General features: G+C 47.8%; 7 protein-coding genes across 14 annotated transcripts in view; 4 read left to right on the forward strand and 3 right to left on the reverse strand.

Annotated features, from left to right (window-relative positions):
- The first annotated feature begins 237 nt into the window (after positions 1–237).
- On the forward strand, positions 238–21,096 carry LOC124969418 (putative serine protease 46). The gene is made up of 5 exons (XM_047532369.1): positions 238–322; positions 3,989–4,166; positions 4,341–4,600; positions 5,345–5,508; positions 20,839–21,096. Exons 1-5 carry the CDS (start codon positions 238–240, stop codon positions 21,094–21,096), a joined length of 945 nt encoding a protein of 314 aa, XP_047388325.1.
- A 2,192-nt stretch (positions 21,097–23,288) lies between these two features.
- Prss50 (serine protease 50) lies at positions 23,289–27,896 on the forward strand. Its single transcript, XM_047530534.1, has 6 exons — positions 23,289–23,391; positions 23,477–23,671; positions 25,070–25,232; positions 26,214–26,494; positions 27,016–27,182; positions 27,588–27,896. Exons 1-6 carry the CDS (start codon positions 23,289–23,291, stop codon positions 27,822–27,824), a joined length of 1,146 nt encoding a protein of 381 aa, XP_047386490.1. The 3' UTR covers positions 27,825–27,896.
- A 2,075-nt stretch (positions 27,897–29,971) lies between these two features.
- On the reverse strand, positions 29,972–43,505 carry Tmie (transmembrane inner ear). The gene is made up of 5 exons (XM_047532377.1): positions 42,884–43,505; positions 37,643–39,563; positions 33,951–34,068; positions 30,610–30,759; positions 29,972–30,319 (listed from the first exon to the last, which is right to left on the reverse strand). Exons 2-5 carry the CDS (start codon positions 37,736–37,738, stop codon positions 30,219–30,221), a joined length of 465 nt encoding a protein of 154 aa, XP_047388333.1. The 5' UTR covers positions 37,739–39,563; positions 42,884–43,505; the 3' UTR covers positions 29,972–30,218.
- Positions 43,215–67,954, forward strand: Als2cl (ALS2 C-terminal like). 8 transcript variants are annotated; one of them, XM_047532343.1, is made up of 28 exons: positions 43,217–43,619; positions 44,251–44,324; positions 45,931–46,036; positions 46,888–47,123; positions 47,811–48,009; positions 48,299–48,364; positions 48,791–48,956; positions 49,465–49,596; positions 50,249–50,368; positions 51,755–51,813; positions 51,949–52,015; positions 52,238–52,434; positions 53,505–53,570; positions 53,780–53,878; positions 53,979–54,140; positions 54,791–54,902; positions 55,700–55,777; positions 56,517–56,647; positions 57,815–57,988; positions 58,091–58,187; positions 58,363–58,520; positions 59,059–59,124; positions 59,976–60,149; positions 60,999–61,041; positions 61,702–61,763; positions 61,870–62,019; positions 62,315–62,411; positions 62,771–67,954. In XM_047532343.1, the coding sequence occupies exons 4-28, from the start codon at positions 47,021–47,023 to the stop codon at positions 62,849–62,851; spliced, it is 2,859 nt and encodes a 952-aa protein (XP_047388299.1). In that variant the 5' UTR covers positions 43,217–43,619; positions 44,251–44,324; positions 45,931–46,036; positions 46,888–47,020; the 3' UTR covers positions 62,852–67,954. The 8 variants fall into 8 exon arrangements, with proteins under 8 accessions (XP_047388305.1, XP_047388299.1, XP_047388302.1 ...); XM_047532346.1 differs by lacking the exon at positions 44,251–44,324 and having other exon boundaries at positions 46,888–46,912; positions 46,996–47,123; XM_047532342.1 differs by lacking the exon at positions 44,251–44,324.
- Positions 67,955–79,366: 11,412 nt separating this feature from the next.
- Fam240a (family with sequence similarity 240 member A) lies at positions 79,367–87,531 on the reverse strand. The gene is made up of 2 exons (XM_047532381.1): positions 87,383–87,531; positions 79,367–79,457 (listed from the first exon to the last, which is right to left on the reverse strand). The coding sequence occupies exons 1-2, from the start codon at positions 87,523–87,525 to the stop codon at positions 79,367–79,369; spliced, it is 234 nt and encodes a 77-aa protein (XP_047388337.1). The 5' UTR covers positions 87,526–87,531.
- Positions 87,532–111,357: 23,826 nt separating this feature from the next.
- On the reverse strand, positions 111,358–127,739 carry Tdgf1 (teratocarcinoma-derived growth factor 1). The gene is made up of 6 exons (XM_047532126.1): positions 126,847–127,739; positions 113,861–113,913; positions 113,520–113,654; positions 113,007–113,121; positions 112,809–112,918; positions 111,358–111,721 (listed from the first exon to the last, which is right to left on the reverse strand). Exons 2-6 carry the CDS (start codon positions 113,883–113,885, stop codon positions 111,612–111,614), a joined length of 495 nt encoding a protein of 164 aa, XP_047388082.1. The 5' UTR covers positions 113,886–113,913; positions 126,847–127,739; the 3' UTR covers positions 111,358–111,611.
- The window catches only part of Lrrc2 (leucine rich repeat containing 2), a 35,428-nt gene continuing 22,271 nt past the window's right edge, over positions 127,140–140,296 (forward strand). Inside the window, exons 1-2 of the mRNA XM_047532125.1 lie at positions 127,140–127,293; positions 135,709–135,852. Coding sequence (XP_047388081.1) covers positions 135,728–135,852 — 125 coding nt within the window. The 5' untranslated portion in view covers positions 127,140–127,293; positions 135,709–135,727. The remainder of the gene's footprint in view (positions 127,294–135,708; positions 135,853–140,296) is intronic.

Below are 140,296 nucleotides of genomic sequence, written 5' to 3' on the forward strand. Positions count from 1 at the left end.
TGAAGGACATGAGCGACATCACCTCATGGCCCAGATGGAGCCTTGCCATGACCATTCAGTCTCCTTCTCAGAGTCCTACTGCTACCATAGCTGGATAAGCCCCAACCTTGGGGCAGAGACCCATGCTCTGCTGTCCTGAATAAACCATGAATTCTAGAACCCTCACACAATGGAGATGCCCCGCCTATCTTGCCCCCACTTCCCCTTAAAAGAAATAGGACCAAGCATCTGCCTGCCATGGCATGTGGGCCGGGGAATCTTTGGGGCCATGTCAGACCTGCACTTCCCTCTGCCAGACTTGAGAATTCGCCCTATATGGAAGGTAGGGCTTCAGGGTGTAGACGGAGGCAGGAGGGGTCTCCCTTCATGGACACCTACATCAGCTGTCCTCATGCCTGAAGGGGCTCGCTAGGTCCATCCTCAGCGGACTGAGGGGATAGGTGTGGGCTGTGACCTCAAGGGGACCTGCACCAGCCATATGATTCGATGTTGGGCCAGTTCCTATTTTCAGGGTGACCATAAGCACATGAGGGAACAAAAATGGGGGAGGACACTAACATCCATGGAACAGATGAGCTTGTTTGGGAGGATCAGGACCTGTGATGATGGCAGTGTGCCAAGTAAGTGCCCACTCACTCTACATGGGCACTGGTGAGATGGTTCATCTTGGAGCACCCATGTCCTGGGGACACCATTCCACAGAAGGGAACAGAGACCTTTACAGCTTGAGAGTCGTGGAGCCAGGATTCAATACCAGGTTTCAGGTGACACCAGGATTGGACAAACTCTTTGGGAGTGAAACATTTGACCACAAGTGACAGAGGACCTCTGGGCTCTTATCCTCAGAGACTACCACTTTAGTCTGCTTGCTGACTTTATGGAGATGGAGGTCACAAGGTCAATACATGTCTTCAGTTGACCAGTGTGAGTGTGAGAAACCACATAGAGTCCTGTTTAAAAGTGTCTGGGCTCTGCCTCTGGACCTCCAAGAAGGGATGGAGGACAAGGTTTGTAATGGGATCTGTTTGAGCAATTGTCTGCTGGGTATGGACTGGCAGTGTTGTGCCTGGGACAAGCTTGATTTATGACATCTTACACCCCCAAGTAATCCATCATGGCTCCCCCCCAGATTTGTCTCCTGTACCTGGTGTTGACATCCACCTAGAGGACAAATCCTGTAAATTCTGTGTGAGGATTTGGGGACAGAGGTTGAGGTCAGCTCAATCCTGGACAGGAGTTCTAAGGAGTGCTGTTCTTTGAGACCTAAGAGCCTGCTGAGGGCAGGGAGCACTGAGGCAAAGGCCAGCCCTGCCACCTAGAGCTGTCACTGTGTAAGTGATGAAGTTCTTCCTGCAGAACTCTGGCTCTGTGGGGTCTTTATGAGAAAGGAAAGGGCAAGTTTCTGGAAGACCTCTCCTTCCTCCCGATGTGAAACAGTCTTGATTGGGGCAGGCTGTAATTGGAGACAAAAAGCTACAGTTGTAAACCACCACAGTGTAGGATAAGGACCAGAAACATGGCTCCTCCTATAGGAGACAGAAAATAGGACAGTAAGTGGAAAAGGGACATGGACAGAAATGGAGTAGCGAGCAGGTAAGATAAGACAGTACTCTGTGGAGTGGTCTTGGGGGCTCACGGAGTGCCTGTAGATCCCTATGGAAGGTTAAGGGTAAAAGCATTCAGTCATGGAAGTCAGTGGCAAGGGAACTGTCCATTTACCTTGGTAGCAGGAGCCTGGTGTACACAGTATGAAGGACCAAACATCAATGGTCTATGTATTAGTTAGCTTTGAGTTACTATAAGGAAATACCTGAGACAACCTACTTAAGTGAAGAGGTTTATTTAGCTTGCAGTTTTAGAAGTTCAAAGTTCAAGATCTGGCAGGGTGGGATGGGTAAGATTGCTTTGCCTTCTGGCAAAGGTGGTGGATGACTGTGTCCCAGGAATTGGTGCCCCAGGAGTGAGTGCTCACATCTCAAGCTAGGAAGCAGAGAGAGAGAGAGAGGAGAGAGCCAGGTGGGGGTCTAATAGTCTCGGTTGAGGGCACACCCCCAATGACCTAAGGACCTCCCACTAGGCCCCACCTCTTAAAGATTCACAGCACCTCCCATACTGCCACCCTGAGGACCAAGCCTTAACATATAGACCTTTGAAGGGACACTCAAATTACACCAAAGCATAGCAGTTTGTGATCCCCTGAGGGATTTCAGTGGGGCAGGACCTGGTAGATGTTTCCCCTAACCTGCACAGGTCACTTTTGTTATTAGCCTTGTCTGTTTATTGTTGACCCTTCTACCACTACCACCCACCTGGGACTCCCCCAGGTGAGGCCAACCAAGCCTCAGCAGAGGCTGCTGGATCCTGATATTCTGCTTACCCCTGCACACCACGTGGCCAGGGAAACAGACTTTCTGTAACCACAACAGTCTGTGAATGTGCAGCGTGTCTTGCTGTGCCTCTGTGAGATGTCCATGAGGGTGTGTAACAGTTTGTTGACCAGCCAGGACTTGACAGCAGCCTATATTTCTTTAATCTGGGTCTCCAACCCTTCTCCCCGACTTTTAAAAAAATTTTCACTTTATTTATTTTTTATGTGGTGCTGCTGAGGATTGAATCCAGGGCCTCACACATGTTGGGCAAGTGCTCTGTCACTGAGCTACAGCCCAGCCCCTCTCCCTTTCTTATCCTTTATGATGTTCAGTTATTAAAAAATGAGAATAGGAAAGACAGTAGAATGAATCAGACATAACTTTCCTATGTTCATATATGAATACACAACCAGCATAACTCCATATCAGGTACAACCACAAGAATGGGAAGTTATACTCCACATATGTATGATATGTCAAAATACACTCTACTGTCATGTAGACCTAAAAAAGAAGAAATAAAAAAAAAAATCAGTCCAGGCACGTCCTGTCTAAAATCTCAATCTCATTTCTCGTTCAGCACAGCCTCCTCTCCTCCCTCCCCTGCTCTCAGGGCCAGTGAGAAGCAAGAAGGGAATGGGCCAGTGCTATAGGCATGGTTGCTAATTCAAGGGAGATAACTGGACTGGATGATGAGGTGATGGAGAAAAAACAAACAGACACACAAATAGAGAAGAAGTAGGGGCTTGGTGGTTTAGCCAACCTCTGATGGAGGAAGAGTGACTACAAGCGAGCTCAACTTATATGTGTACTATATAAGTTTTATTATTAAAGAGTTTATTGTGGGAAAACTTCTTCAAAGCAAGTCAAGCCAAGATAATAAGTATGAGCAACCTGATTATGATTATCAACTAGCACCCATAACTTTCTACCCCCAAGCAGCGGGCATCTGAAACCAAGGTAAAGAACTGAATAGCTCTGTCGTTGGCAGAGAGCCTCCTATTGAACAAGGTGCCACCATAGCAACTGGGCTATCTCTAATGGCACCTTCACACCGACAGTCCTCCAGAGGGGCATCGCCTCCATCGCAGGACAGTTTCAAAACCCATAGTTCAGTCACCACTCCCGACAGGACAGCGTCTCTGTCCACTTTCTTGCATGGTCTCAGGGACCACACCTCCAGATTGTAGTCCAGGTCAAGGTGAGCTGGAGTTTTCAATACAACATTACTGTCTGCTTCTTTTTGGCTACAACTGACAGGCAACCCTGCCCACTGGCACCCCATCATGTGCCCGCTGACTGACAGCAGACCTCTCTGATGGGTCTTTTTTCCCCTTCACTCCCCGAGTCATTTGTTCACATGAGCTGTGCGCAGGTGTGAGTCCTGGGGTGATGACTCAAAAGAAGCCCTGGAAGGGTTATCTGGTCCCCATTGTTTGGGGGTTTTCTTTATAATGTGGAACACCTGCTGCCTTTTGGCCTTTGGTTGCCAGTTTTGAGGTGACGGGAAAGGCCCCTCCCCACACGTGCATATGGCAGTGGCTGCTTTTTTCACAGCCTTCTGCATCCAGGGGTGTGAGGGCTGCCCTTTGCTGCCCCCTCTCCACCTCTTTCCTTAGGGCCCTGGTTCCAGAACTGCGGTCAAACCAACATTTCCTGCAGGGTGGAGAAAGGAAAGCTGGTGGAGGTGGGCAAGTGGCCATGGCAAGTGAGCATCCTGTTCCTGGGAGTGTACATCTGCAGTGGCTCCCTCATCCACCAACAGTGGATCCTCACAGCTGCACACTGCCTGCAGAGGTCAGTTGTGGGAGCCACCCAGGTCCAGGATTTGGCCTTCTGTTCTGGGGAGCCCTGGTGAATCTGGGGATCTGGGATTAGGGGGTCTGGCTGAATGGCCTCGGGCTTAGCTTCTGTCTCTCCAACCATGCATGGTTTGGCTGTAGCCATCTGCCTCCTAACCCGGCCCTACAGATCTGAGGACCCCACACAGTACTCTGTGAAGGTAGGAGTCCAGCACCGCCCAGACAACACCACCCGGTTACTGATCTCTCGCATCGTGATCCATGAAAATTACAGCAATCTCTTGTCCCAGGACATCGCCCTCCTGAAGCTCAAAGATGCTGTCTTCTGGTCCCCCCTCGTCCAGCCCATCTGCCTACCTACTGTCCATTCTAAGCTGATCCTCGGCTCTCTGTGCTGGACCATTGGGTGGGGACGCCTACAGAATACAGGTGAGTACAGGTGAGAGAGAGGTCCCTAGATACACAACCCCAGCATGGGCTCATCTGTTCATTTCTTTATTTACCCAGTTACTGTCTGCTAACATTTCCTGAGCACCTACTATGTCATGTACTATCCTGACTCCTTGATACAAAGACATACACAGTATTCTAGTAAAAAAAAAGACAAGTGGCCTGCATGAACCTCGGTCCAAATCCAATGTCATTTCCTTACCCTGCAGCGTTGCAGGAAGTTAATTCTTGGCTGCAAATGGGGTTCTGTGTCTGCAGGTCTCTGGATCCTTGATCTCAGGAGGTCCTGAGTTCTTGAGAAGGTCTTTTTAGTTATAGGTGCCCTGGTTATCTTGAGATACCCATAATTCCCAGAGGTCTGACTCTCCCTTGGTGCTATCTGAAGTTGAGCATCTGGGAACCTTCATCGGGTCCTGCCTTTCAGGAGCATCTCACCTGAGCTTATCAGGTGGCCACAAGAGCAGAGTTCACCCTCACAGAAACTGAATTATTGAGGATGTCTCTCAGTGCCTGGTTGTCCTTCCAAGCCCCTAGAGAATCCTTTGCTTAATTTTCTTTATGAGTTGGGACCTTTTCAATAGTCAGGCTTGGAGTTGAGGCCTTTGTAAATTGCCAACCCAGGAAATGGCCTGCTTCTTACAGTAGTGAACACTGACAGTTCTGAGCTAGAAACATACCAAAAAGTTGAGGTGATGACAAGGCAAGATCTCTCTCTCTTCTCAGTGACCCCAAAGTCCCCCTATAGTCTTCAGGAGGTGGCTGTCAGGATCATACACAATAATATCTGCAATCAACAGTACCGGTTCATCCTTTCCAAGGACCAGAAGCAGTTCGTCAGGGATGACATGCTGTGTGCCGGCTCAGAATTGGGCTCAGACACTTGCCAGGTGTGGAATGTGTGGATGGGGCAGGGAGGCGGCTTTCTGGGGTCATGCCTTCCTTACCACCTGGCCCTGGGAGACTTAATAAAAACCTCCTTCCACTGAGCTTCAGTTTCCCAGTTCATAAATTGAGGCGCCCTGCCCACAAAGACAGCAACTGTGGTAGTACTTCTCGGGTCATTTTAATGCTTCTCAACATCAGCCACGTGCCCAGATCTGGGCCACGTGCTTACAGAGCTTGATTTGCATAAATGGCTTCATTTTGTAATCATGCTTCTGCGACTGGCCTCTTCTAATCACTAGTGTTTCGAGAGGTAGGCATCTTGTTCTATGTAGCCCTAAATCATTAATTAACAGCTTGACAATCGTCTGAACCTATTCATTTTATTTTTAAAGAGATTGGGGGAGTTTCCAGGGCTTTCATATCACAGACTTTCCCCATTTACAAGTCCAGAATTTCCCAACAAGATGCATCTTGCCATCTTGCATGGAAGGTGAGGGGTCATAGATTGGATTAACTTTCATCTTAATTCCGATTACCAAATTATTTTCCAAAGTGATTCTTTGGAAACAATAGGACATATAGTCTTTCAGCAGTGTTTGAGTTCCCTTGCTCCATATCTTTGCCAGTTTTGGGTATCATCAGACTCTAAAGTGTTTTCCTTTATGATGGATGAGAAATGGTACCCCTGTTGTGCATGTCCACAATTCCCAGTGCAATTGTGCACCTTTTCTGCATGTTCACTCTTCAGGATTCCTCTTCTAATAATTGCTTACCCATATACTTTTACCCGTTTCTTCTTGTCTTTTTAGCTTTTATATTGTGGATGCTAATTCTATATCCATGATGTATACAGCAAATACCTTCGGCCAGCTTTCCATTTATCTTTTCACTTTTAATGCTGTCCTTTGCTGAAAAGTCATTTAGATTCTGTTTTAGTAAAATACATCATATTTTCCTTTCTGGTTTATGCTTTTTGTGTCTTATTTAAGAAATCCTTTTCCTGAGGTGCACTCTATATTTTGTTCCTAAAAGGTTTGGAAATTTTGGTTTCCACATTTTGAATGCATGTGGCATTCATTTATGTGAATGGTGGAAGGTAGGGATCTATTTTCATTTATTTCCTCATGTGGACTATCAATTATCCAAGTGGTAATCTTTGAAAAAAAAAACTTTTTTCCTGCACTGACTGTAACCTCTCTCATATATCAATCTTTTACAGATCAGGGACTAACTTTGTGAATTTATCTACATAATTTACTTTTGGTCTTTCTTTCTTCCTTTCTAATACTAGTGTCTGAGGTTATAAATTTGCCTCTAAATATTGCTTTAGCTTTGTGCGATGAATCTTGATATCTAGCCTTTTTATGATTTCCATAATTTCCCAGTAGTCATAGAATTAGTTCTACCAACCATAGTGTCAGTTTTGTGGAACACACTGAAACTTCTTGGCTTATATTTTTGATGTTTATTTCATTATTTTCCATTTCTATTAACTTTTCTGCTTCCCTTGGGTGTTATTTAGTTTTCTTTGTATATCTTCTTGAACAGAATGGTTCATTTGTTCTGGTTTTGTATTTGATGTAATTATGATCATGAAATTGCCCTTAATTTGAACTTTGAGTTCATCTCTTAATTTTTGTACTGTGGTGATTCCATCATCTCTACTTTATTTTAAAATATATTTTATGATTTGGAAAGAAATGCATACATTTTGTTTTTTTAAAAAAGAAATACTGGGCTGGGGTTGTGGCTCAGTGGTAAAGCACGTGCCTAGCATGTGTCAGGCACTGAGTTTGATTCTCAGCAATGCATATAAATAAAGTTCATCAAAAACTAAAAAAAAAAAAATATATATATATATAAAGTTTAAAAAAAAAAAGAAACACCTAACTGTAAATTAGATTTTCCTGTAATCAAACTACCTTAAAAATTCCACTTAAAATTGCTAATTTTGTATCCCTAACACTACTCTCTGTACATAAATATCCTAAATAAGTCTTTTTTATGGTTTTGACTTTTAACAAAACATAAGTGTATAGTTTTATTCCCCTACTTTTAAATTTTCACTTAAAATATATCTTGGATTTCTTTCCATGTCTATGTGTTTAAATATATTCCAGTCTCCTTAATTACTGAACAATAATTCTCGTATATTGGCTACATCATAATCTACTTAACCATTCTCCTGTTGATAGACATTTGAGCTCATTTCAATTTTTTTCTTAACTGTCAGAGTAAATATCTTCATTCAGGTATCTTTTCACATTTGTTAGCAGAAATTTTTAGATTTATTAGTAGATCTTGACAAATAAGCTTCCCCAAAGATTTAATTCATTTGTATTCACACCAGCAGCAGATGAACGATAGTTCCCCACATCATCACTAGCATTCAGCATTGTATTTAGCTTTTTTCTGTTCAAGATCAAATCCAGCACCTTATTTATGCTGTTTTAGTCAACTTCTGTGTCCTTGTGACCAAAATACCTGACAAGAACAACTTAGAGGAGGGAGATTTTATTTGGGGCTCATGGTTTCAGAGGTCTCAATACATAGCTAGCCCACCTGATTGCTTTGGGACCAAGGTGAGGCAGCACATCATGGGGCAAGGGCCTGTGGAGGAAAGTTGCTCAGTCTGTGGTGGAGGCAGGAAGGAGAGGGAGAGAGAGGGAGAGGAAGGAAAGGACTACAGGAAGAGTAATCCTCTTGGGGCATGGCCCCCAGTGACCTACCTCCTCCAATCATGCCCCACCTGTTTATAGTTGTCCCTTAGTTCATTCAAACAAGGATGCACTGAGGCTGGGGATGTGACTCAGTGGTAGAGTACTTGCCCAGCAGGCTGTGGGTTCAATCCCTAGTACCACAAAAAAATCAAACAAGCTAGGATGAACTAAGGAGGTTATAGTTTTTATAATCCAATCATTTTGCCTCTGGATATTTCTGCATTAACAGAAGCTTTTGGCGGACACCTTATATCCAAACCATAACACATGCTAAGCAAGAGCTACACCTCAGTCCTATTTTAACTTCTGTTCTTTGGGTGGAGTAAAATTTTTATTTTGTTTTGGCATTAATTTTACAAAATTGAATCTGCTCTAGGCATGCATAGGAGCATGAGTGGACATGAAGGGTTGGATTCAGGTTTCGACAGGTCTTTCTCTGCTTACTCTCCTGTGGCTTTAACCTTGGCAGGTTCAGAAGACAAGGTTAGCAGAACTGGATGGGAGGAGGGGGGATGAAGTGGGGAAAGGAGAGCACGGTGCTTCCTTCTCCCTCCCTAAGCTTCTTTCGGGCCAAAGCCCCAGGTGGCAGTGGGCAAAAGTTTTACTTTACATCAAACCCAACATTGTGATTATTACATGGAAGTGGAGGTTCTGATTTCTGAATTGAGATATCACAGTTCTTATGATCACATTAATCCTAATCAGCAAACATTTCTGGCTCTGCCCACCCAGGATCAAAGAAAGAACTCTCCTAAATAAAATTTAAAGGGATAAAGGGAGTTCAAATAAAATAATCACTTTGTCCAATATACCATTTCACTTTTCCTTGCCCTTTTCCCCTGTTCTCATATTGAACTCCTTTTGTTTCTACTGGGTTATAAAAACTCTGGATATTGGGACTGGGGAGATATTTCAGTCAGTAGAGTGCTTGCCTTGCAAGCACAAGGCCCTGGGTTCAATCCCCAGCACTGCAAAAAGAAAAACCAAAAAACTCTGGATATTATATTTTATGATAATTAGCAGCAAAGGAGCAATGTTTTTCATCTTAATTTCAAGTGCTTCATAAACATTTATATTTTTGTGAGTATGTATATGTATGTACAGATAGAGAATATAAAACAAATATGGTAAAATAATGGCAATTAGTGAACCAGGGTAAAAATAGTATATTTGTGACTTTTCTGTAAATCTCATATTATTTCAAATTTAAAAGTTACCAAAAAGCTTTGGGTTATGGAAGTTTCAACCTTTGTAAAATGCTCTACAATATTTTACCCTTTCTGTTCAATGTGGGTTTTTCCCCATGCAATTATATAAATTTTTATTTTATATTTATCATTATTTCCTTTGATGAGTTTATTTTGTTCTGTGTTTAGAAATGTCTTTTGTACCTGAGTATAAAATTATTTTCTCATTATGTTTTAATTCATTTCTTTAAATACTTTAATTTTTATTTATCTGGAAGGTTGAGAGAAAGAATCCAGCTTTATTTTTCTTCAAATGGGTAGCCAGTTATTAAAACATCTTTCATTGAATATTAGTGTTTTTTAGGCAATGATTTAGAAATGCTCCCTTTATTATATTCTGAATTCACATCTCATTTTGGTTTATTTCTTTCCCTTATAGCCTCATCCCTACGCCACCACCAATTTTTAAAAATATTGTAGTAACATTATAATTCTTTTTGTTTGTGGTATGGCAGAGACTCCTTAATTATTCTTTATTTAAAGAATTTGCCTGGGGCTGGACGCCCTGATGCATGCCCGTAATCCCAGCGGCTTGGGAGGCTGAGACAGGAGGATCTCGAGTTCAAAGGCAGCCTCAGCAACTTAGGCTGTAAACAAGTCAGTGAGACCTTGTCTCTAAATAGAATACAAAAAAAGGGTTGAGGATGTGGCTTAGTGGTTAAGCATCCATCCCTGTTTCCAATCCCTGGTACTAAAAAAAAAAAAAAAAAAGGAATTTTTTCCTGTTTGTTCTAATTAAACAATCTTAGAATAACATCAAAAAGAAAATCACCTGGGAACTTTTTGTGTAACTTAATCGATTAATTGGGGGCAAACTGACTATTTTTTTCCCCATATGTCCCTAGAGCAAGAGTGTGTAGCTTTTTTCATATTCTTACTGCATGCTGCTTCTTATTTCTAGTTATTATATAGTATGCCCTTATTGTGAGCAATATGTTTTCTTTCATTGCATTTTGTTTACATTAATTTTTTTTGTGTGTATTTACTTGGTAATAAACAACCTTCCTGGATCTAGCTGATTTTCATTAATTTTGTAGGCCCAGAGACATATCTGCAAATAATGCTGAATTTGTCTCCTTTTTTTCAATGTGTATGCCTCTTCATTCTTTTTCTTGCCTAATCGCAATATCCAGAACTCTATTCCAGAACCGTGGTCTTCCAGGAGTCATTGTGTCATTTAATTTTAGGTAGGTCTCTTGCAAACCTACCTAAAGCATAAAGGTGGATGCTATTTTTTCAAAACACCTGAGGACTGTCCTTTAATCTATTTATCAAGAAGATTGTTTTATGGTTTTGTCCTCACCTTGAATTTGGGGTTGATTTTTCCCCCCCTTCAATTCACTTCTCTCCTTTAGTGGTTTAGAAGTTACACATGTATATTTCATTCTGCCACTGGTCACCTGCTGCGGTTTGGATATAGTCTGTGTTCCCCAAAGGTTCGTCATGTTAGTAACTTGGTTCCCAGGGTGGAACTACTGGGAAACAGTGAAAACTTTGGGAGGTGGGACCTGATGGCAGGATCTTAGGTCACTGGACACATTCTCTTGGAAGGTGGTTCTCATGCAACCACTTGAGTTCTTTAGGAGGTTGTTAGAAGAGGAGCAAACCGGCCCTGGTTTGAGAGATGATCACTTGCCTGACATAAACTTCCACCATTGCCATCTGCCGTGGACCCTGGGACCCTCCCCAGAACTAAGTCAATGCAGGCACCATGCTTTTGAACCTCTAGAACTGTGAGTTAAAAAAAAAAAAAAAAGCACATTTTCTTCACACTTAATCTGTGTCAACTATTTCATTGTAGTAACAAAAGTTCCTCTTTTCCTATTCGTATCCCTTTAATTTCTTTAGTCTGCTTAATTGCTCTGGCTAGAGTTTCGAGGACAAAGTTGAATAGAAGTGGTGAAAGAGCATGAAGGGGTGTTGTATTTTGTAAAACGCTTTTTCTGCATCAATGGATATAACTATATGATTCTTATCCTTAAGTCTATTGACATGATGGATTACATTTATTGATTTACGGATGTTAAACCATCCTTGCATTCCAGGGATGAACCTCACTTGATCGTGGTGCAAGATTTTCTTAATATGTTTTTGGATACTGTTTGCCAATATTTTGTTAAGGATCTTTGCATCTATATTCATCAAGGATATTGGTCTAAAATTTTCTTTCCTTGATGTGTCTTTTCTTGGTTTGGATATGAGGGTGATATTAGCTTCATAGAAAGAGGTTTGGTAGGGTACCCTCCTTTTCTATTTCCTGGAATACTTTGAGAAGTATTGGAATGAATTCTTCTTTGAAGGTCTTGTAGAACTTGACTGAGAATCTGTCTGGTCCTGGGCTTTTCTTGGATGGTAGGTTTTTAATGGCTTCTTCTATTTCATTGCTTGTCATTGATCTGTTTAAATTGTGTATGTCCTCCTGGTTCAGTTTGGGAGGAGCATATATTTCTAGAAATTTGTCAATGTCTTCGGTAGTTTCTATTTTGCTGGAATACAGATTTTCAAAGTAGCTTCTCATTATGTTCTGTATCTCAGGGGTGTCTGTCGTGATATTTCCTTTTTCATCACGAATTTTAGTAATTTGAGTTTTCTTTCTTCTTCTCTTTGTTAGTGTGGCTAAGGGTTTGTCTATTTTGTTTACTTTTTCAAATAACCAACTTTTTGTTTTGTCAATTTTTTGAATCGTTTGTTTCAATTTCATTGATTTCAGCTCTGATTTTAATGATTTCCTGTCTTCTATTACTTTTGCTGTTATTCTGTTCTTCTTTTTCTAGGGCTTTGAGCTGTAATGTTAGGTAATTTAGTTGTTGACTTTTCATTCTTTTCTGGAATGCGCTCCATGCAATGAATTTGCCTCTTAGTACCGCTTTCATAGTGTCCCAGAGATTTTGATATGTTGTATCGTCGTTCTCATTGACCTCTAAGAATTTTTTTATCTCCTCCCTGATGTTTTCTGTTATCCATGTTTCATTCAATAGCATATTATTTAGTCTCCAGGTGTTGGAGTAATTTCTGTTTTTTATTTTGTCATTGATTTCTACTCTCAGTCCATTATGATCTGATAGAACACAAGGCAGTATCTATTTTTTTGCATTTCCTAAGGGCTGCTTTGTGGCATAACATATGGTCTATTTTTGAGAAGGTTCCATGTGCTGCTGAGAAGAAAGTGAATCTGCTCATTGATGGATGGAATATTCTATATATGTCTATTAAGTCTAGGTTATTGATTGTGTTATTGAGTTCTATGGTTTCTTTGTTTGGTTTTTGTTTGGAAGATCTATCTAGTGGTGACAGCGGTGCGTTAAAGTCACCCAGAATTATTGTGTTGTGGTCTTTGTGATTCCTGAAATTGAGAAGGATTTGTTTGATGTATAGGGATGCACCATTGTTTGGGGCATAAATATTTACTATTGTTACGTCTTCCTGGTTTATGGTTCCCTTAAGCAGTATGAAATGTCCTTCTTTATCCCTTCTGACTAACTTTGGCTTGAAGTCCACTTTATCTGATATAAGGATGGAAACCCCCACTTTTTTACTGAGTCCATGTGTGTGGTAGGTTTTTTCTCATCCTTTCACCTTTAGTCTGTGGATGTCTTTTTCTATGAGATGAGTCTCTTGCAGGCAGCATATTGTTGGGTCTTTCTTTTGAATCCATTCTGCCAGTCTATGTCTTTTGATTGATGAGTTTAGGCCATTAATGTTCAGGGTTATTATTGAGATATGATTTGTATTCCCAGTCATTTGGCTTATTTTTGGTTTTTAAGTTGGCTTAGTTTCTCCTTTGAGTGGCTTTTCTCTAAGGTAGTTCCTCCCTTTGCTGACCTACATTGTTGTTTTTCATTTCCTCCTCATGGAATATTTTGTTGAGAACATTCTGTAGTGCAGGCTTTCTATTTGTAAATTCTTTTAACTTTTGTTTATCATGGAAGGATTTTATTTCATCTTCAAATCTGAAGGTTAGTTTTGCTGGGTATAGGATTCTTGGTTGGCAACCATGTTCTTTCAGAACTTGAAATATGTTGTTCCAGGTCCTTCTAGCTTTTAGAGTCTGGGTTGAGAAGTCAGCTGCTATCCATATTGGTCTTCCCCTATATGTAATCTGATGCTTTTCTCTCGTGGCCTTCAAAATCCTATCTTTATTTTGAATGTTAGGCATTTTCATTATAATGTGCCTTGGTGTGGACCTGTTGTGATTTTGTGCATTTGGTGTTCTGTAAGCCTCTTGTATTTGATTTTCCATTTATTCTTCAGGTTTGGGAAATTTTCTGATATTATTTCATTGAATAGGTTGTTCATTCCTTTGGTTTGTATCTCTGTGCCTTCCTCAATCCCAATCATTCTTAAATTTGGTCTTTTCATGATGTCCCATAGTTCTTGGAGATCCTGTTCATGATTTCTTACCATCTTCTCTGTTTGGGCAACTTTAATTTCAAGATTAAATATTTTGTCTTCATTGTCTGAGGTTCTGTCTTCCAAGTGGTCTAGTCTTTTGGTGATGCTTTCCATTGAGTTTTTTATTTGGTTTATTGTTTCCTTCATTTCAAGGATTTCCATTTGGTTTTTTTTTTTTTTTTTTTTTTTTTTTTTTTGAGAATCTCTATCTCTTTGTTGAAATGATCTTTTGCTTCCTGCAGTTGCTCTGTCAGCTTATTGGTATTATCATTCATTACCTGCATTTGCTCTCTTATTTCATTCTTTGCTTCACGAATCATCTTAATCATGTATAATGACATTTCTTCTACCATACTGTCACTGGATTCTATTAATATAGAATCTATGTTTGGATCATTTTCTTCCCTTGTTTTTTTCATGTTGTTCATGTATCTTCCCCTCTAGCAGTGCAGATCTGGGGTATTGCAGATTTCCCCCTATAGGCTTATAGTGGCCCTATAGGTTTCCAAAACCTTTTCTTTAAGGGGAGATCAATATTAGCAGTGCCCAGTTCAGACACTATGCAATCCTTGACCAAATAGCCCCTATGAGGACAATAACAAAATTGTCATAATAAACAGAATGAGTTCAAATATTATCTTCAGTAAAACAAACAGATTTGCAATAAGGTCTGCAGTTTCTAATGGAGGACAAAGAGGATGCAGAGGGATATAGAATGTGGCTGTTAATGGGATAAGAAAAGAATATACAGAAGTTCTAGATAATAGAAAGTGTGAGAGTATAATCAAAAGAAACTGGATGTTAGCAAAAAAGGGAGAAAGAGACTCTGAGGGAACAGGTAAACAAAAGGAAAAGAGAGCAAGAAAAGTAAAGAAATAAATCTTAAAATTTTTCAATAAGGAGAAAAAAGAAAATCTATAGTATAACAGTCATATAATAATGAAACCTCCCAGTGTTCAGTAGCCTGATGCATGAGACGTACCTGACAGTGAGCTTCAAGTCTCCAGCAGGCATCTCAGGATGGGATTTGCCCCACCTAAAGATCGGAGCTCTGGTTTCCAGGATTATCCAAGATGGCCGCTCTGGCTTCCAAATGTGTTGGCAAATGGGGAGCTGCAGCTCGGGGTGTGGATGTGGTCAGCTGGAGGTCCTGGAGGCAGGGTGTGGTTGGTCAGGCAGGGGTCCTGGAGGTCGTGTGTGTATGGTGTGGTTGTGGGATCCTGGAGGCTGGGTGCATTCAGTCAGTCTGGGGTCCCAGTGATAGGGTGCAGTCAGTTGGTCTGGGGTTCCTGGCGGCAGGGGGCAGTCAGTTGATGTGAGGGCCCCAGAGGTAGGGAGTGATCAGTCGGGCTGAGGGAGCCTGGAGACGGGGCTCAGTCAGTCCGGCCAGGGGTCCTACGGGGCCTGGCTGTTGTCTCAAAATGGCGGCAGCCAAGTGAAATCAAACCTGCAGGGACTATACCAATGAACTTCCAGGCTACAGCAGGGAGCTGGTGCTCCGCTGGTGGTCGGCAATCAGTTTACTGACTCTTGTTGAATGACTGGGAGGTGAACCTTGGGCAGCGGGTGATGGATAGGTGAAAGGCAGGCAATGGACAGGCGAGAGGCAGGCAAATGGCGGATGATAGGCGCCTGACAGTGAGCAATCTGCACTCAAAAAAGGTGTCGATATGCTGGCAGACTGCAGGTGATCACAGCAGACAAATGGGGTAAACAGCAGGGGATCAATAAGCAGCAAAAACTGCCTCACCGAGAAACAGATATCCTCTGCTTGAAACCGGAGTTAGGGAGCGACAAGGAACGCAGCCTCCCTCTAGTCCGCCATCTTGGATCCTATATACCCAGCACTTTTTATTTTGAGACAAGTTCTCACTAAGTTGTTTAGGACCTCTATAAGTTGTTGAGTTTGGCCTCAAAGTTGCAATTCTCCTGCCTCAGACTCCTAAGTTGCTGGAATTACAGTCTTGTGCTACCACACCTGGCTGGAATAAAGGTGTATATGTTAAGATATGCTATAAAAATAAGGTTTTAATAGTTGACAAAATGTCTGCATAAAGAAACAAATACATAAACACATTCTTGTTATATGAAGGCAATATTAAAGGTATTCTCAGAAGTCTCAGTGAAACAACAGTATAGGTTTCTAGCTTTAACTTAGCTAGTATTGCACTTGATACGACCATCTTAGGTTTCCTGACACCCTAGAAAGCCTAATAGCTGGGTTTAATTTACTATCTCCAATAGACACTGTGTGCTGGACCCTGGGATAATGTCAGGTCTAGGAAAAGTACTGGCCTCAGCAAACAAGCCGTCCTGGGTAGCACAATCCACCAATCCATGCCAAATGATCTACATAACCTTTTCTTTCTTCCTCCAGTGGGACTAGCTCCACTTTGAGGTAGGTAAAGGAAATAATTATTCCCTTTTTTGAGTTAAAGAATCAGGGCTACATGTGCTTCACTTAAAAAATATTTGCCCATGTTCTGAAACAATTGAAATAAAATAAATTATCTCCTTGGACAGTGGATAGAAGTTGCTTGTGAAACTGCATAGACCCAGCACCTTGGGAGGCTGAGGCAGGAGGGTCTCAAGTTCAATGCCAACCTGGACAACTAAGCGTCACTGTGTAATGAAAAGGAATAGAGGTAGAGCTCAGTAGTACAGCATTTGCCTGGCATGTACAAGGCCCTGGGTTCTAGCACTAGTGCAGCAACAATTGAAAAGAAAACAGACGCACAGATATGTTTTCCTTTGAGGAGTAATTCTTGGGTGATATTTTAAGTTGTTTTGCATGTAGTTATTGAGTTAGTCAGATTATTGCTTTCAATTAGCTTAAATGAAATTATTCATTTCATCCTGAATTTAAATTCACAAAGAGGAAGTTGTGAACTAGAGATTCTGAGCAAGTGTATTTCCCCTAGCTGTGTTTCTAGTCTATTCTACTCAAACCACAAAGCATTCTCATTTCCTTCTCATTGTTCTCTTTCGTTGTTTTGTTAAGATGTACATGGCACATGTTGTTGTTTTAAGAATAAACCATTGACTTCATTTCCCAAGTCAATGATTTTTCTAGACTTTCTGTGGTCTCTAATCCATCTTAATTGCTTCCTTTTCAAATATCTTGAGCTGAATGTGCAGTGATAAATACTTGTTGATAATAAACAGTTTTTTAATTATCTCTTATCTGATGTTAAAAAATATTTTAGGGGAGCCAGGAGCCATTGGTGCACGCCTGTAATCCCAGTGGTTTGGGAGTTGGAGGCAGGAGGATCGAGAGTTCAAAGCCAGCCTCAGCAAAAGCGGGGCACTAATCAATTCAGTGAGACTCTGTCTCCAAATAAAATACAAAATAGGACTGGGGATGTGGCTCAGTGGAGGGCCCCTGAGTTCAATCCTCATTACCCACCAAAAATTTTTTTACGAGAGGGAGGAAGAGAGAAGAAAGAGAAAGGGAATGAAATAAAATTCCAGCCAAAAGAAACCCAAATACTATGCATAAATATAATACGCTAATTAAAAAAAATATATATTTTAGACAAGAACTAAACTTTGTCCACTTGAGGTTCATGTCCCATGGGCTTTGCAATATGCAGTGTTCTTACGTTTCAACATTCTAATTATAGATTTTAATTCTGTTGGTAATTTAACATTTTGAAACTTATTTTCCTCTGATGGAGATGTTCCTATTTTGTAACTGAGTTCTGGTTTTATTTCGCTGTGGTAAGAGGTTCTCCACATATGATGCCTGCCTGTCCGTCTGTCTCTCTTCTATTCTCTCTGTGCTTTGCTTTTTTGGGGGGCCCCTAGGATCCCGGGGATCATATCATCAGGCAAGGGCCCCCATACTGTAGTTGTGGGCTTGATGATTACAGGCTTGATTTTCTCCTTCAACTTCTCAGAAGTCATCTCTCTACCCAGATCTATTTAACACGTGTTCTTATAGGCATCTGCAGCTTTGAACAATACTGTTGCTAAATACCATTTGCATAAATGATATCGTGCTACATATCACCTCTTATAATTTATTGAGGAATCTCAAGTTGTTAGGATATTTACATTTAAATGGTTTCTTTTTTTTTTTTTGCAGGACTGGGAATTGAACCCAGGGCCTCATGTTTTCGAGGCAAGCACTCTACAAACTGAGCTATAATCCCAGCCTTTAAATGGTTTTATTCTTTGAAATCATCACCCTGCCCCCCACCACATGCCTGATGTCAGTCAAATCTTCCTTCCTCACCCAAACATCATTTTGAGCAGAGTTCATAATTTTTAGTCACTCTCAGCTACTAAACACCTGTCCTATTAAAAGTTCTACTTGATTAAAGAATTGATTTCTTGAAACCTCACTTTATGCACCCCCAGCTGCTTCCTCTGATGTGGACCCTCCTTCACCCAGAGGCCAGGGAGATGTATTTCCTGGCCTCTCCCTCCTGTGACTCTCTTTTCTGCTTGACATTTTCACCAGTTCCTCAGTATGCTAAAAACTGACCTCTAATTGGTGGAGAGTAAACACCCCATCTATTTTCTATAATATTTGGTGTCCTTCACCAAAGATAGCTTTTTTTTTTTCTTTATTCCTTTATTTTGCTTATTTATTTTAAAATTATGTGAGGATCGAACCCAGGGCCTCACACATGCTGGGCAAGCTCTCTAACCACTGAGCCACGACTTCAGCCCAAAAGCTTTCATTCTGACATAATTGAGCAGAACAATTTCCCCCTCTTTAGGTTTGTGGGTTTTAAAACTTATTTTTTTTAAAAATATGTATCTATCTACATTTATGTATATATACATATTTTGTGCCTTTCTTGCACCCAATATATGTATATGTGATTCACCTCAAGACAAGGCCCCATATAGTTTTTGTTTTTTGGATACTGGGATTGAAGCCAGGAGCACTTTACCACGGAGCCACATCACCAGCCCTTTTATTTTTTATCTTGGGACAGGATCTCGCTAGGCTGCTGAGGGCCTGTATAAGTTACCAAGGCCGGCCTCAAATTTTCGATCTTTCTGCCTCAGTCTCCTGAATCTCTGGGAGGACAGGCCTGCACCACTGTGCCTGGTTTCATGTTTTTAGTCAGGTGTATCTATTTTATTTTTCACATTTAGAGTTTTGATTTCTCTGGGGTATGTTTTGTAGGATCCAGCATTGTTTTTCTTCTCCATCTGGTGAGCCATTTTCTCCACCATCTACTGCAGAGTCCTCCTTTCCCAGTAGACCTGATACCTTCTGTAACGCATGTTTGGTCCCCTCATGCATACGCATCGGGTCATGGGCTCTCCATTGCCCCATAGGTCTATTTTTATGTTTACATGTTTCTATAATGTTTATAATTATAAATTATTAATTTGAACTATAGTTGTATGGTTGATGAAAGCTGCCCCCAACCTGACTCCCCAATTTTCTCCTCTTTCTCAAAACTGTCATATAATTTATGGACTATTATCCTTCAATATCATTTCAGAATCAGATTGTCAAGTTCCTGAAAAATTCCTGCTCTTATTTCAATTGAAATTAGAGATTAATATAAGAATCGACACATCATTTTTAATTGGTGTTACTCTATATTGAATATAAACAAAATAATATTTCTAAAATATATGTGAAGAATAAAGAATAAAACAACCAGCATCCATTCATCTACCAAGCCTAAGAAACAGCACCTTACAGATGAAAGAATCTTCCATGTGGTAGTTCCCAGGGACTCAACAAGAAGGGTCCTACAGACTGGCAAGTGCTCATGGAGCCTCAGCTTCCTTGAGTACTATGCAGTATTTGAAGGAGCCAGGATGTTCTTTAGGTTGTTACTTGAGAGATGACTTGAAGAGTAGGTTCCTCGAGACAATCTGTTTGTTTCTGCCAGGTACCTGGGGGAATGACCAACCTAGAACTACTTTTGGTGACATCCACTCTCAGCTAGGTTTTTTGAATCATCCAGATAGTGTGAACTCCTGGTGCTATGTTCACCCAAGGGGTGCATTTCCAGTTCATCCTTCCTCTGAGGCTATGGTCCTTTGTGGAGCGTGGCTTTTTGCAAGCGCTCTCCTCCCATGTACCCCTCCTGGGGCAGGCTCTCTTTTATGCCTTTCCTGCACCCAAGGACAAGGCTATAAAACTGAAGTGCAGCCTCACTGGGTTTGGGGCAAAAGCCGGCCTTTGGGCTCTACTGACCTCTCTGAGCTCCAGCCCTCACTTAGTTTTTGGGCTCTGAAGAGTCTTCACTTTCTTGTCACTTCATTCATGTATTACAAATGATAATTTAAAAAATCTCACTGTTTTAGTTACATCCAGCAGGAAAGTTCATTAGGTATCTTGCCCTTCATACTACAAGAAGCCAGATTCTGAGTTGACAATTTTTTACATTCATTTGTCTCATCTGTGAAGAGTGGCATATCTGTGCACTAATGCACGTCTTCTTTTGTGGTGTTAGGCATATCTTTACTATTTTTTCCTTAAGTGTCTCATGTAGTCTTCTTTAGACTATGTTCAGTAAATCTTGGTTTGCATTACATTAAAAAATGAGCTGTTTTTTCCCACATTATAGAAGTACGTAAAGAAAGTTTTAAAAAAATCCTAGGAAACCCACCATTACCAGTAATTACAGGTCTTATCTTTTGACATATGTACTTGTAACAGTCTTCTTACCTATGCACCCATTTTTGCACAAAAAGAGGGGAGCTGGTTTACATTTCAAAGAGCTCACTCTGTGAGCAGGATTGTAGGAAAGAAGGTCAATGAGGACAGTTTGGGAATCCACCAGGGTTGAAGGGGAAGCTACTGGTAGTAATGGTCAGAGAGTTAGCAGGGTCATGCTAAAGGACAATGGAGAGGCCAGTGCAGAGCTCCTGTGTCCTAGAGCAGGTTCATAGCCAAGTTTCATCTTGGGGGGACAGCACAAGCCTACTCCAGTTCATGCTGCTCAGGGGGCCTCCTGCTGCCATCTCAGGCCTCTTTTCCTTTGCTCTGCAGGAGAACTCCGGCGGCTCCCTTGCCTGCCAAATAAACAACACCTGGATCCAGATGGGGGTGGTGAGCTGGAGCTATCGATGTGGTGGGCACCAACGCTACCCGGGCATCTACACCAGCACCTCCCACTTCACCCGCTGGATCAAGAAGCAGATCGCTGACCTGAGGTTCAGCAACAGGGGTGGCACGACCCCCCTGAGCTGGCCCTTCCTCACTGGCTGCATTCTGCTGATCTCCTTGGGCTCCCTGTGGCTCCTGTGAGTTGTATTTCCAGGACAATGACTCCGGAAGTTGCTCTCCCTCCTCTCTACTCTGCCCTCAGGAAGAGGTGGAGACCAAAAGTTGCACAAGACATCATAGTTGAGTGACTTTTGGGGAGAGCCCTAGATCCACTATTTCTTTAAAGCTGTTCAATGAAGATGTTCTTGAAGTTCGAGTCACTGAGTCAGCCTCTTCTTGCCTTTGACCAGAGTCCTCCAGAAACTGCCTCACCTGTAGCAGGCCTGGTTTTCCTCCATCAAGCTGTGCCTTTCCTGATAGCTGCACCCCATGTCTGTCTTGGGCTGACTGTGTGACTTTGGCAGGTTGTTCCCTTCTTTGGGCTGCAGCTTCCTCCTCTGTCAAATAGGGGCCACAGCCCCTGCTTAGTCTCCCCGGCACTCCAGCACCCCCATCCTCAGGCCCTCCTCCGGGTCAATGAGAAGCATTTTCCCTTGGGCCTTCCTGCGAGGGCTGGCTTCTTCCCCAGAAATGGTAGCCAGATCACAGACCTGTGCTTGTGGACCCTGCTCTGGAACCCAGGGCCTCTCCCAACCCCATATGTATGCCTACAGGTCGGCAGGACCTGACCAGGGACTCCCTCCCTGGCAGGGTGGGTAATGTGGGGACAGAAGAGTACCTGGTAGGATGAATGTGTGAGGTGACTGTATGGGCTCCTGAGTTGCTTCAGCAACCTCCATCAGACTCCAGAGAGCAGAAACTGGCTCAAACCAGCCAGCAGAAGAGGAGAGAGCCCTGTGCCCTTTGAGGTAGCAAGAGGCCCTCAAACCTTGCCAGCTTCACATGCAGAACAGCCAGCCGCCAACCACCTTTCTCCTCAGGGAACCAGAGGGCATTTGCTGTCTTTTCAGAATGAAATGTCACGAGATGGAGTCCAAGGAGGACTCTAGAAGGGAAGAGGGGACCTCAACTCAGCCCTGACAGGTTCTTGACTTACACCATAGAAAGGAATTTCAGGACATGTTAATAGAGGCGCAACCAAAGATGTACTTAGTAAAGCAAGCCAGATAGAGCAGGATACGCACTCAGAGGTTGGAGTGTGGGTGCTCAAGAGGGAGATGTGCCTTTGGGTTCTTTTAAAGGAAACTGCAAATAGCATGAGAGGCACATGGGGTGGCATGTGCCTAGTAAGCTTGATTCTTTCAATTGTGGAGCACAGAGTGGGTCATGGTTATCTGGTTCTCAGAATCTTAAGACTCACGTTGTCTAGTTAATAGTGCTTGGACTGTACCCATATCTTGGACCTTTAACATTTTCTCTCTCTAGGCTTGTTTTAATTGGTCTAAAAATACATTTCTGTAAACTAACAGGACTTACAGCAGTCTAAGATTTATTGAACTTTTTAAGAATTCAAGCCTGGAGGAAAACTGGCCTGGGAAGTGAGGATGGGTGTAGCTTTTAGATTTAAAGCTACAGTCTCTCCTTTCCTTTCTACCTATCCTCAGGTCTTTTGCCCCTACTCAGGAGCACTGCATGGCCTGCTCAAGTGCCTCCCATGTCTGCAGGCCCTGACAAACCTTCGAAAGTCCTGGTTTGATTCAGCTTTCACCTTGTCTTCTGTTAGTCTGGAATTTCCCAATAGCTTTGACTCAAAGTTTCTCTAGGACCCCCAGAACTATGTAAATGTATTACCCATCCAGGACACTGAACCACCAAACCTTGACCAGATTCTAACAAAATGACGTGCTCCCACAGTGGTCTGATGATCAACTTCGCTCTTTTTCTGTGGAAGGACACTTCACTTGGGACACTTTCCTCCACAGGTGAATTTGTGAAGTAGGAGCCCTCCAGAAGAGATAAGAGTTGCTAAAAATGATGCACTTAAAAAGTCACTATTTAAAACATGTTGATCTGCTCAATCATGGTGCCCCAGGGCAAAGACCCCCTGCAGTTACCAGGTTGGAGGGAAGGTGGGCGTTCAGGAGCTCCTGGATGTCACCCCGAGGATGTGCGTACCATCTCAACTGGCACTAAGGTCAGGTGGAGCGACTCTCTAGGTCACCGACTGGCCTCGCGCTGCGAGGGAGGCAGGCGAGGGTCCGAGGAGCACGGAGGTGAAGCCTGGGAGCCAGGGCGGGGATCCCTGGGGGGCGCCGCGGGCCGGGCTGGTGTCTGCCGAGCCGACTGGGGGCGCCGTCGCCGGAGGAGCCCGTGGAGCGTCGCTGCCGTCCGGGATGCAGCCCTGGTGTTGGACGCCAGCCGGCTGGCAGGAACCCCGGGACCTCCGCGCGCTGCTCCTGGTCCTGCTGCTGCAGCTGCTGTCGCCGCAGCGGGCGGGTGAGGGAGCCGCGCCCTTCCCTGGCTCGCCGGCCGCCCCACCGCCCCGCCGCCCCGCCATCTCTCATCCGTTCTTTCCCCGCAGGCTGCTCACTTGCAGACGAGCCACCAGGGGCGCCACTCCCCACTGCCTCGGCCGAAAAAGGCCCCACCAATGCCCCCAGCACCTCCAAGCCCCCCAGCACCTCCAAGCCCACAGACGGGACTCACCATTCATCGCAGGGCCCGACCACCCGGTCGGCGACCGCTTCCAGCACCACACCCCAGGTGCTGCCGCCAAGTGAGTAGTGTGCGCCCCCGCTGGGCAAGGAGGGTGTCTGAGAAACCTTAGCACCTTTGACCCACAGAAGGGCAGAAGGGACAGGGGAGGAAGAGACCGGGAGGAGTGGGGCAGAAGAGACCTCCTGCAAGGGTTTGTTGAGCAAGTACTGTGGCCGCGCCTTTGGTCCTGTCCTCACAGGTCCCCCACGCTGGTGCTGTGGGACAAGACAGGCAGCTCAGGCTTCATGCCCCGAGTTGGCTGTGGGCGGGTACCTACCCTTGCTCTAAGCCCTGTCTCAGCCTGCCTTTGACTTGATCTCCCAGCCTGGACCTCAGAGGCCTCCAGCGCAGCTTGGGGTGGGGGACTGTGAGCCTTCCTGTGCAGTCCCAGGACACACGTGTCAATGTTCCTCTGAGCCGAGGTCTTTAGCTGAGAACAATGTGTGAAATACTTACACTGGGACTCAGGGCATTCCCTTCAATCACTTAGAAAGTCTTCCCAAAGGACACAGTACTCTGCACAGTGCATGCCCACAGTCACTTTCCTCTGTTATCCTTTGGGAATGCTGCTCAGGAATGTAGCTCAGCAGAGCAGCCTTGACTAGCATGGGCAAAGCCCTGGGTTCCATCCCCAGCCCTGCAAATAAATTGTAAATAAATAAAAATGCTGCTCATGGCATTGATTTCACAATTCACTGATCTATTTGGAAAACACCTAGGAGCGGGACTCCTGAGATGTTGGGTATGTTCATTTCAATCTAAAACAAAATGACTTTTCCAAAGTGCCTGCAGCAGTTGGCTCTCCCACCAGCAGTGGGGGAGCATTTTGGGGAAATTACCCTCAGGGACACTTAGCATCACAAGACGTCTATTTTTTCACCAGGCGCATGTGCAGAGCAGAGTCTCGTTGTGCCTTAAGTCTGCATTTCCCTGGGCTCAAGAGGCCACTCGTATGGCTTCTGCGATCATTTACCCCTGGACTGTCCTCCTCAGGGTGTGCCTGTTCATGCACACTGCCCATTTTTCTCTTGGGTCACCCACCTTTTTTTCATTGAACCACAGCAGGAGGTCCTCAGAGAAGGGAGGGAACTCACCTTGTCCAAAGTGAGGGACAAAGTAGGACAGTGAAGGCGGAGTCAGATAGAGACACAGACAAGTTTGTGAAGGGTTTGCCTGGGACTGAGGGGGACAACAGGCTGTTTGGCGGGGTACTCCAAGGCCCTGGCTATGGGACTAGGAAGAGGGGTAACTGGGCAGTGCTGAGGCTGGAGACCCAGTCCCTCATGGCCAGCATTATTCTGTGGTGAAAGTGAAAAGGGGAACAGCCAGTCGGTGCCTGGGGAGATAGCCGGGAGGGCCGGTGCATGGGCTGTGGCTGGGAAGGCCATTCCTCATCAAGCTCTCTCCTTCTCCTCAGTCTGTGGCTTCTCCTATGAACAGGACCCCACTCTTAGGGACCCAGAAGCCATGACTCAGCGGTGGCCATGGATGGTCAGTGTGCGGGCTGATGGCATACATGTCTGTGCGGGCACCCTCATTGCCTCCCGATGGGTCCTGGCTGTGGCCCACTGCTTAACTCAGTGAGTTGGGGCCCAGGCGGGTGGGTGGAGAGGCACTGAGTGCTGGGGACCTGGTCACCTGCCTAGCTGGTTTCTTAGTGGGAGCAGTGTTCTCTGTGGAACCCACAGTTCCAGCCTCAGCCTCACTCACCCTGGCTCCAATCAAGTGAGATCTGAGTTCTGTAGATTCTTTTCTGGGGGCCAGTCTTTGGAGTGCCCCCTCACCTGGGCCCTTATTCCTGTGCATTCATTCCACAGGAGATGGAGGCTCAGGGGCCATTTTTCTGGCTTCCCACTCCCCTCCACAGGAAGAAGGTCCTAGGTCTTTCACTCCCCCTCACTCTTAACTCCCACTTGTTCATTCCTCCCTTCCTTCAATCAGTGGTTTTGGACCCTCTTTTGAGCCAGGCATGGCCTGGGCACTGGAGGCAGAGAGGGGATGACTCATTCCCCCTGGTTAGTGGGGAGATGGGCAAGAAGATAGATGCTCGCAGGGGAGTATGGTTGGAATGGAGACAAAAGACTGTGTATGCTGGGGTCCTGGGGCCAGGGCAGCAGCCCGGGGAACGTCTGTGCTGACCGTGAGGACTGACCAATACACGTGCTCCAGGCCTCAGGGCCATCATAGGACTCCAAGGGGTGTGCCAGAGAAGGCAACCTGGAGCAGGCCATGTCGATTACACAGGGTCTCTGTCACCTGCCAGAGTACAGTATAGGGTATTGTCAAGAATCCAGAGTTTGGAAACAGAGAAAACTGGGTTCACATGCCAGCTCTACCATTTCCAGGTTGGGCAGCCGTGATCAGGTCACTGGGCTTCTCTGAGCCTGTTTTCCTTCCATGGGCCCTGCTCACATCCATTGTAAGGAGTGGTCTCAGGGGGCTCAAAGCAAGGGTGCAGCCTGCCTGGACTTGCTCAGAAGGCAAGCGTGGGAGAGAAGGCGGGGCTGGAGGCTGGGGCTGGCACCTGGAGCTGATGGCAGGCTCCGTCATGGCTCTTGTAGGCATGTTAACTATACCGTGATGGTGGGGAGTCCTTGGATTGACCGGGTGACACCCAGTAGCTCCAACATCCTGGTGCTCCAGGTCATCTTGAACAGAAGGTTCCGGCCCCAGCGGTACTGGTCCTGGACTGGCCGGGCCAACAACATAGGCCTCCTCAAGCTCCAGAAGAGGCTCAAGTACAACAAGTATGTCAGGCCCATCTGCCTGCCTGGCCTGGACTACGTGCTGGAGGACAATTCCATCTGCACCGTGACGGGCTGGGGCTATCCCAAGGTTAACGGTGAGTCGGCTCCCAGGACCATGGTGGGGTGTGAGAGAGGACCTGGCTGTAGACCACAGATGAATATTTCTGGGGTACCTTCTCTGAGGAGCCCACTGCCCCAGGGACTTTCCTTTGGGTTCTCATTTCTGATGTTCCCTTCCCCTTTGAGAGTCCAGGCAGTGAATGTGTCACCACCACTTGGGCCTCTGTGGACCCTGATTGCCTTTGAGCCCTCAGGCCCAGTCCTTTTCTATCTAAGAAAGTAAACAGAACTTTCTTGGTGGACTTGGTGGGCTGGACTCTGCTGGAAGCAAGGCCAGATTATGGGGGCAGCCTGCGCCAGGGTCTCTGTCTAGTTACTTGTGGGAAGTGCTAGCTAGAGGGGCAGCTGGGCTGTGCCCAGGGGAATCTGTGTCTGCTGTGTGGCACACAGGAGAGACCGGGGGGCAGGGAAGGGAAGGGGCAGAGAGGATGGAGACAGAGCCGGTTGTAGTGGGCAGCTGCAAAGAAACCCAGCCTGAAAGGGGCCTGTCCCGCAGGTGTGTGGCCCCAGTTCCAGACAATTCAGGAGAAGGAAGTTGTCATCCTGAACAGCAAGGAGTGCGATGACTTCTACCACAGGTTCTCCGGAATCACCTCTCTGGTTCAAATCATCAACTCCCAGATGATCTGTGTCAAGGATGGTGGCAGAGAGCAGTTCTGCTATGTGAGCACCTCTGCCCCTTGCTCACCCTCCCCAGGGGCACTGGCGGGAGGCTTGGGGTGGGGGTGGGACCTGAGAGGAGAGGGGAGGGGAAGGGTGAGCAGGGGCAAGGGAAGGAGCATGGGAAGATGGTAGGGGGAGGGGGATGGAGGACAAGGTGGAGGATGGGGATGGAGGACCTGTTTGAAAGGGGGTGAAGATGAGAGAAGGGTGGGGTAGTGGGGAGGAGGGGAGCAGGTGTGTAAGAGGTGAGGGTTGAAGCCCTTTGAGGAGGGTCTCCTGAGTCTGGAGCATCTCTCAACTGTGTTGGCCCTGGGGGGCTGAGGGAAGGACCTGGGGTGAGGGACCCTGAGCTGGGTCATGTCTCCCTGACTCTTTTTTGCTTCCCCCTTCCACTCCTCCCTGCAGGAGGAAACTGGTGAACCCTTGGTGTGCTCTTTGGAGGGCACGTGGTACCTGGTGGGAATGATGAGCTGGGGGGCAGGCTGCAAGAAGAGCGAGGCCCCACCCATCTTCCTGAAAGTCTCCGCCTACCAGACCTGGATTTGGGACAACCTCATTGGGAAGTCCCTGGCCCTGCCTGCCCCATCCAGAGCCCTGCTGCTGGCTCTGCCGCTGCCCCTCAGCCTCCTTGCCACTCTGTGACACTGTGTGCCTCCCCTGGGTGCACCCCCTGCCCAGGCCCTTTCCTCCCCCACTCTCAGTCCCCAAGGCAGAGCAGAGACAGGTGCTCTATTAAACGCTTTTCCACGTCTCCATCTTTCCTGGCTTCCAAGGCCCTTACCTTGCGTCTGTTCTAGTGGAAGACAGGTGTACCTGATGGGCGTGGGGTTGAAGACTCTGGGCAATTTATACTGACAAGTGCAGAGTCCCCAGGGAGATCTGCCTTCAAAGGTTTGGGGTGGTCCCTGAAGAAAGTGGACAGGAGCAGAAATATTGGGGTTAAACAAGGGAAGGCCTACAAATGCACTGCCCAGGCTGAAACCAGGCTTCAGGAACCCCTCGGGAGTGAGGGTGCATCTCTGTCTGGGCTGGAGGTGAAGGTGTTTGTTCCATGAGCCGACAGCCTCTCCTGGGCTTTGGCTGTTTTCTGGTCAGTGGCTAGAACACACCCTTATATTGCTCTAAAGAGCCAGAGGGCACTGACCCTCCAGTCCTGTCCCTTGCTTGGAGACTGGGACCAGTGTCCATGAGATCAGCATGTTATGCCTATTTATAAAGAGTTAGCAGAAGGCCCAGGTCAGAGGTAGGGCTAATGCATGACCCCCAGGCTTTACCAGCTGCTGCTCAATGTGACTTTGATGCCTGACCTCTGGATTTCCATTGCCTTGCCACACAGGGTGTCTCCATATGAGGAGAATGACCCTTGCCAGCCCTACGTAGGAGAAGCCCATAGGCTGAACCCTGAAGGCAGAAGCCCAGCTAAATGCAGCCATCTGGTGGCAGAGTGCTCAGCTTCCCTGGGAGCCTTCTGCCATCTCTCTGCTCCCTTACTGCTCCTGAGACCCCATGCACCCTACATGTGTTGGCCTAGATTGCTCTCCTCCTTGTAAGATGATGACCTGGGTCCAGGCCAGGAGCTAGGTAAGGCTTCGTGAGTTTCCAGCACCAAGCTCAGACCATCAGAGGCCTATGAAAGCCCTGGAGATACAGTGGACTAGCTCTGAGGCATCCTTGTCAACCCAGCACCTGAGGAAGCAAACATCTCCCGTCCCCAGTCCTGAGGGGGTGGGGTTGGGTGGCTGCAGCTGCCCCTCAGCCTCTGGGCCACCTTTGTCTCACCTTAATTCAGTCTGGGAGAAGAGTCAGGGAGGGAACGTGGGCCTGACCTGAGCTATCTACTATTTCCGATCGCCGTACCCCCCTCTGCATATGCGGAGGGGGCATCCTGAGGGGCGTCACAGGAGGCAGTTTGGCGTGCTTGCATCTGAGAAGGTGCTCAGCTTTATTTACAGATCTCTGCTGTCTGCTTTTTCAGCAGGCTTCCCCAGCTCACAAACTTCCTCTGGTGTCTCCTTGGTCTCCAGGCTCAGCTCTGAGAGTCTCAGTCTGATATTTGCTGCCATCTGTGTGTCCCCTTCCCAAGGAATCAGTCCCCAAGTGGTGTATGGGTCCTTGTCTTCTGGTCAGAGATGCTCCCTCTAGTGGTGAAATGTGGTCCAAGAGGAGGCTGGATGCTGCTCTATTCAGCAGGTGGAAGGCTGGTTGTGTCCCTATTGTGATTGCCTGGGGCCCCGAAACCTCCTACCACTGATGGGCAAAGAAGGGGGTCCCACAACAGCTTAGTGTCCTCCTTGACTTCTCACATGTTCCCTGATTTCCTAGGCCAAAGTCCTGACTTTCTCCCCTGCTCTCTGGTCCACCCCCTGAACCTCTGTCCCACCCTGCAGTCCCCAGCCTGGAGCCTTGAACCCCTGGGCTTCATGTAGCCTCTCAGCAGCCTCAGCTCCTGAGTGGAAAACAGTGGATTCCATTGTCCTGAGCTTGGTATCTGCTGGGCTGGGCTTCTGCTTCTGGCCACCTAAGTGCCCAAGGATAGAACACTTCCAGGCTTAGGGCAGTTTGCTTGCCACGGGGGCTGGTGCTGCCTGGCTCTGCACCTCCCCATGAAGCCCTCTCTCTTTGCCTTCAGCCAAGCACACCCCAACCCATTCAGTTCAGCTATCCCCTCCCAGGAGAAAACCTCATGTCCCTTTACTTCATCATAGCCACCACTGCCCCTGGCAGAAAGGGTGGGACAGAGGCCAGTCTGGGTGGAGAGAGCAGAGTGAGGCCACTCTGCATCTGCAGGACAGTGGCCCACTGAAAGTGCCCACATGGATGGGGGGAAGGAGTGGACTCCAGGATGGGAGTCCCAACACCTGTGTAGTCTTGTCCCTGCCCCTGTTGGGCCATGAAAATGTGGCTCTGACCTCAGCTTCCCCATCTGATCACAGACTCTGTGGTCCATGCTGAGCTCCAAGTTTAAGATGCCTCGGTCCTGACCTGGGCATGAGCTCCAGGGCTGCAGCCGCAGTGGCCTCTGCCAGGACCCCCTCCTCATTTCTCTCCTTTCTTCTTCTTGGCCTCTTTCTTCTCATCCTCTTCTACCTTGATGGCCACTGTGTCCACACTGTCCTTCTTCTTCTTCTTCTTCTCCTCTGTGGGTAGGAAGAGTCAGGCAGCACTGGGAGGCCAGGCCCTGGGCGCTTCGAGAAGGGCCCCAGAGCCTCCTATCCCCACTCTCTCCTTTCTTCTTCCTTTGGAACCTCTTCTGCTGTGGAATGGTCTCCTTGTTTTATTTGTCTCAATTTGAACAATTTCTGTGCCCTGGGAGAGTGTGGGCTCCTCCCACCTGAACCTACTGGGGGTGGAGGGAAGTTAGGGTGACTCCAGGCAGTAGGACTCAGAAGAGGGGGTAGCCCCTGGGCCTGGGCTGGGGCCTACTCACCTCCGGGGATTTCTGTGAGCTCATTGAGGGGCGGCACGGTCTCCAGCTTGTCTGTGTACATCTTGGCTGCCTTTCGCTGCAGGTACCGGGCTTCAATCTCCTTCCGGGTCCGTGGTACACGGCAATTGAAGACGCAGCACAGGGTGATAACTGTGGGGAGGAGAAGACAGGCCTGGTGGGGGCCAGGCTTCAGACTTCCCAGGAGTGGCACCCAAACTTCTTGCCTGCCTCCACCCACCTCTGCGTGTCTCACCCAGGAGCCTCCAGCAAAAGGCTCAGCATCCTGACAAAAGCTCAGTGGAGCTTGGGGTTCCCAGGTGGCCTCCTGAGCAGAGCCTCGCAGTTACATGGGACCCCACGCTTAGAAATGCCCATGCTTGGCTTACTGCTCTATTGGCAAATTCTTAACTTTTGAACAAGGAGCCTTGGATACTGGTCCCATAAATTACATACCTGGTCTGTTCTGAGGGTCTTTCTGGCTAGATGGGGTACTGAAGAGTAGGCAGGGCTACATTGGGACTCAAGCCATGGCCCATCCTGCCTCTGCATCCCAGGTATCTGGGTTGCCTCTAGCGCTTCCTAGGTTTTCCTCCCTAGGCCTCTGAGAACAGAGCCAGAGCTCTCTCAGACACTAGGGCATGGCTGCGTCCTCCTCAGCCTCCCTGAGGGCAAGCTGGGCCCCTGCTGGCTGGGAAGGGAACTGGTAAGAGGGCCCAGACCCTGCCCAGGGCGTTCACCTTAGACCAAGTTATTCCAGGAGTGGTTTTCCGGCTGAGGGCAGCTGCACCCACGCCAGTTGGGTCAGGGCATGAAGCTGGCCCGTCTAGTATGGGCAGGGCAGGCGAGAGCTGCCAGGACCTAGCTGGACTGAGTTTATTTTTGTAAGGTCCCCACAGTCTGACCACCTTGGCCCCAGCCCCAGGGGAGGGGATGGAGCTGGTTCCTATTATAAATCAGATGACCAGACAGAACTTCCTGGCAGACTCCTGGCGGGGGGGGGGGGGGGGGGGGGGGGGGGTGGGCAGAAGGGCCCAGGCAGCCCAAGCCAGGTCCATTTTGGGGAAATGGATCAGACCTATGTAACCTGGGCTGGAGCACCCTCTCGGGTATTCTTGTGCAACCAAGGGCAGTGTCCCTTCAGCTAAATATTGTGGTCCCACCGGTCTCACCCAGACTCACGGAATGAGAGAAAAAGACAATGAATGAACAAATGGGATAGTCCCAAAGTCTGGACAGGACTGGGCTCCTGAATGGATGGATCGGGGGCTCAGTAATGTCTGGGCACACACTGGAGGTAAGGGACTGCTGCACCAGGGCCTCTGCAGTGCATCTGGTGGTACACAGCTGAGCAGAGAGCAGAACTTTTTTACCCAAAGAACCATGCTCTGGTCTTCTCCAGGCCCCTTTAGGCATACCTGTTGGTTCCCCACATCAACCCCTGGCTTGGGCCACCTTTGCCAGCCTCCCCACTAGGAACCCCTCAGGACCAAGCCCACTGCAGCTCCATGCAGGCTGGTCCCAGTCTCTGGGAGCTAGGGCTTCAGACGGAGCTTGGCAGGCTGCTGCTGGCAGTGGCAGACAAGTGGCCTCACACCCTGCTCTTCTCTCCAGGCCTGCCCCACCCAGCCTGGTCTGCTGCTTCTCTTCAAAGAAGAGGAGAACAGAGTAGTTTGGGTTGAGTTCCAGGGCCACAGCAGGGATTTGGGATACAAGTTCAGGGGCTGAGGCCATTCCCCCGCCTCTGGGGTTCTAGAGGTCGTGTTCCATTAACAGTCGCCTGGACCCAAGGAGACTGAAAAGCAGGGAAAGGTCTCCTCCCCACTCCCAAGAGCCGTGCGATGGAGGGTAACACGTGCTGATCTGCTGCTCAGGGGCCTTTGGGACTCTCCCTCACCCCTTCTATGGGCTTAGGGGAAGGGGATATCTGTGGTTGAGGGCCTAGTGCCTCTTTGGGTGTGATGCTGTGCAACTTTCTGATGTGGCCCCAGGCACCTCCTTGAGGCTCCACGGTTCCCTTATCCTGCCTTCTGGGATATCCCAGAGCTGCTCCTTCCGCCTGCACCTGCTGCTCCTGGGCCACCTCGAGGCAGATGCCTCTTGGTGCTAAGCTTGGTCTCCCTCTCTGGATACCTGGGCTCAGCTGCAGGCACACCTGTTGATTTTTAGGGTCTCTACTAAGCTGCCTGACTGATCCTCAGCCCAGCTGGGAGCAACATGCAGTGGCTTACTCAGATCAGGGAGGAGGGAATATTTGCTCTCTGAAGGGTACTTTTGGTGCCAGGAGAAACACATGCAAATCAGATGTCACATCTTCCGTGGAGTCCCTCACATCTGGATGGGCCCTCCATAGGCTACCCTGCCCTCCCAAGATCTCCTCTGGGGAGAACTGGCTAGAACTTGAATGCAGCTTTAGCCTCCCCACCCAGGGTGCAGTCAGTAGATGTCTCTTGGGCATTAGCTGAGCCCTGGCATGGGCTCTGCTCATACCATCTCCTCTGTATGGAATGTCTTTTCAGCTGTTCCACCTGGCAAACGCCCACAAGGCCTCCCTCCGGTCTGCAGCTCAGAGGACCCTCCCGTATGAGTCTTTACAGGGGGAATGGGTTTCCTTTCCCTTTACTGCTTTGCAGATACCCGCTATTCCATGCATTTGCCCTGTGGGAAACTTTCTCAGGTTCAGCTTTGTGCCCTGGCACACCTGGCCTGCATGTCATGCAATTTGCTGCCCACCCTCCCAAGTTCCAGGCCCTCATTCCAGGAGGAGGGCTGAGGGGAGCATGCCAAGTCTGCCTGGCTGTGACTTTGCATCAAGAAGTGCCCAGCAGGAGGAGGAAAGGGCCTCCTGCTTTGACTAGGGGCGGGTGTGAGTCATTCTGGGAAATGGTATTTGACCAGGCAGGGTTTGAAACTTGGGATCCACATCTGCTAGGCGTCTGGAGAACTCTGGTAGAGATTGGCCTTGCTGGGGCCCCTGGGTGTGGGCCCTTTAAGCTGGCCAAACTGCAGGAAAATCATCAGGAGGCCAGCCATAGGGGAAAATGACACGTCCTTGATTCACTGGAGCTCCCTGTAATTATCATAATTGCTGTGTGGCTGCCTCCCTGGGTCCAGCAGAAATCTTTGGGTCACCACTGGCCCGTCGGCCCTCCATGGGGACTTTGTGTGGATCAGGAGGTGCCAGAAACCACAGTGGGCCTCCTGTGGGTGCCTGGTTTGCTTGCACTGCCCGGAATTGCTGCTCTAAGCCTGTGGGGTGGTACTGGAGGGGCTAGGGGTGCTGGGGCAGGGGAAGCTGTGCCCCTACTTCGGTGTGATGGGGAGGGCAGGGAGCAACTACTCACTGATGCACAGTACGAAGAGTGAAAAGATGCCCACTACGTGCCACAGGCGCATGTCCCAGAACACCACCGTCTCCTTGGTCAGTGGAGGTGGCTTGGGTTTGGGTGGGGCTGTGCTGGGCTGCAGGTCGGGAGAGAGAGGAGTGAGCCAGGCAGAGGTCAGTAGGCTGGACGGGGCCAAGAGAGGCCCAGGTCTCAGCCCAAGCACATCAGAACCCCCTAAAATCAAGGGTCTTAGATATTCACAACCAATATCTTAGACCTTGGGAAGTTTCAGACTTAGCACAACAGAACTGAGCAGAGTCCCAGGGTAGGGCACCAGGGTCTTGGAGTGGGAGGGTGTTTGTTGCTTGGGGAAACCAAGACCTGAAGGAACAAATGCAGACAGCCTATCCTTGCCAGGTTCAAAGCATCTTTGGGCTACCATCCAGTTGGAGGCCTCACACAGGCAGCTGGGGTCTCAGGACCAAGGCCAGAGCCTAGGACAGGCCTTTTACTTCACTTTGAATTGGCTTCATTCTCCTGTCTCCTGTGAAGCTGAGTCAGGGCTCTACTGCTCTGCCATCTCACTACGATCCCCACTAGGTGGCCCCATACAGTTGCCTATGCTACTGGGAGTCACTAACCAGAAGGCTCATCAGACAGGACTAGACGTGTGAATTGTCTGTAATGCAGTAGCGACACCTGTGGGCCAAAACATGTAAACGCAGCTGTAGCAGAGTACAGTCAGCCACCTCCCATCTCAGCATGATACCACCCTGCCCTGAGAATTTGGGGACATGACTACTCTAGGGTCTAGGGGACACTACTCTGCTCTGGGTTTCTAGAGGACACAGTCCTATCCCAGAGTACAGGTGGACATGATCCTATCCAGGTGTCTAAGGAACACGGCCCTGACCTGGGTGTCTTGAAGGGACATGATCTTGTCCTAGGTATCTAGGGGACATGGTCCTGCCCTAGGTGACTTGAGAGTACATGACCTTGCCTGTGTGTCTAGGGGATATGACCCTGCCATGGCTGTCTTAAGAGTACATGACCTTGTCCTGGGTCTAAGGGATATGCTCTGTCCTGGGTGTCTTAAGGGGACACAACCTTGTCTTGTATATCTAGATGACCACCCTGCCCTTGTCATCTTGAAGGGACAGGACTCTGTCCTGGGTGACTAGGGGACATGACCCTGTCCTGTGCAATCTAAGCAAAACCTGTCCTGACTAGAAAGGGATATATTCACCCTATCTCTGACATCAGTTTGGTTGAGGGGCAAGAGTAAGGATCATTGCTCAGAGAGAGAGAACTCTGGGACATCTATGTGATATATTGTCCCCTGATTAACCCAATAAAGACAGACTTGAGGAGTCCCTTTTGGTTCTTTGGGAAAGAAAGACAATCTGTCACTCAATCACTCGCCAACTCTTCTTACCACCCCAACCATAAATGTGGACTGGGCACCTACCATGAGCCAGGTACTCCCTCACCTAATGAATACCAGCCTTTGGCATGGCTGGGAGACACTTGCAGAGGATCAGCAACCTGTGCCCAGAGGTGCAGTGGGCCTGGGATTGTACCTGATTCCTGGGGTTTTTTTTCCCCTTGCCAGGTTGAACGGGGGTGGGAGTTGTCTTTCCTCTGGTCCTCATTTTCTCTACCTGTAATTGGTGTGGGGTAGTTCCAGGAGTCTCTGGGGAGCTCTCTTTACCTAACCTGATGGTAAGTTGACAAGAAGATGCCACTCCTCCACATCATCCCCTGGATGTATGTATGGGATCAGACACACACTTGGGGACCACATATGGGTACAGGGCACATGTGTGCCTGGAGCACGTGTGGGTATGGTCGGGCTCATTCTGAGGCATCAGGGTCAGGGTTTGGCAGTGGCCGTGTTCCCTATTTTTAAGGTCTGGTGTGTTGACCTGGCTGGGCTGTATGCCTGAGGACCCGGAAGGCCAGAGTGAAGTTCCCAGGTTCTCAGTCAGGCAGCTAAGAGCTCAGCTCCCACACATCCTTGCCCCAGCCTTGATGTGGGTGGAGCTGGTTCTACACTCTTTCCACTGGGGTCTTGGGCAGAGGGTAGCCCTCCTCTGCCCAGGCATTTCCTCATGGTGGGCTCTACTGAGGGTCTGAATTCTGAAGTTTGAAGGCCCTGCCTCCCTCAGAACCTCCCAGCCTGACGAAGGGTGATGCCTGCAGGTGGTGACATGGACCCCAGCCCTGCCCATCTCTCAGGTGCTTCCCTGGAGGGAAGGGCTGGGCTTTGCCTGGGTTGTAGGCAGAGACTCCAAATGCAATTTCCTTTGATGAGCAGGGAGAAGAGTTCTGGAGGTGAGGGAGAAGACTCCTTGCTTCAGAACTGACTTGACCCCTGCCCCAGCCTTCTGCCTGCACCTGGCCAGCTCAATTTCGGTACTGGGACTTTAGGGCAGATGGTGAGGGGCCCAAGTGTGCTCCATGGGGCTCGGGCCAGCCTGGCTCCTCTTACAGCAACACTGAAGCTGACACTTGACTCCAATAGGCCTCTTGGTCGTACCTCCTATTCAGCAGCAGCAGCAGGGACAGGCTACACTGGGTGCACGGCTCATATCCCCACCTCAGACCATCCAGTTCAGATTGGGTCCTCTCAGATCCTGTCCTGTCCTTCCTATCCCATCCTGTCCCCTAGTACCCGCCTCAGGGCCTTCCCTGGAGGCCTCTCTCAGCCTCTGGTGTTTGGGTCTTCCTGTTCCCTCCAGGCTGCCCTGCCTGCACAAGCTCCATCCCCAGCTCCTCCCTGACTGTTAATTACCTAATACCTCTCCCTAATCTTGGACTTTCTCTCTCTGGCCTCATGTTCCAGAATTCTAGGTCTGCTTTGCCATCTCCCTCTCTGGCTTCCTTTCCAAGCTCTTCAGGAATGGGGTACAGAGGGGACCAGAGAGGCTGTAGACTCCAGCCGGATTCATGAACCAACCACCCCCGTCACCCTCTTTCCTCCTCCTGGGCTGTCTCAGCAGATCCTCCCGGCTCTCCCATGATGTGCTCCCTTCTAATTTATTCCCAAACCAGAACTCATCTTGACCTCCTCCTCCTCAGAAACCTTCCGTATCTCCCCATTATCACCAGGAGCCTGTCTGATCCCCGAGTTCCTTGGTCCCGCACTGCCTGCCCCGTCCCTCCTGGGCTTAGTGTTCTACCTGGCTGCTCATAAGGGGTCTCCTCATCCTGCTGTCAACACCTCCAGTTTGGAATGCCTTCATCTCCTTCCCAAATCTATGCCGCCCCCAAGAGAGTCCCCTGGAGACTCTCTAAAGCAGAGGCTATTTCCTTCAGAATACCCTAAATTCAGGGTCTGAATCTCCCCATCGGATTAGAGGTCAAGGAAACCAAGGGCTGGGTGCATGCACATACTCCCTCAGGAGTTCACAGATGGAAAGATAGGGCTATGTTCCCCATGACACGGGGCAGGGCTGTGTCCCCAGTTGGATCAGGAATGCCTTGGATTAGGATGAGACTCCCCCTTCAGACTGATGTTCAGGAAACCAGAGGCTGTGACCTCCCATCAGAACAAGGTTGAGCCCTCCCCTCAAGGTCTGGCAACGACTGGGGTAGGGCTGTCAACCCACTAGGCCAGGTCTCCTAAGGCAAGAGGATAAAACCAACACCCCGCACCCCAACCCTGGAGGGTGACAGCCACCCGTGCCCTCCGCGATGCTGTGCCTCACCTCCACCAGCTGCCCGGCGACCCCCGCGAGGCAAAAGCCCAGTGCGGCACCGCCCAGCGCCCAGAGGGGCCCCGCGCCCCGCCGCCGCCCCGCCATCTCCTCCCGCCGCGCGCGCTCCGCTGCAGATCCGGGAGCGAGTGGCAGCGCGGAGGTGCCCGGTGACCGCCCCCGGCCAGTCGGCGCTTGGGGACCGTGGCAGTGAGCTCTGGCCACTGGCAGACATCATTTATTCATCGTCGGCGTCAGGTTCCTGGGAGGCAGCCCGCACCGTCATTGTGGAGGGGAGGGGAGAGGAAAGCAGAGAGGAAGGAGGGGAGAACCCGCTCCCCCGACCTTGCCGCCTCCTGGGAGACCGGACTCCAGACCCCACAACCCGACCCTGAGGTGGTGGGGGTGGGGAGAGGGAGGAGGGCAGTCTGGGGACGGGTCCTTAATCAACAGGTGTCCCCTCCCTTTTCCATTTGGCCTCAGTTTCTCCATCTGGGACAAAGGGAGGGACAGGAATCTGCTGATCTATTAGGCCCTTCCTTTCCTGACGTTCTTGATTTGAAAAAAAACATACAGGACTTGGGTTGGGGGGGCATAGTGGGCATGTTGCCATGGTGACAGGCGCTCAGGGATGTCCTGGGCTTTCTGGGCTGGCTTCCTGCCCAGAGGCAGCTCTGGTCACCCTGGACACCAGAGCTGGAGAGGGGGGATGGCATGCTTAGAGCCACCAGCTGCTGGTGTTATGGAAGGTTCCTGAAGGAACCAGTATCTTATACCCCCCAAGGTAGGGTGGGCTGTCCCTGGAAGGGCTGGAGGGTCATTGTCTAACCCTGGCTGACTTACTTCTGCCCCAGCCAGATCCTTGACTCTGACTTTAAACCTTGACCCTGACCTCCCACTGAAGTTGGCCCACACTGCACTCTGGTCCTGATCCCACACTGAGCTCTGACAACTCAGCAGTAGAGGGAGGTTCTGAGGAGCTGTGGAGTCCTGGGGGAGAGAAGTAGGGAGGTCTGGAGTGGGGAGACTCCTCCTCACCCTTCCTCCTTCTTTCCATTACTATTTATCTCCTGCCTGCTTAGTGCTAGGAGAAGCAGCCCAGGTCTCTTATCACCAAGGACACCAGTATAGACCTGCCCAGGCCAGGGTGGGGGAGGGGGCTAGTTCCCCTCAGCAAGGCCTTGCCATCACAGCTGGGGACTCTGGACCCAGAGCCTCTTGGGGCTCCAGTCTGGGGGTGCCATCGATGGGCAAGGATCAAGTCAGGTTGCAGAGGGTCAGTAGCAGACACCTGCATATCAGGAGTTGTAGATGACAGGGCAGGCAGGAAAGTGGACCAGGGACCCACTGAGGAGACCCTTAACAGTTGGTGAAAATTCTGGGGACAGGGTGGGCTGGGCTACTCCACCCAAATCAGGCAAACCCTGGCCAAAACAAATAGGAATTCTTTGAAACCCAAATTACTGGTGACAGCTCTTTGGCCCCCACTTCTTCAGGCCATCAGCTCCAGGCCAGGCTAGGGGAAGTCAGCCATGGCGATCACCCTTGAGGCATGGGTTCAGAGAGGCTGAATTAGGCTGGGACCAAGGGAACCTGCCTGTGGCACTGGGCAAACCATTCCTCTTCTCTGCCTCTGTTTCCTGATCTCTGAAATGCAGAGGGCAAGACCCATCACAGGGCTAATGTGAGGATGACATGAACTCCTGAATATACTCTCCGTGATGGGGCACATAGCCCTCTGCAGTTTACAGGGCTCCTATTTGCATTTGTAGCTCAGCAAGGGATGTTACAGTTTTCTGTAAAATTCTGTCTTTCTGTCCATCAAGAAGTAGGGCAAGCCAGTGAAGAAATCCGGACAGGAATACAATCATGTGTGATCCTGTTGTACCCAGAGATGGCACTGTTCCTTGTAGGTTCCACTTCTCTGCAGGGCCTGGAACAGAGATGAGATATCACAGTGTATTATCTCATAAGCCTTTGGACCCAGAGCTTTTTTTTGGGAGGTGGGGGTCAGGGAGTGTACTGAGCATTGAACCCAGGAACACTCAATCACTGAGCTACATCCTCAGCTCTTATTATTTTTTTTAAATTTTGAGACAGGGCCTCAAAAAGTTGCTTGAGGCTGGCTTTGAACTTGCGATCCTCCTGCCTCAACTTCCTGTGCCTGGCTATATTTGAAGCTTTTTACCCAACACAAGCACCCTAGATCCTTTGTCCCACCAATACACACACGGAGAATCAAATATAATATTATCGCATAGGCTTCAAAGTCACTGACTCTGATTTCTGAAAGTCTTACTACAGTTTTAAGCTTTAATAACCTCAGAAGTATAAAGCTATGAATTTAAAAGGAACACCATTCAAAGTATAATTAAATTTCCTTTTTTTACCCTTAGATGGCAAAAGTTGACTGAAAAGGTAAGAGCTATTCAGGGTTCACAAAATCTAATTAACATAATGAAAATTTAAATGATTAAAACTTCAAATCATGTTTCTTGCAAATTTTTGTAGCTTTATACGTCACAATTTCTGAAGGTATTAACTTTAAAACTGCACCAAGACTTCTGGAAAATGATCACATAGCTGTGAGCTCTCAATGAAGCTTACCCAGAATGAGGCCTCTGCTCTTAGCCTTCTGAGTTTGGACCCTTATCTATCACATAGGTATAACTACAGCATCTTGGCATCTGCACATCACCAGCTCTTTGGAGAAACCTAGTGTTATGATTATTGCTATCACTTTTATGGTGTACCATATAAATACCAAGCAACTCCTGGTTCAACCAATGCTTGGATGTTTTGGTTATTTCCAATTCTCTAATATTAAATACCATGTTGAACAAACTTCCTGAAAGCTAAAGTCTTTGAGGGATTTTTAGCATTTGGTGTGACTATTAGTCTCCTGTTTTTTATGAAGAATTAAGCCCAGAGAGGAGTTGGGCCCTGTCTGAGGTCTACAGGAGCTGGGGCCTCCAACTCAGTCTGCTGCCTCTAACCCAAGGCCCTGCCTACTTCCCTGGGCTGTTCTGTTTTATATGAGACTCCCATATGCCCCTGCACCCAAACCCTAATTGAGTTCATCAAGTCTAGGGTGGGGAAGCTCTGGATCCCAGATTCCCCAGCCTAGTTCCCAGAAAAGTGTCCCCTCCCTAGAAGACAGTATCCCCTCCATACATGGTGATATGAAATGGTGGCCTGCAGAATATGTTTGTCCTTCCTGTACTATTTTTAGCTCCTGTGGGTTTCCTGCAGTGACCCATTCCAGCCTCCAGGGCCTCTGATTTGGAAGCTATGGGCAAGGCAGTGGGTAGCGACCAGGGGACCCTGTGAATAGCTCTCTCCTGGAACCTGAAATCTCTGGGATCGAGGTTTTTCTCTATGGAAGATGTGGGTAGGCACAGAGCCAGGCTGGGATCCAGGGCATTATGGACTCAGCCTGGCATGGGGGTTGGAGTTGGATGGCCTGGGCCTGTGACACAGAGGCTGGGGCCTGCTGGGAGCTGGCTGCCTCTGTACTTGTTGGCCCCAGGCCTGGCCCAGAATAGCTCTGGGGCTGAGCTGGGCCAGGCCTAGATCAGACCTGTGTGTTCACGAGCTTATGCTTGTGTGTCGAGGCACTAATGTACAGGGGAGTGCCTGTGTGTTGCACACGGCTCTGCCTGGTTTTGGGTTTGAGTCTCTGTGTCTCCAGAATCACAGGCACCACTGATATGTGCATGTGTGTCCCCTAGAGCAGGCAGTGTCAGTCTGTGTCCCTGTAGATGAACACATGATTTGTGCATGTGGGTCTGCCACTGTAGAGATGGGGGCACAGCAGCTCTGCCAGTGGGTTTAGCTGTGGATGGGTCCACATGGCACCACCATATTCCCTCACGGTGGAATTGTGTGTGTGTGCACATCTGTGAGGGGAGAGGCAGAGGCCCTGTGCTGCAAGGGGCCACAGGCAGGTGGACCCAGTGGAGGCTGTCTTGGGGTCTGCCTGGCCCCAAGTCAAGGATGAGCTGGGAGAGACTGGTTAAGTTTTGCCCCTCTTCACAGATGATAAAAGTGGGTTTGCACTGCCTGTGAGGTTGCCCAGTGAGTGGAGGAAGACTGGTCCTCAGTCCAGGGCTCAGCCTTCCAACTCCCTAGATATGGCTGAACAGGAAGTCTGCATTCAGGGAAGGAACTGAGAGAGCGCTTCCCCTTCTACTGGAGACCAGGCAGCAATGCCCTACCTCAATACATGTTCAGGCCAGGAAACTGAGGCCCAGAGAGGGGAGGGGCTGACCCAGAGACACCTGGCATATGCCCAGATAGGTCCTGCTCAGGGCCCTGCCCCTTCTGCCCCTTTGTTACAAATTGTCAGGTCACTCACTTCTAATGAGGTCATGGCTACTCTCCAGCCCTTCCCCTCTCCTACAAGCCCCAGAGACCCCTGCCGGCCTGCAGCCATGTCCTAAGAGATCCATAGATCCACTAAAACCTTACTCTTCTAGAACACACCATGCCCCTGAAAGAGTCCCACATAACCCTGTGACAGAGGGTTATGCACTGAGAGAATTGGCCCATGGTCACACAGCAAGAGAAAAGCAACACAGGGTTCCCACACCAAGCCTCTTTCTAGAACACAGCTGTCTCCCACATGGGGGCACCACAGGCAAGGCCATGGAGGCCTGTTTAGAACTGGAAGCCTCAGATCCATTCCACCTGCTGGGCCATGGCTCCACCTGAGCATGCTACAGACTCAGGGAGACCCTGGGACAGGCCCCTGCCAAATCCCAGCAACACCCTGAGGCAGGGCACACCTGACTAATTCCCTGAGACGGATGAGCAACTGGGGTAGGGCCTTGGTGTACCAGGAGGGATGGGAAGAGAGAGGGGCTCTTGAGGATGAGGACACAGGACAGCAATATGGAAGGAGAGGGTAGGGTCCCTGAGAGCTTGTGGGTCATCCAAGGCAGGGATCCAAGGCTAAAACCCCTTTAAGCCTGAGGGCATAGGGCAGCTTGGCAGAACTTGAGCTCTCATCTGGGAACAACCCAAGGGAGTCAGGGTAGCTGGGGTTGGCAGGCTCCAGGCCCCAAATTGCCTCCAGTGGGTTCTCTCTTCAGCCTGGCAGGATAGGAGATCCTGTCACTGCCTCCCGACTTGAGTAGGGGGCTGGCGGGTCAACCTTTCTGCCCTCCCACAGCCCGCCCGTGGACCCCGGGCCTCTTCGCTGTGTTCGTGGCCCTCAGAAAGGGCAGAGGTAGCTTAATGAGGCTGGCCAACCTGTGGAGCTCCACCATCACCGAAGCCAGAGGGGGACCAGGCAGCAGACAGAATTCTCTTTGCAGGTTTGAACCACCGTCCTCCTCCTCCAGGGAGATCGGTCTGGGACTAGTCTTCCCTCACACTTTCCAAGGTCACAGGCCTTGGCGCAGGAAACGGCGGGCCAGCTTCCAGCTGTACCGGAGTGGGGGCAGGGGACCTTCCCCAAGGTCTCAGACCGGAGTAGCCCAGGGTGCCGCGGGACCATCTCGGTTGACCCTTCCCTTGGCGCAGTTTCACGAATCCACCCAGTGTTCCTTTTGGGGCGGCCCTGGGGACTCAGAGCGTGTCAACAAGGTCACTGGGCTGTAAACGGGACGCAGAGAACCAGAATCGGTGGGCGAGGAATCCGTTGCCACCTCCGGAACTCTGCCGGCCGCCCTCGGAGCTTCTCGGGGAGGCGAGGCGAGGCGAGGCGGGAGAGGCGGGCCAGGGTGTGGACGTGGGGTGCGAGCAGGGCGGGCGCGAGGGCCAGAGCTGAGCGCCACCTCAGTCGGCGCCGCATCGGGGAAGCCTTCCGAGCCCGGCGGTCACCAGAGCGAGAGCAGGGAGAGACCCCGGGCGCCGGTCGTTGGGACGCCGGCCCCGCCTCCCCGCGAGCCCCACCCCCAGCCACTCCCCGGGCGGGGCGGGGCGGCGGGCGGCGTGCGGGCGGCGAGGAGCTGCGCGGGTTCTCCCGGGGCGCCCGCCCCGCCAGGTAGGGGCGCGGGTCTGGGGGCGGGGTTCGCCGCGCCGCGTCTGCTGGTCGGGGTGGGGGGCCCTCGTCTGCCCTGGCCTCAGCGTCGCGGCCCCTGCACGACTCTGGCTCCATCCAAGTTTGTCCGAAGAGCCTCCCAAACTCGCCCCGACCTCGGCCCTCGGGGGGTCCTGGAGATGTCCTACCTGCCCCGTGGCCACCCACCTCTGGTTTAAGCACTGCGCGGGGACAGCCCCAGGGGGGCGAGCACAGCACTAGCACAGTGTCCAGGGCCCTGGCCAGGACCGTGTTGCAGGAGGCTGCCAGGAGGAGGTGATACTGGCTGTCCCGGGCCAAAGGGCCTGACGGAGAAGCCCAGATGGTGGCGTTGCCCGCCTGGGAAGGGTGTATTCAAATGCATAACGACTGGAACAGAATCGAGAAACTCCGGTGACTTAAGTGTGCCGGGGCAGGCAGAATAAGGAGAGCCGGACTGCAGAGCTGGGGAGGCGTCTAGAGCAAAAGCATGGAGCAGAGGGCAGAGGACAGGTGCTGCTGGGAGAGGAGTGGGTGGAGACTGTGTCAGGTGTGACATCTCCTCGCACTTCCCTTGGACAGTCGCCTTCCTAACTGCGCTTGCTGGTTGATTAAGGGGCCTCCAGACCAACCTAGGAAAAGGCCTGCCTGTGCAGAACAGCCTGCCTGTCCAGACCAGGAAATACCAAAGTGAGTGCCGTGACAGGGCGCGGCTGAGGGGCCTGAGGAGGCCGACCTGGGAGAGGACAGGGGAGCCCCAGGGACCCTGCTTGGAAGCAGGCTGGTGAGCATAGAGGCCAGGTATGCAGGGAGAGAGCCACAGGGGCAGCAGCTGACTCACCTGTGCACGCCAGAACTGGCCAGTTTTGTCCTCACTCCACCCCTTCAAGTCTCCTGGGGACGAGCCACCAGGCTGGGCCTGCCAGGAACTCACTGTGTGCCTTGGGTGAGTCACCCAGCCTCTCTGAGCCACCTAGCTTGGGTGAGCCTGGTGGGGTGGGGATCAGAGACCTGGGTCTGAGCCTTGTAAGTGCTCTACAGAGTTTCTCTGGATCCTCCCATCCTTCCCGGGTCTCAGTTTCCTTATCTATATATTCTGCATAGCCTACAGCTTAGGAACCTTTGAACTGGAGGGAGTGAGAACGTGAGGAGGCCATGCTCTTGAGCATAAAGGTGTGGAATGGGTGGTAGGGCTACGGCTGGGGAACACTCCTGTTGGACCCCCCTCTCGTTGAGTTTTAGCACCTCCTCCCCTGCAGATGCACACACTCATGCACATTCATGCCTGGCCTCACCCCTACCCTCACACCCTCCTTATCACTTCCAGGATAAACCTCAAGACTCCCTACCCTGGGAGTAGGGCCTCTTCCCTAGGAGTCACCACACCAGAATTTCAGCCTCAAATGCAGTTTTCCTCCACCCACCACCTCACTGACCTCCTTCCCTCTGTGTGCTCTGACTCGATTTCCCAGAGGTAGAGATCCATTTGTGGCTACAGGCCTAGAAGGGCTTCCAGAATTAGTGGCTGTCAATTTGAGACTATAGTGCTTCCTGGCTACTTCAGGGAGTGGGGAGCTGAGGACAGGATCCCCACTCAGTGAAAGTCCTCTCCACAGTTTGTAATTTGGAAGGGTGACTAGTTTGGAAAGCTCTGATGTAGACAGATCCCCATTTCATGAAGGGGTTACTGAGTTCTAGAGAGAAGCAGGACTGGGGATAAAATGAGGCATGACTGGGCTGAGAAGCCTCACCTGGGGGAGCAGCTGAGGCCTGAGTCTTGCCCCAGTGTAGTTTAAGGCTATGGGAATAGACTGTCCATTCCATTCCATCATTTTCTGGAAACATGGGTGATGGTCAGGTTGGTCCAGGACACACTTGCCACTTTCTAAAACCCCTGGCTGGGCTCTCCTGGTCTGCCTGAGCTGACCTGGAGCTCCCTGTATCCCTGGGACTGGGCCTGTCATAGAGACCGGCAGAAGTGGCTGCAGCTGGCTGGCTAAGTTGCTTCCCCTTCCTGCCTCTCCCTCCTGAAGCCTCACCCTCCCAAAGCAGCAGCAGCAGCAGCAGCAGCAGCAGGAAAGGTGGGGCAGGAATGTCTGGGCCAGGCCCTGGGCCAGAGTTCCGAAGCACCCGCCCAACTCTGCTCCAGAGCCAACTCCCTGGGAGTCCTAGGCTTTGCCAGGGACTGTGACACCCATGGCATCCTTGGAGTTGGTTGGGGAAGGTATGACCCTTTCCCATTTGCCCCTTTGGGTCTGCCCATCATTGACTGCCCTGGTGATGTCTTCTGCCCCAGGTCTGCCAAGTCCAAAGCCGTAAGAGGGTCAGGACCAGGGAGAGAGGCAGTCTGAGGATCTTGGGCCAAAAGACCCTCTCCCTTTCCACCCTGGTTATTGGACCAGGTCAGTTGGGCAGATGAACTTTGCTGAATGAGGGCATCAATGTTTGGTGGGGGAGGGCTTTGTCGTGTGGAGGCCACAGTGTGGCTGTGGGGATTGGTTAAGGCCAGTTAGATCACTGCATTCCCCGGTGACCTTCCCTCCGTGCAGGAAACCTTCAGACTGAAGCCTATCTACCGGTCTACTCCAGCAACCCCCACCTCTTGAGTGGGACCTACCCAGTTAGGGGCTTGGAGGGTCTGGGCTCTTCTCCATGCTGACCTTGCTCATTGCTGGGCACCATCTCTGCAACTGTCACCAAGTTCATTTCCCCAAGTCTGACTTTGGTTGCACCACTACCTTGTTCTGAGTTCTCCATGGCTATCCACAGTCAACAGAGGCAAAGTCAAGTTCCTCTGTTGACCAGTCAGGGTGCTGCTTGGTGGGCCACCCTCAGAGGCTGGACTGTACACCCATGAACCTTTACTCTCATGTTCTCTAATCTACGTGTTGTGTCTCTCTTCTTCATTTCTTTCCCATCCTTCATGACTCCACAGGAAGCCTCCAGATTCCCCTTGTTCCATCAGATCTCTCCTGGCTTACACAACCTTGTTGGGTGACAGGGAGCCCTGAGTCATGGCCTCAAGGATAAGATTGGGTTCCTTTGACAGCCTATCCCTGTTTCTAGAGATGACAGAGTCCCTGCACAGGCTCAATGGAAAGGTGGCTAGGTCAGAGCACCCTGGGCATTTGGGATCCGTGGCTGGTGTCTGAGCAGGGGAATGAGCTTGAAGGGGACGTGCCCTTTTGGGTAGAAAGGGATGCTTCCCTTGGCAGTTCTGAGCCCTCTCTCTTACTCCTTCCATCTCCCTCAGCTTGCCCAGGCAGAGAATACCAGGGGTCAGTCCAGAAAGCCCTTGAGATGACCTGATCTTGTGCCAGCCCTGCGCGTCCTATCTGGCTCTGATCTGTGCCTTACCTAGGAGGCCCTGAAACCGGCACCTGGCCATGTGCAGCCCTGAGGAGGCAGCCCTGCTGCGGCTAGAGGAGGTCCACTCAGCCACCCTTGCCCGAATCAACAGCCTCATCCTCCAGCCTCTGCTCTCAGCCGGTGAGTCTAGGCTCTCCATGGGAAGGGCGAGGGACGTAGGATGGCTCCCAGGGACAAGAGGTCTACCTCATTGCACCCTCTGAACCACAGTTTTCTCATACGAAGTGGTATCTTTTGATAAAACTGGAGTCCTTGCTCCTAGTTCCCACAGGGGCCCTGAGAGGCCAGCCCTTGGGTTGAAGCCTGCTTCTGTCTGTGCATAGGGATCAAATTCCTTCTCTCCCAGGGCACAGGCCTGGAGGTGACCCTCTGCCTCTGTTCTCATCTTGTTCCCACCCAAGGTGCCTGCCCTGACGAAAGGCAGATGTCTGGGTTTTACTTCCATCTGAGTCTTACTAGCTAAGTGACCTTGGCAGGTACCTTCCTCCTGGAGCCTCTCTTTGTGAAATGGCCCAGGACTGACTCCTGATTCTACAGACTTCACATTATGGATCTGAGGAGTTCAGGGCGAAGAAGCCAGAGACACAGGGAGAATTAGCATATTCAGTTCCCCAAGACTCTCAGGGTTATTGTCAGGATTTTCTTGAAGAGTGAAGAGGTGGACACACCCTCCTCACTTCTTGAGGGTGCTCTCTGCTGCTCCAGCCCGCCCTTCCCCCATGAGCTCTAGAGAGCACTAATTCTGTCCCAGGCACTCAGCACGGGGCTTGGTCCCCTGCTCACAGCGTGACTGTGCTCCCTTCCCAGACCCAGAGCCTTCAGAGCCCCAGGCCAGAGAATGCCTGCGGCTCCTTCAAGAGCTACACAGGAGCTCCCAGGAACTGTGGGAGGTGACCGAGGAGAGTCTGCGTTCCCTGTGGGAGAGGCAGCGCCACCCGCACTCCATTGGCCTGGAGTCCCTGCTGCTGCTGCGCAGTCCTGACCGTGTCCTGCAGGTCCACATGGAGTAAGACCATCAGGCAGAGCACCCCCTGGCATTAAGGCTCACCGGGTGGGGTGTTTGTCTGGTGGTGACAGGCTTAGACACTCCAGACATGAACCCTGGGGCCTCACTGGGAGCAAAGACTGTGAGTCAGCTGTCTCATTGGGTGAGGACTGGAGGTCACCTGTACCTAGAGCCAGGCCCTCAAGACATATCTGCTCTGAGGGTGGAATCCGGGGACTCCAGAAGGGTGAGGATTTGGGGCTGGGGCTGGGGGCTGAGCTTACAGGGTGTGCCCCTGTGCCATCTGCAGGTACATTGAATCTTATACAAGCTGTTTGGTGGTACAGGCCTTTCAGAAGGTGGCAAAGAGGAAGAGGTGAGCACAAGGCTGCTGCTGCAGGGGAGTGGGTGGGGTGTCCCCTTTGCCACAGCAGCAGGTGTCACAGCCCACCTGCCACTAACAAACCGACCCAGTCCACACTGGAAGAGAGAGGGCTGGTGAGGCCAGAAGCAGAATCCAGATGTCCACTTTTGAAAGTGGCTCAGGGGCATGGAAGGAGGGCATTCCTACTCAGGGTGGATGATTGTCATGGGTAATCCCTTCCTGATCAGAGCTGCTTCTACTACTACTACTAAACCCAGGAGCGGCACCTCAGGCCCTGAGTTAGTCTGATAGGGTAGAGGTTTGGAGTCTGGGGCTGGCCCTGGTGTCTGGGGGAGTAGTTCTGGCAGGGAGGTGATGGAGGTGTGTGCAGGGATGGAGGGTAGGGCGAAAGCGGTATGTGACTCTCCCTATACACAGTGAGTACTGGCGTGGACAGAGGAAAGCGCTGCGGCAGCTCCTGACGGGCATGAGCTCTGAGTGCTCAGTGGGCACCACGCTGGCCCAAGCCCTCCGCCAGCCCCTTACCCAGCACGTGCAGCAGTACGTGCTCCTCCTGCTGAGCCTCAGGGACACCATCGGAGAGGTGGGCGTCAGGGGGCAGCCTGGGGGGAAGCCGAGGGAGGGGAGAAGCAGAGCCCAGGCTCAGGGGACCCGGATTGTACTCAGGAACCTGAGTTTAAGAAAAAGACCCAGGTAAGTCTAGGGGGACTGAGGGTCACAACATCGCCCTGGGTCTTCGAGGGACCTTATCCCTGCTCTGGGGAGGGGATTCGAGGACATGGTTCTGTCCTAGGGAATCTTAGTGGGTCACAGGCCTGCCCTGGGTGTCTGAGGCACATGACCCGGCCCTGGGGGAACCAGAGAGAAGCGCGGATTGGTGTGAGGACACATGACCCCCAGGCCACTCTGGTCCTGACTCCTCTGGAAGTGCCTCTGGAAGTACCCAGCAGAAAAGGAATTGCCAGAGAGGAAAGAGGAATCCTTGCCCTGGGTTCAGGGCTGCTGACCAGCTGGGGTCAGGACAGGGCCAGCATGGCCATCACAGGTGGGGAAGGTTCCAACAAGCTTCCTGTACCCTCACTATTTTGCAGCGTCACCCTGCCAAGGAGCTGGTGATGCATGCAGTCACCCTCTTCGGGAACCTTCAGTCCTTCATGGGTCAGGCGTTGGACCAGGCTGTGGCCACACAGGCTCTCTGGCACACCCTGAGCAGCCGGCAGAGGGTGAGTTTGAGGCCTGAGGGTTGGTCAGCGAAGGGAGTTCCACGTTGGACCCAAGGACAGGGCTGCTGGTGGCTTGAGCTGCCCGCTGCATGCTTCTTGCCTGTTTCCCAACCTGGAAGGGGGGTTGGTGGTGGATCGGGTGTCGTCAGCCATCCTCATCCATTTGCTGAGCAGCTCCTGGGCTGGCCCTGACTGGCTCTGGAGAGGGGTAGTCAGTGGAATGGAGTCTTCCCAGTGTGTCACCAGTCACACCTCTGTCATAGGCTGCCCCTACTAGAAGAAGAGACCTTATGCCCTGAGGGAGTGGCAGATGGGGACCCAGTGTAGAGCATTAGGACAGGTAGAGGGAACAAGAATTGCTTCAGGGAGGCAGAGATGGAGGGTAGGGTGACACACTGACAGGGTGACAGGGCCTGGCTGTGGGAGAGGACACAGCAAAGCTTCAGGAGAGAGGCCCTGCTGCCCTGCTGGGAGAGCCCAGGAATGACCCCAGTCTCAGAGTTCTAGCACCAGCCACTGAGCCCAGGGTCACTCCAGGTCCACAGAAGGAGGCCTCTGGGAGGGGTCTGGGGAGCAGCAGGGAGGTGGCAGGTGGCCAGCAGGAGCAGGGCAGGGGTGCCTCAACCTTGCTCCTCCCTCCTCGCCCCACCAGGATGTGCTCTGTACCCCTGCTCACCGACTCCTGCAAGACAGCCAGGACGTCCCTGTGACGGTCACCCCGCTGCGGGCTGAGCGCGTGCTGCTCTTTGATGATGCCCTCGTCCTGTTGCAGGTTGGGGTGGGGCTGACCCAAGGTGTCATGGTGGCGTGCTGGGGTCTGGTTGAAAAAGGAACGGGAAAGGGACGAGCAGCTGAGACTGAGGACACGGACTTGGGAAGGTGGGGAGGGACAGAAAGCCGAGTGCTGAGGAGGGAGCAGTCAGCCAGAGCCAAGGCTCAAGGAGGGGGTTACAGAAAGGCTGCCAAGGTGCATCCAGCGTCATCCCTTCCCCCTCGGGCCCTGGGTTGAGTGCTTTCACCTTGGCTTCCCCATCGGAAAAGCGGTTGTTGTTCAGAATAAGTTTGTCCTACTCAGTTCCCTTCATACTCAAATAAGAGAAGATCCCCAGTGGAAGGGCTGAGCTCGCGGTGACCAGGGGGGACTGGGCGAGGAGCTCCCGGGGAAGAACCCCACAGAAAGAGCGCCCAGGCTCTTGACATTGCAAAAGTCAGAAGGAGCCAGACCTGGGTCCTGGTAGTTGTTACATGGCAGTAGCCTTGACCAAACTGATTGCCCTTGTGATACCCGTGGCACTGCCCTCAAAAGGTCAGCGTGGAGCTCCTCGTGCAGGCAGGGAAGCTGTGGCCTGGGAGGGAGGTGCTTGCCCAGCCTTGGCCCTGTCTCCTGGAGCCTGCTTTAGGGGTGGCTTCTGACTTAGTTTGCACATGCTTTGGCCCTGACTTCACCTTCTGTGTACCAGACGTGAGCCAGCCCTTTCCTACCCCTGGGCCTTTGCATATGCCATTGTCTCTGCTGGACCTTCTCTTTCCCTGGCCTGGGTCTGCAAACTCCTCTCAGCCCTCATCCCTGGACTCCTGCCCCTTCTTTTTCTGGCCATGGAGCAGTGAGTGGCCTTCCTGGGCCAAGTGGGAGGTCACAGGACAGACTCTTCCCAGAGGAAGGGACTTTCTGTCTAACTCAGTGCTAGAAGGCCTTCCAGGTGGAAGGAAGAGCATGAGCCAAGTTCAACAGTGAGGAAAGTTTAGGGCCAGCTAAGGGCCATGTGATGGTGGCATGGCCCTGATGCTAGGTGTGGAGAGGGTGATGGCTAGGGCCACAAGAACCTGGAGGGGTCTCTGGGGACTCCCATTAGGCTCAGCAGTGGGTCTCTAACTCCCAGGTTGGAGAACTCAGAGACGTTTCCAGCAGGGACTGACGAGGTCCAGGCTGTATTTCCAGACCACTCTAATAGCCACAGGGTGAGGGAGGCTGCTCCTGGGTGTGTGGCCAGGCCCTGAGGTGGGAGAATAAATGGAGGAGCCGTCCTGAGAAGGGGAGCAAACTGCGCAGAGAGACTCAGGGCGGGCCTTCCGCACCAAGCACCTGGAGCCACCCAGAGATTCAGCCGTAGGGCAGCCTGTGCGGAGGGCAGGTAAGCACCTGTCTATCTTCTTCCAGGGCCACAATGTCCATACCTTTGATCTGAAGCTGCTATGGGTGGATCCTGGGCAGGAGAGGTGAGCAGTCCCCTCTGCTGACACGCTGGCCTCCCCCCGCAACTCCCTGACACGCGTCCACACTCCAGGACTTAGGAGCTCCCCCACGTCCTCCTGGACAGAACTGGGGCCTGCTCATCACCTCTGTCTGTCTAGGTGCATGTTCCACCTCCTCACACCAGAAGAAGAGCTCTCCTTTTGTGCCAGGGACCCCCAGAGCCAGGTGAGTTGGGTGAGCTGTGACCTGGGGGAGCTGGGAAGGGGAGGGCCTTTAGAACTGGGGTCTGAGATGATCCCCGCCCTGGTCTGGTCCGGTCTCCCGGGTACCCCCAGGGTGGTAGATGGGAGCTTGGTCTGGGTGGAGGGCCACAGGGGATGGGGGTGCAGCCTGGAGCTGCTCCAGAAGCTGTCTCTAAGGGATCACTTGCTTCCCTGTCCCCACCAGGTGGTCTGGCAGTGGAAGGTGACCCAGGCCGTGTGCCAGGCCCTGTGTGGCAAGAAGGACTTCCCAGTGCTGGGGACTGGCCTGGAGCCAGCAGAGCCTCCCGCCTGCCGCTGCGGATCGTACACCTTCCGAGCCGAGGGCCGGCTCTGCCAGGCCACCTACGAGGGCGAGTGGTTCCGGGGCAGGCCCCATGGCAAGTGAGTGGCTGGCTGTGCTCTGGGCTGGGCCCTGCAGGCTCCTCCACGGGGCCTGAGGGGCAGCGGGACCCATGTGGACCTCATGGCCTCTGGGCTCTCTGTCAATGAGTCTGTTCTATTTATCCCTCCGAGTCTCTCTTAAGTCCTCTTGGGTGGTTCCTGTCCTGCAGTAGGTCTGTGCCAAAAAAAGTCTCAATGGTGACATTGGATAGCAAGGGTCAGCTGCCAGGGGCCTGACCCTCAGGGCCTGCAGTTGCCACTGCTTCTTAGGATGGTGGGAGAATAATTCTCCTGTCTGCACAGTTCCGTCTGGTGGCGACAAAGGGGCCTGACCACCTTTTCACCTCATGAGGACCCTCTGGGGAAGAGTTTTCACTCATTTTATAGGTGCAGAAACTGAGGCCCAGGATTTGCCTTGACTTACCCAAGGTCCCAGGGCAGGTTGAGCCAGGGCCATGTTGAGCCTGACCTTCATCACAGATCTATGTGACCGCACAAGCAGGCAGGCCTTATGGCCCCAACCTGTGTCACCGCTGGGGAAGCTTTCCATGTGGGATTGAAGAAGGGACCCAGAGAGAAGAAGGACTTGTAAAACCATACTCTTAAGCATACCCATGGTTTCTGATCCACTACGTACTTTCTGAAAGAGCTGAGGGGGCTTATGAACAAAAAGACCCCTCCCACCAAAAGGAAAAAACACCCCACCAAAACCCCATCAGCAGAAGGGAGGAGGATGGTCCACGTCCCACTGACGAGCATTTAGCTTGATCTTGAAGTTCAGCTCAGAGCTTCCTGTTGGTCAGGGAGAAAGGGAACTAGCTGTTTTCTGGGCTGTCCCGGAGTGTGGTGAGGTGAATTGAGCTGGCGCGGCTGAGCAGGAGTGGAGAGAGCCGCTGGAGTGTTCTGTGCGGGATCTTAGCGCAGAGCCCAGAGGGCCGGGAGGAGGTGGAGTCCAGGCCAAGGGTGATCCAGTGGCTAAGGGGAGGGAAGGCCTTTTCCAGAGCCTGTGGCTGAGGCTGTTGAGGAGGGAGCTGGTGGGCCTGATGTCTTGGACCTCCACTGTGTTCCAGGGGAACCCTGAAGTGGCCCAATGGGCGGAATCACGTGGGGAATTTCCGCGAGGGCCTGGAGCAGGGGTAAGGCTGGCTGGGGCTGATGCTGGTGTGCGTATGGCTGGCGGGGAGTGGCTTCAATCTGAGTGCCCAAACCTTGGAAGAAGAGGGGAGCCGTTCTCCCCGTTATCTGAGGAAGCTCCTTGGGGGCAGGGGCACCCTGAGTGGCATGGCCTGGCAGTGCCGGGAGGAGGCCTTGGTACTAACTCCCCCACCCCCAACCACACCCTCAGCTTTGGCATCCACCTGGTGCCCCAGGCCACCGAGGACAAGTTTGACTGTTACAAGTGCCACTGGCAGGAGGGCAGCATGTGTGGCTACGGCATCTGTGAGTAAGTGGCCCCGGCTGGCGGGGGCGGGTGGGCTGGGGGATGGCCAGGACCCTGGGCCCGGCTCTGCCAGGCAGGTCCAGCTGTGGGTGCTGCTCTGCAGGTACAGCAGCGACGAGGTGTACAAGGGCTACTTCCAGGACGGCCTGCGCCATGGATTTGGGGTGCTTGACAGTGCACCACAGGCGCCCCAGCCCTTCAGGTACACAGGCCACTGGGAGAAGGGCCAGAGGAGCGGCTTCGGCATCCAGGAGGACAGTGACAGGTGAGTGCTCCCAGCCGCCACCCCGGGGGCGGGGCAGAGAGGATCCTCACAGGCTGCCCGCTGGCTCCCATGCTCCTTCCAAGTCCTCCGCCTCTGCCGGTTCCCTCAGCTGCGGCTGGGCTCAGGCGGAGGGAGCCTGGCCACCCTGACCACAGGACTCGCCCGCTCGGGCACCCTCCCCGTGAGGGAGGAACCTCTAGTCTGGTCCCCCTGAAGAACCGAAAACCCTCCAGAGCCCCAGGTCCTTGGCCTGGCATTGAGACCACGGCTACCTGTCTGACCTGACCACTGCCATGCCTCCTGTGCACCCGCCCCCTTTCTGGACCACAGACTGTCCCCACAGATCTGTTGCACGCTCCTCCCTCTCCAGTTTCGCCTGCGCATAGGCTGCACCCCCACCCCATCTTCCTTCCTGCCACCTCCACCAGGAAGTCTCCCACGATGCCCTCCCCCAGGCAGGCTTCCTCCCCACTTCACCCTCTGTTCCTCTTGGGGATCCTGACCTCACCTGCCCCCAAGTTGAAGTTGAGCGGATTCAGATATGTCACTGCTCCCAAACTGTCCCCTGCCCCGCCCTCTGCTGGCACAGCACACAGAAGGTGCTCGGAAAGATTCTGGTCCAACTGCCTCCATGCCCCCTCTTCCCCCAGGGGTGAGCGCTACATCGGCATGTGGCGGGCGGACCAGCGCCATGGCCCAGGGGTTGTGGTCACTCAGGCGGGTGTCTGCTACCAGGGCACCTTCCAAGTGGACAAGATGGTGGTGAGTGGGGTGACCTGCCTGTGTCCCGAGCTCCCGGTAGCCTCAGTAACCCACATTCACGGACCCCTCACTGGACTCCTAGCTCTGGGCTACCTGCCCCCTCTCCATTGTGTGGGATCCTCCAGGGAACCCTGCACGGTGATGTCATTATCCTAGCATGCGAATGACAAGTGAGGCTACAGCAGTCAGAGAACCTGCCCCTGTCAGCCCACCGAGCAGCAGGGCTCAGGCTCGAACCCAGGTCCCTGGAGCCTGGGCCCTCGGCTCTCCCCTCCGCCTTGCCAGACCTCATAGGTGCTTGGCATGGGGTGGGCTGCGGCCTGTGGCTGTCCTTGTTATCATGACTTATTTATGTTCCACTGTGTTCTGGAAAGCACTGAAGGAGGCCTACAGAGAAAAGGGAGAACAGGCAGGAATAGCGCAAAACAGGGGGTGGAACACCACTGTCCTGTTGTTCCTGACAGCCGCTGTGGCGGGGGCCTGCTCAGCCCTGCAGGCTGGGTCAGCACAGCACAGCACTTCCTGAGACCCTCGGGGCTTCCTGCAGAGGCTGCTGGGGGAGAGCAGCCAGGTCTGAGAGGCTGTTTAGGGAAACCCAGGATGAGGTCGGCGGGGCTGGGGCACAACAGGCACAGGGTCAGGGTCCCACCGAGGCACAGTCCTGGGAGAGGGCCACAGAGCTTAGAGCCACTCTCCCGGTGTCAGTGTCTACCTCCCGTCTTTACTGTCCCCTCCCTACTCCCAGTGTCCTGGCCCGTCCTTACCCACCCTCCCTGTCCCCCTGCCTTCCTTCCAAGGGCCCGGGCGTCCTCCTCTCTGAAGACGACTCCCTGTATGAGGGCTCCTTCACCAGGGACCTGACCCTCGTGGGCAAGGTGAGGCCCCCGGGACCTCGCTCCACCCCCTGCCACGGCCCTGGGTGGTGTCCCCTGCCTCTGTCCTAGAGCCCAGAGCTGAGGGCGCAGACAGAGGGTGGAGCAGGCGTGGAGGACCCTTCCATGGCCCCGACGGGGCGGGCGCAGTGACCCTGCAGTGGAGTCGCCGTTTGACTCTGGGGCAAGCTGAGAGGGGACTGGAGAACTTGCCTCAAGTCCAGAGGATGCTGTGGTCTTCTGGCTGTGTCCCCTCCATGACCCCTAGCAGAGAACTCCTGTCTTCCACCGTCACCAGTGCTCTGGGCAGTGTCCCTGGAGACGCTGTCCTTTGTATGTTCCTGCCCAGGCTGCCTCAGCCAAAGGGGCCCGTGGGAATGCGGGGGCCCTTTAGGACAAGGACAGGAGGGCACGCCTGGTGCATGATGGGTGGAGATGGGTGCTGTGGGGGAGAGCCCCACGCAGCCAGGGTCGGCCCTCCCCAGCCCCACAGTGCGGGTTCTCCCTACTCCTCCCTGTGAGTCCCTTCTCCACCTCTCACCCCTTCCTGTCCTGAGGAGGGACGCAGCTCTTGGTGGGGGCTTCTGCAGAGGTAGAGCATTCAGGCCCCTCGGGAAGGGACAGGTTGAATGGGTGCTGGGAAGGGCCCCTCAGTCTGTAGCCTGTCTGACCCAGATGGTCTGTCATCGCTGGGTGGAAGCTGCGCATATAGCCATCCCTGCCTCCCTCTCCTGGCTCTCAGGGCAAGGTGACCTTCCCCAATGGCTTCACCCTGGAGGGCTCATTTAGCAGTGGGACAGGGAAAGGACTCTATACACAGGGTGTGCTGGACACAGCTGCCCTCCCACCGGACCCAAGCAGTACCTGCAAGAGGTAAGAGCCTGGCCCGTCTGGCCCACCTGGTCCGGTCCCTCTAGGTTCTGTCTGTATGTGTCTGTTTTCACCCCAAAGGCTCAGTGCTTGGTAGAGGGGCTTAGCCCTTCAGAGAGTTCAGAGAGCTGAAGGCAAACGACCCTCCAGGAGCAAACTCTTGGAATCAAGGGCTGCATGGAGATAACTCCGTACACCATAAAACTGGAGAAGAATGTTAATTGTAGGCTTTGCTTTGATCCTCATCTTTTTTCTAGAAAGGGTACAAGACAGTTTATACACCAAACACACAAGAAAAAAAAAATGAAAGAAATAAAATGGTGAGTTGCTCTTGAAAGAAAGAGATAGATAGAAAGGTACTACAACAGTAATAGTTGAACATTAGCTTGGCTCAGAGTTCCCTGGCAGCCAAGGTGAAGAAGAAAACTTGCTACAAGCCATATTTGTTATATTTTTTTTCCCCCTATGAGGACAGAGTTCTTCCTTGGAAAGCTATAATCCACACAGTGACTTGCCGAGTCTGTTGAGAAAGACTTGGGCATATAAGAGAATTGGTGTGGGTGGAGGTTCTGATGGGCAGAGGTCCGAAGCAGAGGTAGAGGGGGTACAACTGACTAGTTGCCCACCATCCCTGTATGCTGCTTCTCTCTGACAGCAGGAGCAGGGGGCAGCAACCCCTGGCATGCCCCAGCTGGCTGGGTACAGGCACAGGATACTCTGTGTGACACAGGAGGACAGGACTCTGTTAGTCACAGTCCATTAGATGCACACATAGCCAGGCCTCAGCCTGATGGCCAAGGCAGGATCAAGGCAGGAAGGAACTGGCTGTGGAGGGAGATCGAGCAGGGGAATCCTGGTCTTTGAGCAGTGGTCTATCTTGGGCCAACAACCGCTCTCTGGGCTTGACCTTCAGCGATCCTGGTCGCCATCCTTTCAGGATTCTGTGTCCCATCACTTCTCCATGGCAGAGTGCGTGCTCTTGTCCCTCTCTTTGTCTCTCTTTCTCTTGGAGCCCGGAGGTCAGCTCCATCTGCATGCTCGGGTCCATCTCCCCCTCCTGGGCCTGCGCCTGGGTCAGGCTGTACCACCCGCCTCCCCAGGGCCTAGACGGGGTTCTGCCCACTTCAGCTCCATCTCTCCCCTGCCTCTCACTGTCTCCCCACATCACAGGCAGCTGGGTCTGGGCGCCTTCCCGGTGGAGAGCCGCTGGCAGGGAGTCTACAACCCCTTCCGGGACTTTGTGCGCGCTGGCTGCCCTGGGGACCTGCAGGAGGCCCTGCTGGGCTTCCACGTGCAGAGCTCGAGGGAGCTGCGCAAGTCCCAGGAGTACCTGTGCTGCGAGAGGTGAGGCCCCGAGTGCCCGCGTGTGTGCCCACAGGGCAGAGGGCAGGGGAGGCTCCCTGGGGCAGGGCGTGGGTGAGGGACGCTGTGCACGGTGCTGCCCAGGAGCCACCCGGAGGACAGTGCGGGCAGTGTGGAAGACATCCTGGAGGAGCTGCTGCAGCACCGGGAGCCCGAGACCCTGCAGCAGTACCTCAGGAAGGTGAGGGCCCCGGGCTGGGCGGCCCACGGGGAGGCCCGGCTCCCGCTGGGCCCTGCTGGGGAAGGTTCCGTTTCTCATGGCAGGGTGCTGACTGGAGGGGACAGGGGGGCAGCTGGGCGTGCGGTGCTGCAGCTCCGGGTGCTGAGCGTCCCTTGTCTTCTTCGCACTGTCCCAGGCTCTGAGCAATGCGCGGCACCCCCTGGGAAAGCTCCTGCAGACCCTGATGCTGACCTTCCAGGCCTCGTACGCGGGCGTGGGGGCCAACAAGCACCTGCAGGGTCTGGCCCAGGAGGAGGTGAAGCAGCATGCCCAGGAACTCTGGGCCGCCTACAGGTGGGTGAGCTCCAGGGCACGTGGGCCCAGCCACTGCCCTGTGGCCCCAGGGCCTGCTCATCCCTGCAGTGGCTCTTCTGGTGCCCTGATAGCAGTGGTGCCTTTACCTCAGGTCTAATCCAGCAAAGAGCCAAGGGGTTAGAGATGACAAGGGCCCTGCTGTGCCCCTCAGCTAGAGTTCAGGCCCACGTGGCCCTGGGCAGCCCTGACCCCAGGGGAGCTCTACTGCCCCTGCTGGCTGAGCCTGAGCCGGGACGCAGGCGCCTTCTCCAGGCCCAGGCTAAGCGGTGAGCCCACCATACGTTGTACCAGGAAGCCCTGGACGCGGCAGTTCCTCTGCTGCTGGGGTGCAGGACTCTGGCTGACATTCTCTAGCCACAGCCTAGTGACTGCTGGGGTTTGAGAGGGTGACTCTGCAGGCTCAGTGTCCCTGGTTCCGGGAGATAGCGCCCCTGGCTTTCACCTTGGTGACCGAGGGGGTGGAGCCTTGGTTCTGTGGGTGTGGCAGCCCTGCCACGCCCCTCTCGTTGGTTTGCAGGGGTCTGCTGCAGGTTGCCCTACAGCGCAAGGGCCAGGCCCTAGAGGAGGAAGACGAAGAGACAAGGTGACCAGTCCAGGCCACCGCTCCTGGGGCCTCCCTCAGGGGATTGGGGCACTCCTGGGGGGAAGTGTTGATATTCATGCTATCGATCAAACAAGCACTTTTTTTTTTTTTTTTTTTTAATTCTTTGTGAATCACAGTGACCTACAACCTTGGTCCTGTGATCAGCCGGGGATGGGGGATTGTCACACGCACCAAACGTGTCTTTGTTTTACATGTGCCATCCTGGCCTGTGTCTCTGGCATTTGTGCAGAGGGAGAGCAGCCCCCTCTCCTCCTACACACAGATGGGGATATGGGCCAGGTAGGGCTTAAGCTTAAGGTCATACAGGGCAGGAGTTAGATGGGTCATTAAATCTGTGTCCTCAGGCCCTGGGCAAGCCTTCCAGTACCTTCAGATTCCAGGCCTGGGGATATTCCTGATCAGAGAGGCCTATCACTGCATTGCCGGAGGCGTGGGAGGTGGCGTTAGACCTTAGGGAGAACTCCCCACTCCATCCCTGGAGTCCTGGGAAGCACAGCACACAGAGGCAGCGTGGGCCTTACCTGGAATGGCTGCTGGGACCTTTACTGCAAGTCTCTTGTCCCCCGAGACCCTGGTTTTGCTTTCAAACACGTAGGGATCAAAATCCTTCCCCACCTTCCCTGTCGGTTCTCAAAATAAAATGAGGGAAGGAGGATCCCACAGATTTGAAAGGGACAAGGGACAGTGACTGAGAAAGGCTTGGAGATGTTTTCCAGAGAATGTCGAGGCTGGAGGCAGGGACACCAGGGTGGGGTGAAGGGCTGGAGCACGAATCTGGCCACCTCCCAGGCCCTACCCCGCTGTCCCCAACCTGTTCCGGTTTCTCCCAGGGAACTCCATGTGCATGGACTGATGCTGCCCCTCGTGCTGCCCAGCTTCTACTCGGAGCTCTTCACCCTCTACTTGCTTCTCCACGAGAGGGAGGACAGTCTCTACAGCCAGGGCATCACCAACCTGAGCCTGTTTCCCGACACCAAGTTGCTGGAGTTCCTCGATGTGCAGAAGTGAGCCTCCCTGTGCCACCTTAGCAGACCACGCCTACTCGACTCTCACTGTCTTCCACAGAAAGTGGGGGTGGCTTAATGGGCTCACATACTATAAAGTTCTAAGGCTATGCATTCAGGTGTGGCTGGATCTAGGTGCCCAACCACACCGTAAAGAGAAGCCCCCTTTCTTTCTCTGGTTTTTCTCTGACTCTCCCTTGTGGTGACAAACACGGCAGTAGCCTCTTGAGGTTTATACCTCGCCCAGCTCAATCCTCCCCATTGTCCAACAGCTCCAGTCGAGCCCTTGGGATCCCTCACTGGCTTGGCTTGGGTCTTGAGCCCTCCACTGAGTGCTGGCTATCAGCGACCAGGCCTGCCTCAGTAGCCACCATGAAGGCTGGGCAAGGTTAACTGCTCTGGGCACTTGGAGAGTGGGGAGGGGAGCCCCCAGGGGAAAGTGAGGACTACTCTGGGAGCAGGTCAGTCAGGTGTCTGCCATACCCCAGGGCCTCCCTTCTACCCCACCCCTTGTCCTCTGTAAATCATCCTTTCTCCTTAGCACCCCTCTGAAACATTGACACCATGAGCAACTAACCCCCAGTCCCCATCGTGGCTTGGCCACAATCCCTCCTCCCACACCTGGCCTCCTTTGTCACACAGCAAGGGCTGCTGCCTCCAGGAACCCCGCTGGCCTCCCCTGGCCTCGAGCTCCACACTCATGCCTAGGGATGCTCTCGTGGGACCGGTTCCCTTCCCCTGGCCTGTACTCAGCCTTCCTGGGGACACCGTGACAGCAGTCGTGCCCTTTGAGCTCAGACCCTGCCCCCATCCTGGCAAAGCCCCCATCACGCTTTTTTTCAATTCCAGGCACCTGTGGCCCCTCAAGGACCTCAAGCTGACGACCAATCAGGTGAGAGGGCCGGCCCACCACCTGCCTCAGGATGGCTGTGGGCGGCAGAGGAGGATGAGGGAGGAGATAGATGCCAGGCTTCCTGCCTTGTTCCATCTCCCGGGATGGCCAGGCTCCAACACGGGCTCTGTCCCTTTCCTGCTGTGTGACCCCCGGCAAAATGCTTGAGCCCTGAGTCTCAATTTCCTCCCGTGTAAAGGGAGCCACTTCCGGACCCACCTCGCAGGGTGGGTGTGAGGGTGACAGGCAGGTGGGACAGTCGTTCTCAAAGCGTGTTGCTGACCAGCAGCAGCAGGACCATCTGGAACCTGCTAGAAAAGCAGATTCTTAGACCACCCCACACTTGTTGAGTCAGAAACTTCAAAGTCGACCCATGAACCTGTGTTGGAATAAGCCCTTGGATCTGGGAGCCACTGATGTGGACATTTGGGATTGGGGAGCATCTAGTGACCACTGGCTGCTGTGGTTAGATCTCTACCCCGCTTGATCCTCCCAACCCCCTGGAGCTGTAACCCCATTTGATAGTTGCATAAAGTGAGGTCCTCATGGGTCTGAGCTGAAGCAAATGATCGGGAAGGGACTTGGGGCCCCCTGAGCCCTAGGCATGAGGGCATGTCAGAGCCGGACCCCAACCTCATTTGGTGTCCACTCCCCACACAGAGGTACTCCCTGGTCAGGGACAAGTGCTTCCTGTCTGCCACCGAGTGCCTGCAGAAGATCATGTGAGTCCCTGCCCTGGGGAGGTGGGCAGGGGGCCTGGGAGTGTTGGTGGTCCCCAGCTGGGGCTGAACCCAGGGACCTGGAACTGAAGCCAGCACCCTACTGCAGGACCACAGTGGACCCTCGGGAGAAGCTGGAGGTGCTGGAGAAGACATATGGGGAAATCGAGGCCACCGTGACGCGGGTGCTGGGCCGGGAGCACAAGCTGCCCATGGATGACCTACTGCCCTTGCTCATCTACGTAGTGTCCCGGGCCCGGTGAGTCCCAGCCTACCGGGCGTGTGGTCAGGGGGCGGGATGGATGCAGCAGGCCCCCCCCACCCTGCCCAAACTGTCTGAAGTCTGAACACCAGGGTTACTGATGCAGGCTTCTCAGCAGAGATGGGGAAGCTGAGGCCCAGAAAGGGGAGGGTCCTGTGGGGACCAGAGACAGAGTGGGGACCACCTCTGAGGTGTCCAGGCCTCTAGGCCAAAGCTCCTTCCCTTGCTCGGCTGTGCTCGCCATGATGCGGCCTTCTTCTCTCCCTCACTGTCTTGGGTGGGTGTTCTCCAGAATTCAGCACCTGGGAGCCGAGATCCACCTGATCCGGGACATGATGGACCCTGTCCACATAGGAGGCCTGTATGACTTCCTGCTCACAGCCTTGGAGGTGAGGGACACGGCTGTAGGCTGAGGCAGAAATGCCCTGGCTCCCGGGACAGACGGCTTCCCTGCCCCAGACACCATCAAGGGGACGAGCTTAGATTCGAAGCTCGTGTGTGTCTCTGTGGAAAGGGTCCTCGCAGGTTCCTGCCCTCGTGAGAAAGGGACCAGGACCTCCAGGCCACATCCCCAAGCCCAGTGGGAGAGGAAAGGTCCCACTTCCTCGCAGAGTGTGGCTGAGGGCTGAGTAGGAGACACCTAGTCTGCACCTGGGAGGTGGGTGCCCTGGGCTTTGGGCCCCAGAGCCCGTGTGTGTGGCTGGGGGCGGGCAGGCCAGTGGCCCCAGCCCCGCCTCTCTCTCACCAGTCCTGTTACGAGCACATCCAGAAGGAAGACATGCGGCTGCGCCACCTGCCTGGCCACTGGGACTCCAGGGAGCTCTGGTAGCTCGGCCTTGCCTGGCGAACAGCAGCACTGAGAAGGCCGCGTGGACTGCCCGCAGGAGCAGGCACTGCCCACCGGCTCCTGAGCGCCCAGGGCCAAGAGCAGGATGGGCCCCTGGAGGAGCTCTTGGAGGAGACGGGCGCTTTGTTTTTCCAGGAGAGATGCTGCTGCTTCCCGACTGGAGTGAGGTCCAGGGCGACAGGTGGGGCCCCAGAGCTTTTGGTTTTCCTTTGGCCACTAGGCCAGCCTCCAATGACCCCTTAACCTACAGCAGCTCACAGTCTGGGGTGAGGAGTCGCTGGCTTCTCTGACTGAACCTTGCTCCCAAGTTACTGAGCCTCTCTGGGCCTCGTGTTGCCATCTGTCAAATGGTGGGGTGGACGGTCCATAAAGGCCCTTCCAGCCAACTTGCTGGATTCTGGAGTCCTTTCTGAAGCCAGCCTTTAGTGCACCGAGGTTTTCTCACACCGCCGTTGGTCCCGTCCTGCCTCTCCACTCCCCGTCGAAGGACTCCAGGCTGCCAAGGGCTGTTCTTCCAGTCTTCACCCCTTAAGTGTTCTTCTGGCAACCTGCCTCCTTCCCAGCTCTTCCCAGCGCCGAGCTGCCTCTCAGGGTGTGTGGCAGAAAGGCTCCTGCTCCTTGCCATCTGCTGGGTGGCTGTGGCAGGCGCTTGCCCTGCTGCGCGTGCAGTCGAGAGGGTGGACTTGGAGTCCTTGAACTGCAGTTGCTCGCCTGTGACATACATGGCGGTGGAGGGTGGGCAGTAAACCCACCTGGCTCGCCTTACGCTAGCAGACCCCAAGTGGTTCATGAATTACATGCCCGAGGTCTCTGTTGGTATGTCTGGAAGGAACAGCAGGGTACACGAGACCAATCTGTGCCCTGACCGATAAGCACCTGGGGCTCGGGCTTCTCAGGAGTTGGGCAGCGTGGACTTTACTTTGTTTCTCAGGTGAGACCACCCCATGCAGGAGCTGGACTTGGGGCAGCCTCATCCCTCCCTGCTCTCAGTTTCTCTTCCCCACATCCAGGAGCTTGGATCAGGTGACCTACAGGGTTTCCCACTGCCCTAAAAGGAGTTGAGTGACAGTGGGCAGTGTGACTGAGCTCTGAAGTGGCCGGAAGGAGTGAAGCATGGGCAGAGGGTGTGCTCTTGCAAGGGTCCAGGCTGGGAGGGTGAGCGGGCCTAGGGCCTGTGCTGGGCCCGAGGTCATAAACAGGGCTGGTTCTTGTTCATGACTCCAGGTGTGCCTCCCACCAACAAAGCACTGGCCTCAGCCTGTAAAGGAAGGGCTGGAAGCCACCAAGAAAGCCACTCACCCCTGAGGGCAAGGCTCAGCCCCACCAGGGCCCCAGGGCTGGGGGGCCAAAGGAGCCTTGGAGATAGGGCAGGATAGGGCAGAGAGAACCAGCTGGCACTGCCACCTCCAGAGGAGCAGGAGAGGCTGGTTCCACAGAATACACCAGCCTAAACAAAGGGCCTGGGGCTCTGGTTCTGCTAGGAACCTGTGGTGTCCCCAAGAAAGTTCCCAGGAAGATGCCTACCCAGGATGGCCAAAGCTCACCAGTACTTCAGTGTTCTTCAGCTATTACTAGCTAGTTCTTTCCCTTTGACAAGTGAGAACTTCCTGACCCCATGCCTCAAAGGCAGCCCTGAATTTCTGCAGAGACCTTACAACGCTTCTGGCCTCTGGGATCCATGAGCCCTTGCTGCAGCACTCAGGTGACAAGGCCCTGCTGCACATCCTCCAGCTGGGTCTCACCCAGAACCAGCTGAACCAAAGCCTCTTGACACGGCCTTGTGGGCCATAATAACAGGGTCCTGGGAGGTCCCAAAGGCCACCAAGGGTGTAGCAGACCCTCACAGCAAAACCCACAGAGCAGACAGGAGCCTTTGCATTAGAGCGTAGGGAGATGGAGAGCGAGGTGGGTGCTTCATTGCAGAAGTCAGGTGGTGCCTCCAGGAGCTGCTGCAGATGGGTCACCTGTAGGCCATCACACCTCAGTGACAGCCTCTCCCAGCTGAATTCTTCTGCAGGGGATGACTATGTGCCATCCTGGAATGTCTCCCACTCTTTGATGACTGGGCCATGTCAACAGAACTGGCTTAGGAGCTGTCACATACATATGATCAATGTCCATAACCGCCCAGATCCAGCAGGTGTAGAGGTAAAAGAAGCAGCGGGTTCCAGCAGCCTGGTTCCCCAGAGGAAGGTGGGGAGGGGAGAGAGAGAGAACTTACGGCATGGTCTCTGAGAGCTGTGGCCTGTTCTCATTCTGCCTCCCTGCTTCAAAATCAAGCATTTTATTCCAGTGGGAATAAAATTTCTGGGGAATGACCACAATTAGAGTCCACTTATTTCTTTAGATTTAAAAAAGCCCACTTCATCTTTTAATGGTACCTGCTGCCTCTGGGTGAAAGGGGATGTGAAATGTCCCACAGAGGCCCAGGTAGCTGCCACTGCCGATACTCTGGCTGGGCCCGTGGTACCACTGCCAGCCTGCTGTGTTCAGCGAGTTCAAGTGCCCAGCACCTCAGGATCTCAGTGTCCACAGCTGCTCTACAAATGGGACTTGTGAGATGCCTACAAAATGCATATACTGTGGTCCAGGCCCGGTGCCACTTCTGGGAGGCTGGGAGAGGTTTGCAAAATCTTGCCAGGACTGGGAAGGCCTGATGTGTTGGACTATGCACCCTGGAGTCCCTTGGTCACTTGACTGTGGAGCCTGCTCTCAGGCATGTTTGCCAGGTTTCCTGGGCCTCATGTGTTGGAATCACAGGGCCTTGGTTTGGGCCCAGTCCTGAACTCTAGATGGTTTGCCACGCCTGTGTGATGGCATATCCAGGTAGCTGAGGTCCTTACCTGGGCTTTGCAGAATTGGTCATCTTGTGGTTCCACTGATGTGCATTCCCAAAGGGTCCTTTTCTGTGGGCATCCATATATGTCATGACAGAGGGTATGTGTAACTTGCTACCATAATGTTTGTCCCTGTGGAGGGTTGGAGCTGGAAAATCCGGTTGTTCTTTCATTAGGTGGACACTAGATACCAGTAGGTGAAAATGTAATGTGGCACATCACTGTCTGCCTTCTGCTCATGGAGCAGAGATTTTTCTTCATACAGTTTTAAACATTTTTTTTTTTTCTATGACTGTCCAGCCTGAGGGGGGTCTTTCACTTAGCTGATCCATGGGATCCCAGGGCAGAATGCTGGAAAACAGATCCTGGAGTCTCTGGAAGTGCTGCTCCCTCCCCGCTCCCAGTATATAGGGAGCAAGGAATTTCCATTGGAAATTCCCCTGTGAGGTGCTTTGGAGTCCTTCTCTGTTCCTGCCCTCCCTCATGTGATCTTATGGCACTGTTTCAACCGGGAGTAAGGTCCTTGAGAGGAAGGGGTGTCCCTTCTGGCCTCAGGCGACTCATCAGTAATGGCCTTAGTTGCTTCAGTCCCATCCTGGAATCCAACTGCAACCCTCCCTCTATTCCCAGGCAAGCACCACCCTGTGGAGTCCCTGCCTGGAAGCCTTTGCTATTTGATTCATTACCTTTGATTGGCAGCTGGATGAGGAGAGAGGCAGGTGGATGACCTGCCAGGAAGAGCGGGAGGCTCAGTCCTCTCCCTGTCCTCCTGGAGCTCCCAGTCCAGTGAGAAGCAGGAAATTGAGTTAGGAAGTGGTGTCAATAAGGACAACACACACACAATGACAGGATGCAGGACCAGGCAGGTGCAGCAGGCTGCAGCCGGGGAAGCCTCTTGTGGGAGCAATGTGGAGGCCGGAAAGTGCTCTGGGCAGAGTAGGGGCCAGGCAGAGGACACGGTGCAGAGGCCATGAGGTGGGAGAGGCTGCAGGGGCTCCAGGTCATTGAAACAGGTGGCAAGTGTGACCAGAGCACAGAGGACAGAGGCAGGGTTCATGCTGAGCAGACAGAGAGGTTCTGGGTGATCCCAAGCTGAAGGGGTGGGACTTGATTCCAGGTGCACTGGGAGGCCGCTGGAGGGCAGGGAGCAGTTGCTGGCTTCCCACGGCTCCCTCTAGCGGCCTTGCAGAGAACTGCCTGGGGTGGGGGCAGGAAGACCAGAAGGAGGCCGGGACTGGTATCCAGCTGTGACCACAACCCAGAGAGGGGTGCTTGTGGACATGGAGAGGAGTGATGTTCTTGAGACCCATGTTGGGCTTAGGACTGGCATGTGCTGCCAGAACGGAGGTGGGGACAGGCAGGGAGGAAGTGAGCTCTCTCAGGATTGCTGGGTGCACCCCGAGGCCTGATCAGGGACGAAGGGAAGCTGGGCTCTGCGGAAATGGGAGAGATGTCAGATCTCTTCAGAAACAGGAGTGGAGAATGGACTAAGCCCGGGGACCTCGCACATCTCCACACAGGCCACGTAGGAAGACGTTCAAACTGCTGCCGGACCTGCTCAGCCCGCCGGGCCGTGGGCGGCCACCCTGAGGCCCTCTCATCCGTCTCCCCTTCACACACATGCTTACTGTCTGGCCATCTGGGTGACGCGCTGCTCATGCTGCCATTTGGTCCCTCTGGTTCACTGTTGCCTGGCGGAACCCGGCCCTCCAGGGCTGACTTCACGCTCTTCTTGTCTTTGTAAATAATAAACTGCAATCACAGAGGCGGCTGTGCAGAGCCCTCTGTCCCTGATGCTGCCCACTTCCCCTCTGTTCTGTCCTCAGTGGCTTTCATCCCCCCTGCCCCAGAGCCCAGGAGAGCTCTGGAGATCAGGAGGGCACCACTTGGGTGGCTGGCTTCAGGTCTCTTGCTGCACAGCCTAGAAACATTCCCGGCTCCACCCGTGGGTGATAGCGAGCCCATGGGACCCTGGGGCTGGCTCCTGTGGGCCTCTTCTGTTTTTCCTCCAAAAGGTATTGTGACTTCACTGGTCTCACGTTGGGTGCCAGTTTTCAACTGGTGACAGTGCCCAAGTGACAGCATGGGGCTAACACTTCTGTAGCTGCTCATGGACTTGGCACACCTTCACGGACCTGGCCAGTAAAGGAACCATGAGCCCCTGTGGAATTAGAGCTTATTGCGAAGGTGAAATGACAGAAACCCTTTGTGGAGTGCAATATCAAGCAGATGAATGATTTCTGATCGATAAAAGTAACCCTAGCAATGAATATTTGTCATTTCTGGTCAGAGGCAGGCATGCAGTACATTTATTTATTTATGCTGTGCTGGAGACCAGACACAGGGTCTCTCTCTCTCTCTCTCTCTCTCTCTCTCTCTCTCTCTCTCTCTCTCTCTCACACACACACACACACACACAATTCTTTTGCACCATAAGGGATTGAACACAGGGGCATTCTGCCACCAAGATATATCCCACCCCTGTTTTTAATTAATTTATTTTTTTATTTTGAGACAGGGTCTCACTAAGTTTCTAGGTTGGCCTCAAATTTGCAATCCTGCCCCAGCTGCCCCACTAGCTGGGATTATGGTATGCACCAGAGGCTGTGCCCACCTGGGAGCCAGAGATTGACAGAGCCTAGTTATAGACAGGGCTATAAAGGGGTGCAAAACAGATCTAAAAGCTCAAACTGAGACTCTCCAACTTGCCCCTTCCATGAGTTCATTTTTCTCCTTGCTGAGCCCCCAGATCACTCCTCAGCTCCTTTGGGAATTGTCCTGGGACTAGCTGAGGCTGTCAAGCTTATCTCCTTCAATGCATCTCTGAATATCCCTCCCATGGAACCTTTTGCCCCATAGTGAAAGGATGTCCTTTACTCACCTTCACTTGCTCCATGAAATCTCATCCCCATTCCAGTGCCGTGGGCTAGCAGGGAAGCTGGAGTCACGTCTTCTGAGAGTCAAATCCTGGCGGTGCCACTTAACAGGCATTTGATGTAAGATGCACTTTTTATACTAATGATGATAAATTATACCTAATTAATTTTTGTGGGCTAAAAGGCAACTCACTGACATCTTTCATATTCTTGGCATATCAATTTTTGATTTGACTTTTTAAAAATAGGTTTGATTTTTTAGGATGGTTTTAGGTTCATAGCAAAATTGAATAGAAAGTACAGAGTTCCCATATCACCCTGCTCCCTACACATGCATAGTCTTCCCCACTATTGGCATCTGGCACCAGGGTGGTACATTTGTTAAAACTGATGAACCTATGTTAATGTGCCATTATTATTGCAAGTCCATAGTTTACCTTAGGATTCACTCTTGGAATTGAACATTCTGGGGTTTTGACAAATGTATAATGACATATAAACATCATTAATAGCATCATACCAAAATAGTTTCATTGCCCTAAAAATTCTCTTGCTTAAGATGATGTGGTATAGCCGGGAATGGTGGAACATAGCTGTAATCCCAGCAACTCAGAAGCAGGAGAATTGTAAGTTCAAAGCCAGCCTCAGCAACAGCATGAGATCCTGTCTCAAAATATGAAATAAAAAAGGACTGAGGATATAGCTCAGAGGTTGAGCCCCCTGGGTTCAGTCCCTAATACAAAAAAAAAAAAAAAAAAAAAAGATAGTGTGGTGTGGCTGAAGATGGATATATATAGACAAATGGAACAGAATAGAAAGCTCATAAATAAACCCTGACAAAATACCAAATGATTTTTTGGTAAGGATGGGGAAAGTACAGTCTCTTCAACAAACAGTGTCAGGAAACCTGGATCTCCACATGCAAAAGAATGCAGTTGGAGCCTTACTTGATATCATATGTGATTAACTCAAAATGGATTAAAGATCTAAAGGCAAGACCTGAGAGTATAAAACTCCTAGAAGAAAATAGGTTCAGGACATTGACCTTAGCAAAGACTTCTAAAAGTCTGACACCAAAAGCCCAGGCAGCAAGAGCAAAAACAGACAAATGAATCTACTGTAATGAAACTTAAAAACTTGTGTGCATCGAATGAAATAATCAACAAGTCAAATGAAAAACAAACAAACTTATCTGCCAGGAATTCTATCTCTGCTCAAACTGCCCTTCCAAAAGGATAAAGGAGAAATCAAGACATTTCTAAGGAAACAAAAGCTGAAAGAATCTGTCCCTAGTAGACCTGCCCTACAAGAAATGCTTCCAAAGATGGAAGAATCTGGTTCCTGCTGAGTTACACTGGTGTGCCTTAGAGAGATCATGAGAAAATGAGTGCTCTTAACTAGAAATTAAAGGCTGTCATAGTTAGGGGGCATGTTTAGGAGCTTACAGAGAGGCCTTATCTCTGCAGGGAAACACCAGATGAGCTGAGCAGCATACCAAGACTCTGATAGAATCACAGAAGTCCAGAAATGTTTGATTGCTCAGCCAAAGCCAGATGAGCTAAGAAAAAACAAAAACAAAAACAAAAACAAAAAAACAAGAGAGAGAGAGAGAAGACATGTTTTATTAATATCAGGAATGGAGGAAAGAACATCATTATATATCTCATGGACATTAAGTTCCTGTACCTACAAATTTGGTAGCATAGAGGAAATGCGCCTACTCCTTGAAAGACACAATCTACCAAAAACTACACAAGAATTGTGGATTTTGAATGTGCCTGATCAAGAGGGTTGAGATATAGACTGAATGAGAAAGAATTAATTGACTTGGAGGCACTCTCTTGAAACATGAGATTTAACACCCTGGAAAAGATCCCAAGGGATCTAATGTGCTTTTAGAAGCCTGCCTAAACAATCACTGATTTTCAGATCCAGACCCCATTAACTAAAAAAGGTGGGTGAGTTCCTAGGAGGAAGGATCTTGTGTAATACCACAAGTCTACACTATAATGACTGTCCTGGTTCTTCTCAAAGTGATGTATGGCCATTTTCTTTGGAGGCCATAAAGTGGGGAAAGGGCTATTTGACACAAGATATCAGTTGATATTAATACCTCACATTCAAAACATTGTTATGGTCTTCCTGTTAGAGTGGGGACTTATGAGATCCAGGTAATAGATGAAGTTCTAGCTTTAGTTAATGAAGTGCAGTTTTCAATGGGTCTGTTGGGTCTAGAGACCCAGCCAGTGGTCACTTCTACAGTTATGAGTGTATCATTGCAATGGATTAACTTCATTGTTAGAGTAATCATTACACCAGGTTCTTGGTCTGTGGGGTAAGAGCCCATAGTGGGAAAGGCTGAATGGAAACCTCCAAAACTGTCCCCACCAAGCCAAGCTAGTAAATTAAATATATAATATATATATATATATATTATATTATATATTACATCATGTAATATATAAATATATAAATTATATGTTATGTATGGTAAATAACTATATATCCTATAATATATAATTATATATATGATATGTTATTGCATCTGGAGGGTGCTGATGATTAGTGCCACCATTAAAGACCTGAAGGTTTGCTGGATGGTGTCATATCTCCATTTAACTCACCAGTCTGGATCCTGTAGAAACTGAGTGGATCCTGAAAACTTAGACTACTATAAACTCAGTCAAATGGTAGCCAGATCACAGCTGCATGCCAGATGTGATATCATTAATAAGGTCTCATACACAATGGCATGTGGTCATTAATTGGGTGAATGTGTTTTTTTTCATTCCAGTTAGGAGAAAGGGTCCAACAGTTTGCATGCCCGTAGACTAGCCAATGATATTCACTTATGGTTTTGTCTCACAGCTATGCTAACTATCTGCATTCTGTCATGATATGGTGTTAAAAATCTAGACTGGGCATCTGGCTGAACATCACGTTAAATTCCTTACATGGATGACATCATCCATGAAGCCAGGGCTGCTTCACTGCTGAGCTACATCCTAGCCCTTTTTATTTTTTATTTAGAGATAGGGTCTTGCTAAATTGCTGAGGCTGGCCTCACACTTGTGCTCGTCCTGCCTCACCCTCCCAAGTCACTAGGATTACAGGTGTGTGCCACCACACCCAGCCTCCAAGTTTGTTTTCTGTGTTCAGATTGAAAATAAAAGCAATGTTTATCACTGCTGGGCTAGGCTTAATGAAAGGTCTTTAAATCTTATCACGTCAAAGCATTCTAAGTTGCTTTATAAAATTGCTAAAATTGATTTTTAGATTGTGGAATGGCTGAAATATGGGCAAGAGTTTGGTGATGGGTATGTCAAAGAGTAAGCCAAGGCCAAAGAACCACATTCAATGGGAAAGTCATGAATTAAAAATACTGAGAGGGCTTGGGGTGTAGCTCAGTGGAAGAGCACTTGCCTAGCATGCACCAGGCCCTGGGTTCAACCTCCAGTATCACAGAATAAAATAAAATGAAATAAAAACAAACAAACAAACAAACAAATTGATAATTTCATGATTCAACAAGAAAGGCTAGAAAACCATGGACAAAGAAGATATTTAAATGACAAAGTCAAAGGGGTTTTGTCTCATAGAAAAATTTCAGCCAACTCTGCTGTCAGGTAAAATGTCCCTAATGGTATTGAGAGATGCATATTCTGGTTATTTTATTGTGACAAAGATGACATCCAGGAGAATAACAACATCAAAAACAGAAGGCAAGTGCTTCCACACAAGCTCACCGAGTGTCAGAAACTGAACTCAGTAGTCCTTGGAAATTGTCTCACTGAATTGAATCCTCACCACACCCTAACATGAGGCCCTACTATCATTCTCGTGTGGACATGAGTTGACTTGGAAGGACTGAGCTTCCTTAACCTGTGGTTAAGGAGCTGAGTTCAAATTCAGGTTCCCTTTCTCCAGGATGATTCTCACAGCCATTTGGCAACTCAGCTCATTCTCTTGTGAAAGTAGAAAACTAGTTTACTGAATAAAACAGTCTCGCTTATGTAAAACTGAAATGACCTCTATTTTTCCCCAGCTCTTTTAAGGACCTTCTGTGTAGCAATCCTTTCCTTGCCTTGGAGTAAATATTGGATAACTGACAGATTTTTATTCATGTTTATGTGATAAAAATTCCTCTGCTTATTTTCGGATACCATAAAAAGTCAGTTCTGCTTAGTCCCCTAGAAGGTTCAAAGCTAAATTTAAGACTTCTGCACTAGAGGCTCTCCAACAGAACAGGGAATGAAATGAGCTAATCTATTTTCATTCATTTCATTTTTTTTTCATTTTGGTACTGGGGATTTGAACCCAGGGACACTCAACCACTGAGCCCCATCCCCAGCCTCTTTTTTTATATTTTATTTAGAAACAGGGTCTCTCTAAGTTACTCAGAGCCTCACTAAGTTGCTGAGGCTGGCTTTGAACTTGTACTCCTCCTGCCTCAGCCTCCAAAGCAGTTGGGATTAAAGGAGTGTGCGCCACCATGCCTGACTTGCAGTACAGATTTAATCTGTATGACGTTATAAAAATGTGATAGAGAAAGAAATATTACTATTGCAGATACTAAACAAAAATGAGAAAAATGGTTAGAATTAATGATAGCATTCAATTAACTGTTTATTAATAAATAACTGCCTAATGATGCTGATATACTAGCCATGTATCTGAATTGTCTTAATTTTAAACTAATCAAAATACGCAGGAAATATGGTGACAGAAATTTCTAGATTTTTTTTTGATAAACACAAAAGAAGTCCCAAAACTTGAAGATACAATCCACTCTATTGCATGCAAAGACTCCAGGAGGTCACTATGTTCGGTGAACCTAAAACCAACCATAACATAAAAGGACTTTCAAATCAGATTTTTGCTAGGAACTTTTTTTTTTTTTAACATGGAACTAAAATAAATCAAAAGCAAACGTAAGAGAACAGATGTGCTAAACTAGCTGGGTAAATGTGCACCATTGAAGGACTTACCTGGACAAATGCATGAATTACAATAATTAATAAGAGAATAAAATGGCATTTACCGGTGTTAAAATGAGAGATATATTATGGAAATGAGATAAAACGTCTAGTAAAAAATTGAATCGGATAAAACATCATGCGTGGTTGTGTGTGGGATTTCAAGGCAATAAGGACGTGTTTCAGTCAAGAGTTGACACAAGCCAGGCGCACACCTGTAATCCCAGTGTCACAAGAGGCTGAGGCAGGAGGCTTGCAAGTTCGAGGCCAGCCTGGGCAGCTTAGTGAAACACTGTTTCAAGATAAAAAAGGAAAAGGACTGGGGATATAGCTCAGTGGTAGAATGTTCCTGGGTTCAATCCCAGTAACCCCCATCCCCCCAAAACAAAACAAAACAAAATAAAACAAAAAAACAAAAAAAAGATGGTAGTATGAAATCTAGCCCTGGTTTTAGTGGAAGTGGTCAACGACACCACTTTAACTCTGGAAGACATTTGGTGCAGCCTCTGCTTGCTGGCCAGCATGGTCACTGATGACAGGACCTCATTGGACTTCCTGCTTATAGGCCAAGGTGGAGCCTGTGCAATCTGCCAAGCCTGGATTAATGCCTCTGACCAAAAGGAAAAGTCAGTGTGGATGCTTAAGCCAGATGGCTTTCTGAAGCTGATGCTGATGGTGGATGAGGTTCGTAAGCTGGAGCAGGGACCCTGATGGAGGACCCCAGGAAACTTAGCAATAGGCAGGTTGGCGTGATCCTGCTACTTGAGGTCCTGTTCATAGTTGACTTACCAGTCAAACTAAATGAATGCCATCCTGGCCTCTGTCAGTCAGATAGATCTGAATGGCCTCAGGGGAAATTCACCAGAATCCAAGACAGTGCAGAAACAAGGGGTGGATACGGTTGGGAGACACATTTTTATGGGTCTCCAGCATTTCTGAGTCCCTGTGAGCAGAGGCACCGACTGCCTTTGTTCAAGACTGTCTTTCCAAGGATGTTGGCATGAGAAACAGCCTTGAAAGATATAGAATCTCGATCCTCGGAAGGGCAGGTTTACTTAGAGATTTAGAAGACAGTGTCCCACCTCCCCTTTCTTCTACACCTGACTGGCCCCTGACAGAAACAACCATGATCAAGAGTGAATCCTTCTAGGCTGGGGATGTAGCTCAGGTGTAGAGTCTCATCTAGCACGCCTGAGGCCCTGGGATCAACCCCCAGCACCATGAAAAATTGATAAAGTGAAAGAACGGAAATTGCTGGGGATGTAGTGTAGTGGTAGAGCACTTGCCTAACGTGTGAGGCCCTGGGTTCAACCCCCAGCAACACACACACACACACACACACACACACACACAAAGAGTGGATTCTTCTAACCCTGGTACAGATCTTTCCAGAAAACTATCTCTGCCTCCTCTCTGTGGGTCACCTCTCCTCAGTTTCTTCTCTGCCTTCTTTGGAGCTGTCTGTTTTCCTGTTTTGAGTTCCCTGTGGCCTCAGGAGCTGTCTTCAAGATAGCCTTTGGGTCCAGGGAAGGTTTGAATGGAACCATCTCTGAAGATGGGGCATGGACCCCCGTCACCCCAGCCAGCTCAGGGTGTAAGTTATATTTGTCAGTGGGAGACTACAAGCAGAGATTTGGCAGCCCACGTGCGGAGCGGGGCACAGTTGGACAGGGCACTCCTGGTAAGTTTCCAGAAGCACCAGGCCCTGTAATGCCCTTTACTCCCAAAACCAAATGGAAGCATTCAGGCAATTATGAAATAGTGGGAGTTTCCTCTCAGGAAGTGGCCTGTACAAGGACCTCTAAAGCTCAGTAACTAACACCACTGTTTGGTGTTGACTACCTCAGAAAGCTAAGCTGGCTCTGCTGAGGGAGAGGAAAGATGCCTGGAGCGGCTTTGCTCAGTCTCCTCGGCCTGCTTTGAATGGGCTTCCTGGGAGCTGTCAGGAAGCCATGGGCTTGTGCTGTAGGCAAGCCCTCTATTCATCTGCCCAACAGATAAACGTTTTGTGTCCTGTCACATGAGCATTGTTCCAGTCCCTAGGGCAGGATCAGATGCTGAAGCGGCCAATGTTTCTGCTCCCACATTCATCCTCTGAGCCCCTGCGGTGAACCTTGGTCCTCCTGGCCCTCCCAGCCCTGCCCTAACTTGCCTGCCCTTTCCCTCAGCCTCGCCATGCAACCGAAGTCCTTCTTCGATGGCCAGTGCAGTGCACAAGGTCTCCCAAAGCTGACTGCCACACCAGTAGGTGCTTTATCTAATGACTCTTGCATAGATGCTACAAAAGGAAGCAATGACAGTTCCCCTCCAGGGTGGGCAACAACTGGGACAACTCAGGTACCAGAGAGGACACCAAGTCAAGGAGACAGGATGAACTGAGAGCTAGGCTTCTAGGCCTCATTCATCCTCTGAGGCTCTTTTTGACCTTGAACAAGCCAATGCCATGTTATGTACCTGCCAAGTTCCAGAGAAACATGTTTTTCCTAGGAAAGAATATAATTGGAGCCTTAAAGTGATGTGGTGCATGCACAGAGGTGAATGTGAACACTTAACTTTAGGTATTACTTCTAAAGAGTAATTTCACGGTTCCAGTATTTATGTACCATACAAAAACAACTGAAATGGCTGAGCATGGTGATGCATGCTTGTAATCCCAGATACTCAGGAGGCCAAGGCAGGAGGATCACAAGTTCAAGGCCAGTCTCAGCAACTTAGTGAGACTCTGTCTCAAAACAAAAATACCAAAGGGCTGGCAATGTGGCTCAGTGGTAGAATACACCTAGATTCAATCTGCCATGCCACAAAAAAATAAAATAAATAAATAAAATAGAAACACCTAAAACATTGTTACAAAATATACTAACCCATAAAAGTATTTTCAATGCAGATTCTGCCTGGGAGCAGAATAGAGCCTGCTTGGATATTTCAAAAAATAGATGCCCTTTACACTCATAAACGGTCCCACCTGTCAGCACACCTAAGAAAACCTTTATTATGGCTTTTTGAATCCAAAGCCTCTCCTTCTCACTCACCACACCCTTGGCCATGAGTTCATCTTTCTCTCTGAGGCTGACCCTGTCGAGTAACGAAAACAACTCTAGAAACAAGCATGGATCTGCCAAGTGTCTCTCCCTGACCTAGAAGACCAGACAGGTCCGGAAACCTCCATTTTCATAATATCTAAACCGTGTCCTGAGGAGGTATTGTTCTAGAATGTCCATGCAACGACCTGGGAATAGAATTACTTCTCCATACTGCTCTCCATTTAAAAAGCACCACTTCCACGAGGTCTCCTGAAGGATGTTCCCTAGTCCCCAGTCCTTCCGCCTATCCTGAGTAAGCTACATAACTCATGGGGGCAGAGGGTGCCCAGAGGAAGTGACCTTCCAGAAGACAGGAAACACTGAGTTTTTCTTAGAAACAGTATTTATACCAAAGATGATTCATTTAATCATGTTAAATGACTGTCACCCTTGAAACCAGAGTGTAGAGGTTAGATTCTAAACCTTATAATGTTTCATTTTTGGCCAAAAAAACCAGTTCTTTTAAAAATTTTTAATTTCATACCTGTAGAGAGGGTAATGAAATCTCATTCTACCGTCCTTCCCATCCCCTCCGCCCCACCCCTCCCCTCACTCCCCTCTGCCTAATCCAAAGTTCCTTCATTCTTCCCTACCCACCCCCCACTATGGGTCAGCATCCGCTTATCAGAGAAAACACTTGGCCTTTGTAAACCTTATAATTTTGAGACGGCGTAATTGACATTTTGAAACTGGCAGCAGGATTTGGGAGTGCCTTCGTTGAGAAGTTCGGGAGAGAGAAAGAGAGAAGGGTTTAGGTGACTAAATTTTAGCCTGAGTAACTTGACAAATGTACTTTTTAATTGAGATAATGAGATTGGGGTTGGAAGAAGTCGGGGTTCAGTGTAGAGACTTTTGGAAAAGTGTTTTTAAGAGGAAAAAACCAACAACACTCTGCTCTTGATAAAGTGTAGGATCAGCTTTCGAGGTGTACTCACTTGTACTTCATCTGTTGAATTCCAAAAATTGTCATTCTTAGAAGCTTGGCAATCTGTTCAGTTATGTCCAATCCCAGTTACACCAGCTAGGTCCACCACCATCTACAATTAATTCAATATTAATGAGAAATAGGAAATGAGAGGCAGACACACAAAGGGGGATGGCTAGGAAGCCAGGATTCTTTGATTTGAAAAAGGACTTATACTTGCTAACATCTTAACTGTGCCCCATTCTTTGTTCAGTTGAGACCTACCTAATGACATCTCCTATTGCGCTAACATAGACCTTCAGATTGAGTGACTGCTGATAATGCAACTCTTTAGCTCAAAATTTATAGAAGTTAATGTGTTCTCAGCGTGTAAACATGCAACTCGAATGTAGATTTTTGGGGGAGTACTGAATATTGAGCCCAGGGGCACTTAACCACTGAGTCACATCCCCAGCCCTTTGTTATATTTTATTTAGAGACAGGGTCCTGCTGAGTTGTTTTGAGCCTTACTCACTAAGTTACTGAGGCTGGCTTTGAACTCACCACCCTCCTGCCTCCACCTCCTGAGCCGCTGGGATTACAGGCACGTGCCATTGCACCAGGCACATGTAGAATTTTATATTTAATGAAAAAGCACTACTTCTGAGCATAAATCTTTTGAAACAAGAATTTATGGGCATTAATTAACTGGTATCACATTTTGGATGGGAACTAGCTTTGTGGTTAGAACTGACTTTGAATCCTGGCTTTTTCACTAATTCATTCTGTGTTTATATTATATAGCTTTTTTAAGCCTCGGTTTCCTCACCTATTAAAAAATGTGTAATGATGACAACACCTGCGAAGGTGCTCTTGGTGAGGATTAAGTGGAATTTCTATGTAAAGACCAGAGGAGCTCCTGGTGCCGCTGGTCACGTTGCCCCTGTGTTCATAAGATCTGAGGGTCCACGTACAACTGGCAAGACCCAGAACTGTCCACCACGCATCTCTCTGCTCTCTTCCCTTGGGTAGAGATTGTTTCCCAGGCCCAGCTGCCGTGGGCACTCTCTGAAGGAGCAACCTCTGATACCTCTGAAGCTGAGAGATGGCTAGGCAGTGACAGTGACATTTCAAAGTCCAGAATCTGTGTGGTAAGCCCTCTGTAGGGATGGCGAGACATAGTTTGGCCGAGCCCATAGAGAGCTCACTACTGCACACACCTGGGTTTAATGAAAACCATGGAATGAAAAGCATACGCCAGGGACACCAAGACACTGAATTTTATTAAAAAGATCCTGATAGTGTTGATAGACATTCTTTTGGGAAAACAAAATTCATACAAAGATCAATGTATTTTCAACCCTCATTTTATGACGACTGAAATTATCTTCACGTCTGCAGAGAGGTGCGATTTCTCTTTGCATCCAAAGAGAACAAGAGAGGATGACCGGGAACTGTTTCCTAGGTGAGACGGTGGAGTGGTATGACCGTGAAGGTGGGGAACCCCTTGGGGGGTGCTGAGAAGTTGGAATAGGGGGGTCTTAAAATTAGAAGATAATGATGTGAAAGTTAAGAACGCTGCCTGGAGCTTCGATCATAAATAGGCTCATCTTTAGGGCCACTTGGAATAACAGCTTTCCCCCGACACGGAGAAGACTGACTCGGCAAATGAGGTGCATGAGCATTGGGAAAGGATTTGCAGGTACACCCCTCACAGGGATCTAGCCGGCACAGCAGAGGGACTTGGGGGTTTGGATTGAGTTCCAGCAGCGTGACCTCAGTGCTCTCGTGTCCTCTTGTGGTCAATGGAGCAGGAAGCTCTCAGCCAACATTCGCCCGTTTTTCGGTCTCATCTGGATTGTTCCGCAGCCTCAGCTTTGTTTCCAGCCTCTGCCTCCATTCTTCTCTCAGCCTGAAAATAGAAACAAAACACACAGCCTACCATTCATCTCCATGGCTATTGGTTCAGGGATGCTGCCTTCTCTTTGCCCCTTCCAACGGGGTGTGTGCATTTGGGTTTTCAAAGGGCATGCAGAACACCTGCTGATAGATTTATTTATTTATTTATTTATTTATTTATTTATTTATTTATTTATTTATCTTGGCACTGGGGTTTGAACCTAGGGCACTTTACCACTGAGTTACCTCCCCAGTCCTTTTTATCTTTTTATTTTGAGACAGGGTCTTGCTAAATTGCTTAGGTTTTTACTAAGTTGCTGAAGCTGGTCTCAAACTTGCCATCCTCCTGCCTCAGCCTCCAGAGTTGCTGGGATGACAGTCATGCGCCACCGCAAAGAATTCAGACCTGAAGATTTAAATGTGTGCTTGGATATGTCTATTCCACAAGTGAAAGTGGACAGACTTTCTGTTCCCAGGATTTGAATCTTAATCCTCTGAAATTTTCCTTTGAAAGTGCAATGTCTTTAAAGTACAGAAGCAAGAAACTCTGTCCGTCTAGAATTCTTGACATAGCAAAGCTATCCTTCAAAAACAGACCAAGAGCCCAGTGTGGTAAGCTTGCTGTAATCCCAGTGACTCAGGGGAGGCTGAGGAAGGAGGATCAGAAGTTTGAGGCCAGCCTGGGCAACTGAGTGAGCCCCTGTTTCAGTGAATCCCTGTAGCATGCATCTAGCATGTGTGAAGCCCTGAATATGGTATCCAGGACCAGAGAGAGAGAGAGAGAGAGAGAGAGAGAGAGAAGAAAAAAACAAAACAGGTGAAAAATGTTTCCAGACATACCACTGGAAGACGACATCAGCAGCAGACTGTCTACATGCCCCGTTAGTCACACAGTGAAGTCCTTTGGGCAGAAGGAAAGGAAGGTCTTTCAAGCAGAAAGAAAATGACACCAAACAGAAACCTGGGCTACACAGTGGAATGACCAGCAACCTGGACAGCTCTCCATGGGTAGCCAATGACCCTTTCCTTACTGTTTAAATCTCTGGAAAAGCTCATTGACTGTTGAAAACAAAACTGTTGGTGACGTATTGTGAGGTTTATAATATTTGTGAAGGTCAAACTGCACCTCGTATAATAGCACAAAGACCAGGAGGGAGAAATGGGGATATGCCATAGGAAGGTTCTTCATACTCCATGGGACCTGATGACGCATCTCCGGAAGGTAGACTATGGTGAGTTAAAGATAGATACTATAAATACTAAAGCAACCACTAAAGTAACGAATAGCTATAGCTCAAAAGCTAACAGGTTAGCTGGGTGTGGTGGCACGCCTCTGTTGTTCCAGCCCTTGGGAGGCTGAGGTGGGAGGACTACTTGAGCCTGAGGTATTTGAGGCCAGCCTGAGTAGAATAGTGAGTCTCCATCTGGGGCGGGGGCGGGAAGGGGTAGCACTAAAATAAAATCACAAAAAGTATCCAGTGAATCCAAAAGAAGGCCGAAAAAAAGAGAGAAATGAAAATCGGAGAATATCATGCTAAGTGAGATAAGCCAATCTCAAAAAACCAAAGGACGAATGATCTTGCTGATAAGCGGATGATGACACATAATGGGGGGTGGGAAGGAGGCAAGAATGGAGGAACGAGGGACTGTATAGAGGGAAAAGAGGAGTGGGAGGGATGGGGGGAAGGAAAAAATAACAAAATGGATCAAACACCATTACCCTATGTAAATGTATGATCACACAAATGGTATGCCTCTACTTTATTTATTTATTTATTTATTTATTTATTTATTTATTTATTTTTTGGGTGCTGGGGTTCGAACCCAGGGCCTTGTGCTTACAAGGCAAGCACTCTACCGACTGAGCTATCTCCCCAGCCCCTATGCCTCTACTTTATATACAGAGAAACAAGTTGTACCCCATTTGTTCACAATTAAAAAATAAATAAATAAGAGAGAAATGAGATAAAGATGACAATAGAAGACAAATAACAAGATAGTAGATTTAAGCCAAATCATTCCAATTAATGTTAATGGTGTAAGCAAGCCAATTAAAATGTAAAGATTGCCAAACTTGATATAAAAAAAGTCATACTCAAATATATGTTGCCTACAAGAAACTCACTTTAAAGACAAGTAGGTTTTAAGATAAAGGATGGAAAAATATCATGTTAAACCTAATGCAAGAAACCTATAGTGGTTATAGTAATATCAGATAAAGTAGATTTCAAGCAAAGAATAATACCAGAGAGAAGTTTGTTTTCTAATAAAGAGATCCATTTGTCAAGAGAACATAAATGTCTTCAACATTTTCTCTTCAAATGGACATGGAATATTTATGAAGATAAAATATTCTGGGCCATATAAAAAGTCTCAACAAATCTAAAAGGATTCAACTCATACAATGTATGTTCTTTGACCACAATAATTAAGTTAGAATCAGTAATAAAAAGATATCTGAAAATCTAAATATTTTGAAACTAAATAACAAAATTCTAAATAGCCTACAAATCACAAAAAGATCAAAAATTGAAATTTTAATAAATCAAATAATGATAAAAAATGAAATAGGGATAAATTTGACAAAGATGTATAAGTTCTTCAAATTGAAACTATAAACCATTGTGGAGAGAAATTATAGTAGACCTAAAAAAAGGGAGAAATATATCATCTCTCAGAGGCTAGATATTATTAGGGCATTGATTTTTCCCAAATTGAGCTATAAGTTCAATTCTGTCCGAATCAAACCTAGCAGACCTAGATATTGCTTCTAAAATTTATATCAAAGTGCAAAGAACCTAGAATAGCAAAAACAACTTTAAAAAAAGAAAAAGTTGTAAAAGACTTATCCTATCTATTATTGTAAAGTTAAATAATCAAGACAATGTCACATGGGTACCAATACACAAATAGATCAATGGAATGGAATAGAGTCCAAAAATAGACCCATATACACGTGAGTAATTTATTTTCAACAAAAGTGCAAGGAAAATGCAGTGGAGAAAGGATAATTTCTTCAACAAATGGTGTTGGAACCACTGGATATCCAGATTCAAAAAGTGAACTTCAATCCACACCTCATGTCATATTTAAAAGTCAAGGGACTGGGAGTGTAGCTCAGGGGTGGAATGCTTGCCTGGCGTTTGCAAGGCCTGGGTTTGATCTCCAGCAATGAGGAAAAAAATCAAAATGAATGATTAACTTCAATGTAAGACTGACAACCTTAAATATTCTAGAAATACAACAAAGAAGATAATCTTTGTGGCCTTAAGATAGGCAAAGACTTCTTAGATAACAACACCCAAAGCAAAATCCATCAAAGAAAAAGTTTGAATAAACCAGACCTGATCAATATTGGGAGCTTCTCTGTAAAAGAAAAAACCCAAAGAAAGTAGAAAAGAGAAAATAATAAAGAGAAGAGAAGAAATTCTGAAATAGTCCTCATCTTATTAAGAGATATGGAGAGTGATGGACAAAATAAGAAAAAGTACGAAAAGAATAAAAAAGAATAGAGAAAGAAGGGAATTAAATGAAACACTCTAAGATGGTAGAAACACACTCATTATAATAAATATAAAAGGACTAAATCTGACAATCAATGCCTAAAAATGTCAGATTGGAAGAACATCCAATTCAATCCATGTTGTTTAAAAAAGATACAGCCGGTGGCACATGCCTGTAATCCCAGCAACTCAGGAGGTTGAGGCATGAGAACTGCAAGTTTGAGGCCAGCATCAGCAACTTAGGGAGGCCCTAAGCAACTTAGTAAAACCCTGTCTCAAAAAAAGGAAGGAAGGAAGGAAGAAGGAAGAGCGCTGGGGATGTAGTTCAGTGGTTAAGTGCCCCTGGGTTCAAGTTCTGGTACTGAAAAAAATCAAGATACACCTAAGTTGCAAGAACAGAGATAAGTTGGAAAAAGAAGATTTAAAAAAAAGATATGTAAGGAAAATATTAATAAAAAGAAAGTAAGTGTGATTACATTAATAGTCAGTTTAAAAAAAGACTTTTGAACAAAAGAACATCATCAGGGATAAAGAGACTCATTGCCTAATGACGAAAAGGTTTGCTTCACCCAAAGATATTCCCATTCTAGACTGTATGTATCTCATAAAATAGCCTTAAATATATAAAGAAAAAAAAATTGATGGAACTTGGATTGTGAAGAGGTAGTGAGGAGGAAGGGAAATGGTACTCTTTTTTCCCAAGATAACATTTTAAAAATAACCTTTATTATACAAGATTTCAAGCACATAGAGGCTAGCAATGGTGAATTCCCTTGTATCCACCTTGGCTCCACCCCAGCTTCAACAGCTCATGGATGAGCTTATTTCCCACATCTTTCTTATCCCGTATTTTAAACAAACATCCCAGGCATCATTTAATTTCCTCTGTAAATAACTCGGCATGAAATGAACATCTGCACTTGCACACACACGCTGCACATAACTGCATGTATTAACTACACTCAGTAGTTTGTCCTTAAGCGAACTCTTTAAAAAGGAAACTACCTTGCCATCATCACACTTGCAAAATTAATTAGAAGTACTTGATATCATAAAGTATCAAGTCAGTTAAAGCCCTCCTGATTAGCCAGGTGCAGTGATGTGTGCCTGTAATCTCAGCGCCTCCGGAGGCAGAGGCAGGAGGATGGAGAGTTCAAAGCCAGCCTCAGCAACAGTGAGGCGCTAAGCAACTCAGTGAGACCCTGTCTCTAAATAAAATACAAAATAGGGCTGGGGATGTGGCTCAGTGGTTGAGTGCCCTGAGTTCAATTCCTGGTAAAACCCCTCACCAACAAAAATCCTTGATTATCTTATAATATTTAACAGTTTGTTTGGTTTGGCCAAGATCCAAATAAAGAATATATATTCCTGGTTGTTGCTCTATCTTTTAAGTTTCTTTTAGTATGTCAGCTCTCCCTCATCCTTTCCCTTCCCTGGCAATTGTTCTGAAACCAAACTGTCCCGCAGAGCTTGCAGAGTCTGGATCTTGTTGCCTGGAACCCACTCATCTCCTGCATATCCTGTTGCTGGGTGGCAGAGCTAGAGGTTTGGTCAGATTCAGGTTCTTTTTCTTTTCCTTCCTTTTTTTTTTTTTTGACAAGACTAGTTCACAGGTGATATGATGGACTACCATCTTACTTTATCTCTTTTTTTGGTGCTACAGGCTTTGATCGTTGCGTATGTGCACTTTACTTTCACTAGATGTTGCCAAATGCTAACTGTGAACTTCTCCGTCCTTTTTCATTTATGCTCTGGAGCCTGGAGCCAGGGAGGTAGGGCCCTCCGGCAGGAGCTGTGGTACAGAAGGGATGAAGTCACTGCCAGGAAACAGGCAGGAAGGATGCTGGGAGGAAATAGGTGGAATTTCCCTCCAGTCCTCTTACCTCCTGTTGACGGAACCTAGCCAGAGGACAAAGGACGAAGTGATCAAGGCTCAGCCTGGGAGGAGGGGTCAGCTGAGGGAGAACTCAAGGAGGTGAAACCCAGTCCCCAACCCTACAGGGAAGATCAAGGATGGGGTAAAGAGTCCTGGGCTCAGAGTAAGCAGACAGCAAAAGCCCATAAGAGAGCTGATTTTGTAGTTCTCTTGAATCCAGTCAATCATGTATTTCTTGAGCACCGACTATATGTTTAGCATTGCAGCAGGGACTTTGGGGAATACAGAAGAAATTCATAAACATGACTGTTTCTCTGTTCCACCTATGCAGCAAACTCTCACTGCCTCAGACCATTTGCACATGCCATGTCTTCAGCTGAGGATACTCTTCATTCCTCTCTCTTTGCCCAGTTCCCCTTTGCCTGAAAGATGTCAGGTGGTGGGTACAGTGCTAGATACCTATAGAGCCAGACTTCAGAGTATGGGCCCACAATTCCAGCGAGCCTGCACATCTGCCTGCCAGCTCAACAAGCAGCTGCACCCCAAGGATGGAAGAACCAGTTCCTTTCTGGAACTGCGTGTGAGTAGCTGAAATGCTTCATCTGCTAACGGAAGAAGCTCCAGGGCACACTCCTGTACTCCGCAGTAATGAAAGGAAGGAAGTCCCCACCATCCCTCCTCTCCTAATGTCTGTTTCTCTATGAAAAATAGTCAGAAAACAGAGACACGGGGGATCTGGTGGAGACCTGGGGGGTGACCCCAGGCAGCCCGCTGTTCTGTTCTGCTCCTGATCTGGTCCTCACCCACTCTTTCCACTTTCATGGTGATTTTCTCCTCCAGGGAGAAATTGGTGCTGCTGTATTTGATTCTCCATTAAACGGGGGTGCAGCAGAGAGAGGAGAACTAAGACCCCTGGGCCCTGGCCTTGGTCAGGCCCCATGCTCTGTCCCTGATGAACGTTTCATGATCTGGGACCATCTTGCCATTTTGAGAAGGGACAACATAGAGCGGAGGTGGAGCTGGGATTCCCTGGGGCCAAGCTATGGGATTCAAATTGGAAGAGTGGAGAAGGATAAATAGGGTACTTTTCCACCATGGTACCTTATGGTCATTTCTTACACACATAGAGAGATGCTGCCTCCTCCTCCTCCTCCTCCTCCTCCTCATTATTATTATTATTTGGCGATACTGGGGATTGAACCCAGGGCCTTGCGCATGCGAGGCAAGCACTCTACCAACTGAGCTGTATCCCTGGGCCCTGCTGCGTTATTTTTAATGCTTTAACAAACTGTACAATTTGTTTGAAAAAACTACCAATTTTGTTCGCCCCAAATTTGTGGTTGGCTTGGAGCCAGATGATGGTTTCTGCATGGTCCTGTGACCAATCTCACTTCATCTGAAGGCACACTCGAGGTACAGGACTTGTTGGGGCCTCACTGAGTGACCCGGCCTGGGGGAAAGATGACGGGCTACAAGAATGATTGTCACCAACCCCGTCTCTCCAGGAGTCTCGGGGTGAGGTGCCCTGCCCTCCACTAGAGCAGATAGGTGGCTTCAGGCCATAAGGCTGCGCAGGCGTCTGTGAGGAGAAGGCGGACTCCCCTGGGGGCTGGGCTGGAGGCAACGCGAACACTGCGCATGTCCCCAGCCTGGCAACTCAGCAGTCACGGGCCCTGCCACGGGGCCCGCACACTGTCCCACCACCCCACAGGGTCTGCAAGCAGGGGCCTCGCAGACACAGTCGGTGGAGCGGTTCCTTTTGAGGGGAACCAGGTCCCCTCTGCAGCCTGCGGGCTTCGCACAGCGTGCTTGAGGCCAGTGAGCCGTGCAGTTTCACAGGGACCTGGCCCGGTCTGCACGTCACAAGGGACCCCCGGCCCCCGCCAGCCATCTTCGAGGCACTGCCTCCTCGGGAATCAGGCTCCTTTTCCTTTGCGGACAGTTTCTCACAGACACGCCTGTCACCTCAGCTCCCGTAGTGTCGTAGTGACAAAGGAGAGAGGGTCTTCAATTTTCAGTAATCAAGGTTTACATGTAAGGAGAATTTAAATAATTACCTTCTCTGGAATGCCCACCTGGCATTCCAAAGAAATCCGTTTTGCTTTTATAAACTAACAAGGTGATAATGAGGAGTCAATGAAGGGTTGAGGATTGTCACTCGGTGACAATCACTTGCTAAACACTTTTTTTAGGGTGGTGGTATTGGGGTTTGAACTCAGGGGCACTCAAGCACTGAGCCACATCCCCAGCCCTTTTTTGTATTTTATTTAGAGACAGGGTCTCACTGAGTGCTTAGCACCTCGCTGTTCCTGAGGCTGGCTTTGAACTCTCCATCCTCCTGCCTCAGCCTCCCGAGGTGCTAGAATTGCAGGTATGCGTCACCATGCCTGGCAATAAAGCATATTTTAAGAAAGACAAATTCATTTTTTAAAAACAGACAAGCAGCTGGGAGTGATGGTGCACGCCTGTAATCCCAACGCCCCGGGAAGCTGAGGCAGGAGGACAAGAGCTAAAAAAAAAAAAAAAAAAAAAAAAAAAAAAGACAAACAGGCCGCATACTTTCTCAGTGCGCTTCTTCCCAGACGATATTCCTCGGATTCTCTGTAGTATGTCTGTTTGCCAATCTCCCTTTCCCAGAAGCGCTTGAGCTCGTGGCAGGTGTTCCGGCAGAAGACCTCCCGGCGGGTGTACTGATTGTTCATCCCCTGGAAAAGAAAAGAGCAGCCGAACCCTGTAAAACAGGAGCCCTCGGGCTCTCCTGGGTACAGACGTCCATGATAATTCAGTCCCGCTATTTCCCTGAGGGAGACCCTGGCCAGTCACAGGACCTCTGTGAGTGGGATGACAAGGGTCAGCTCCCTATTCCTGTGCTCGCCTTTTCAGGATAGAGTGCGATGTGGAGGCAAGTGGAAGGTGGCATGTACCTGAACAGGTGGACCACGAACAAGCAACTGGCAGACACCTCTGTCGTTCCTTCTGCCTTCAAGACGAAGCATCCCTCAGCTGTTTATCAGCAGGTGTGTGTGCCACTATCTTGTGCCGCTTGGACCACCAGCTATGGCAGCATCCTGGTGAGATGGGCAGGGCCTTCCTCACTTGTGAGACATTTGAGGATTTATAGAAACTGCTTGTGGTGTCGCAATGAGAACCGGCAAGGGCAGGGTTTATACTTCTGAAAGTTTTCGAGTCCTTTGCTGAAGGGGCCGCAATGTCTAACACGCCTGGAGCAAGCTGCTTTGAGCTGCAATGCGTGCACACACGTGTGCCCACTTGCATGTGCAATTATGCATGTCCAATGATCAAAATGCTCCCTATTCTACATGAAAACACTTTGCCCAACTACCAGGGCTCAGTGAGTCCAGCAGACAGATCAAAACCAGGGACGGAAGCCAGGTGTGGTGGTGCATGCCTGAAATCCCCATGACTCAAGAAGCTGAGGCAGGAAGATGCTAAGATTGAGACCAGCCTTGGCAAATTAGCAAGACCCTGTCTCAAACAAACAAACAAACAAACAACCCTAGGAATGTAGCCCCGTGGTCAAGCAACCCCTGGATTTAATCCCCAGGAAAACACACACACACACACACACACACACACACACACACAATCCTGACGATGCTCCTGTCTTCTGGTGGGGACCCTGCCAAGGAGCTAGGGATGTGTGAACCTGGAGAAATTGGCATGGCTCACCCAGAGGAGGCTTGACTTTTATCCCAAGGCCCGTGGACAGAAGGTCTTCCCTGTGTGTGGAGGGAGTGGGGAGGCTCGGATCCGCATTGCCCAAGGCATTCTGGGATTAGACTGCAAGCACAAGCGTGGATGCAGGGAGAAGAGTTGCCAGGATGTTGGAGGAGCCCAGGGATCAACTACGGTCAGATGCCAAGTGGATGGACTTCTAAGGGCCCCGGGAGATGGTCAGCTCAAGGTGGTGAATGAAGGAAGGAGCGTCAGTGGAGACTCCCTTGGCTGTGCCGATAGTGGATGGGGAAAACCATGGGAGCGGGTATGGGCAGCAACCTCCAGCAGAGCCACCTGGAGGTGGAGTTGGAGCTGCATGGGGGCCAAGCTCTGAGGGGAAGCACTGAAGGGGCATGTGGACATGTGGATCTGAAACAGCATAAAGATCTGGGCCATGGTTTTCTAGGAGAGAGTGACCAGGGCAGTGGAACAGGAGAGAAGGTGAGGGGTTTGAAGCCAGATGTCCATGCCAGGCTCGTGTTCCCACTGGCCTGATTGATAGACCTCTACTCATTACAAAAATTCTTTGGGCGCCACATTACTCATCTTTAAAATTTTTTTCAAGTTCCTATTTGATCATAAATGTGAAAGGTTTTGCAATTTATAAAATTCTGAATCAATAGATGGGTGGAATACCCCTCATCCAAAATGTTTGGAATCAGAAGTGTTTTGAATTTGGGATTTGGGGGGGGATTTGGGAATATTTACATTATAGAATATTTTGGAGGCTAAGACCTGAGTCTAAACATGAAGTTCACTTATGTTTCATATACACCATGTACACATAGCCTGCAGGTAATTTCATAAATATTTCTAATAAATTTGTGCATGAAACAAAGTTTCGAGGAATGGAATCGTCCGCTGTGGCATTAAGTCAGTGCTCAAAAAGCTTTGGATTTTGGAGCATTTTGGAGTTGAGATCAGGGATGCTCAACCTATAACTGAAGAGCTCGGTCCTAGCCCTTTGGTTATTTCAGGTCATTGTCTGACTTAGGGACATCACCAGCCAAATTTAATTGAATATGATTGATACCTCAAATTAGCATGAATTTCCTCTATTCATACATAATATTGAGTGACTTCTTGGGTATGTGACTGAGAGTCATTTATCTCTGTCCCTGGTCTGTTGGTCACTAGCGAGTAACACCTAGATGACAAGGAAGAAATCTGGGTTTAACAATCCCTGCCACAGGACCGTGCCCTGAAAGAGCATTTGGCAAGAGCTTTTGTCCCTATATCTCATATTTTCTGAGGTGTGCCCACCACACCTGGGCATTGGGATGTGTTCCACCTGTAGAAGGAAGATCCGTGTTTTTCCAAGGAACAGCAGAGATCCCCCTGAGCTGAAGACTGACATCCCTCTCTACCTCCATCTCTACTAGATCACGGTGCCACCTAACCAGTTGTTTTGCTGTAAAATACTAGTGATAGAATGTGAAAATAAGTGAGATCTTCTCTAAGAAAACATGCAGTTCATTTTTAGACGGACTAACCTTTTTTTTTTTTTTTTTTTTTTTTGTCATTGTCCTCACTATGAGCAGAATCAAAGCAAGTGCTGTCACCGATTTTGTAGCTGCCAGATACAACTTTAGAAATTCACTTTTGGGAAAACATAAAAAGAAAGCAGGAAGAAAAAACTGAAGCCATCTAGAGTCTCTCTCCTCCACAGCCTCAAGGGGAGGCTCTGGGATTAGACAGGGTCTCCCCTCAGGTGACTTCAGGTGTAATGGAGAATGAGGTGGATACAGACTTGTCACAGGCACTGGAACTTCATGTGATAGCTGCTGGGGTTACGGAGCAAGTGAGAGGCTTGGGGACTTATTAGGAAGGGACAAGTGGACTGAGGGAGTACAGCGACCAGGTGGGGAATGGCCTGGACGAGGCCTGGGGCAGGACCCTGCAGGGCCAGACACAGAAGCAGGCAGGGGGCTTATTTGGGGCTGGGATGAAGGAATGGACTGACCGCAAAGCAACCTGGGTGCTTCTTAGGGTGATGGAAATGTGCTGGATCTTGTTTATAATGATGATAATATAAACATATACATTCTCTAAAATTTATCAAACTGTGCACCTAAAAAGGGGAAATTTTATTACACTTAAGTTATGCCTCCATAAAGGTAGAGAACGAATTTCTTCTGTCTTTGGACTAGAGATTCATCCAAGGTCCCTGGCTCTATTTAAGGTCCTGGGAGATGCTGTCCACATCTCCTCGTGAGACTTCAGCCCACCCGGGCCTCCAGAGGGAATGTGTGTTTCTGTGAGAGTGGTCTGGAGGCTGGGGACCACTGCTCCACCTGGCACAAGTGATGAGGAGACTGTTAGTCGCTGGACAGCCCTTTGGAAACAGGGGATCATCCTAGATAAATAGTTCCATCCCCCCTAGACCTCCTTAGCCAAGAACCCCGTCCACCAGACTGCAGCTCTATCAGGAGAATCAGCATTAACCTCAATGACAAATATGAACTGCACGTCCCAAGAGGAATTAACGCCTGAACAGTCACATCAATTCAGTTCAATAAAACTTGTTGAACTTTGACCATCTGTGAGGCATCCATGACGCATGAGGGTCTGACTCATGTTCAGTGAGTTGAAACAAGACAGAGGGACATTTGTCCCTCTTGAGCCCTAAGGCTATGCCAGCAATTGAATTTCCTGAATCTCAGGTTTCACAGAGCATTAAAGTCAAATTAAGGAATGGGATATATGTTTTTTTAAGAGTTTTGGCTGGCACTGATCATTCTTAGACTCTTGGCCAGAGTGGCTCCTTTGAGATCAGCAGAAGGTGCATAGCTGCCAACATACTTCTTGCATAGATAGCACCTCATGAAAGCAACTGTTTTGTGATTATTTTCCCCACCTTTTTTTTTTTTTGGTACCTGGGATTGGGATTGAATCCAGGAGCACTTAACGATTGAGTTACATCCTCAGCCCTTTTGTAATTTTCATTTGAAGACAGGGTCTCACCAAGTTGCTTAGGGCTTCACTAAGTTGCAGAGGCTGGCCTTGAACTTGCAATCCTCCTGCCTCAGCCTCCCAGGCCACCAGGATTACAGGTGTGAGCCACCGGGTCCGGCTGTTTTTCACATTTTTAAAAGCATGTTTAATCACTTTCTGAATTTTCTTTATGATCTTAGCTTAAGTTGAAGGGAAGAGTTCCATTTCTGGGTTAGATGGAAGGAACGTATACCACAGCTCCCAGGTCTGCACAGGCAGCCCTGTGAGGGTGCTAACACGGACAGCAGCAGGTGGACTGGGGACGAGGACCAGAGGCTCAATCACTATTGAGTGACGCTGAACTTTCCATTTTTTCTCTGTTATTCTAGTTAAGATCCTGGTAGACCAATCAGTAAACAGGCTAATGAACTAAACAGACAATTCTCAAAATGGCCAACAAACACGTGAAAAAACTGTCAACACCTTCAGCACTCAGGGACATGCAAATCAAAAGTACACTGGGATTTCATCTCACTCCAGTGGATGATGGCTTCAGGAACATAAATAGTAAGTGCCGAGGAGAATACGGGGAAAGGAACACTTATGCATTGTTGGTGGGATTTTAAATTAGACCACTATAGAAATCGATATGGAGGGTCCTCAAAAGATTAGGAATGGAACCACCTTTTGACCCAGCTAGTCCACTCCTTGGTTTTTAGAGCCATACATGCATACCCAAGTTTATAGCAGCACAGTTCTCAATAGCCAAACTACAGAACCAACCTAAGTGTCTGTCAACATAGACAAAGAAAATATGGTATATATACATAATGGAGTTTTGTTCAGCCATAAAGAAGAATGAAATTATGTCATTTGCAGGAAAATGGATGGATCTTAAGAACATTATGTTAAGCAAAATAAGCCAAATTTAGAAGGTCAAGGGTCATGTGTTTTCTCATATGTGGAAGTTATCAAGAAAAAAAAGAAATAAATGACGGGGGGTCAGTCACATGAAAATAGAAGGAAGAGCAGTAGAGTAGAGGAAGGGGAACAGGGGGAGGGAGGGAGGAAAGGAAAGAAGAGATACTAGTGAATTAAAATAACCAAATTACATTATGTGCATGGATGAATATGTAACAATTGAGTCATTGTGTTTAACTATAATGCACCAATAAAAATTTTAAAAATAAGATATTTTTTAGAAAGACTCAAGGCAACCTGAAAACCAGAAATGGAATATGGGCAAAGAGATCTCCAAGCTGCTGTCTGATTCTGGGGAGAGTAGACTCCTAATGCTCACAGAATGGGGGACATCATTTGTTGCAGCAGCTAAAAGAACTGAATGGGAGCCAGGACCGCAGACCAAACCCCGAGGGGCATAAACGCTTGATCTCCGCTAGGGGGCGCTGCGGTTCTAAGAGCGGAGCGAACCCTCCCGGCTTTCCGCACCTTAGGTGCTTGGCACCAAGTGAGTGCAGCGATCGCAGAGACTGCGTGCTGGAACTGGGTCACCGAAGTCCCAGATTTCTGGCCAACGGACTGAAAAAGGGGAGTGCAGAGAATTGGAAAGGAGGAGGAATGAGGGGTGCAGGAATTTATGTTTAAAGAAATAATGGCCCAAACTTCCCAAATTTGGAAAAAGATATAAATCGAGACAAGTTGAGCTAACTCTAAATAGGATCAATCGAGAGAAAATCCATAACCAATCCATATCCAGATATATCACAATCAAACTCCTGAAAATCGGGAAAACACAAACAACAATAAGTGAGTGTTGAAAACAGCCCAGTCTTCAAAGAACATGAACAAAACCGAATGGAACTGGAAGGAGGAGAAACCAAGACCTCTTTTCTCTTCTCTTGATAATCAAAAGAACAAGTAGAGAGAACATAGTCGAGAGAAAATCACGGATATAAAAAATTCTGAACAGCCTGGTGTGGTGGTGCACGCCTGCAATCCCAGCTGCTCAGGAGGCTGAGACAGGAGAATGGCGATTCAAAGCCAGCCTCAGCAATTTAGTAAGGCCCTAAGCAACTCAGGGAGACCCTGTCTCTCAATAAAAAATTCAAAAAGAGCTGGGAATGTGGCTCAGTGGTAAAGCGCCCTTGGGTTCAATTCTTGGTACAAAACAAACAAACAAATCCAAAACCAAAAACTGAATACCACCGTTAACCAGCTAGATCCAAGTGTGATTTACAGAATCACACCCAATGAAATGCAGAATATGGATTCAAGTGCATACTGAACAAACCATATAAAACTTTCCTGGAGCTAGTAAGCTGATTTAGTAAGGATGCAGGATGTAAAATCAATACACAAAAATTAATATGTACTAGCAATGAGCACTCAGAAACTGGTCTTTAGACACAGTGATGTGGCTCAGTGGTAGAATGCTTGCATGCAGCCTGGTGGGGTGGCGGTGATGAGTTCAATCATTCTGTGTTCTGATTAAGCTGGTAGCTAAACTCACAAGCTGAATGTGTGTTAAAATTCATTCCATAGAAATGAGCACACACAAACCATTTTTTTCAAACTACATGTTAATATAAAAACAAAAATTTTAAAAATAGAACAGAAAATGCTTTTAGTACAATGTATTTATTTTGACTTTTTACTGATTCGGTGAGATTCTGTCATTGAAGTCTCAAAGATGATTTCCTGTCACTGAAAACCACCAAGCCTTGTTACCCACTGTCCCAAAACCCACCAGCATCAGGATCACACAAGAGTAGATACAAGTGTAGAATTGATCAAGCTCAAAGTCTGAATAAAAATCTGCACTGAGTTGGTATGTGGCTAGAGGGCTTGCCTGGCATGCTCAAGGAACCACACACACACACACACACACACACACACAAGTGCATTTTAGCCTGATCCCCAGATGTTTCGTGTGTGTGTGTTACAATTTAGGAAGCTGAGGTTCAGAATTTTTAAGACCAGATCTGAAGTGCACCCTCCCATGTGCTGGCCTTGGGAGAAGACAGTGGTTCTATGGAAGTGGTTCTACGGGAGCGTTCGGGAAGGAGTCCCTTCTCTGCATCTTTGGCAACTCTCAGTCAATATGTACTGGTTTTCTTTACTGCATCTCATCTGAGCCTCATCTGAATGCTGGTACTGACTTCTGACTTTCTCCAACAGTTTAGGTTATTTTGAATGCATCATTTAATTATGTAAATTAGATAGGGAAAAGCCTTAATAAGATTTCTAAGTCATTCCCAAGAAGATGCAAGGAAGGAGTTTCAGAGGGAAAGATGAATCCGAGCAGCTGAAAACAGCCAGGTTTACGAGTAGATCCATTCCTCCTCCCCGTAGAAGTGTAAAATGAACCTCCCTCCCAGGCCCACTCAAGTTTGATAGGCTTTACCTTTGAGATGACTCTGTTGTCTCCTCAGCTCAGGCTCACAGAGGTCACAGCCTGGTCCTGAGGCCTCAGGGTCTCCACCTTTTATAGGAGGCCTGGGGAGTTACAGGAAAGCCGGAGCCTGTCAAGGTGACAGGCACCGAATTAGTAGCAGAATCACAGGGATCTCCTTCCAAGGGTAAAATTGTCCCCATCCCTGCTCCCAAGACCCACCCCAGGGCAGGCAAGCCTCAGGTCTGGCAGGCCCTGTAGGGGCCATGACTTGGCCAGAGGCAGAGCCGAGGTTTAGAGCATGCTCTGGATTATGTGTGAGCAGGAATCCTTAAAGAGCAGGCAAAGCTGCCCTCCAGCTTTGGAGGGTAAGGAGCCCTGGATGATGTGATAAGTCACACTTCGAGGTCACCTTGCAGGATGACTTAGAGAAGTGTGTTGTTCTTTGGAGCTGTTAATCCACGGATAGAGCTGGGCGATGATATTTCATGATCTGCTTAAGTCCTCCCACCCTGGGAGCAGAAACTGGCCACCAGAGACTGGTTCCCAGCAAAAGGCACCACACCAAGAAGGGCTTCTCAGCTGAAAGTGCCCTTCACACGCCCTTTCAGGCAGCACGCCGTATTCTTTTTCTTTTTTAATTTTTAAAAAAAATTTAAATTTTTTTTTTAGTTATAGGTGGACACAATACCTTTATTTTATTTATTGATTTTTATGTGGTGCTGAGGATTGAACCCAGTGCCTCACGTGTGCCAGGCCTGTGCTCTACCGCTGAGCCATAATCCAGCCCTGCTAATGTGTTCTTGAATGGACCACGTGGGGTGGTCCTGCTCCTGAGAGTGGACGCAGATCAGGTTGTAATCAAACTCTGCGTCATGCTGACGGGCGTGCTTATGACAGGTTCCAAGAGTCACAGATTTGATGCCCAGGGTGACACTGATATCACTGAAGATACAGAGTATCCCCTTGGGATGGGGTGTTGCTCGGTGGTGACGTGCTCAGCACGGACAAGGCTCCTGGTTCCATCCCTGCTGTCCCCCCAAATCCATTTTGATTTCATGTTTTTCTGCTGATACATGTTATATACAGAGAAAATAAGATAAAATGGTAGTAAAATATTTCCGCTATAAGCTTGTGAGGGTTTTTTTTGTTTGTTTTTGTTTTTTATTTGTTTTTGAGGCAGGGTTCCACTATGCTAGTCTCCAACTTGCCTGAGCCTCTTGAGTGAGTGGGAATACACTCACGCACCACGGTGCCCAGCTAAGATTTTAAAAATCCACAGCAGAAGAATGGAGGAACTTTAGATTATGTTGAAGGAAATGAGAGGGAGGGGTTATGAAAAATGGTGGAATGAGACAAACATCATGACCCTCTGTACATGTATGATTACACCAATGGTATGCATCTACATGGTGCACGACCATAGAACCGAAATGATGTACCCCATTTGTGTATGATGAATCAAAATGCAGTCTGTAAAAAATTTAAAAGTAAATAATTTTTTTTAAAAATCCACAGCATATTGAGGATTTAACAGGCAGAAGATTATCTTGAAGGATTGGCGTTGGTATTATTGTTGGACTGACACATTAATGCTGAGAAGGCTTTTTGATTACAGTTGTTTTAATGACACCCACATTCAACTTCATTGAGGCCATGCGTGAGTCCTCCAAGAAAAAGCGTATAGAATTGGGTATAATTGTCGTTGCCTGTCTAGGGCTCGCAAGTTATCGGGAAACCCCTCTTGACCCACTAACACGGCATTTCATAGCCTCTCTCATTTGTTTACTTCGAAGAAGGAGCACTTCTGATTTTCCCCGTTCCACTGAATTTTGAACAATCCACCTTCTGAATTTCCAAAATTTCATTCTTCATCATTTATTCAAGGGATTTGACTCTTGTGAGGATCTTTTCAATGGAAATGAAGTTGAGCATTTTATTTAGAATGAGAATGTTCCCTGAACCCATGTTATCTACAGACTTTCTCTAAGAAGTTTAAGACTCCAGACCATCTGAAGGGGTGTGTGTGTATGTGTGTGTGTGTGTGTGTGTGTGTGTCTTAGCTGTGGCTAAGATTTCATTTTCTTAAAAAAATGAAAATGTTCAGGGCATGGTGATGCTCGCCTGTAATCCCAGCTGCTCTAGAGGCTGAGGCAGGAGGATTGCAAGTTCAAAGCCAGCCTTAGAAATTTAGAGACTTTCTGAAAAAAAAAAAAAAAAAAAAAGAAAAGAAAAAACTGAGGCACAAGAGTAAGTACCTTACCTGAGATCAAATAGTAAGTGACAGTGGGTGTGGTAACACACACCTGTAATACCAGCTACTTGGTATGCTGAGGCAGGAGGATCACAAGTTTCAAGGCTAGCCTGGGCAATTTGGTGAGATATTTGGCTCAAAATAAAAAATAAAAAGGGTTGGGGGCATCGATCAGTAGTAGAGCACTCCTGGAGTTTCAATTCTCAGTCTTGCAAAATAAATTGATAAATAAATAGTAGTAAGTGACAGGTTGTTTTTTGAATCCATTAGCCTAACCTCAAACCCTTAATCCACTGTGAGCTCCAGCCCCTTTCAGAGGCCAGACCCAGACTTTCCCTGTGTCTGCTGTTCACTGCTGATGAGATACATGAAGAAGGAAGTCGAGACCAACATGAAGAGTTTCGAGGGTTAACAGATAAAATAAGAAGAGGCCATCGCACACAGGACAGATTCCCACAGGACAGTCACAGGAGGGGAGGGGCAGGACTCTGCATTGGGCTTGATTTTCTGTTTTGCTTTGTTTGAACTTTGCATTTTGGAATGTTTAAAGAGTCACAGGAAGTTGAAAAGAAATGTGCAGGGAGACCCCGAGCATTCTTCACCCAGCCTCCCCTGCGTTAGCACTTTTCTCTAAGGAGAAAGGCACTAATGAGCCACGACCTGGCGCTGGATGTGCCTGTGGAGTGGGGATGTGCATTGTGGCTTCCAATTCCTGGGTCTTCTGCTTTGTGCAGTGAGTCATGGGGACAGTGCAGAGCCTGGTTGGTTTCCAGTCACGTTTACTCCTGAGTCAACTCAATATGGTGGACATGGAGCATTTTCTGGGCTGAGAGTTGACTCTGCTCTTGGATTCTGCCTAGCAAAGCTGGGTTGTACAAGAGCTGTGTGGCTAAAGTGGTTTTGGAAAGCAGGACAGAAGCAGGGGCCGCAGCTCTTGAAGTCTCATGAAATGCCCACTAGGCAGGGCATTTGGAAATAAATCTGCTTTGCCCCTCAGCGTGGTTCCTGTCCCAGAAGAAAGCCTGGTAAATGGAGAGGTTGCCTCTGTTATTATAGTAAACTTTCCCTCCTTCTTCCTTCTTAGAAATAGGGGATTTATGCTGCTTCAGTTTTTGACCATGGGTTGTCCCAAAATAATGAAGGAAAATTCCAGGGGTTGCCAAGGCCCAGCTGGATTTGGGAACATTTGCGTTTGGTACACCATGTACTCCTGGCTCTTGGAGCTGGGCTTTTAGATGTGGTGGTGGGAAAGGCGGGGAGAAAGTAAAATCAATAGCTTGAGAAGACTTATCTATGGAAGATAACACCTAGGTTTAAAAAACCAGGAATCCTAACCACTGAGAATTTGGCTCCAGCAAAATGGGAACCATCCCGCCAGCAGCTTTACAGATGAGACATTGTGAGGCAGTCTGCTTATAAGGAAGGGGGCTACTTTGCTGAGTTTGGGGGCTGAGTGGAAGCTGAAGAAGTTCTGAGCCCTGTCAGAGAGGGCTGGCAGGAAACCCTCTTGTAGTCTAGTGTGTGGACATGGCAGAGGCCCTGGGAAGGGTCATCTCTGGCCTTTGTGAAGGAGCTCTGAGAAGCCCCTTGTGCTATTTAGCTTTTTGTCACTGTGACCAAAATATCTGGCAAGAACAACTTAGAAGAGAAAAAGTTTATTTCTGGCTGACTGTTTTAGAGGTCTCGGTCCACAGTCAGCCGACTCTATTGCTCTAGGGCCTGAGGTGAGGCAGAACATCATGGTGGAAGGTCTTGGCGGAGAAAAGCCACCCAGCTCATGGTGGCCAGGAAGCAGAGAGAGAAAAGATATATAATCCCCAAGGGCATGTTCCCTGATCTACCTCCTCTAGCCATGCCCCACCTGCCTGTAGTCACCACCCAGTAATCCATTCAAATGATGAATCCTTCCAATCAATCCTAACCTCCGGTTAGGTTTACAGCTCTCATAATCTAATCATTTCACCTCTGACTGTTGCTACATTGCCTAACACGAGCTATTTGGGGGGACACCTCTTATCTAAACCATAACACCCCTCACCAAAGGAAGATGCTTTCTTTCACTACTGAGATGCAAAGATTGCCCTCAGCTGTGCTTAGAACTTTTATAAGGCAAGTTCAATGTCAATAATGCAGAAATTGCCGGGTAGGGGGAGCCAACACATTTCTTCGGCTGATCCCAACCTCTTAGTCATGTAGACTTTGTGATACCTGAAGTATTTATATGGGTCACATGACATTTACAGACTTCACTTGGCTGCTTTTCTGGGATGGGCTCACCAGACCAGGAAAGGCCTTCCCAGGGCTGGTAGACAGAACTTCCTGTTTACTAACAACAATTTTCCCTCCCGATACTCCGCAGGGAAGGCTTCATTCCTGCCAAGACCACAAGATGTTTTCCAAGGACATGTTAGTTATGCCCATACCTCATGGTCAGAAGGAAGGTGAAAATACTAAAAAAAAAAAAAAAGGAGTGTTTCAATTTAAGCCAAGGAGGTCAATTTTCTATTAGAGGGATGAAGGAGAAGCTGAAACTAGTATTTGTGTATGTTATATTTTGAAGCATTTTATATTGTTTTGTGGGTCTCCACTGAAAGTCCTTGCATAAAATTATCTTCCCTGAAAAACCGAGGCTGAGAAAGACTGAGTAACGTGCCCACAATCCCACAGCTGTCAGTGGCAGGGCTGGGACTCACATCTGCTTAATCTCAAAGCATGAAAGTGTTCTTAAAGCTGCATCGTGTCTGGCTGAAATTGGCCCATATGCTGGGCATATTAAATATAAGTGGTAAGCATCCACATAAAACATGCTTAACGTGGCACAATTTGAGCCACACTTGTCTAAAGTGTGTCCATGTCTTGAGTCACCGTTTAACAGGGAGGAGGTAGGAAAGTCAAAGTTACATCCTTGATACTTAAATAGAAAACAACTACTAGCCAATGTAGTCAGTTAAAGAACAGATGACCACATAATGTCCAGTTGGGGTAAAGTTGTAAGGGTTTGCTCAATAGAGAGTGAGGCTTGGAGTCAAGACTGTAGGTTCTGGAAACCTGTTGACCCCATGGGACTCCTGACAGCTCCATTAGCTGTGAATCTCAGGGCAAGTACTCAGTCTCTGTCCTGAAGTGACTACGGACTGCCTGGAAAATAGGAAACCCTCATGAATGTACAGCCCAAGGGACCACATCACTAAGGAAAGATAGGGAGAAAGTGCACAGGGCCAAGGTGACAGAGGTGTGAGGACCCAACAGCAAATATTCCAACCTACTTTCCCTGAGAGATGCTAGTCCTTGAAGATCATGATGTCTTTTAGTTTAGTTTTGTTTTAAATTGCCACCATAAATAAAGAGGTCTCTGAAAGGCTGGGCCAAATCTCAGGGAAGTCTCACGGAAGTTGTAACCTCTTGAGAGACTGTATCCCTTATTCCACTGACCCTGGTGACTATAACTGTGCGCAAACCTGGGCTCCTTCATTGGGATCAAGGGGACTGTTAAAAAGGAAGCGGCATCTTCTATCACCTTGCATATTCTCTCAGCAAGTCCCATCCCAGGCCTGAATGTTGACTCCCAGCTCCTCTTCACCGATGGCAAGATCAAGTCATGATTAAGATCCTGCTACGATAAACACTGAATACAGCTGGGTGCAGTGGCACCACCTGTAATCCCAGCGACTCTGGAGGCTGAGGCAGGAGGATCATGAGTTCAAAGCCAGCCTCAGGAACTTAGTGAGGCCCTAAGCAACTCAGTGAGAGCCTGTCTCTAAATAAAATACAAGAAAGGGCTGGGGATGTGGCTCAGTGGTTAAGCCCCAGTACCCAAAACAAACACACAAAAGAACTTGAATACAGATCTTTGTTTTTTTTTTTTTTTTAAAGTGTATATTTAGAATTAGACAACTGGACTCTGTCTAGATGATCCCAGTTTTGTTGGCAACATGCAAAGCATCATAACCAGAAGCCAGTCGAACATGTGCCTTCTCTCTATCAGGCCTGATCAGGGTGTTAACCTTGGCCACATCAATGTCATAGAGCTTCTTTCCAGCTTGTTTGATCTGGTGTTTGTTGGCCTTGACATCCACAATGAACTCAAGTGTGTTGTTGTCTTCAATCTTCTTCATGGCTGACTCAGGGGTCGGGGGAACTTGATGATGGCCTAGTGGTCAAGCTGGTTTCTCCTGGGGGTGCTCTTCTGAGGATATTTGGGCTGCCCCAAACGTAGGTGATGTGCGAATCTTCTTTTTATGGCTGTGGATGCCCTTCAACACTCTTTCTTGGCCTTCAAAGCTTTTGCTTTGGCTTCAGCTTGGGGAGGGGCAGGAGCTTCTTCCTTAGCGTTCGGCGCCATCTTGGTGAAAACCTGAATACAGATCTTGTAGGACAATTTTTAGTGGACACAGTACTTTCCAGTTACATTATAAAATTTAATGGGTTATCAATGAGGATAAGGAAAAATGTTAAGAAGTACAACAAATAAAATCAAAGACATAAGACAAGCATGGGTAGCCCCCTAAACGACAATGCCTGCCATAGACCCCACTGGCACAGCCCCAGAACCTGGAGCTTCTGTAAGGAGCAGCCCCTGCCCTCTGATAGATGCCTCCCTCTGAGGCTGCTGGGGGCCCTTAGTCTAGAAGACTGAAGCACTCTGAGTGTGGGAATCTATGGGGAGTTGGAGGTCCAAACTGCTGGTGATTTATCTTCAAGAACCTTATTTAAAAATCAGCCATAGCCAAGGACAAGAGATGCCAACTTGACAGGGCCTGAGCTTTATAAATCTGATCCATATTCCATTACCTTCAGATCAGCAGTCCCTGTGGGGCTGTCGAGGGGGACACCTTAGCAAGCCGCCCTGGATTACACTAGCATTTTCACCAGAGTCTTCCATGTCATTCTCTGAAGAAAAAGATCCTCTGGCAGTACTTCTGGGAAGATTATTTTGGGTGAGGGACTCTTTTGGGATCTTTCCAGACACTCCACACAAAGCTGTTGAGTCCAGTCACATCTGCCCAGGCATGCCCATGGGTTCTAAGGGACAGGGCTCTGGAGGGCAGTGCTGCCACAGAGCAGCTCTCTGGCCAGCCCTGAGGCTGGCTCATGGAGACAGGTTGGCTGAAGGGAAGGTGGGATGGGGCCCTCTCCTTGCTGTCACCCAGGGTGGTAAGCAAACGCTCGTATAGGCTCTGGTGTGGCTGGCACCCGTGGAAACCACACACCTGGCCAGGGCTGCTGCTGGATCAGGGACCTGAGGTCCTCCAGAGACCCAGGCCCTCTCCCGTCAGTCAAGGCCTCTGATGGGGGCTGGGGAGATAGCTCAGCTGTTAGAGTGCTTGCCTCGCAAGCACAAGGCCCTGAGTTTGATCCCCAGTACCACAAAGAAAAAAAAAAAAAAAAAAAGGCCTCTGATGGTGTTAAGTGCCAATCAAGGTGTTGCCAGGGCACACCCTGGGAAACTGGAAGTCCAGAGGCCCAGCTAAGACTAGTAAGTCTGGGCTGTGTCAGAGCTTGGCCTTGGAAACCCACTTATCATCCTGAAGTCTCTCTTGATACATCTGTGCAATGAGGGATTGTAAGGCCATCTCCAGCTTCAGTATGCAGTGGTTTCAGAGTAGGCTCATAAACTTAAGACCACGAGTAGGTCTCAAGTGATCCATGAACCCCTCTGAGCATCATGTGTGCATTTCATTGTTTAGTTATTTGTGCATTTCTTTCTGAAAAGAGAGTTCATAGCTTCCTTAAGTCCTCAAAGGGTTCAGCGACAACAGTACTTACAGAGCATGCCTCGTGAGAGAAGAATCTTTTTTTTTTTTTTGCAGTCCTGGGGATTGAACCCAGAGGCTCACGGATGCGAAGTAAGTGCTCTGCCACTGACCTGCACCTCAAGCTCTTTTTATTTTATTTTTTATTTTGAGACAAGATATCACTCAGTTGCCTTGACTGGCCTCCAACTTGCATCCTCTTGCCTCAGCCTCTTAAGTATTTGGAATTACAAGCATGCACCACTGTACTGGATGGGGAAGCATCATTCTTAGTCTTTAAATGCATTAACTTATATCTAGTCCTCACATCAGCCTTCAGAGGTACAGAGAGGGTAATTAATTTGCCCAAGGCCACACAGTGAATATTTGGATGCTTTGGCCCAAGATCTTGACCACTACAGTACATGTAAGAAAGGAATGGCATTTCCTAAGAGTATCTGAAAACAAAACAAAATAAAACAACAACAAAAAAAAAAAAACCCAAATCTCATCTCTACTTGAGGCAGTGCTATCAAGGTTAATAAGGTGTTTTAAGGTTGAATTTCTCTTCTAATTTAATCATCAATGACTAATCATTAGGACCAGTTTTTCTCATTAAGAATAAACTATGTTGGTGCACACCTATAATCCCAGTAGCTCAGGTGACTGAAACAGGAGATCACTAGTTCAAAGCCAGCCTCAGCAACATTGAGACACTAAGCAACTCAGTGAGACCCTAAGATACAAAATAGGGCTGGGGATGTGGCTCAGTGGTTAAGTGCCTCTGAGTTCAATCTCTGGTACCCCCCCCCCAAAAAAAAAGAATAAACTATGTAATGAATCAATTGTGATAAATCAATAATAATGATTTAAATTATTAATAATAAAACCTTCTTAATATCTGTGTATTCATAAATTTTATAGTAGGTGACTGATCTCAGCTAATCACTATTTTTGCAGATCTCTGTAATTGTCCCATAATGCCCTCTGTAAAATCCATCTTGTTATTCTTCACAAAGATGGTTAAAGATATACCCAGGTCTTGCAAGGACAAATTAGTTTTTTTTGCTGTAACAGTACATTAGCTACTGTTACCCAAACATGCATTTATTTAAAACAAAAAAACAAAAACAAAAAACTAGATGTAAAGATAAGGGAGACATAAAGGATGACATTACTTATAAAAATTTTTCTGTAGAACAGCCGACATGGAGAAATCATTTCATTATAGTGAGGCTTGATGGCCTCTTTTAACTTCGTTATAATGCATTTATTCTGGAAACTGCAAGGTCTTTAAGGTTTGTGGCAGATGACTGCCTAGTTCTTTGTATGCATGCGACATATATAGTGTTTTAGTCAACTTTTTCACTACTATGACCATAAGACCCAACAAGAACAATTTTAGGAGTAAAAGATTGTCTGTGGGCTCACAGTTTCCAAGGTCTCAGTCCACAGACAGCCGGCTCTCTTCCTTGGGGCTCAAGGTGAGGCAGAACATCATGGCAGAAGAGTGTGGTGGAGGGAAGCAGCTGAGGACATGGCCAGGAAGCAGAGAGAAACTCCATTAATCTGATACAAAATGTACACTCCAAAGGCATGCCCCCCAATGACCCACCTCCTCTACCTACACCCTACCTGCCTTCAATTACCACTCAGTTAATTCCTTTCAGGGGATTGATTCACTGATTGGGTTAAGGTTTTTTTAACCCAATCATTTCACTGCTAAGCCTTCTTGCATTGTCTTATACATGAGCTTTTGGGGGGCCCCTAATATCTAAACCATAACATATGACTTGGCGAGGTTCTGTGCATTCTATGTCATACAACATTTTTGCCCATGTGTGTGCATTAAAAACTGGGATTGGGCTGGGATATGGCTCAGCGGTAGAGCACTTGCCTGGTGTGCTCAAGGCCCTGGGTTCAATCCCCAGTACCTCTAAAACAAACAAAACCAAACGGGTGTGCTGCACCCAGCTGTAATTCCAGCTACCCAGGAGGCACCAATTTAGTGAGACCCTGTCTCAAAATGAAAAGGGCTAGAGATGCAGCCCTGGTTCCACCCCAAGTAGTGATGAAAAAAGAAGAGCTAATTATCTTGGCAGAGGGTCCAATGGCTGTTCATGGCCAAGGATAAATTAGGATAAGGGGTCCCTGCCTTTCACCACCCCCAATTCCTCATCCTTTTCCCCCTCTCTCTTCCTTTTGTGGTTCCTTTTGTCCATGAGGCTTGCAAGGAGCAGTTCTAGGGTCCCTGGCAGCGGGACATGCAAGTGCCAAGGATCCTTACAGAACAGTGGGGGTTGAGTGGGACAGATGTGAAAACAGATCAGTGTGATAGAGTGTTATGGAACCTGAGAGACTAAATCTGTGTGAGGGGGTTCAGTGGGAACTCAGCTCTGCCCTTCCCATGCAGCAGGTGGAGCAGAGTGGGGAGCCCAGGCTATTTCTCCCTCACACATGTAAGATGCTTGCTTCCTGCAGCCCGGCCCTACCTGCACCAAGGCAGGAAGTACATTTCTAAAGTTCATGACCATTTAAGGCCTATTGACAGTTAAGCTAACTTTGAAATATGGGCAAGGCCTGGGGTGGCCAGTGTGTGGCCAGCGGGACCCAGGATGCTTTCCCATTGAATATCATGAGCTGGTTGATTAAGATAGGATTCAAAGCAGATTCCTCCTGACCTCTGAGATATACTTACTATGGGAAGCACCCTTCTGGAAGCTTCTTCCACCTTCGAGACTGCTCTGTAGTTGTTCCTTCTTCACTTGGTGAAGGAGTATCCTCAGATGCTTGACAGAGCTGGCCTTGTCCCTGTTCTCTCCACAGTTTATGGTACTCCCTGCCAGATCTTTGAGCTGCTTTGCCTGGCCCTTAGCTCTGTGCTGCCCTGCCAAGCCACCTAAGACACCAAGGTTCCATCTCTGTCCCTGTCCCTCCTGTCCTCTCTTTAATGGGCAGTAAGTCTTTTATTTATTTGTTTATTATAAAATTTAGGAGTGTAAGTTGGGCATGATGGCACACTACTGTAATCCCAGCAATCCAGGAGGCTGAGACAAGAGGATCACAAGTTCAAGGCCAGCCTGAGCTACTTGCTGAGATTCTGTCTCAAAATTTTCTAATGCTGGGCGCAGTGGCACATGCCTGTAATTCCAGCGGCTCGGGAAGCTGAGACAGGAGGATTGTAAGTTCAAAGCCAGCCACAGCCATTTAGCGAGGCCCTAAGCAACTTAGGGAGACCCTGTATCAAAATTAAAAAGTAAAAAGGGCTGGGGATGTGGCTCAGTGGTTAAGTACCCTTGGGTTCAATCTCTGGTACCAAAAAAAAAAAAAATTTAAAACAGGACTTGGAGATGTAGTTCAAGGGTAAAGCACCTCTGGGTTCAATCCCCAGTACCACAAAGAAATTAAAAAATACAAAAAGTAAATTAAGGATTGCATATACAACATATAAAAATCAATACAGTTGAATACTCTTCCAGTATTAATATAGGCAATGTAGAGGCGAATGATTTTGTTGGCTTTGGAAAACTTTTAAAGTGAGGCTTCTACAAATAGGTAGTTCCAAACCAAAACAATGAACTGACTGCAGTCTTCCTGCTTGCTCATCCAACACCTGGAAAGCCATCAGCAGTCCCCACTGCCTGGTAGTCTGCGGTAACCTGAGCCACCTGTTTCTGTTGCCCCATTTTCAGAGGGGAGCAGCCAGATGAGGACTGTCCACTCACACACTTTGGGGCGCTTTGGGTAGGAGGTGTTCTGGCAGGGGTGCATGGGTCCAAAAGGAGAATAGTGACAAATGGGAGTAGCTCATGGTTCTTTGAACACTGTGAACTGTGTGCTGAGCTGATCTGTGACAGGACACATCCGTTTCACTTAAAAAATATGTAATCTAGAAGGACCAGTAATAATGCAGCAGGGGAGTTATAAGGATGCCAATTAATTATTATTGAAGAAGCATGAGCGGGGCAGTGCACAGGGAAGGCAGTGGGTCTGGGGCACTGGGACAGCTCTAGGGACTCCATGCCCAACTCGATGGTCGATGGGCAAATACTGCAGCCACAGCCTGAGAAGAGCATGGTGATCAGGGGCTGAGACCCTGGAGGGATGAGGGTCTGGTCAACCTTCCAGTTAAGCCATGTATAGCAGCAGAGTGAGGGAATGTCCAATGGGAAGGAGGGATGCAGAGAGGAGTTGTACCCTGAGGTTAGGCGCAGACCAAGGGACCTTAGCCTAGGCTATGAATCTTATGTTTGCCAGGGAAAATCGACCAATCAGAATCCTAAGGGAAGTGGAATCAATAGCAAAGAGGGGGCTGTGATGGATCCTGGGTTTCCCCTCTGGAGACAGAGGCACTTGTTCCTGAGGTTGGGGCTGTTGGCTGCCTTGATTGTAAGGGAACCTCTCACCAAGGACATGCCCCGGCGGCAGATGCGGTGACTGGTCCATATGGCAGTGCAAAGGTCGGGTCCTTTGCCTGAACTGGAGACAATTCTGAAGGGTCACCCTGGCTCCCTGTCACATCAGCAGAGGTGACTGTTGCTTTCCGGCACTGCAATTTGGGCCTTGCCTCTGGCTGCTGCTGTTCCCCAGAGCACTCAGGAAACCGCCTCGCAGGCTCCAGGCCGCTCCGAGGACCCGCCTCTGTGACACATTCCACAGCATTCATTTACCCCGGTGTGGTGTTCCCTCTGGCTTTTCTTATATTTATTGATGTCATCAAAGTATAACTTTTCAGCAAAGTAGAAACATCTGCATCTAGCCACCCATCTTACTTTCTTTCCCTCTTTTTCCTTGTAATTTCATAGTTGGTCAGGCTAATTCCTCCTTTTCCCATGAAAGCTTCCATAAATTTCACAAGGATTGTCATCATAATTCTTGCCTTAATTTGTAAAAATCTTAATTTCCAGCTGAGTGCGGTGGTGCATGCCTGTAATCTCAGCAGCACTGGAGGTTAAGGCAGGAAGATTGCCAAGTTCAAAACCAGCCTTAGCAACCTAGCAAGGCCTTAAGCAACTCAGCAAGACAGTGTCTCTAAATAAAATATATTTTTTAAAAGAGGGCTGGGGATGTAACTCAGTGGTTAGTGTATCTGGGTTCAATTCCTGGTAACCCCCCAAAAAATCTTAATTTCCCAACTATAAGGTTAATTACATGTGATTACAGACAGCTTAGAAAATTAAATTCCTCTTTCTAGAAAGGAACACTTAGCAGTCAGCAAGTGTTTTGAATGAAACAGGGCAAGTTCCAGAGATGTTTCAGATTTTGAATTTTTTATGAATGTATAACTAGTTATCTTGGGAATGGGAGCCAAGAGTAAACATGGAATGTTTCATATACACATTCCTGAAAGTGACTGGATGTGATATTTTCCACTTGTGCCATTTTTTTTTTAATACTTAATTCCATATCTTTATTTTGACTGTCTTACTAGGATTATTCTATTCTACACCTTTTCACTGGCAGTCTGGTGTTTTCTTTTAAAAATGTATGTACATTTTTGGTTCAGTAATGACACGTAGTTTTCCACTACTTTTTTTTTTGTGTGTGCCATGTTCACACTCAAAAATTTCAGAGTTTGGATCTCGGGTTTTTGGATTAAGAATGTATTGCCACTGATGTGATCCTATAATATGTGTAATCAGAAAAATGAGAGATTAAACTCCATTTAGGTATGATCTATCAAAATGTATAAATGCATTCTACTGTCATGTACAACTAATTAGAACAAATTAAAAAAAGAATGTATTGCCATATGACCCAGGATTAAAAGCAGGAACCAGAAACCAGAAGAGTTATTTGCCCACCAATGCCTATAGCAGTATGATCCACACTAGCCACAGGTGGAGGTGGCCTGGATGTCCATCAATGAATGAATGGATAAATGAAATGTGGTATAGCCATACGATGGAACCTATTCAGTCACACAAAGGAATGAATTTTGGCACATGCTACAACATGAACCTTGAAGATATGCTAAGTGAAATAAGCCAAACACGAAGGAACAAATGTGTGTGACTCCACTCATTTGTAGTTTCTGAAATAGTCTAATTCAGGCCTAAGTAGAAGTTACTGGTGGCTGGGAGAAGGTGACTGGGAAGTTTAAGGGGTGCAGAGTAATAGTTTGGGGTAATGAAAAAGTTTTGGAGATGATGGTGGTGACTGGACTTAATGTCATTGAACTGTATACTTAAAAATGACCAAAATGGTAAATATACTTTACCATAATAAAAAATGAGTTGATGTAAAAAAAAAAAAGGCCACAGTGATGTGGCCCCAAATCATCAAGTTGGCATGTGAATGCTCAAGTTTGGAAAACATTGTCCATCCTCACCTTCCATGCAGCCGTTATTCCCACGCAAATGACAAAAATAAAACTTTTTTTTTTCCTGGCACTGGGAATTGAGATCCCAGGGAAGCTCTAACTACTGAGCTATATCCCCAAACCCCTTTATTTATTTTGACATAGGTTCTGCCTAAGTTGTCCAGGCTGCCTTGAACTTCCGATCCTCCTGCCTCAGTGTGTGCCACCTCACCAGGCTTACTTTCCAATACTCTGAAATTTAAAAAAAAAAAAAAAAAAAAAAAAAAAAAAATTTCATTTATGGGCAAGTAAAAATATTTTCATATAGAAAATACGTGTTGAGGTCCTATTTTGTGCGGTTGCTACATTTGTTTTACTTCATTTAATTCTCATACTGTGACATACTCATTAACACAAATCCACAGAGAGGAACATGGGGCCACTGTCACCAGCCTCCACACCACTCTCCCTCCATGCTCTGCACTCTTTCTGCTGCACCTCACTGCAGAGCGAAATGCTCATCCTATTTCACTTGTTTCCCACTGGGCACTGAAAAAATTCTGCCTGTTCCAATTTTGCAACTGCAGAGGATTCATTTGGAAAAACAGAATTTGTGGATCAAGCAGTACCTACACCATGAAATCCCGTCCCCCAGAGTATAGCACGCTCACCATAGTGGAAAACAAAATGGGCATCTGCTTGGGGCTTGGGGCTCTTGTGGCTTCCTCAGTTTCAAGCCAGAACATTCCATATGAAAACAGATACAATGCATCCTCACATTGGAAAATACAGAAGTGCACCAGGGAAAAAAATCCACCCCACAAAGCACCATTCATCTCGCCACCTAGAAATAACTGTGGTTCTCATTTTGGTCCACAGTGTTCCTATTTTTTATTGTGCATATTCATAAACAGAATGTATTATAAAAATGGGTTTTACAATAGTTTTGTCGCTTGCTTTATGTCTGAAAACATTGCGAACATTTTCTTTTACAACTGTTAAAATAATTGCCTAGTTTGGAGAAAACAAAGTAACTTTTTTTTTATTGCTTTTTTTTTTGTTTAAATTTTTATTTTTACAGACTGTATTTTGATTCATTGGACACAAATGGGGTGTAACTTTTCATTTCTACGGTTGTACACAATGTAGATTCACACCATTCATGTAATCATACATACATAGGGTAATACTGTCTGTCTCAGTCTGCTATCTTTCCTTCCCCCACTCCCTCCTGTCCCATTTTCCTCTACACCATCCAAAGTTCCTCCATTCTTCTCTTGCCCCCACCCTGCCACCCCCGTCATTACGTGTCTTCATCCACTCATCAGAGAAAACATTTGGCCTTTGGTTTTTGGGGGCTTGGCCTATTTCACCTAGCATGATATTCTCCAAAAGTTAAACAATCTTGTTGGGAAAATTTAGACACAATTTTTACCCTCCAAGGAGACTTCATTCTCTTTATTATAATGCCTTGAGATAAAAAGGAGTCCTTGTCTTATAAAGCTTTCTATAGATGATGGGAACCGGCCCTACAATTGAGCTTTTTAACTTGCTTCTCTACATCCACTTAAACATCAATCAAATAATCCATTTTTACCCCGGTCTATCGTTCCCATTTGCTTCCCCTTTTCTCGCTGGCACACACACAACTTTTATCACTCTAGTGCTCGCCTCTCAACCTCCATTGCCTCCCCTTAAAGAGGCTTTCTTTTCCTTCATTTAAAATTACTGTCTTGCTGGGCACAGTGGTGCAGGCCTTTAAACCCAGTGGCTCTAGAGCTGAGGCAGGAGAGTGGAGAGTTCAAAGCCAACCTCGGCAACTTAGTGAGGCCCCAGGCAACTTGGCAAGGCCCTGTCTCAAAATAAGAAAAAGAAAATGGGAGGGCTGGGGAGATAGCTCAGTTGGTAGAGTGCTTGCCTTGCAAGCACAAGGCCCTGAGTTCGATCCCCAGCACCGCAAAAAAAAAAAAAAAAAAAAAAAAAGAAAGAAAGAAAATGGGGACGTAGCTCAACTGTTAAGCGTCCCTGGGTTCAATCCCTGGCACCCTCCCCACCAAATAAATTAAAATAACATTACTGTCTTAACTTACTTTGGTTTACTCAAAACTTCACCCTCACTTTCACATTAGAATTGCCTTTAATAATCTGTAGAATCCAACTATTTAAAATAAAGTATATATTAATAAGACTTTATAGAATAACATGAATTGAGAAACACAGAATTTGGACACAAGGTCAACAGGGATGACCTTTTTTTTTTAAAGTAGCTTTTGTAGAGACAGCAGAGCAAAGGTAAAAAGTACTTGGTGCTTTAAGGATGTGTTAGGGATCAGTATGGAAACATGCACTATTTTAAGGCAAATAACAAATGATCATCTTTTAGTTAGGACTTTGGAGCACTACAGCCTTTACTAATCATGAAATTCTCATGATAACTAAACTTGTATTTCCAAAAAAAGGCAAATGTCAATTAACTATTAACATTGAATAAAAAGGCAGAGGCCAGCCAGCATGAGAGCAGTACATGCAGAGGAGGCTAATCCTGGAGTCCTGGAAACTGCGAGGTGCTCTTCCATTGCGTGGTTCTCTGAAAGGTAGAGACACTTGGTCATTTAAGGAAATCTGTCGGGCAGTTTATCCTACTGCCCATATATAAGCTATCCCTGCACAAGTCACAGATTAATCAGCAACATTCACCAGCACAGACTACATGAAATTCACAGTCCCTGAAAGACTTTAAGTTGCTCCAGGTCTACTGCTAATTTGCTAATCTTCCCTGGATACTCTTACCCTGTTCACCTACTGCAGGTGAGATGCCTTCATGTGCAGGGATGGGACAGAATTTGGTTAAGCTCTCATAATGGGGCATAACTTGGGCATTTTACTCAGTGGAATATTTGCTTTCTGGACTTGAAAATATTACATTCCTGACATCTATAGGTCAGAATGAGATGCTGGGGGTGTAGCCTCACAGGTAGAACACTTGTCTCACCATGGGCTAGGCCATGTTCCATTCCTAGCACCATAAAAAAAAAAAATTTACAGGTTAGAATTAGGAGAGTTCTCTGAACTTGGGTGGCCCTAAAATCCCAGTTCAGGCAGAGGTGGGGAAATGACCTACTCTTTCTGTCTTTCTCTAGGTCCTGTCTTTCTATCCATTGTCTTCTTCAAATCAGTAAGGTGAAGGCTCCTGAGAGCAATCACCAGGGGCCTTTAAGGACCTAGGGAAAAGTTCCTAATGGACAAGAACAGGGTCAAAGTGCTGTCAGGAATTCACTGACAGGGTGTGTTCTAACTGCCTGGCCTTCCCAGAGATTGTTGGGTTCCTTTCCCAACGGACAGGACACCAGAGAGCACTTCCTGGTGTTTAAGGCAGAGCTTTGTCCTATTCATTGATTGCCTTTATAGAAGTTCACAAACTTTCAATGTCAGGCTGGAAGGAACTCTACTCCTGAAAGGCGGCAGGACCGCCCTCCCAGGGAGCACCTACCAAGGATGCTTGGGCAACTCTCTTCTGGAGCCCTGGATGCTTGTAACTGCATTTGATGCTTTTGTGAGCAGAACTTTGGCTGTCAGGCTCTAGCAGGCCAGGATGCAGGAAAGGCCACCAAGTAAACTAAGCACCCCACGGGCAACTGAGCAACCTGAAAAGGTCAAAGAGGGAACACCCTTACCACAACCAGAGATAAACGCCTGAGGAAAACAGCGGAGCTGGCCGTGCCAGCATTTGCACAGGGAGCACTTCTTGGGCAGCCAAGCACCATGCAGCAAAGACCCACAGTTCCTGGGAGGAAACAGATGATGCCTACTTTAAATTCCCACTTCTCCTTCTCTCCCCTCTACACCCGCTTCCTGCCCCTTTAACAGCTTACTCTCTGCGCACATCGTGTTCACAGTTCCGTCCATAGAAGGAAGCGGGGCAGGCACAGAAGGACCCCAGGATGCAGGTGCCCCCATTCAGACAGCAGGTTTTGTTTAGCTCCTTACCTGAAAAGTAAAAGGAGGAACTGAAAAGCCTGAGGACATGTCCTGCAAACCCAGCACTTCATCTTCCCTAAATGTCTGCCAATGTCTGAAAACCATCAACCTCACAGATAGGGCTCTGCTTGCCACTGTTCCTTTTGCTACCTCTTCCTTTGAGCTGAGAAACCACTTTCAGGCACATGACCGTGTTGGTTCTCAGGGACCCCAGTGTGAAGTTGAATCGGGGGAGGGAAACTGCATACCAGGGGGGTGAAATACATAAAGCCAGTCTCACCAATCCAACCCAATGGCCCACCCAAGCATCACGTGCCCACTCTCTTAGGTGAAAGTGTTAAAGATACTCAGGAAACACAAGATGGACCAGGTCAGAGATGATCGAAAGGCAGGCAGGTAGGTCTTACTGTCCTGTACTCCAATGGACGGCACAAACTGGAAAGATCGGGAACGAACTGCAGGTTCCTTCTGGGACGGGATACTTCCATCCCTGAAGCCCAGGTCTCCCAGAGATGTACGTGTAAGTTCGTGGTGGCCCAGCCCTTAACGACAAAAATCAACCCTGGAGTCTATTTCAGGTCACATAAAAATTGTTGGTGATCAAAAGAACAAAACAGTGAAGGCTGGTGGGGGGGGGGGATCCGCGGCAGAGCACTTGCCTAGCATGTGCAAGAACTCGGGTTCCATCCCCAGGACTGTGAAGAAGGGGAAACCCGGGTGGTGACTAAAAGAACAAAAGCTGTCTCACCGGCAGCTAATCCCAGTTCAAACATGTTGGAAATGGCCACGAAGAAAATCACACTAGGAAGAGGAAATCAGGACATCCGTTAGCAAATCAAAGCAAATAAAACCCGGGAGTTAACACTTGGGTCCTCTGATCACAAAGCCAAGACCTCAGACCACTAAAGGGGAATGGCAGAGTCCCACCTTTCATTTTTTCTCTTTTCTTGTTTTATTTATTTATTTATTTATTTATTGTGGCTAACTCAGGTAACGAAGAAAATGATGAAAATGTCACCAATATCCAACTCTTTCCATTATTTCTTAGGGCCTAGCCTCACAAGCACATGATTGAAAGCAGATATAAACCTTATCTTCTATTTCACAAAACATACATTTTTTTTTTTTCCTCCTGCGGAGTTTTCATATAAGAATTTTAAAATGGCCTCGTATGGTGGCACACACATGTAATCTCAATGACTCAGGGGGATCACAAGTTCAAGGCCGGTCTCAGCAACATAGTAAGACCCTCAGCAACTTACTGAGACCCTGTCTCAAAACACTGTTAAAAGGGCTGAGATTGTAGCTCAGTGGCAAAGCACACTGGGTTCAATCCTCAGTGTATACACACACACACACACACACACACACGAATTTAAAAATGACTGTATGACATTCTGTTACCAAATTACTATTTTACAAACTATTTCAGTTAAACCTGTCATTGGAAAGTTTTTCAGGTTAAAACTTTTTTTTTTTTTTGCTGTTATTCTTAATGTTTTTGCAAGTATCGAATCGGTCCATAAACCTTTAACCTTTTCAGATGCATATTTTTAATTTGGCTATAATATTGATATTGCTTATACAAGAGTAGGAAAACATTTCATCAGCAGCTTGATTAGAAATGTTAAAAACTTGTAGAATGTAACTCTAAGTGTGACCTTCCAGGTTTTTCAGAATAAACAGCGGGCCTGTTGGAAAGTCTTTTAAGGTTTGAGGAAGATAAAATCAGAGAGGTATAGAAAATGATTTCCTAAGCAATCAAAAGTTCACGTTCAAGATTAGCTCATACCTGGAAGAGAAGTGCTCCATCTTCCTGCAGTCCATAGCTCTTAAAAATTTAAGAGGGGGAAAAAAAAAAAGATAGTAGTGGCTTTAATTCATAGAATCATTGCCAAAATACCTAAAGGAAAAATCTTAATTTTCAGAAGTGAAAGTGACAATTTTAAAAGTATCCCGGATGAGAAATAAGCTTGTCCCAAGTCTTCGGAGAAGCAGGAGCCAAGATGTCTAAAGAAGCTGGGGTATTCTCCAATCTAATGAATGTTTTGACCTTGAGCAAGGGACTTCCGGGGATCCTCCTTCCTCAACAAGAAAGCCTCGGGGTGGCAGAAGGACCCTCAGGTGGGCGGGGAGGCGGGAGGCTCACGCCCCCTTACAATGTCCACAAGCTGCCGGGCTGGGAGGTGAACCGCAAGACGCCAGAAAGAAAGGAAGGGAAAGTGACCATCCCTGATGTCGGTTCTCCTCAGTTACCGGTGAAAAACACCAGATTTACTCTTTTGGAAAAAAAAAAGGGGGGGGGGGCTATGGGCAACTCAATTATTTTATCAAGTTGTGGATTCCAACTAGAAGTGATGGAGAGTAATTGTTTTATTAAGGAAAACCTAAACACTACGTATGGGTGTCTCAAAACATTTGGCATTTTTTTTCTCGAGCTTTATTTCTACAAAATAGATTTCATTTGTTTTTCCAAAAACGGTGTGTTGAGACTCGTGCGCCGCCCCGGGGAAGCTCAGGTGGTCAGCAAAGGTGTGCCCCCTGCCTCCAGGAGTTGGGTGGGAGAAGGGCAAGACCAAGGTCGGCAGGGGATCTGCAGGTGCTGGGCCTTGGTGGGCCAGCTGCCTTCCAGGAGGCCCGACTGCGGGTGGAGGCCGGCACGCGTGGGCGGGCGAGCAGCTGGCAGGTGCCAGGGCTCCAGTGCCCGGCGCTGGGCCAGCTCCAAGAAAAAGCTTGAAAAGCACTTCGGGTTTTTCCCCTTGGGTCTTCCTGCATTTTTATCTTAAGTCTCCCTGTGCCCCGCGCCCAGCTCCTACCTGCGGCTGCACCTGAGGCTATGTCAGCATCACAGTCTATATGGGTGAATGCCAGATGCTGAGAAGAGCCCTTATTAGTAAATAAGAAACACCTGACCTTGGAAGAATTAAACCTGAAATTACGTTTATTGGGGAAGTGACCAATAAACTAAGTTCCCCAGGCTGACTTCTGACTTGGGATATCCCCCTCCCAGCAATGGCGGGTCACAGTTATATTTCCAACTCAACTACAGCTAGCAATTCAATTCCTGTTGCTGCTTCAACTCCTCCTCCAGCGTGGCCTTTTCGTCTTCAATGCTTCGGGTCACATGCTGCGATCGGGGAACTTGGCCCTGAGCTCTAGGCGGCTGGAGGTGGGGCCGAACTCAGCATAAAGGAAGGCAACCGGTCAGCCTTGGACCTGCTGGGAGGCTCAACGGCCTTACTTCCTGCAGCATATTTTGCAGGGCACCTGTGCATCAGGGTCCTCGGCAGTCCAGTGTGCTAAGTAGGTAAGCCGCATGGACGTTATTGATCTCAGTTTAGGATGAGACAGTTAATCCCATTTGGGAGCTTACATGTCTTTTTCTCCCCCAGAGGCTGGGCGGTTTGTAGCAAAACTGGTAACAGAACACAGCCCGTGGTGCTTCCTTATCTGAAGACGCTATAATGGAACTTTTAGAGCTGAATTAAACCGGGCAATCACCTCCCCATTTCATAGAAAGAAACTGAGGCCACAAGTCTGGCCCACGGACAGTGAGTGCTGTGTTTAAAGTCACACAAATCAGCCTTTGACCTACAACCAACCAAAAGCATCATAACCAAAGGACGGACTTTCATCTAAAATTCCAGGAAGATGCCAGGGAATGAAATTGGCCCCATTTTGTTATGTGTAGGTTGGTAGGAATATGTTACAATGAATCCCACAATTATGTATAATTACTATGTGCCAATAAAAATGAATTATAAACAATAAAATAACATTCAAGGGAGAAAACAAATCTGGAGTATGGGATAGATTTTAGTTTTAAAAAGTCAGCTTGACCTAGTTTCAGTGGTTGAACACACATAGAATTAAATCCCAACTATGGAGTTCATCAAAAGAGCACCATTTCTGCCACATAGTGGCAGGACATGAAGGGGAAAGTCTACTTTTATCATAGGGTTCCCGGGCACCTTCTGACATTGTCCCCAGAATATTCTGGCAGGCTAGTTGACGGAAGAGAAGAACGCAAGGCCCTGGGGAATTCTGGGGCCTCTCTAATCCCATCAAGTCCTGGTCCCACAGCTTCTGATAGCACCTGAGTAGCGTGGTTGCTGCTATCCGCCCAGCAGGCCCTGGGCGGCTCATTAACAAGTTAATACTTTCTGTTTTCACTGGAGAATTTAACAAATAACAACTGGGAACCTATTCAGCATTTGCCACAGGTTTCTGTGCGGCTTTAAAAGGATAGATTCCTGCATACAGAAATCTGCAAACTCAAACAATAAATGGTGAAGAGGAATGGGGAAGGACTTAGAAAAGGACACACTTTTTTTGTGTGTGTGTGTGTGGTATTGGGGCTTGAACCTAAGGGTGCTTTACCACTGAGATACCAATCCTTTTTTTTTATTTTTATTTTTTTTTTTAATTTTGAGATAGGTTCTCACTAAGTTCCCCAGGCTGACTTCTGACTTGGAATCCCCCTGCTTCAGGCTCTCTAGTTGCTGTAATTATAGGAGTACATCCACCATGCCCAATGAGGACTCCATTTTTTCCTTCCTATTTCCATATGTGAAAAATAGTATTTTGTTGTCATTTGAACTTGCATGCTTCCCTGTGTTTACTAGATGTTTGTATTTTGTTTTCTATGACCTGGTCGGTAATTTTCACTGTCCCTCACCTCTGGAACTGGGGTTTGAACCCAGGGGTGCTTTACCACTGAGCTACATTCCAGCTCTATTTATTTATTTATTTAGAAACAGGGTCTCTTGTTAAGTTGTTTCGGGCCTTGCTAAGTTGCTGAGGGTAGCCTTGAATTTGTGATCCTCCTGCCTTAGCCTCCCAAGCAGCTGGAATTAACAGTGTGTGCCAATACACGGTCCTGGCTGGTAATTCTTATAGGGTACTTGTGTCACTGCTCAGGGGCCCAAGAAAGTTCCTCTGAGGGACAAGTGGGATCTTATCAAGGCCAGGAGTATTTTTGATTTATACTGTTACTGAAAAGAATTTCAGAACAGAACAAAAGCAAGGCGCAAGCAAAGATTTATTTTTATTTATTTATTTATATGTGGTGCTGAGGATTGAACCCAGTGCCTCACACACGCGCTAGGCTATAACCCCGGGCCCTTTGCAAAGATTTATTAAAGGACAGCAAAGCAAAGGTATACCCACCCCAAAGGCAGGGTGTAGACACCCTTTACCTCTCAGAGATGAGCAACTGGAAACCCAGGGCCGAACTCTCTAGCTATATTTTTTTCCTTGAGGTAAAAAGTGCAGGTTCCTAGGCAAGCTTTTGTGAAAATCAAATCCTACGGCAATCATTTGATATTTGAATTCAAAATGTTTTTTCTTTGTTAAGCAGTGTAGCCATAAATCCGTTGCGGGCACATGGCATAGGTCTTTGAATCTGGTAACATTTAAGTTGATGATGTGTTTGTTCTTAGTTGATCTCCTATAAGCATACACTGGAGGTTTTGGTCATCCAACTAGAGAGAGAAGCAGCGCGGGTCATGCTCATAGATCCAGGTCTCTATCTAGTGAGGGGCTCTTTTTCTCTCTCACCTATTTCACTTGGACTGACTTCTTTGAGACTCAGACCATATGTGATTGCCCTGGGAAGCACTTGCTGACACTGTCCTCCCAACGCTGGCTTCCAGATGTGACTGAGCTGGCAGCCTGTTCTGGCACCCACTGCCCAGCCCTGGAATTTACCTTATCTCTCAACATTGTGTTGTAAAAGGCTTGTTTTCTTTGTCTTTCACCCCCTCCCCCATCTCTTAACACTCACCCCCCCCACCAGGAGGTCCAGAAACATGGACTTTCAGAAATCTCAGCTTCCCAACCTCTGCAGCATCTGCCTGTGCTGATAAACTTTTGGCTAAATCTTAATCCATCTGCCACATCTGTGAACTGGAAGTCTCAAGCCTATTTTCTGAAATGGGGATGAGGGTGAAGTCTTTAGTAAATGCCACAGGAAAACAACTTGTTTCCCCAAACTGGGGATACAATGAATGCTGCCTTCTCCAACAAGGAAGAAAAGGCTTCAACTCATCACTCATATGCAGAATTCTGGGTGATTTATTTACCATATAGAAGTTTTTTTTTTTTTTTTAAACACCAGGGATTGAATCCAGGGGCACTTGATCACTGAGCTACATTCCCAGCCCTTTTTATTTTTTATTTTAAGATAGGGGCTTAGTTGTCCAGGCTGGTGTCAAACTTGGATCCTCCTGCCTCAGCCTTCCAAGTTGCTGGGATTGCAAGAGTGTACCACAGTGCTCAGCTGGACAAGATAATTTTGGTGCACTTACTGGGAACCATGGTTGAGGAGGGAAAGTCTGAGTTACTTTAGGAATGAATGTGATTTAGAATTTCGAATACGATTTAAAATCTTTCTCTTTTCCATCAAATTCAACAACTAAAATGGGCACAGTGGCACATTCCTGTTATTCCAGCTACTGAATGGCTACTTGGGAGACTGAGGCAGGAGGATTGAGGATAGCAAGTTTGAGGTCAGTCTGGGCAACTTAGCCAGAACCTGTTTCAAAATAAAAAAATAAACAAGATGCAATGGTGCACACCTGTGATCCCAGCGACTCAGGAGGCTGAGGTGGGAAGATGGCAAGTTCAGAGCCACTTTGTGAAGCCCTAAGCAAGTTAGCAAGATCCTGTCTCAAAATAAAAAGATAAAAAAGACTGGGGATTTGACTCAATGTTCAAGCTTCCCTGGGTTCAATCCCCAGGACCAAAAAAATAATATAACATAAATTTTAAAAGGTTGGGGATGTAGGTCAATGATAGAGTGCCCCAGGTTTAATCCCCAGTACCAAAAAGCACCCAAAAACAAACAAATGAAAAAACCAAAACCAAAAACCCCCCAAACCAAAAACCAACCCAACCAACCATACATTTGAGATGACATAGAAGAGATGTCTCTGGAGAAGGATCCAAGGAGTTCACAGAGGGGGAGGGAGGCTTCCACTCAGGGCCAGTGGGGTTCTTGGCATAAGTGATGGAAAAGAATTTCAGCATGAGTCACACAAAGGCATAGACAGAGGTTTATTTAGGAAGGTAGATTCAAGGGAGAATATGGGGCTATCTACCCTTGGGCTGGGGGTCCGATATTTACAGAAGGGCTATATCAGGGCCCTGACTGGAGATGGAGCCAGGTGGAGCGACACAATTTCATGTCCATTTTCCCTATGCTTGGTGTTGTGGGGTGTAACTGAGAACACCACTGAGAAGTCCAAATTTGAGAGTCTTTATTAGCTGGCTGGCTGACTGTCTCACACAATGCCCCAAATGGCCACTGGGAGGACAGCCTCAAGCATAAGGTTACCAGGGGTTTTTATACTGTAAGTAAAGCATGTCAGTACATTAATTATAAGTGGCTGCTGCTATGATTCAAAACTACAAACTTACATCATGAGATCGAAAATCATAAGCAGAAGGGGAAGGGGGTCAAAACGACCTTAGTTGGGTACAAATTAAAGAATGGTTACTAACAGCTAGACAATCATTGTCTGACAGGGTACATTGTCCAAGGAAAATAGGAACCAAAAAGAGAACAATTTTACGTTATATAAGAATTGCCATTTTGTGTCGCCAAACATGCTATGCTAAGCAACTGTTGATGGGTACAGAGGCGGGGTGTTCCCACGGGAGAAGCATTTCCTACATGACATGGAGTCTCAGGATAAAAATGGAGTCTGTGTGGTCATTACCCATATAGCCTGGCCCATATACTTGGGTAATTCCCCTCATTTTACAAGGGCATGAGTCAAGGGCCAGTTTCTCAAGACTTACAATTGTGCTTTCTGCATCTCAATGGCTCATGGACGTTTCCTTTAGGACTCAGTATCTCTCTCTTTCTCTCTCTCTCTTTTTTTTAAATTTTATTTTATTCATTTTTTTATATGCGGGTGCTAAGAATTGAACCCAGTGCCTCACGTGTGTGAGGCAAGCGCTGTACCACAGAGCCACAACCCCAGCCCCAGGACTCAGTATATCTCATACTTATCTCATACTGACCAGCTCTTCTGTGCTGAGCAATGGAAGGGCCAGAGATTTCCAAAGTTGGGCTCCAGCATCCTCTTCCCCTCCTCCTAGACAAGCCCGGTAAAGTAAACCAAGTGCCATTTTAGTGTGCTCCAAACAGTGCTGATACAGAAGGTGTGGTCACTTCCTTATTCCCTGCTGGCCAGGTCAAGGCCAATTGGCCCCAGCAGACACATGGGCAGATGAGCTGCTAGGAGTTACACTAGGAGCACAAGCTGAGGTTCATTTGGTTTTCACGAGTTCGGGACCATCTCATTTAAAAGCGTTTCTTTTAAGTGGATTTTGGATTTGATTACTCCCGGGCATTCCTCACAGTTCTTAATGGTTTTGAAATGGCTTAAATGGAAGTGGAGGGTGGGAGGCTGGGGCACAATACCCAAACTGCTTTCAGAAGTGGATTAAAGGTCTCTAGTGACAGATGTCCTGTGCACGAATGACCTGGGCACTTTGAAGTGTGCCCTCCAACTGGACTTCTGACTCATGGAAACTGAGGTGAGAGGTGGGTATTGAATGAGTCGCCAAGTTTGTAAGAATTTGTTACACAGCAATATAATGAATACAAACACTTTTAAACTTTTTTTTTTTTTTTTTTTTCCCATGTGCGGGGGATTAAATCCAGGGCCTTGGAATGCTAAGCAAGTGCTTTACCACTAAGCCACATCCTTAGCCCAATGTGAGGCTATTTTCTTCAGGAACTAATTGTTCCTTTACTTGGGAGTCTGTTTTTCTATGTTATACTTACTTAAATGTTCAATTGGTCTATTGGTCTCTTACACCATGCCAGATTGTCTCCTACTGTAGCTTTTTAATAGTTCTTGATATTTGACCCAATAAATCCTCTTCTTAAAAAATCATTTTTTAAAAAAACTTGGTGCATTATAGTTGTACAGAATGATGAAATTTTTTGTTGCATATTCATACATGAACACAATATCACAATAGGATTTGGCCAATATCACCCCCCAGCACTTCCTGTCTCCCTCCCACCTCCCACCCCTTGATCTCTTTCCTCTCCTGATCTCCTTTTGATTTTCATGAGAACCTGCCTCAACTTTTCTTTCCCTTTTTCCTCTCTAGCTCCCCCATATGAGAGAAAACTTATAACCCTTGACCTTCTGAGTTTGACTTATTTCGCTTAACATGGTGGTCTCTAGTTCCATCCATTTTCCTGCAAATGACATAATTTCTCCTTCTGTATCGCTGAATACAACTCCATTGTGTGTATACCACATTTTCTTTATCCATTCATCTGTTGATGGACACCTAGGCTGGTTCCATAGTTTGACTGTTGTGAATTGTGCTGCTGTAAACCTGGGTATGTATGTATCACTGTAGTATCATGGGACCAGCTGTTCTTGATAATTAGGTGGTGGAATGGGAATGAACCAAGTGCCCCTGGGTTTCCCCATTGGCAAAGTCATCCTTCGGGGAGCGACACTCAGCATGATGTTCCTACTGTTGGTGAACGAGTGGATGTGAGGTCAGCTTTCAGAGAGACACATCCATTCATCGTCCTTGCTTGCAAGGATGGAACTGACTCGGTTCTGAATTCTGGTCTCTGCCAGTTGAATAAAATTGTGTTATTAAGAGGTTTGGTACTTTTTTCCCCAAGAGACAAACTAAATAAATGTGAATCTTGGAACAAATGACAGAGTATTCTGCTCTTCTGAACCTGGATTCTTTTAAAAAAAAAATTTTTTTTTTAGATGTAGATGGACACAATGTCTTTTAAAATTTATTCATTTATTTTATGTGGTGCTGAGCATCAAACCTAGTTCCTCATGTATGCTAGGCAAGCTCTCTACCACTGAGCCACAACCCCAGTCCTGAACCTGGATTCTTTATGCTCCCTGGGGCCAGACTTTGGGGCAGAGCGGAGCAGCTGTATGAGAATTTCCCACTGGGTTTTCCCCAGGCTAGACCCTCTGAGTTGGGACAGTGCAGCCCAGCTGAAAGAGCATGCCAGCCACATGCATAAATTTAAATGTTCTAGCAGCTACATTAACACAGTTCAGAGGAACAGGTAAAAATAACTTTAGTACTTTATTTAGCCCAATATAGTCCAAATACTATCATTTAATCATGTCATTAATATAAAAAATTAATAATATCTTTTACTTCTAAAAAATAATCTTTGAAATAGATATAAATTTTATTATTATTATTATTTATTCTGGGGATTAAACTCAGGGTCTCTCTACCACTGAGCTACATCCCCAGTCCTTTTCATTTTTACTTTGAGACAGGGTCTGGCTAAGTCTCTCAGGCTGCCCTGGAACTTGTAATCCTCCTGCATCAGTCTCCCAGGTAGCTGGGATTACAGATGTGTGCCACTGTGCCTGGCAGAAGTGTATTTTATACTTGCAACAGCATTGCAAGTGCTCAGTAGTTTGTGTTGCTGTGTTGGGTGCTGTAGCTTTGCTGTTCAGGAGTGTGGCACGTGACTGGCAAAGTGGGGAGAGCAGTCCTCAGACCTGGGTGCACTACTCTGGGTTTTTATACTGCAAATCCCTTGTCACCTGCTCCCACATCAGTGGTAGATATTTAGTGATGGTCATTGAAGTGGAATTTTGAGTTTTTCATTCTTGTCTACATATGTCATAAAAAGGGAGGGGGTCAGGTTGGTGAGACCAGGGGTTTTCTTGGAAGAAAGCTGTGCTGCGCATGTGACCATGTTCCAACAGGAGGCCTAGATTCAGAGGCCAGGAGGAAAGCATTTGCTCATCCCAGGGATGTCTGGGTGTGCTTGTGTGCACAACGTCTTTGGAGGTGAGGCAAATACTAATGCATCCCCACCAGGAAGCTGATGCTGTGGTCTGGGGACCACATTTCAGGAGAGGCTGTGAACCCAACTGGAGCTAAATTGCTTAAAAAAATATTGGGTTCTTAGACACCAACTGGCTTTGGTAATAAGAAGGCTGTGGATGAGTTGGGTTGCTTCTAGCCATGAGGGGACACGGGCAAGTGAAGACTGCAGAGTACAGTTTTACCTGATGTCCCCTGGGATTTCAGAAACTGGAAGGGCTTTGGATACACCCAACCCAGCCATGTGTATACAGTGAGTTTAATACAATAATAACAAATCCTTAATGAGTATAAACACATTTGGTATTTTAAAGTATTTCCTGATTCCTCTTCCTGGCTGTGAATCAGAGGCGGCTGTGGTGCATGTGAAAACATCAATTCTGGACCCTGCCCCAGAATTATCGAGTCAGGACCTTTCAGGTGCAGAGGGTCCCGCTGAGGCCATGCCAGTCAGGAGCTGGTCCTGAGTACCAGTGCACAAGACTATTAATCTCAGACCCTTGTCATTCACCATGTGGTCATGCGTCAGAAGCATCAGCATCATATGGAGCTTGCTACAGTTATAGACTCTGAGTTCTTCTATGAAATCCTGTGTCAAGCATTGCATTTTAGTAAGATCCTGGGAGGTTTGGATACAGGGACATCCAGTTAGACTTAAATTTAGATTCATGACAAAGCATTTTTTAGCATGAGTATCTTTTGCAATATTTGAGACAAACTTATACTAAAAAATTATTTCTCAACCCTGTTTGGGTTATAATCTGAGGAGTCTGGACTTTTCAGTGACCCAAGCCTCCAACTCTAGTGGAGTAAAGATGTCCCACGGTATTTTAAATCCATCTGTGAGGGGGGAAAAAAATCTACTCCAATGTGTTTAAGCTTTTGAATATTTAGATCTCTTGTAAATTAAAATAGTATTTAAGTAGTTCCTGAACTTTTTAATTTATGTTATTTTGTTCAGAAACCAGGAAAAAGCAAAACAAAACAAAAAGCAAACTAAACACTACTTATTGAACAGATAACCTACATTATTTTTTTTCCCTACATTTTTTACTGGTACATTATAATCAGAGATGATGGTGGGATTTGTTGTTGCATATTTGTACAGCCTGGCCTGGTGGCACATGCCTGTAATTCAAGTGTAATTCAAGTGACTCAAGAGGCTGAGTCAGGAGGATTACAAATTCAAGGCCTGCCTCAGCAACATAGTGCATTATATCAGACATGAACTTTGGGCTAAAATCTAGCCATAACAGTATGCATATATCATTACGGTAAGCTGACTTTAATTCTTTAGTACACTACCAAGAGAGAAAAATGATTTTAATATTCTACTCTAAGTAATAAAAAAGCATACCCAACACTTTAGAGATGAAATTTAATATAGTTGCAAAGATTTATCTGAGTCCCACTGACAACTTAGTGTACAATTAAAAATAATTATTAATGTCAAAATTAATGTCAACAGTTATACAGATCAATAAATAGAATATGTTCCAAATAGAAAATAGTCCTTTAAAAATAAAACAACTTTGTCAAAGGAAACTATCAGCAATGCAAAGAAAGAGTCTACAGAGTGGGAGAAAATCTTTGCCAATCATACTTCAGATAGAGCACTAATCTCCAGAATCTATAAAGAACTCAAAAAACTCAACACCAAGAATACAAATAACCCAATCAACAAATGGTCTAAGGAAATGAACAGATACTTCACAAAAGATCTACAAGCAATCAACAAACATATGGAAAAATGTTCAACATCTCTAGTAATAAGAGAAATGCAAATCAAAACCACCCTAAGATTCCATCTCACCCCAATTAGAATGGCGATTATCAAGAATACAAGCAACAACAGGTGTTGGCGAGGATGTGGGGAAAAAGGTACACTCATACATTGCTGGTGGGGCTGCAAATTAGTGCAGCCACTCTGGAAAGCAGTGTGGAGATTCCTTAGAAAACTTGGAATGGAACCACCATTTGACCCAGCTATCCCACTCCTTGGCCTAGTCCCAAAGGACAATCAGCATACTACAGAGATACAGCCACATCAATGTTCATAGATGCTCAATTCACAATAGCCAGAGTGTGGAACCAACCTAGATGTCCTTCAATTGATGAATGGATAAAGAAACTGTGGTATATAAATACAATGGAATATTACTCAGCCATAAAGAATGATAAAATTATGGCATTTGTAGGCAAATGGATGAAATTGGGAGAATATCATGCTAAGTGAGATAATCTCAAAAAACCAAAGGAAGCATGATCTCGCTGATAAGTGGATGATGACATATAATGGGGGGTGGGAGGGGTTAGTTTAGGGTTAGAGTTAGGGTTAGGGAGGGGGGCAAGAATGGAGGAAGGAAGGACTGTATAGAGGGAAAAGAGGAGTGGGAAGGGTGGGGGGAAGGGGAAAAATAACAGAATGAATCAAACAAAATTACCCTATGTAAATTTATGATTACACAAATGGTATGCCTTTACGCCATGTACAAACAGAGAAACAACATGTATCCCATTTGTTTACAATAAAAAAAATAATAAAAATAAAAAAATAAAACAACTTTGTAATTAGAACTATGATGTATACATGACTTAAAAGGTGTGGTTTTCAGTGTTAAGCCAAAGGTATATGAGGAACCATTGCTGTTATGGGCCGGAGGAGGTTGGATTCTTGAGAGCAGCAAGGAGCTCCAAGATTAATTATTACCTTATTGTCACATGTCACAATGGGCAAGACAAATTTGCCCAATTAATAAACTCTCTAAAGAGAACCTAAATTCATGTAAGTCTTAGGAAATTAAAAAGAAAAATATGAAAAGATGAAATTAAGATCTTCCACTTGTTGCCCCAAACACTGAAGAACATTTTTACCTTGCTGTGTTTTCTAATCCTGCTTTTTGTTTGGTTCCTAACCTCGAGAGTCACGAACATGTGACCCATTCTCCTTTCTGACCCTCTTTTGCTGTACCCTTCGGGATTTCCAATGTGAAAAGGTCTGGCTCTGTCGGAGGCGTGCAGACAATCCTGCTTTGGGGCTCAAACTGGCAGGCCTGTGCGCGGTGCCAAGCCCTCCCCTACCAAGTCTGTTTTGTCTCATGCTGGGCTGAGTCACATAGAATAGATAGATGGTTTATCAGCACATGTCCTCCAGATCATATTATCTGCTTACAAATATAGCCTGTTAGCGCACAGGCCCGGGAGCCTCCGGGCAGCGTGGGCCCTTCCGTTCAGGGTGTTGCTCGCGGGTGTAAACAGCCTTGAAGCGGGATCGGCGCAGCGGCCAGACCAGGGACTGTCAGCGCCACCCGCACCCGGGAGGTGAGTGGCGGACGGTCTTGGTGGCAGCAGAGGGGCGTAAGAGGAGCAGGTGGGTGGGCTGTCCTGCTGAGAGAGGGGCGCGGCGTGCGCCCTGCTGGATGATTGGCGGCGCCCCCGCGCTTGGTGGCTCAGGTCTCGGGTCTCCCTGGTGAGCGGTGAGCTCAGCCAGACGGCTGACGGGGCATCGTCCGCAGAAACACCGGGGGCTAGTCATCGATGTCTATTTTAGTTCAAAAACTACAATCGAATGGGAAGCAGGGAGAGCGCGTGGGGCTCGCAGGTGGCAGGGTCCCTGTGAACCCTGCGCCTGGTCGGTGGGTTACTCAGAGCGCAGTGCCCCGGGGCCCAAGGGTGAGTTCAAAATGTTCTGCTCCAAAGTTCTGTCCCGGGGTGATAAATCAAATTTGTTTGTGTCCTTTTCTGAGCCTTGAGAAGTATGATTGACACCTGATGGTAGCGGGGGTGGGGAGAAAGGGCAGTCTTTCCTTCCGGAAAGCGTCTCCCGCCCTCTGGCGAGGGGCGCGGAAGGGGTGGGGCGAGGGTGGAAAGCAAACCGAAATTCGGCAGCCCAGATGCGCCCGCTCCTCAGCCGGGGTCTACCCATCAACCTCTCCCTGAGCCTCACTAACCACGCAGGATGAGAAAGCCTAGGATGCTCATGGACCTTTTGACTTTTATCTTACATTTGATTACCAAAGGTCTGTTATAATTTCTTTTCCTTAAATAATTGATTTTTTTGAGCCTTCCTTGGTGCCTGACACCAAGCATTTGGAAAAATATGTCCCCTGGCACCAGAGCTCTGCTCTTCACTCAGAAGAGCATTTAATCTTAAGCATTTGATCCAGTGATAGCACGTAGCCCTCTCACTAACGCTGTGAGCTGATGCTGTTGTTCCATTGTGTCCACATCAGAGCGGGGAGGACAAGTCCTCAGGGACAGGAGACCAGTAAGCGGGAGGCAGAATTCCAGCCCGGGCAGTCTGACTCAGACCCTATCCTCTTAATCCCATCTGTTCCCTGGCCTCGCCTATCTTGATATTCTAGCTTAACAAATTACCTTCGAAATAATCAGGTGTCCTTGGGTGAAACTTGGATCCTGTAGCATTTAATTCAGAAATTGGCTGCATTGTTGTGACTCTACTGACCTCACTTGGATGTTCTGTTCCCCCTAGTACCTGACTGTTCTTATGAGAAACACTCTGCCATCCAGCTCTGGGTCCAGGCAGTGGCCTCGTGTGAGGGAATGGAATTTGTGAGTTACTCAGGCTCCCATTATGGCCCCCATTACACCTTGGTGTCCCCAGCAATTCCTGCAGGTTACGGTCATTCTCTGGGACTCAACCAGGCTGTTGACAGGGATCAACTCCACCCACACTTGGAAGAATGCTGTGGAAGGGCTGGATCTGCTCAGCCCCAGGGACGAGGGTTGGGAGGAGGGGTGCTGGGGGCAACACGGGACAGTGGGGAGGAGGGAGCTGGCTGGGTCAGGTGACCCCTGGCACCTGCTTTGTCTCCCTCCCCTCTTCCCCGTGCTCTTGTCTTTCTCCCAGCTTCATAGAGGGAGCACCAAAAAATGGCTTGGTATCCTGTGTGGTAGGCTTTGTTGGGTCTCCTGTCAGATTCCCCCAGATTTTTCCTGTACTGTCTGAGGTGCTAGCCTGATACCCACTCCACACCCCCACCCTGCAGCCTAGTCTGTCATTTGACAGAAAGCCTCCCCCTTCCCCCTGGCATATGACTTCTGAGTGAAGAGCAGAGCTCTGGTGCCAGGGGACATATTTTTCCAGTCATGCCCTCTGGCTCCTGAGTGCGGATGGTTCTGTAAAGCAATTCTGATATAATTGGGTTGGGGAGGGGGGTGGGAAAGTTCTTCAACCAAACTTGTATGGATGGCCCTTTCCCCTTCCTCACTGTCCTGCTGGGACTCTCTGGATCCCTCCTGTCCCCTGCCGCAGGGCATTGGCTCCTGCAGCAGTTGGTTCAGCCTCTGCTGAGCGTGCTGAGCTGAAATATTCCCTAATGCATATATTCTTCTCCCTAGATCAGGAACTTGGTCCTGCGGATGCGGCTGTACTTGTCTTTCTGCATGACATACATGTCAGTTATTTAGGATTCCCAGGCATGGAAGGACAGAAATACACACCAAATCACTGGCTCAGTTCACATGTCTCTGTACTCAGGTTCAGAAACAGGAGCCTGACCTCTGCAGCCCTGTAGGGCTCAAGGCCTTGCCCCTTCCAGGTCTTCCTGTCTGCTGCTGTTTGACCTGCTCAGTGTTGACAGGGACTCCTGGCTGGCAGCTCCTGTCAGTAAACTGGGACTTTTCTATGGTTTGGTTCATGGACAGATAAATTGTAACAACACCAAGAAAAATTAAATAACTAATAACTAATAATAACTAATAATAACTAATAACTTAATTAAATTAAGTACTGTGAAATAAATAAGTGATAGATTGAGAAACTAAGAGAAGAATCTACTTGAAATGAGGAGGCCAGGAAGGCTAAACTGAGGAGAGAACCCCAAAGCTGAGTGTAGAGGGTGTGTGGAGGAAGCTGTGTGCAGAGGGAAGGGTGTGGGGAAGGGCATCCAAAGCTGAGGGAACCTCGGAAGAAGGGAAGAACAGAGGAAGAGTGGGGAGGACCAGCATGGAGCAGGAGGACGTGAAGGCTGGCCTGGGCAGACCATGCCCTTGGAGGAGCTGAGATCACTGTCATCTAACAGGGAAGTCTTGAGAGGATTTAGCCAGGTGATCACATAATCTAGTTCCCTCTGGAAAATGGCTCACTACCAGTGGAAAATGGATTGGAGCCGGCTGCAGTGGTGTATGCCTGTCATCCCAGAAACTCCGGAGGCTGAGGCATACGGATCACAAGTTCAAGACCAACCTCAGCAACTTAGTGAGGCCTTGTCACAAAAAATAACAAGGTTTGGGATGTACCTCTGTGGTAGAGCACCCCTGGGTTCAATCCCCAGTAACAACCAGAAAATGAATTGGATGTGGGTGAGTGGAGATCAGTTAGGAGCATTTACATTCATGTGAGGCGAGGTGACACCAGTTGGTGGTGAGACATGAGTGTCCTCTAAGACTTAAGTGATAACTGGATGTGTGTGCATTTCTGTGTGCTGGACGGGCTGAGTGAGGAAACAGAAGGTAATGAAGGAGTAGCTTCTGGATAAGGATGGGGTCATTCTAAGGTGGGGAATTAAACCAGGTCCAGGGATGAACAGATTCTAAAGGATCGTGTTTGCAGTGTCTCAGGTTACTTTGAGCAGTGTGACATGTCTGTATGGATATGCCAAGGAAGCAACTGGGCAGAGACAGCAGATGTCACTATAAGTTGAATCTGATCATTATAAGTGCCTCTGATTTTATTGTCCACTGTCTTTGTCATTTATGGCTGCATAACAAATTACCTCTAAACATAACAACTTAAGACAACAAATATGTATGATTGCACTGTTTCTGAGGTTCAGAAATAAGAAGTGGCTTCATTAAGTGGTTCTGATTCAGGGTCTTTCATGAAGGCGTGGTTAAGGTGCTCGGGGTGCAGTCTTCCGGAGGTTTGGGCAGGTCAGGAGCGTCTGCTTTCAAGGTGGCCACTCACATGGCTGTTGGCAGGAGGCCTCAGTCCTCTCCTTATGAGGCTTCCCCACAGGCCTGCTTGAGCACTCTTATGACACAGTCCCCAGAGTGAGTGAGTGGAGAGTGACAGTGAGCCATGCTTTGAGTTCTCTGTCTCAGACATCACAGAATCAGTTTCACCCCATTCTAGGCATTAGGCGTGAGTCTCTAACTCCAGCACACACTCAAAGGGAGGGGAGAGAAATTAAGCTCTACTTTTTTTTTTTGTATGTAGATAACTTTATTTTTAAATTTTTTATTGTTTGTTCTATTTAGTTTTAAGCTCTGCCTTTTTGAAGGAAAGAATGCAAAAGAATTTGTGGGTAGAGTTTAAAAACCATCACTTCCACCAAATCAAAATATTTTATATTTTATTGTCTACTAAAGTTTGAAGCAGCAAACTGTAGCCCAAAGACTTGGCAACTGTGTGTGGCATGTGAGTGCTGCTGGAGCAGACCGAAGGCCACGCTGGAGTGTCCCTCTGTCTCCGCTGCCCTCTGCTCCCAGGGCCTGTCTACCTGCCAGCTGCACCTTGTACAGCCCAAGGCCCGAGCTGGTTGCCATCTACACATTGGAGACTGTTGTTGGCAACTGCCAGGCAACGAACAATGAAATCTCAGCTCAGGAGTTGGGACTTAGGGGGTGACCTTGCCTCCAGCCAGCTGTCCTGAGATGACTGGAGGAGAGGGCACATGGTCACCTACCTGGAGATCAGTGGGGCAAAGGGTGGGATTGACAGCAGTAGACACCCCCCAACCTCCACCCCACCTCTCTGCTCACCAAGTCTGCCAGGCCTTTCCCCACAGGGCTCACTGCTTTTGTCCTGAGAATGTCCCCAGCAGGTGGCACCTGGGCCTGAAGTACACTTACCACTTTTGGATGGCCTGGCCAAGGCAAGTGGGAGGTGGCAGGAGAGGAGTTTTATCTTTTTATGTATATACCTACCCAATTTTCTCCATTTTGTCTGTTGGCCTAAAATATTACTTCCTTGCTCTTTACTGCAAATTTGCTGACTAAAGCAAAAGTTTCATTTTGGAAGGTATTTTCCTTTCCACTCTGAACCTGTGCTGGGGCAGTCTGCTAACGATCTACATTTCTACTTGGGGGCTGGGATGCTGTGAGTACCTGGGTGTCCCTGGGCTGGAGAGGAGCATGCCTGACCATACTCTGGGTCCCACCGTCCTTTCCTGTGTGGTGGGGGATGCCATTGTTCTTCTGGCTGTCCCTGCCACTGCCTCCTCTCTGTTCCCCAATGTGGCTTCATCCCTGGATGGAAAGGTTTAGGACTGACTCATATCATTGTGAAATCACTTTGCTGATCTCAGCATCCACTCACGGAACTACTGCCTTCTGGGTTAAGGTAGAATGTGTCTTCTCTAGAGAGGCTTGGACTGGTTCTTTCCTGCACAGGATGTCAGGGACTGGGCTGGACCTGGCACTTAGGAATTTGAATTTCTTAGCTTCCCAGCACCTCTGAATGGTATGTATAAATCTCTAGCGAGTGTGGTCATTACCTACTGTTCTTAGAGTCTTCAGCGTTTTTCTTTCTTTCTTTCTTTCTTTCTTTCTTTCTTTCTTTCTCTTTCTTTCTTTCTTTCTTTCTTTCTTTCTTTCTTTCTTTCTTTCTTTCTTTCTTTCTTTCTTTCTTTTTTCTTTCCTCCCTTCCTCCCTCCCTCCCTCCCTTCCTTCCTTTCTCTCTCTCTTTCTTTCTTTCTTTCTTTCTTTTCTTTCTTTCTTTCTTCTTGTACTGGGGATTGAGTGCAGGGATGCTTACCACTGAGCCACATCCCCAGTCCTTTTTATTTTTTATTTTGAGACAAGGTCTTGCTAAGTTGCTGAAGTCCTTGCTAAATTGCTGAGGCTGCCTTTATACTTATGATCCTCCTGCCTCAGCCTCCTGAGCTTCTGGGAGCTACCAAAGGTGTGAGTCTTTCATTTTTATTACACATTTGCAAAGAGAACTTCACAAGCAAGAAACATTCAAAGGGGTACATTCAAAACCTCTTTAATCAAAGTATAGATCCTTCTCTGCTTTGCCAAACACAGAGAAAAGAGTTAGATGACAGACAGGATGTACTCTTCCCATCAAACGACTGAGAGCAATAGTGATTTATAACTCTTTAAAAATATAGCCAGTCTGGTGGTGCATATCTGTAATCACAGCTACTCAGGAGGACTGAGGCCAGCCTCAGTAACTTAGAAAGGCCCTAAGGAACTTCGTGAGATCCTGTCTCAAAACAAAAAAATAAAAAGAACTGAGCATATAGCTTGGTGGTAAAGTACCCCTGGGTTCAATCCCCAATACCAAAGCAGAGAGAGGAGGAGATGGGGGGGGGGAGGGAGAGATATGGGGCCTAGTTAAAGGGGATTAGGAGTTACTGGGGGTGCCTTTGAAGGGGATATTGAGACTATTGAGACCTTGCCCCTTCCTATCTCTCTTTACTTCTTGGCTGCCACCAGGTGAATGGCCCTTGTCCATGATGCTGTACTCCACCATGATGTATGATGCTCTCACACGTCCAAAGCAACAGGGCCAAGAAACCACAGATGGAAATCTCTGAAACTATGAACCAAAATAAACCTTTCCTCCTTTTAAGTTGATTATCTTAGGTATTTTGTCATAGCAATGGAAAGCTGACTACTACAATACTGTAAAGTCAATAGGGAGGGGCACCAGAATTCAGAGTATCACAGAACCAGTAGTGTGTTTCCCATTTTTTCCCTTCTGGATTCCTTAGCCCAGATTTGAGGCTGCCCCCAAATCCAGGATTAAGCATATGGCCACTAAAGAGAGAACTCCCAGAGAAGCCCTATAGTTTTTCTGGAGGAGCACTAAAGGGGACTCCTAATACTCTGAGACTAGGGTAAATCCCTGCTTTTTTTTTTTTTTTTTTTTTTTACTTCATTTTCTCATACTGCTCTAGCCTCTGGGAATTCCATGGTAGTAGTAGTGATGTTTATGGGGACGTGACATCAGACACCTAAAACTTTGAGAGAGGGGAAACTTCCTTTCTATGATTTTATTAAACATTTAAAAAATGTTCATTTATTTATAATTTATTTATTTATTTGTTTATTTATATTTGGTATCAGAGATTGAACCCTGAGGTACTTAACCACTGAACCACATCCCCAACCCTTTTTATGTTTTTTTAATTTTGAGGCAGGGTCTTGCTAAGTTGCTTAGGACCTTGCTAAGTCGCTGAGGCTGGCTTTGAACTCAACATCCTCCTGCCTTAGCCTCCTGAATGTATTTATATTTTAAATTAATACTTTTAACTAACAAATTATCATAATATACATTTATAGGGTACAATGTAATGTTTTGATACATGTGTATAATGTAGAGTAATCTAATCAAAGTAATTGGCATATACATCACCTCATTTACCTATTGTTTTTATGGTGACATTTAAAATTTGCTCTCTAGATATTCTGAAATATACACTATTATTGACTATGCTCACCCTGCTGTGCAACAGATCTTATTTCTGCTGTTTATCTGAAACTCTATCCTTGGATCAACAACTCCCTATTACATCTTTCCTTCTCCCCCTAGCTAACCCTCTTTCTGCTGTTAACTTTTATATTCTACATATAAATGAGAACATTGAAGAATCCCCACCCCACTCCCTTTTTTTTTTTTTTTTTTTTGGTGCCAGGAATTGAATCCAGGAGTGTTTTACCACTGAGCCACATCCCCAGGTCTTTTTATTTTTTATTTAGAGACAGAGTCTTGCTGAGTTGCTTGGCGCCTCGCTCATTTGCTAAGGCTGGTTTTGAACTTGCAATCCTGCCTCAGCCTCCAGAGCCACAGGGATTATAGTCCTGCACCATTGCGCCTGGCTGGAACAGAGATCTGAGGAACTGGAGTCCTGAGAGTGTGGAGTGAACCACCATTGCTGTTTTCCTCCACAGCGCCTCTGCTGGTTGACCTGAGTGTGTGCAGTCACAGGAAGTCCATGGCAGAACAGGATTTCTGACTGGAAGACTGAAAAGGGGAGGTCAGGAAAGGACCAGAGAGCTCCCAGAGAAAAAGGAGCCAGGAAAAAACCAACTTCATAAGCTTGTTTATGAGCTTCTGGGCTCATACCCGAGCTGCTTATGAACGGATGACACCCTAACCATGAATCTGAACACCGAGGCAGGGTACCATCCACCTCCCAGACTGGCCACTGGGTAGTGCACATGGAACTTAGCTGTGTCCACTGCCAAGACTGAAAGTGAAGGGACATGGGAGTCACAGGAGGCAGGTTGGAATTTTGCTAAGTTGCTTGGGGCCTTGATGAATTGCTGTGGTTGGCTTTGAACTTGAGATCCTCCTGCTTTAGCTTCCCTAAAGTCTTTGTTTTTATCAAGGTTTAATACAGCTAAGGAGTTAAATTTTACTATTCTACTCAAGAGACTATGTCTATGTGTGTGCTGTGATTAATTCATTTAAATTTTCCCCTTAGTGTGTGGCAATCTGCTGGAAAGATTAGATGCAAATACCAGTAAGTTCCACAGAGGATGGAACCTTGGGGCTTGGGGAATGCCCAGGGGGCCTTGGGAGGCCTGAGTTCAGCTGAGATTTGGGGACAAGTGTGGTGCCCTAGAGGAGCTGGCCTACGGTGAGAGTTGAATTATGACGTATGTACAAGGAGTACTATCAGACTTTGAGAAACTGCAGTCTTGGAAGTCATAGGGCATGCCATCATTAATTAAGGCGGGTTATTCATTCATATTTCAAAGTTCACGTTAAAGTTATTTTCTTCTGTGTGTGGGCCTGACAATGTATTTTTTTTTTAATAGGTAATTTCATGTGGCCACAATGGGACATAAAGTGGTCGTGTTTGACATTTCTGTTGTCAGAGCCTTGTGGGAAACTCGTGTCAAGAAGCACAAAGCTTGGCAGAAGAAGGAGGCGGAAAGGCTTGAGAAAAGCGCATTGGAAAAGTATGTGTTTCTGTGCCTGTTATTCTTGCTTGTTTAGTGAAAGAGGATTCAGGCAGGCCACTGTCGCCCTGCGGAGGAAGATGCTTTTCCTCTGGGATTTCTCACTTGTCCGCAACACTTTCCTTGTTGGACTTCAGGACTGTGGTACTGTTGCTCAGCCTGCACACTCTGCTTTCTTTAAAAAAATACTTTTTAGTTACTGATGGACCTTAGTTTAATTAATTTATTTGTATGTGGTACTGAGAATCCAACCCAGTGCCTCACACATGCTAGGCGAGCGCTCTACCACTGAGCCACAACCCCAGCCCCTCGGCTTCTTAACAGTATCATCCCCCATAGTTGTAAGAACCTACATACAATCTAATCACCCTGCCCTGGTGATTCCACTACTGCAAACGCTATAGAAGCTGCTTAGCCAGGCTTCCCTGAGCTCACTCATGTCGTTCTTTGGTGCTCTTCACTCCCGCTCTGTCTGCTGGGGTCCCTGGGGTTTGCTCTGGCAAGCCTCACCTGTTGAGCTGAATCTAGGTACGATTCATTTACTTAAATTGAAATGATGCAATTTGGTGAACTCTCATATAAACTCATAAAGAACAAGTAAAAGAGAATTACAGATACAAAAATTAAGCTGAATTAGTGTTTTGGAAAAAGCACATTCATAGCAGATATGAATTAATGGTAAATTGTATAGTGCCGATTAGCACTGTTCAAGACTGACAGACGTATGCGAAGGAGAAAGGTAACTTTGTGTATGTATATGATTTTTATTTTATGAAGAAACCCAAACTGGAACTCTCAGATGAGGTACTATGGGCGTGCTAAAGGTGAAATGGGCTTCTGATTGGCTGAATTTTCTCAAAGAAATCCGGACCCACATCCAGTTGGTGAATGGCGGTATATTTGTATACCTTAAGTAAGCGAGCAAAGGTGTAAGCTGAGAAAGTGTCTAGAGTCTCTATTCTCCACTTCTGTGAGCTTTTGGGGTTGAACAAATCTGATCATACTTGATAATTGAGCCGCTCTGTACTCACTGTGGTGGTTCCGGGTGGGTGCCAGCATCTCTAATTTGCAAACGAAGTTGGACCTAGGTAACTTGCCCAAATGCATAGTGGAGGATTTGGACAAGCACTTCCCCTTATATAATGTTATGACGATTGGTCGTTGGAACATCTTTTCACTTGTCACTGATTTTGAGATTATTCAATAGGATGTGAATCTTGAATTTAAGAATCAGATACCTCAAACCAGGCAACCCTGTGGTAGTGGGTCTGAGTGATCCACATTAGCAGGAATTGCACAAGGTCCTGGGGCCCAGTGAGCTCAAAGTGACTCTCAGTCCTGCTGCATCTTATTCCTTGCTCCTGGCGTCTTAGGGTGCTCTAGAGTAGGACCAGCTAGGTGCAGAGAGTCAGCTCCTGGGTGCTTAAGGAAGCATCTGGAGCCCATGTAACCACTTGAAGGTTTTTTTTGTTTTTCTTTTTTTTGGTATTGGGGATTGAATCAGGGGCACTTAACCACTGAGCTACATCCCCTGTCCTTTATATATTTTATTTAGAGACAGGGGTCTTGATGAGTTACTTAGTGCCTTGCTAAGATGCAGAGGCTGTAGATCCTCTTGCCTCAGCCTCCCGAGCTGCTGGGATTACAGGTATGTGCCACCGCACCTGGCCATTTAAGGGTTCTTTAAACAGAGAGGTCTGTGCAGACACCGGTGTTGGGGAGAGGGGTGTGCAAACCATATTCTCCAACTGCTTTGGAGTGGTGTCTGTTCCTTCAACTCTGCCTTATTGTGGTGTTAAACACATCTCCACAGCTCACACAGGTAGAACTGACTCTGAGTTAGGCTCAGTGTCATTGGGTTTGTGCTGTTCCTCATTTTAACCTAAGACAAAAAAACTTCTTGGGGATTTGTTAGGCTTTTCCAGCTCAAGGTAAGAAGAGCAGCCCCAAAGTTGGCTGGGTAGGTGAAGAGGAATGTGGTACAGGGGTGGGGAGGGAAATGGAATGTTCAGGAAAGAAACGTTTAGTTTCTCAGGACCTTTGGCACTGGTAGAAGTAAATTTCCTCTCTTTATAGTTGTGTTTGAGTTTCCCTAATATAATTCATAATTATTAGTACTTTTTTTTTTTTTTTTTAGCATTTTTTGGTTTTCCTTTATTAAAAAACAAATCAAAATTTGGTATACATTTCATGTCTTTGAAAAAAACACTTATCCAGTTGTAGATTTAAAAGACAAATCAGAATTGTTTCATTTTTCCTAATAACTTTTTCAGATCATCTTTTTACATTTTTGAATATCTGCATTCAAAGGAATAAAATTCAGGTGAACAGTGGGCTGTATATTTGCTCATCCTACTAAAAAAGGTAACATACACAGCAAAGGGCAAAATTAATGAAAAGTGATAAGGTTATTAATTTATATTTTGTACAGAAACAGGAATGCAGAGGTGTGTTTGTTCAAAGAGCCACACCATGGTGTGCCAAATAATTCTCAATTATATACTAACCCCTCAATACTTCCAGATGGTAAAACCTACCAACTCCTTTGTTCTCATATGTATTAAAAGGCTAAATACAGCATTAGACTGCATCACCATTAGGTATGCTTCTATCTCTTATCATTTTAATGTTAATAAATTTTTATCAGGCACTGATACTGATGAGAAGCTTGGAACATTCCCCACAATCCCTCCTTCCCTAGGTTGAGAAGTGGGAAGTGGGGCTGGGGATAGAGTTATATAAACCAGTCATGACTACATAATGAAGGTTCCATAAAAATCCCTGAAAGATGAGGCTCAGAACTTCCAGAACGTGTTTGTGAACACGTGGAGGGTGTCACACCTGGAGAGGATTGGAAGCCTCTTCCCACATACTTTGCACTGTGTATCTCTTCCACCTGTCTATTCATCTGTCCTTTGTACCAGCCTTTAAAGTAAATGGCTGTTTCCCTTAGTTCTGTGAGCTGTCCTCCCAAACTACTGAACCTGAGGAGGATCATGAGAACCCCAAATGTATAGCCAGTTCACCAGAAGCACAGGTCACAACCCTGGACTTGAGATTGGTACCTAAAGTGGGAGTGGTCTTATGGAACTCCAATTAAAGGTAGATAGGGTCAGAACTGAATTAAATAATCGGACACCCTACTGGAGTCTGCTGTAGAACTGCTGACACATTTGATGTCAGACATGAAATGCTGAGAGCTTGAGTGCAGAAGCAGAAAACTCAGTTCTTCCATCAGGTTGGATACCAACCTGTGAAGGACCCTGAACCCAGACTAGTATTTAAGAAACATAAGAGTGGCAAGAAAAATACTAAACTAATTCTCCAAAATCACAACGTCTAAACGAAAAAAAAAAAAAAAAAAAAAGCCTAATTGAAAATTTTGGAGGCAACTCAGAGGGACCTGCAACTGCCCTTTGAAGGAATTCAAATAATTTCCCACTGTAGACTGCAGATTAAGAAACACTAGAAAACTTCTGAATAACTGATGCTTATAAGAAGGGAAAGCCAGTAAGAAAAGAAAAGCAGGCATGTAAATCAAAGGGTCTCAACCCTGAAGAGTGTCTCAAAAATGTGCTTCTGAGGATCCACTCTAGACTAGTCCTTATGTGCATTCAGGAATGAGAACCGATGACATAAAAAGAAAGAAAGAGGAAAAGAGAGGAAGCAAAAAGGTCGTCGGAAAGTAAGCACTATCCTAGAGAACCATTTTCTAAATTTAAAACTTCAGATTTTCCATTCAAACTATACTCATTAATTTCATAACACCCTCTACTGGTCAGGAGGGGAATGTATTTTTTCTACAACGGCAACAAAAATCTCCAACTGTAGTTGAAAGCAAATATATCTAGAAATAATCAATTAGTGAACCTTTGTTATTTCTATATTTTTTCATTGTTTAGGTATAGAGTGAATTGGCAAAGACAATTTTAAGTTTAATCTCAAAACCAAAGCAAGAGAGGTTTTGTTTATTTGTTTTTTAAACTTATCATCTGATTTATCTCAAGGTTTGACAACCTTGGTAAAACTGACATTTTTAAACTAAATAAATTTTGGTCGCAGAGAGTAAACTGTAGATGCAGACAATTCTAGAATATTCATTGCTAACTTTTTTTTAAGACATAGAAGGCTACCATGTTACCATTTTAATAAAAATTGAGATTTAAGGTCATTTCTCTAGTGTCTTCAGTTTGTTACATGATCATAAATTAATTGGCCTATGCATTGTAGCTATATTTCTGGCTCATATCCACTAGATGCCAGTAGCAGCCCACCTAAAGTTGTGACCCCAAAAATGTCTCTAAATACTGATAATTTTAAATCAATAATTACCTAAAAGATGTTCCTAAAAAACTAATAATCAAAATCATTTTAGAATTAGTGAAAAATGACCCATGCACTAATGTTCTAAAAATCTTTAATTTTTATATGGCAAGTTCATAAA

The sequence above is a fragment of the Sciurus carolinensis genome, chromosome 17 (genome assembly GCF_902686445.1).
Source record: "Sciurus carolinensis chromosome 17, mSciCar1.2, whole genome shotgun sequence".
Classification (NCBI taxonomy): Eukaryota; Metazoa; Chordata; class Mammalia; order Rodentia; family Sciuridae; genus Sciurus; species Sciurus carolinensis.

Excerpts from the sequence above, each read along its gene's own strand:
- Prss50 (XM_047530534.1), top strand. The coding sequence starts at position 23,289 with ATGCAGCCCTGGTGTTGGACGCCAGCCGGCTGGCAGGAACCCCGGGAC. Across the intron at positions 26,495-27,015 it reads GGGCTATCCCAAGGTTAACG|GTGTGTGGCCCCAGTTCCAG; the intron begins GTGAGTCGGCTC and ends CCTGTCCCGCAG. Across the intron at positions 27,183-27,587 it reads GCAGAGAGCAGTTCTGCTAT|GAGGAAACTGGTGAACCCTT; the intron begins GTGAGCACCTCT and ends TCCTCCCTGCAG.
- Tdgf1 (XM_047532126.1), bottom strand. The coding sequence starts at position 113,885 with ATGTTTGAACTGGGATTAGCTGCCG. Across the intron at positions 113,122-113,519 it reads GTCCATTGGAGTACAGGACA|GTAAGGAGCTAAACAAAACC; the intron begins GTAAGACCTACC and ends TTTACTTTTCAG. Across the intron at positions 111,722-112,808 it reads GGCGTTTATCTCTGGTTGTG|AGAACCACGCAATGGAAGAG; the intron begins GTAAGGGTGTTC and ends TCTACCTTTCAG.
- Tmie (XM_047532377.1), bottom strand. The coding sequence starts at position 37,738 with ATGGCGGGGCGGCGGCGGGGCGCGGGGCCCCTCTGGGCGCTGGGCGGT. Across the intron at positions 30,760-33,950 it reads ACTCTTCGTACTGTGCATCA|TTATCACCCTGTGCTGCGTC; the intron begins GTGAGTAGTTGC and ends TCCTCCCCACAG. Across the intron at positions 30,320-30,609 it reads GCTCACAGAAATCCCCGGAG|AGGAGAAGAAGAAGAAGAAG; the intron begins GTGAGTAGGCCC and ends TCCTACCCACAG.
- LOC124969418 (XM_047532369.1), top strand. The coding sequence starts at position 238 with ATGGCATGTGGGCCGGGGAATCTTTGGGGCCATGTCAGACCTGCACTT. Across the intron at positions 323-3,988 it reads GAATTCGCCCTATATGGAAG|GGCCCTGGTTCCAGAACTGC; the intron begins GTAGGGCTTCAG and ends CTCTTTCCTTAG. Across the intron at positions 4,601-5,344 it reads GGGACGCCTACAGAATACAG|TGACCCCAAAGTCCCCCTAT; the intron begins GTGAGTACAGGT and ends CTCTCTTCTCAG.
- Fam240a (XM_047532381.1), bottom strand. The coding sequence starts at position 87,525 with ATGAACAATCAGTACACCCGCCGGGAGGTCTTCTGCCGGAACACCTGC. Across the intron at positions 79,458-87,382 it reads GGAAGAAGCGCACTGAGAAA|GCTGAGAGAAGAATGGAGGC; the intron begins GTATGCGGCCTG and ends TTCTATTTTCAG.
- Als2cl (XM_047532343.1), top strand. The coding sequence starts at position 47,021 with ATGTGCAGCCCTGAGGAGGCAGCCCTGCTGCGGCTAGAGGAGGTCCAC. Across the intron at positions 58,521-59,058 it reads GAACTCTGGGCCGCCTACAG|GGGTCTGCTGCAGGTTGCCC; the intron begins GTGGGTGAGCTC and ends GTTGGTTTGCAG. Across the intron at positions 62,412-62,770 it reads TCCTGCTCACAGCCTTGGAG|TCCTGTTACGAGCACATCCA; the intron begins GTGAGGGACACG and ends CTCTCTCACCAG.